General features: G+C 36.2%; 6 protein-coding genes and 2 pseudogenes across 10 annotated transcripts; 5 read left to right on the plus strand and 3 right to left on the minus strand.

The window, feature by feature from the left end:
- The first annotated feature begins 16,743 nt into the window (after positions 1-16,743).
- Positions 16,744-25,078, plus strand: LOC148587633 (uncharacterized; annotated as a pseudogene).
- A 12,622-nt stretch (positions 25,079-37,700) lies between these two features.
- Positions 37,701-44,176, plus strand: PEX13 (peroxin 13). Its single transcript, XM_088514000.1, has 5 exons — positions 37,701-37,823; positions 40,969-41,202; positions 41,303-41,667; positions 42,687-42,779; positions 43,703-44,176. The coding sequence occupies exons 1-5, from the start codon at positions 37,799-37,801 to the stop codon at positions 43,922-43,924; spliced, it is 939 nt and encodes a 312-aa protein (XP_088370126.1). The 5' UTR covers positions 37,701-37,798; the 3' UTR covers positions 43,925-44,176.
- A 1,120-nt stretch (positions 44,177-45,296) lies between these two features.
- Positions 45,297-46,816, plus strand: LOC132164950 (putative GABA transporter 2). Its single transcript, XM_088512734.1, has 4 exons — positions 45,297-45,498; positions 45,625-45,758; positions 46,077-46,262; positions 46,427-46,816. Exons 1-4 carry the CDS (start codon positions 45,297-45,299, stop codon positions 46,814-46,816), a joined length of 912 nt encoding a protein of 303 aa, XP_088368860.1.
- Positions 46,817-49,307: 2,491 nt separating this feature from the next.
- On the minus strand, positions 49,308-59,219 carry LOC132167839 (DNA double-strand break repair protein). Of its 4 annotated transcripts, none has more exons than XR_009438727.2 (8): positions 58,960-59,219; positions 58,466-58,631; positions 57,380-57,451; positions 57,210-57,243; positions 54,042-55,836; positions 52,894-52,981; positions 49,751-49,890; positions 49,308-49,644 (listed from the first exon to the last, which is right to left on the minus strand). XR_009438727.2 is itself a non-coding variant. In XM_088514027.1 (7 exons), exons 2-7 carry the CDS (start codon positions 58,558-58,560, stop codon positions 49,916-49,918), a joined length of 2,121 nt encoding a protein of 706 aa, XP_088370153.1. In that variant the 5' UTR covers positions 58,561-58,631; positions 58,960-59,219; the 3' UTR covers positions 49,864-49,915. The 4 variants fall into 4 exon arrangements, 2 of the variants coding, with proteins under 2 accessions (XP_088370153.1, XP_059434854.2); XR_009438726.2 differs by having other exon boundaries at positions 57,210-57,246; XM_088514027.1 differs by lacking the exon at positions 49,308-49,644 and having other exon boundaries at positions 49,864-49,952.
- Positions 59,220-63,515: 4,296 nt separating this feature from the next.
- On the minus strand, positions 63,516-73,257 carry LOC132181342 (GPI-anchored protein). The gene is made up of 8 exons (XM_059594527.2): positions 72,934-73,257; positions 71,708-71,848; positions 69,064-69,918; positions 67,837-68,082; positions 67,707-67,721; positions 67,150-67,290; positions 66,953-67,000; positions 63,516-63,711 (listed from the first exon to the last, which is right to left on the minus strand). The coding sequence occupies exons 2-8, from the start codon at positions 71,739-71,741 to the stop codon at positions 63,638-63,640; spliced, it is 1,413 nt and encodes a 470-aa protein (XP_059450510.2). The 5' UTR covers positions 71,742-71,848; positions 72,934-73,257; the 3' UTR covers positions 63,516-63,637.
- A 14,582-nt stretch (positions 73,258-87,839) lies between these two features.
- LOC148587634 (uncharacterized) lies at positions 87,840-88,853 on the plus strand. The gene has a single exon (XM_088512735.1). It carries the CDS (start codon positions 87,840-87,842, stop codon positions 88,851-88,853), a length of 1,014 nt encoding a protein of 337 aa, XP_088368861.1.
- A 2,916-nt stretch (positions 88,854-91,769) lies between these two features.
- On the plus strand, positions 91,770-101,652 carry LOC132167213 (protein GAMETE CELL DEFECTIVE 1, mitochondrial-like; annotated as a pseudogene). The gene is made up of 4 exons (XR_015911530.1): positions 91,770-91,875; positions 92,418-93,154; positions 99,942-100,131; positions 101,161-101,652. The product of XR_015911530.1 is annotated as a protein GAMETE CELL DEFECTIVE 1, mitochondrial-like (transcript).
- A 2,835-nt stretch (positions 101,653-104,487) lies between these two features.
- On the minus strand, positions 104,488-115,518 carry LOC132190138 (P-loop containing nucleoside triphosphate hydrolases superfamily protein). Its single transcript, XM_059605040.2, has 18 exons — positions 115,182-115,518; positions 114,899-115,045; positions 114,686-114,776; positions 114,461-114,579; positions 113,733-113,923; positions 113,408-113,618; positions 112,602-112,842; positions 111,853-112,319; positions 111,074-111,176; positions 110,532-110,734; positions 110,027-110,375; positions 109,435-109,529; positions 109,135-109,353; positions 108,666-108,905; positions 106,187-106,396; positions 105,614-105,883; positions 105,296-105,502; positions 104,488-105,130 (listed from the first exon to the last, which is right to left on the minus strand). Exons 1-18 carry the CDS (start codon positions 115,317-115,319, stop codon positions 104,972-104,974), a joined length of 3,660 nt encoding a protein of 1,219 aa, XP_059461023.1. The 5' UTR covers positions 115,320-115,518; the 3' UTR covers positions 104,488-104,971.
- Between the last annotated feature and the right edge of the window lie 4,529 nt (positions 115,519-120,047).

Below are 120,047 nucleotides of genomic sequence, written 5' to 3' on the forward strand. Positions count from 1 at the left end.
ACCAGAAGTGGGAGAAGTACCAGAGGCTGTGCTCAAAGTGGAAGGCCCGGGCATTTGGAAAATAGCATTGTATGTTTGTTAAACTACCTAGGAGCAGTTTATTTTGTAATACATTGCTGTTTCCTTAATAAATTTTGGTTTTCATTTCATCGCCTTTATTTTTGTCTAGAAGAACTAAATAACTTTGTAGAACGAACATTGCTTTCTGATTTTAGCTTTCGGAGAATCGATTTTTTGGGAATTGTCTTTAATCTTGACTTCGGACATCTGAGAATTGTGACTTTGTGCAATAGTTGATGATAACCTCCTACATTTGAACTTCCAAGGCAAGGTAACTTAGCCTCGGTTTTTGAATTGAAATTGCAAGAGCCCGGGGTTTTTTGATGATAACTCCCTCCATTCGAACATCCAAGGCAAGGTAAATTGGCCTTGGTTTTTTAATTGAAATTCAGAGAGCCTGGGGTATTTTTTATGATAACCCCCACCATTCGAACATCTGAGGCAAGGTAACTTGGCCTCGGTTTTTGAATTGAAATTGAGAGAGCCTGGGGTTTTTTGATGATAACTCCCTCCATTCGAACATCTGAGGCAAGGTAACTTGGCCTCGATTTTTGAATTGAAATTGAGAGAGCCCGGGGTTTTCATTGATAACCCCCTTTATTCGAACATATGAGACAAGGTAACTTGGCCTCGATTTTTGAATTGAAGTTGAGAGAGCCCAGGGTTTTTTGATGATATGCCCCTTCATTTGAACATCCGAGGCATGGTAACTTGGCCTCAACTTTTAAATTGAAAATGGGAGAGCTCGGGGTTTTTTGATGATAATCCCTGTTGTCACAAATATCTACCAAAATTAATAGGCAAATAATTGGATGTTTTACCCGTAAGTGCACGAGGTCAACATAGTAGTATAGTGTGCAAATACGGGGTCATTCCCATGAGGATTGCTATATTTTGTCTAAAATTAAATTCCAAGAGTAAAACAAAACAAATATTGGTTTTTGATTTGATGATAATAAAAAGATAGGGCTTTGATATCCACCACTAATTATATTTAGATAATATGTCAATATGCCAATGATTTAATCATGTTATAAATTTTAATGTTTGTCAACCTAAGGGCATGGGTGTATACTCCTTAAGCTATAGATTTTCCTAAGCAATGAGTTAGGCATGAGTGTATACTATAACTCTTTTCTTTCTTAAAGGATTTAGCATGGGTGTATACTAAGTTATTCTTTAAGTAAGCATAATTTCTGTGGAAATCGACAAACACATGAGGCCTAGGGCATAGGTGTATACTCCCGGTTCCCCATGTTAATTAACCCAAGAACCCGGGGTGGATTTCTTATGATACCTATGTTAAACTCAGGACTCGGTCATTCAAATTGATTTAACTAACTAGTCCATATCACATGCATATGTTGATCAGGCACACACATATGAGGAATTCATGAAAGCAGACATTAATCAAGTTAAATATCACAACATGATCATCACAAAGGCGCCAATATTGAATATTAACTAAACATAACTAGGGCTTCAATCTAGCCTTACTAAATAAATTAGTTACACGTGAGTTTGATGTTAAACATCTTCATAAAATAAAAAGAAAGAAAGGAAAAGAGTAAACCCGAAACTTGAACTTGAAGAGCTCCAATTCTTCTCCTTGAAAAGTGTGTCTATTCTAAAGGTTTAAAAGTCTTATTTATAGGCCTTAGAAATACTCTAGAAACCCTAAAAATCGTAGGGTTTGAACCCTAGTTCGCATTAAGTTTCAAAACCCTAAAAGTTGCAATTTCCATATTAAGGCTGGCGGCTGACTTGGCCATCACGCACAGGTGCGCTCAATCGCAGGTCTGCGATCGATCCTCCTTATGCTGGCATTCGATCACAAGTGCCTTGCGTGTTGTAGTCCTCACCTGTAGAGCGCTCGATTGCAGCTCCCCTGTGATTGATCGCACCACCAGAGCCTTCCAATTTCCAAAATAGCTCTTTTTAAGTCCAAAACTTCTGAGATTGCTTCTTTTTCTTCCAATGACCTACAAAAAGGAAAACACATAAAAGAGCTAGAATGACATAATTAACTAAAACTAAGGGATTAAAACATATAAGTTAGGAGCTACAAATATGAATATTTTAGCACTTAACACACCCCCAAACTTACATATTGATAGTCCCTTAGCAATACAAAACTAAAAATAAAAATGAAAAACAGAGAACAAAAAGATAAATCCATCTTTCGTGGGATGTACAGCTGCATTTAGCATATGCAACAAGCCTTTTAAACCCCTAGAAATTTCCTAGAGGACGAGTGAAGTCTCGTGCGGGTTTTTCAGAAATGTTACCCACGAACATCATGCACAGTTCATGTTATTCCAAAAATTAAAGTATCACTTCAAGATCATGATTTTCATTCTTTAGCAAGCTTAAAAATATGAACTCCATCTTCACAATGAATTGGAGACTCAAAGTTCAATTACTTACAAAGGACATGCTCAACCATTACAAGTTTGAAAATAGTGTAAGGTGAACTAGCACAAAATTATGAGACTTCCAAATCTTTTCAATGTGTAATGTCTCTATATCTCAAAATTTACTGAAATCCCTATTAGAATGAATGTTGTGCAAAAATATACCTAAATTAATAGGTAAATAATTGTATGTTTTAACTCGTAGGTGCACAAGATCAAAACCATAGTATAGTGCAGCAAGTACGAGATCGATCCCACGAGGATTGTGATTTTGTTTAGAATTAATTAAAAATATCAAATTGTCACAGATTTGATATTAAGAAAAATAAAAAGATATAAAGATAAAGTAAAGGTAAAGGCAGGGCTTTGATATCCACCAATTATGTTAAACTAGTATATCAATATGCCAATGCTTTAATCAAGTTATGTATATTTAATGTTTGCCAACCTAAGCGTTAAACCTTAACTCCTTAAGCTATTGATTTCCCTAAGCAACAAATTAGCCACTTGGTCCATGCTCTAATTATTTTCTTTCCTAAAGGATTTAGCATGTCTATACTAAGTTATTCTTTAGAAAAGCTTATGTTCTATGGAAATCGACAAACACACAAGGCCTAGGGCATGGATACATACTCCCGGTTTCCTATGTTGATTAACCCAAGAATCGAGGAGTGGATTCTTTTGTTACTTAAGTTAAACCTAGGACTCGGCCATCCAAATTGATCTAACTAACAAGTCCATACCACATGCACATGTTGATGAGGCATACACATATGAGGAATTCATGCAAGCAGGTATTAATCAAGTTAAATAGCACAACATGATTATCACAAGGCGTCAATATTGAAATATTAATTTAACATAACTAGGGCTTCAATCTAGCCCTACTAAATAAATTAGCTATACACATAGAGTTGATGTTAAACATCTTCATAAAATAAAAGAAAAGAAAAGAATAAACCCGAGCTTTGACTTGAGAGCTCCTATTCTTCTCCCTTCTCCAAGCCTTCCCTATTCTAAAGGCTTAGGAGTCTATTTATAGGCTTTAGAAGTCCTTGAAAAAGTAGTAAACCTTAGGGTTTTTGTAGGGTTTCAGTCCTATTACAATTTGGAGTTTAAAAAACCCTAATATGGAAATAGGGACATTGTAACCGCCACTTGGAATGCCTCCTGCGCACAGGTGCGCTCGATCGCACGTCTGCGATCGATGCCTCTTTTGCCTGTGCTCGATCGCTCCTGGCCTGGCTCGTGCAGCATCTCCTCTGGTATTGCGCTCGATCGCAAGTACCCTGCAATTGATCGCAGTACCAGGAAGCTCCAATTTTCCCATATTCTCTTTTTGAGCCTAAATCACCCAGTTTTACTTCACTTTCTTCCAAAAGCCTGTAAAAACATCAAAAACACAATAAGGATGTAAAATGACCTAATTAACCAAAACCAAAGGATTAAAACATGTAAGATAAGGGCTGAAAATATGAATATTTTAGCGCTTATCAATGAACAACCATGGCATATATATATATATATTTTGGTCAGGTTGTGCAATGTTTGGTTCCCTTAAGTTTTCTAATTGACCCATGTAACGAGTGTTAAGTCAATGACTCTCAAACCAGATGGTTTAGGGCATTCGGTGTAGAGACACCCCTAAGGACCTACTAACTCGAGTCAAAAAAAACTACAAAACCAAACTAACCATGACATTAATCAAATCAAAATTTTTCACCTTTTGACATGAATACTCAATGCTTTGATGCAAGAGGTCCAGTTACGTCCAGTTACTCAGTAAAAGGCTTATCAATGATCATATATATATATATATATATATATATGCCAAAGTGTCCATCCAATAAGCCATCCAATTTCATCCAATATACAGAAACACACATATCAGACCTCATGTCATACCTCACAAATTATGTGCTAATGTGCTTGTGTGATCATAACAAACACGTGATTTTTCAACAGTCCTAAACAAGTAATCAAACTAACAAATTCTCTCATCAGATCATGTGTTCAAAATTTTAAGCTCACTGATGAATTCAAGCCACAATTCTTTTAGATTAACTTAAAATTTTAGGGCAAACATGAACATGCGTATACTTTTTATTTTATTTTTTATTTTATTTGTTTTATTTATTTATTTTATTTGTTTTATTTATTTATTTTATTTTTTTATACACAAACAAACAAACAAACAAAATAAATAACATGAAATTGGGACAAAGTGTGTGTAAACAACATGTGTGCCCATACCCCCAAACTTAAATGATACATTGTCCCCAGTGTATCTAAATTAAGGAAAGAGTGTACCCGGGAGATGGAAGACATCGTCTTGGAAAGCATGTCTCATAGCACACCCCCAAACTTGAATTAAAGCACACTTGTCCCTGCAAAATAAAAAAATAAAATAAAAAAAACAAAAAAAAAAAAACAAAACAAAACAAAACAAAACAAAACAAAAAAACAAGTAAAAGGAAACCGAACAAAAGATAAATAAAAAGATTAAATGAAACACACAAACATAAAATAACAAGATAAACTATGGGGTGCCTCCCATGAGCGCTAAGTTTAATGTCTTTAGCCAGACGGTGGTCCCTGCTCAATGTTGTCCAGAAGATGATGCGCCAGATGGTGGTGGCAAACGGCTGAGAATGGACTGTATAAATTTTTCTAAGGCAGCTAGTCTTTTGTCCATCACTTCTTTATCCTCCTGAGCCTCCCATCTTTGATCAGCCAACTCTCTCCTAAGGCCTACCATTTCTTCACTGCGTGAGCGATACTGTGCAGCACGAAAAATGATTGGGGCCTCTGCCTCTGCTGCTTTCGGCTCAGCTGCTGGTTCATCTTCAGCCATCGGCTCGACTTCACTCTCTTCTATGCCAGTTGCTGGTGCTGGAGGTACCTGGGGCATCTGGGAGCAGCTCTTGTTCCATTGGCGAATGTCCAAGATGGGGGTAGTAGTGACTAGCTCATCAGTTGCGGTGCCCTTTATGCCTTTCTTCAGGAGGATGTAGGCAATTAAGTATGGGAAGGACAACCCCCATGAGTGTGTGGACTTAGCTCCTCCAATGTGCACTCCATTCCAAAATTTGTGAATTTGGTTCCAGATGATATTGGGAATGAAATACAAGGCATCTTTATGGCAGGCATAGAGTGTTTGAAGAAATTGGTTCCGCCTTTGGGTTTTGTGCCCCAAGGGAAAAGCATTGCGGTGCAGTATGGAGTCCACAAACTAGAGCCGCTAAGGTAGCTTGGACTGGCTGCCAGAATTATGATGGGCGTCGGCATATTGCCCTTGGCACATGTCTTTAATGATTTCCGCCACATAAAATCTAGGCGGTTGCTCGGCAAGTTGGGCTGCTTCTGGAGGATGCTCATCATTGCATTGGAGTGCAACGGCAATTGTTGTGCCAAAATACTACCTAAATTAATAGATAATATTTAGTACGTTTTAACTCGTAAGTGCACAATATCAAAACAATAGTATAGTGCAGCAAGTACGAGGTCGATCCCACGAGGATTGTGATTTTGTTTAGAATTAATTAAAAATATCAACTTGTCACTGAATTGATATTGTGAAAAAGAAATAAAAATATATACAGATAAATGAAAAAGGTAAAGGTAGGGCTTTGATATCCACCACTAATTATACTTAAATAATATAAGAATATGCCAATAATCCAATCATGTTATGAATATTTAATGTTTGTCAACCTAAGGGTATGAGTGTCTACTCCTTAAGCTATTGATTTTCCTAAGCAACGAATTAGGCATGGGTGTTTACTCTAACTCTTTTCTTTCTTAAAGGATTTAGTATGGGTGTCTACTAAGTTGTTCTTTAAGAAAGCATAAATCTGTGGAAATGAACAAACACGCGAGGCCTAGGGCATGGGTGTCTACTCCCAGTTCCCCATTTTGATTAACCCAAGAATCGCGGTGTGGATTACTTTTGTTACTTATATTAAACCCAAGACTCCGTCATCCAAATTAATTTAACTAACTAGTCTATACCACATGCATATAATGGCCAATCACATACATATGAGGAATTCATGAAAACATGAATTAATCAAGTGAAATATCACAACATGATCATCACAAAGGTGCCAATATTGAAATATTAAATAAGCATTATTAGGGCTTCAATCTAGCTCTCCTTAAGAGTTAGTTACATATAATGAAAATAAAACTAAAAAAAAAAAAGGGAAAGAAAGAACCGAAAACCGCTGCTAGAAGTAGCCTTCAATTCCTCTCCCCAAGTTGTTCGTCCTCCCAGGATTTCCAAGGATGTTTTGAATTGTGAGGCTCGGAAGTCGGTTTATAGGGCTTAGGAGAGTCCTAGAAACCCTTGTAATCCTAGGAATTTTGGAGATTTAAGTCCAAGACCAATTAGGATAAAGAAAACCTAAGTCCAAATCGGAATAGGATTCGCCCACAATTACGGTCCTGTCTTACGGCATGATTTTGACATTGCGGTGCTCCGAATTAGGGAAATTCTATTCCTAAATAATTTTTATTATTTTGAGTTAGCTTTCCAATGCCGCTTAAATCACCTCAATCGGATATTTGAGCTGAAGGTTATGGTCAAAATACCGAGATGTGTTCAGAATCCAATTTTGCATCCAATCCGATTTGACTTCAAATTGAGAAATTCTGAATTAATCATTTCCTTTATTTGATTAAACTTAACCATGATTGGCTAAGCTTAACCATATCTTCTAGGTATTCCCAATTTGCCCTTTAAGCTTGGAATTTTTCCAGAAATGCTTTCTATTCTTCCAAAAACCTATAAAACAAAAAAAAAATACAAAAATGAAGTAAAGTAGCATGAATTAACTAAAACTAAAGGATTAAACATGTAAGTTAAGAGTTAAAAATATGAATATTTTGGCACTTAACACACCCCCAAACTTACATATTGCTATTCCCTTAGCAATACAAAACTAAAAATGAAAAGATAAATCCATCTTTCATAGGATGTACGATTGCATTCAGAATATGCAACAAGCCTTTTAAACCCCTAGGAATTCCCTAGTGGACGAGTGAAGTCTAGTGAGGGTTTTGTTAAGTGCCAAAATATTCATCTTTTTAGCCTTTAACTTACATGTTTTAATCCTTTAGTTTTAGTTAATTTTTGTCATTTTACTTCCTTTGTGCATTTTCTTTGTTTTATTGGTTTTTGGAAGAAAAGAAAGTGTTTCCGGAAAAGTTTCAAGCTTAAAGGGCAAATTGGGAAGACCTAGAAGATGTGGTTAAGCTTAGCCAATCATGGTTAAGTTTAATCAAATAAAGGAGGGAATTAATTCGGAATTTCTCAAATTGAAGTCAAATCGGATTGGATGCAAAATTGGATTCTAAACACGTCTCGGTATTTTGATCATAACTTTCAGCTCAAATATCAGATTAAGGTGATTCAAGCGGAATTGGAAAGCTGACTCAAAATGATACAAATCATTGTGAAAATCATTTTCTCAATTCGGAGCGCCGCAAGTCCAAAATCACCCCGCAAGACAGGACCGCAATTCTGGGCGAATCCTATTCCGATTTGGACTTAGATTTTCTTTATCCTAATTGGGCTTGGACTTAAATCTCCAAAATTCCTAGGATTACTAGGGCTTCTAGGACTCTCCTAAGCCCTATAAATAGACCTCTAAGCCTCACAATTCAAGGGACAATTGGAAGGAAACAACTTTGGGGAGAGGAATTGGAGGCTACTTCTAGGAGCGGTTTTCGGTTATTTCTTTACCTTTTCTTTTGTCTTTTATTTTAGGGGAAACTTCACTAGGGACCCCCAAACTTTCACCCGTTTTGAAATACCCTCCTGAACTTCAAAATCTCTCAATTTAGTCCCCTGAACTTTCAATTGCTTTCAATTTGGACCCCTCCGTCAGATTTTAAACATCACATGATGTTTATACCCCTGACTTTTGTATAAAATTCCAACTTCTAAAACATTTTTTTATTTTTTAAAAAACAAAAAACAGGGATATTTTGGTCTTTTTTTTTGAATTTGTAACAGCTAAAATTAACGGAAGGGTCCAAATTGAGAGCAATTGAAAGTTTAGGGGACTAAATTGAGAGATTTTGAAGTTCAGGGGGGGTATTTCAAAACGGGTGGAAGTTTGGGGGTCCTTAGTGAAGTTTCCCCTAAAAATTATTATACATCTCTTTGTGGTTAATTTGGTAATGTTTCAAAGAAGAGAATGCCACATAAAAAAACTAAAATAAATAAATAGAGAAAGTCAAGTTAGCATATATATATATATATATATGCTAACTTGACTTTCTCTATTTATTTATTTTAGTTTTTTTATGTATATATATATATATATATATATATATATTTTTTTTTTTTTTTTTTTTAAGGCCCAACTCACAGACCAAACTATTGCTTTAAAGCAAGCAATGTTTAAATTATTTCATAAAATTAAAATTTCGAAATTTAAATAAATAACCGTTTTCCCATTATCATGTTTTAATAGTTTCAAAATTTCAAATAGATAATTGTTTCTCCTATTATTGTGTTTTATTAGTTACAACTGCAATTTCAATTTCTCCTATTATCATGTTTTATCAGTTTACAAATACTATTTCAACGGTCACATTTTAAAATATTCTCAAACTGACATTTCAACTATTATAAACTAGTTCTCGGATTATATAAAATTAATATATAATTTTTTCCAGCAGTTTATATAGATTTTTTTTTTTCTTTCTTTTCCTTTGTTCTTCTCTTCTTTTCATACCGATATATGTTACAAAATTTCTTGTTTTGAGTAGTGTTCAAAATTTTGCAATTTGCACGCTACATTTCGGCAGAATTGAATCCTCGGACCCTTTTGCAAAACTTCTTATGCAAGTTGGAGGTAGTATTATAATCTAAGAGATACGAGTAACTATCACCTTTCCAAACTTCAACAATTTTTCATTTCATTTCCGTTTTCCTCCAACCTAGCTTGGAGGAATTTCCTTTAATCTAGCTTGGAGGAATTTTCTTCAACCTATTTTATAAAAGTGACATGTGTACTTTTATTAACTCCTTCCTGTTCTACTTTGTCCTTTCTGTTATTTATTTAAATTTCTAAATTTTATTTTCATGAAATAATTTCTCCAATAATAAAATTGTTGGAAAAAAATCAAAGTTGTGGGAATGAAGATATTAATAAAAGTAGAACATGAATAGAATAGTAATTTGTTGAAGTATGGACAATAAGGTGATTATTACTCTATCTCTTAGATAAATATTGCTTCTCAGAGTCCCACCTGTATAAGAAGTTTTGGAAAAAGAATCAACCAATTTTATCCTCATTAGAGGCGGGGAAGGGCAGATTTCGGCCTTTTCCCCTACCCAACCCGTACCTTGCGGGTTTGAAATATCCTACTTGCTACGCCGACATAGTGAACCCTATCCGCCCGAGTTCGAGTTTTGCTAGGAGGGTTGAACGGGGTGAATGCTGAGGGTTGGGCGGGTTGGGTTGGGTATTATGGGCAAGGCTTATTTTTCTTGGTTTTTTTTTTTCATTTGAGAGAGTGAGTGAGAGAGAGAACTGGTGAGAGAGAGAACCCGTGACAAAGAGAGAGCCGGCGACAGAGAGAGGCCGAGATGGAGAGAGAGAGAGAGAGAGAGAGAGAGAGAGAGAGAAAGATGGCGAAAGAGGGTGAGAGCAAGACAGAGACAAAGAGAGTGTGAGATGGAGACAAAGAGAGAGCAAGTCTGAGAGATAGAGCAGAGAGATAGAGAGCGAGACAACAGAGAGAGTGAGAGGCGAGAGTAAGATAGAGAGAAGAGAGGAAAAAAAAAAAGGATTGAGGGGGGAGGCGGCTAAAGAAAGAGAAGAAGATGGAAAACTAGGGTTTTTTTTTTGTTTGCTGATGCAGGGCAAGGTAGGTACCCACGCCCCAAAAAATTTTATACCTGAAACCCGCCCCGCCCCACATGTGTTGGAAGAAATCCAACCCCTATCGCAAAAAAAACCCAAATCCAAGCAGGGCGGGGTAGGGCGGATCATGGCAGGTTGGGCAGGTTTTTGCCCACCCCTAATCCTCATGATACAAATATTGCCCAAATGTAATGTGTAGATTGCAAAATTCTGAACACTACTTAGAACAAGAAATTTTGTAACAGACGTACAAAAAGAAGAGAGGAAGAAATTAAGGAAAAGAACAAAAAAAATATCTATATATAAACTGCTGGAACAAATTATATATTAATTTTATATAATTGCAAAACCAGTTTATAATAGTTGAAATAACAGTTAGAAACTTGTTTTAAAATGTGACAGTTTTTTTTTTTTTTTTTACATGTTCACCCAATTTCAATTTGCATCATTATACCCTTTAATTACAAAGGGATATCCTCCTTAGTTGTAGAGCATATGATTTAGTTTCTTATAAATAACCTAGCATTATGAAAATTGCTTTTCAATGCTCAATGCTTGAACAACTTGTATCTCTACTCAATTTGCCCACGGCAAATGCAATGTTTGAATGTGTGCAATGCATTACATACATTAGACTTCCAATAGCACTCGAATATTTTAGTTGTGATACACATCGATTTTTATTTATTCCAAGTTTTAAACTTGAGTTATAAAGAACATGAGAAATTTTGTCATAAAAATGACTGAATTTATTCAAAACTTTATCAATATAATGAGTTTGAGATATGACATGCATTTCCTATTCTATGGGATTTAATACCTAGTGTTTGATACATGACCTATATCTTTCATATCAAAATGTGATGACAAAAATTCTTTTGTATCTTTAATGCAGGAACTACTCTTACTAAAAATTAGCATGTCATCTAAGTATAAACTTATAACGACAACATCGCTATCAAATATTTAAAAATAAATGTATTTATCAGTTTCATTCAAACGAAAACCATTAGACATAATTGAAGATATTAATAATGAAATAGAAAAATGAATAAATAGCAGAATCAATATATTGATCATATTGGCAAGGTCTCATTCAAGTTCTTTGATGTATTAAAACCCATATATTGATTAAATACAGGTGGAAATGTCATTTCACATAAAATGTCTTGATGCATTGAACTGATATTGTCTAGATGCATTGAACCTCTATTTGAAAACAAGCCATTATCGGCTGATAGAATGTTCCGCAAAGACTTTAGTATAGTTTGAGGATCTGGATCCCCTCCATTTCATTTAATTAAAATAAGAGGACATTTCTGTCGAAAATAATGTGTTATAGTTTTTAAAATTATCAATAGATCATTTCAAATTTTTAAATTCAATAGTAATTTTAAAAGTTATGTCACATTTAGGAAGACTCTAATTCTCCTTATATCATTACTCTTAATTATAAGATGCCAAGAAAACTAAAAGTTTTTAAACTCGAGTTTTGATGAGGCAAGGAGAATGATGTCCGAAAAGCTAGAAAGGGATAATTGGGTCTTATAATTTTATATAAGTTTTATTAGTTAACTTATTTATATTTAGATTTATGTTTTATTTAATTTTTAAAGAGTAAAGTTATTATTTTGTAATTCAGTAATTAATGGGCTGGGCCCAAACTTTGTCAATTTACGTTTACGGTTTTTTGGTTGACTATATTCGATTTAAATATACTTTTGTACTCTAATAGACTACAAAAATTATGTGGGTTAGTAACGTGTTAACTATTTATTATTTTTTGGCACGTTACAAATTAGTAACGTGTCAAAGAGTGACACGTTACTAATTATTTTAGTAACGTGTGAAATTCCACCCGTTACAAATTAGTAACGTGTCAAAATGACACGTTACAAATTTGTAACGTGTTATTTTGGCACGTTACTAATTTGTAACGTGTCATTTTAGCACGTTACTAATTTTTTGTCAAATTAATTAATTCCATTAATATTATTTGGTTACATATTTGTTATTTTAAAAATATATATATGTATTTAGAAAAATACTAGTAACTCTGTATATAGTCTAGAATATTATTTCTAAAAATCACAATTGAATAGTTTAATTATCATTACAATATGATAAATATATCAAATGGAAAGCTTTATCTATATACTAGTGCAGTAATATGAATAATTTAATTTGTACTTGAGCAACAATTGGATCTCTTTGTAGCTACTTTAGTATATATTATTATAAAATATAACAAAATTATTATGAAAACTAAATAAATCATTTTAGTATATGCATGTTGTCAATTTATTTAAAAATTTGAAAGAAAAAAAACAAATCTTGAAACTAGCTAACACTCACTTTTTAATATCTCTCAAATTAAATATTGCATTAATATCTACTCAAACTACAAAAAAAGTTTGTAAGGTAACCCTCTTTGAACTAAAATGATAAAAATACCCATATAAAAAATGTAGGGAAAAATACATAAAATCAAAAAAGACATTATTTAAAAATTGGTAACCCATTTCAGCGAGTAATGGGTTAGCATAATTATATGACCATGGGCAGACTCACATATACCATTGGGGGGCCCCAAAAGTTTTAAAATTCTTCTTATAATATGTAAAAGACAAATTATATATTTCTATGTGATTATGTATTTATTTAAGTTCGTTCCCTCAAGTCGAAACAATATAGTTTTAATCTCTGTATATGACAATTTTATACATCCAGATGGAAGAAGTTTTTTCGACACAATTTTTTACAGAATAAAATCCTAGTCCAACAAGCGTTTTTCCGACACTATATATATATATATATATATATATATATATATATATATATATATATATATATATTTCGACACAATATACATTTTTTGACACTATATATATTTTTTTAAAAAAAAAAAATTCAAAATAAGAAATTTTAAGCAACTTAGTAACGTGGCACGTTACTAATTAGTAAGTTGCTTAAATTTTTTTTAGTTTGAGCCACTACACGACGACTTTAATTTCCCCCTAATTTCTCCTCTTTTTTCCCTCTTCTTTTTCTTCTTCCTTTTCTTTCCCTCCAGTCCAGCGCGCTAGCACCGTGTATCTCCTCCCAAACAGTGATTTTTTTTCTCTCTTCCTCCTCCGGCCGTTTGGTTCTCCTCCGGCGTTGCTGCACTTCTGCTTCTAGCTCCTCCCATGCGTGCTCCCTGCCTCCTCTCTCCCCCGCTCGTTTCCTCTCTTCTACGTTGGCCGGCGTTGTCTCCCTCCCGGCAGCCTCTGTCACTCTGGCGGCGTCGAACCCAGGTGACTCTCCGACACTCTCTCCCTCTCCAATACTATACTGCAGGTATATACTCAAATTTCTCAAATTTGATATAGGAGTGAAAAAAAAAAAAAAAAAAAAAAAAAAAACCATTTTAATTTCTCAAATTTGTTTAGCTTTTGTTTGATTTCCTGCAACCATTATTGTGTGAATGGCATATTATTTGTTAATTTTTAGGCTTTTGTTTGATTTATTGATATTATTGTTTGAATGGCATATTAGGAGTCTTGGGGGTTTTGGTTGATTTCTTGATATTATTGTTTGAATGGCATATTATTTATTAATTTTTAGGCTTGTGTTTGATTTCTTGATATTATTGTTTGAATGGCATATTAGGAGTCTTGGAGGTTTTGGTTGATTTCCTAATATTATTGTTTGAATGGCATATTAGGAGTCTTGGGGGTTTTGGTTGATTTCTTGATATTATTGTTTGAATGGCATATTAGGAGTCTTGGGGGTTTTGCTTGATTTCCTAATATTATTGTCTGAATGACATATTAGGAGTCTTGGGGGTTTTGCTTGATTTCTTGATATTATTGTTTGAATGGCATATTAGGAGTCTTGGGGGTTTTGCTTGATTTCCTAATATTATTGTTTGAATGAAATATTAGGAGTCTTGGGGGTTTTGCTTGATTTCCTAATATTATTGTCTGAATGGCATATTAGGAGTCTTGGGGGTTTTGCTTGATTTCTTGATATTATTGTTTGAATGGCATATTATTTGTTAATTTTTAGGCTTTTGTTTGATTTCTTGATATTATTGTTTGAATGGCATATTAGGAGTCTTGAAGGTTTTGGTTGATTTCCTGATATTATTGTTTGAATGGCATATTAGGAGTCTTGGGGGTTTTGGTTGATTTCTTGATATTATTGTTTGAATGGCATATTAGGAGTCTTGGGGGTTTTGCTTGATTTCCTAATATTATTGTCTGAATGGCATATTAGGAGTCTTGGAGGTTTTGCTTGATTTCTTGATATTATTGTTTGAATGGCATATTAGGAGTCTTGGGGGTTTTGCTTGATTTCCTAATATTATTGTTTGAATGGCATATTAGGAGTCTTGGGGGTTTTGGTTGATTTCTTGATATTATTGTTTGAATGGCATATTATTTGTTAATTTTTAGGCTTTTGTTTGATTTCTTGATATTATTGTTTGAATGGCATATTAGGAGTCTTGGGGGTTTTGCTTGATTTCTTGATATTATTGTTTGAATGGCATATTAGGAGTGGTGGGGGTTTTGGTTGATTTCTTGATATTATTGTTTGAATGGCATATTAGGAGTCTTGGGGGTTTTGCTTGATTTCCTAATATTATTGTTTGAATGGCATATTAGGAGTTAATTTTTAGGCTTTTGTTTGATTTCTTGATATTATTGTTTGAATGGCATATTAGAAGTCTTGGGGTTTTGCTTGATTACTTGATATTATTGTTTGAATGGCATATTAGGAGTCTTGAGGGTTTTGGTTGATTTCCTAATATTATTGTTTGAATGGCATAATAGGAGTCTTGGGGGTTTTGGTTGATTTCTTGATATTATTGTTTAAATGGCATATTAGGAGTCTTGGGGGTTTTGCTTGATTTCTTCATATTATTGTTTAAATGGCATATTAGGAGTTAATTTTTAGGCTTTTGTTTGATTTCTTGATATTATTGTTTGAATGGCATATTATTTGTTAATTTTTAGGCTTTTGAATGGTATATATATATATATATATATATTGTTTGATTTCCTGATATACGTATTTAATAGTGTATATATTGTATGTCATTTAAACATATATACCATTAAATACAATAAAATTTGATCTGGACCATAAATAGATCCTCCCCTCTTAACTAGATTTTATTTCGTGGTGGGTAGGCACAATGTATTTATGCTTTCTTTTTTTAGCATCATAATTGCTATTCGGCTGCATTCAGAACTTTATACCGATGGTGGTCCGGCCCATTCCATTTATAACCAGGAGTTGGAATTCTTGGAGTGGTTGAAAACCCATCTACTTCATCTAATTTTCATTATAAATTTCGGCTTTTATTACTTTTGGATGAAAAACTCACTGTTTTTGTTATTATTTTCCTTTGTCATTGGCATGCATATTTCGAGGTTTACTTCTGTTTGTCGCCATATATATATATATATATATATATATATATATTAGAATGACCAAAGCCGGTTTGTTGAAAACATATTATAGAAAATGCAGTTAAATGCCAATACAACCTCTATTTTTTAAATTAAACAAAGTTAAGACAAATATTATTAAATGGGAATCCTAGCATGTGATCCATTAAATTTTTTTATTCTCTTCCACCGACCGATGTTGGAAGAGAGTAGTGTATTTTCCTTGAATACTGTAAAAGTTACTTGAATGGTTGAGGCTAGTGTATCTTCATTCCACATTTTATTCATTTTTTTATTTTCAATTTAGTACTTTTGTTTAGGGTCCTCATAACAAATGTAGTTAAATTAATTAGTGGGCAATATTTTCGATATGGTTATTACAAAACTAACCTCGACTTACTTAATGTACGTAGTAACGCTATGGACAAGAGTTGGATGACGAAGTCTAGGGGTACGAAGGAATACAGAGACGGGTGTAACTCATTTGTAGACTTTGTAGTTAGGAATTGTAGAACTCCAGATGGACTTATTGCATGCCCTTGTAAGATGTGTCGAAACAACAGGAAACACTCGCCAGGGTTGGTTTACGAGCACTTGACAAGGAGGAAAGGAATGTGGCCACAATACCAACAATGACTTTTTCACGGCGAGAGGCCTATAAGAGCTCCAGTTGAAGACGCTCATTTGAACTGTCCAACCGTACATACGGGTGAAAGCGAAGAACAAGGTGAAAATATGCACAGCCTGTTGCGTGATTTATTTGGCATGCACGAAGTCAGGGAAGACAATTGTGAGGGTCAGGTCGAGGTGGAAGGTGAGGAAGAACACATTGTGCATGATGAAGCCGATGAATGTGACGTACGAAAGTACGAGTACTTACTTAAACACGCGGACCAGCCACTTCATAAGAAGACCAAACACAGTAAACTGAGTACTACTGTACATTTGTATAACTTGAAGTGTGTGGGTGGAGTTAATAATACGATATTCTCAGCTTTCCTAGATTTCATCAATCAGTTGCTTCCTGTAGATGATGAGGGTTTGCCCGGTAATACATATGAGGCGAAAAGGTTTCTAAGGGATATGGGACTCGGGTATGAGAAGATACCGGCTTGTCGTAATAACTGTATGTTGTTCTGGAAGGGCAATAAGGATTTAGAATTATGTGTTAAATGTGGAGAATCTAAATGGAAGGATGAAATCTATTTAGATGAGGATGGGCAGCCCATAACGTCGAGTAAGCAACATCCAATGAAAGTGTTGCGGTGGTTTCCAATCATACCACAGCTACAAAGGTTGTTTATGTCGCAGCATACCGCGCTCCATATGAGATGGCATGCAGACGGCCGCACAAAAGATGGTGTGTTGAGACATCCGGCCGACGGTGAAGTGTGGAAGTCGTTTGATAATTTATATCCAGATTTTTCAGCGGACAGCAGGAATGTAAGACTTGGCCTCACCTCAGATGGGTTTAATCCTTTTGGAAACTTGAGCACATCCCACAGTACTTGGCCTGTAATGCTAGTACCATACAACTTGCCTCCTTGGATGTGCATGAAACAAACTTCTTTTATATTATCTTTGATTATTCCAGGTCCAAGTTCACCTGGAATGGATATAGATGTTTACCTACAACCTTTAATTGAAGAATTACATGAACTATGGAATGTAGGGGTACAAACATTTGATGTCTCCCTGAAAAAAGAATTTTATGCTCAGAGCACAGTTGATGTGGACAATTAATGACTTTCCCGCATACGGAAACTTGTCCGAGTGGCCCACCGGGGGTGGAAAGGCATGCCCTTCCTGTATGCATGCAACAAAGTCTAGACGGTTAAAACACGGGGAAAAATTTTGCTTTATGGGGCATAGGCGATACTTGCCCATGGATCATCCGTGGAGGCGAAACAAAAGAACTTTTGACGGTAGCCAAGAACTAAAATGTGCCCCCGATGTGCCAGGTGGAGATGAAATCCTAAAACAGTTAGAAGGGATGGTATTTGGGGATGAGAGCGCCAGTAAGTCAAAGCCCATTGATAAATCAAATAGGAAGAGGACTCATGATGATAATGTTGTGTGGAAGAAGAAAAGTATTTTTTTTAGGTTGCCGTACTAGAAAGATAATTTATTACGACACAATCTTGATGTTATGCACATAGAAAAAAATGTGATGGACAACATAATAGGCACACTATTGGGTATCAAAGGGAAAACAAAGGACAACCTTAAAGCACGTAAAGACTTGCAAGAAATGGGTTTGAGACCTACACTTCATCCGTTCACGACAGATGGGATAATCTATATGCCCCCAGCTTGCCACACGATGTCCAATGAAGATAAAACTAGTTTCTTGAAAGTTCTTTGAAATGTTAAGGTGCCCGACGGATATGCCTCGAACATTTCCAGGTGTGTACATCTTAAAGACCAATCGATTTCGGGAATGAAGAGCCATGACAATCACGTACTGATGCAACAACTTCTCCCTATTGCATTGCGTGCCACATCACTGCCAGATAAAGTGGTTAGACCTCTCGTTGAAATGTTTGCAATCTTCAGAGGCATTTGTTCGACGGCATTGACTGCAGAGGATATGAACCGTATTGAGAGTGATGTCTATATCACTTTGTGCAAGATGGAGCAGGTATTTCCACCTGGGTTTTTCACGAGCATGGTTCATCTTGTCGTGCATCTTGTCCGTGAATGCCGCCTCGGTGGACCTGTACAATATAGGTGGATGTATCCGGGAGAGAGGTAAAGTTAATTCGACGCAAGACTTACATTTTTCCGCTCTTCATTTATTTAAAAACAACTAAATCCAATGATTGACTGCTTTGATATATAGGAGTCTTGGGGGTTTCAAATCTAATGTGCGAAATAAAGCGGCTCCTGAGGGCTGCATTGCGGAGGGGTATATTGCAACTGAGTTGATGACGTTTTGCTCTCATTATTTAGATAACGTACCGACATTTCACAATAGGCCGCAAAGAAACCCGGATGGGTCTAAAGGGGTGGGCACACGAGTCGACCTTGACAAACGCACATTGACTCAAATCCACCGTTATATTATGTTTAACTCGGACGAGTTTCTCCAATTACAGATGTAAGTCGGTTTATAGCATAGAATGTTCATTTATCTTACACCCTTAGTTGTATCTTATGATTTTCATATTACATTTGAAATTGTATGATGCACATGAATACACTTAGAGAACCCAGAATTAGGGGGCGACTGACAGATGATCAGTTGGAAACCCAACATGTTGAGCAATTTTGCCATTGATACCGTGACTATGTAAGAGTAATGTCATGTGTGCCTATTAAATTTCTTGTATTTTGCTATTCCCTCATCACACTAACTGTGCGACTTTCATTATATTATACTCGCAGGTCGATCGTTTGGGAGATCAACGTAGGAATGAAATGGGTCAGAAACTAGTAATTCATTGTAGAGGGCTGATGATCTCAGCAGTCCAGTATAATAGATATGTTGTGAACGGCAAGTTGTTTCGTACGGTTGCACATGATGTGGGAAAGAGGTCAGAACAGTGGGGTGTGCGTGCCGACTATTGATGGCAAAATATACTTTAGGAAGCTAACCCAAATACTTGAGGTGGAGTATTACGATAGGACGAAGTATGTTCTGTTTAAGTGTGATTGGGCGAACAACACATTGGATAGGGGATACAAGGTGGACAAGTATGGCTTAACGTTTGTGAACTTTAAAAACCTTGTCCATACGAGAGAGTTGATTACTGATGAACCGTATGTGCTGACATCTCAAGTGGAACAAGTTTTTTACGTCGAAGATGAAAGGAACCCAGATTGGGCTTGTGCTGTAAGGACAAAACCTAGAAACGTATACGACATTGGTCAGGGCCAAGGGCCTCATGATGATCATGTCAACTACCACAAGAATGAGCCATTATTATTGAACAGAGATCTTGTTGATCCGCAAAATGATGTCGAATACGTTCGACAAGATTTAGCACCGATCGAAGCGTATGTTATCATATTATATTTCAATATTGTGTACATGTTTGGTTTTGTTATCTATTTATACATTGATTGTCATTCATTGGTTTGATAACATATATTTAAACATTGATTGTATATCTGATACATTGTATAGATTACTAATCCCGTGCTCATTTATTTCGCAGGGTACTATGAGTAATCGAGGGAGGACAAAAAGAAGACGAGGGACACCGTCTTCTGCGCGACAGACTACAGGTGGACATGGGTCGAGACTATTTGACTCTAATGACAGTGAGGCGCGGGACATTGCTATGCTACTGAGTCAGCAGCCAGGGTATTGACCGATGCTTTCAGAGCATGTAGACGAGCAACCCCTTGCGACACATAATTGTATCTTCAATGTTGAAGATATTCCAGGCTCCTCGAGTCAAATAGACCCAGATTTGCTTGACCCATCCCGTCGGACAGGCCTTACCCAGTTCGGGCAATCTCCAAATTTGCAATCCCCGCCGCGAATTTGACTCAGATTGGTCGCTTGCTGCACGACTTTTTTGATCGCCCGCCAAATAGCAGAGCACGCATGGATGATAGTGATACGCAGGCTGATGAGGACATTGAGGATGAGACAGATGACTTATTGGAGGGCCAGCCTGCTGGACCTGCTGGGCAAGTGTTGGGTGTCAGCGAGGTTCGCACGATAGGTATGTATGGTAGTCAATGTTGAAATAAGTATGTATTTGTTTATATGTTTTATTCTATATATAAGCATTCACTTCCGATTAATGTCAGTATTTTTTTTATTTTTGTATGTTAAACATCAATGCAGATTCACGAAATAATATTGAAGTGTTGCATATAAATACGTCGCACAAGGTATGGGACATCCCCCTCGGGAAAAGGATTGTGATGGAGTATAATGGATCGTGGCAGCCAGTAGGACTAAGCGGGTCAAAATTTAGACGGGTGATGGGCAAGACTGTCAAGGGCGGGGCTTTCCTTAGGATATCTGACGACTGGGTGAAGGTACCTAACAACACAAAGGAGGACTTGTGGAGCTCATTGATGGTATGTGAAACGTCACGAAATTCTCAATTTACAATCAACTGTACATAGCAGCTATTTTACTTATTGTGTGAACCGATTAGTTGATGGGGAAAGTATAATGTACGTGTCATAATTTCTCAATTTCAAATTTATGCAGACGCAGTTTTATATCCCGCCTGGCTTGGACATTGCGGCGATCAAGAAGGACGCATTCCGTGACATGGGCGACAAGTTGAGGCGTTGGAGACATGACTTTAGAGCGAAACTCCGTATTCAACAAGGTGAGACGCCTGCGATAGTGAAGCAAAGGATGTCCCAGCTCCTTAAAGAGTACAACACAGATGACGTGGTTATATTATTGGAGCAATGGTGTGATCCAGCATATCAAGTAGGTCACTAAGTTAATTTTAATTGTGTAGTTTCAGTAATAGTTTAATATTATGAAGATGTGTCACAAATTAATAACGTATATGTGTTGTGTACGCGTAGGACTTTGTTCAGCACATGAAAGAGATACGAGCCAAGAATAACACACCACATTGCACCGGCTCGAACAGTTTGGCAAGGTTATGCAATGAAGAGGTATGTCTATCATTTACCATTTATATACATATATATGTCATCATTAATTTAATATACATACTAATATGGATCGTGTTATGGGTTTTTAATTGCAGCTAATTAATACGGGCAAGACTCTTACACGAGCTAGGGCTTACATCAAGACCCACCGAAAGACAAACGGTACCTACCCAAATCGGGTGGTCGAGGAGAGAGTTGTATGTTGTTTACACCCTTCATCTTTTTATTTGTATTTGCGTATAGAAATTTTATTTAGGATTAACACATAAATAACAATGATTGGATGTAATGTAACATACAGTTGTTGATGGAGGAGCTAGTGGAAAACGATCCTACAGAATTGGTAGACGACACTCCTCATGGGACTATTCGGTGGGCACCGAACGACGTATACGCCCAAGTGCACAACTCTAAGCCAGAATATGCAGGTCGTGTTCGGGGGGTTAGTAAGAATATTCTTCCTGCGCACGGCAACATCTACTCTTACTATAAACCATCCTCAGAGAACCCAAGAAGCCCCAATGTCCCGCAAATGATTGAAAGAGCACTCGGAGCTGAACGGGAGCAGCACAGGATAGATATGGCTGCACAGTTGGCCCAACAGAGGGCTGAGATTACTGTGGAGTTTACCGCACAGATGGCGGCGTATGAGGCCCGACTTCGTGTGCTTGAGGGCTCGAGACATGTCTCTGAGCCGGAGGTGACCAATGTTAGATCTCCGCAGGACTTAGAGTCCCCAGTCCGTCCGATTGTGAGGTCCTCAGTAGCTAGCGGACCAGGTAAAACTATATTAGTTTTTGTTTCTCTTAAAGTAATACGAGTAACTTCTTAAATGACTATCAGTTTAATAGTTAATAAATTTGTTTGGTAATTACACTTTGTTTGTATGTTTTTGGAACACATGCATGTGTATAACACATTTATACTTTAATATGTGTAGATGACGTAAGGCTAGAAGCTAAGGATGACAATCAAAACGAATACCCACAACGGACCCCGAGTGGACAAAAGTCTCACTTATCAAGACATTGTACCATTGGTTCAGCAAGCCCGTATGTATACATATGACTTATTTCAGACAAGTTATTATCGAATATTTATAAATAGTGTATATACTTAACTCAAAATACTTGAAAATTAGGAATACAAATTAATATGTGTTGTGGTTGTGGAAATGCTGGATACGCGTAGATCCTATATATGCTTTGTAATTTTAGATCATTTTCACTGTTTGAATGGATTATCATTGAAACTATAGTGTTGTACCCTGAGGTGTGTGTTGGCAGTGTAGCGATAGCGTTGAAGTTATTTATCGTCTGTTCATTCACTTCACTAAACCTAAATAGTGTTAAATATGACGTTTGTATAGTTTGACGAAGTTAATCGCTTAGGACTTGATGATTCCTGATTGATTGTTCGAGTGTTTGTTTGCTGACTAATTGTTGTGTAATCATTTGCAGTGAGTGCGGAGAAGTTGACCCGTTATGATGGTGTTCACCAGATTTTTTGTTGGGGTGTTTGTACGTAATGTACTCGAGAATCACTTAAGTTGTATGTTTAAAGTTTTGTTAATGTATATGTATATAGTTATAATTATTTGTGGACAATGACGTATATATATCAATTTTTGTGGACATGAAATGGATATATGTTGTGGACAATGTTGGGATATATGTTGTGGACAATGATGTTATGATGGTGTTTACCAAATTTTTTGTTGGGGTGTTTGTACGTAATGTACTCGAGAATTACTTAAGTTGTATGTGTAAGGTTTTGTTAATATATACGTATATAGTTATAATTATTTGTGGACAATGACGTATATATATCAATTTTTGTGGACATGAAATGGGTATATGTTATGGACAATGTGATATGACTTGAGAAATGGATGTATGTTGATAGAAACTGATAATGTATATTAACAATCAGGTGTACAAATAAACAAATTTTAGAGAAAATAATTTTAAAAAAAAAATTAAAAAAAAAAATTTATGCAATACTTAGTAACGTGTCAAAAACTGACACGTTACTAAGTAGTAAGGTGTCAGTTTTGACACGTTACTAAGTATTAGTAACGTGTCAGTTTATGGCACATTACTAAACTGGATTTAGCAATAATCAAATTCGTAACACGCCAGACACGTTACTATATATACGTTACTAAATTTTAGTAACATGTTAACCCTAGTGACACGTTACTAAACTACTGTTACTAACCCACATAATTAAATAAATTTTGTTCTTTTGAAATATTAATGAATAAATAAATTTTGTTCTTTTGAAATATTAATGAATAAATAAATTTTGTTCTTTTGAAATATTACTCCCCTTCCTTCTTCTTTTTTCTTTGTTTTTTTGGGTGAGACTCCACCTGAGCTTTTGCCTTCTTTTGCAGGTGGCCCGTCCCCTAGTCCGTTCAAAATTCTGCCTCGACAAACTTAGAATATTCTAGAAACAAATTTCTTGTGTTTTAATCTTCTCATATTTAGTGAATAAATAATGAGTGATTGCTTTTAGTTGTAAAGATTAGCTTTTGCTCGGAGATCAACCCAATATTTGAAAAAAAAAAAAAAAAAAAAAAAAAAAATTGATATCCTTTTAATTCCTAACTCTGGGTCAACTTATGCAAGTTGGCAGATCAAAAGGCACATTTATGTTATTTAGTTTGGTAGTATTTCTGGGGTTTTTTCTTCTCCGTTTTGGCATGCATCAATCACAACCAACTAGAGACCAAAGAGTTTAAAATATTAAAATTTAAAAAATAAAACACCGTCACTTTATCCTGCTAATTAAAATAATATTGGGGCGATTTGGGTTGCTATAACATGTTATTTTCTAGTGGAAATATCAATATGATCAAATTGTAATTATTCGTTCATCTCTTAACTAAATAAGCATAAATTGTACATATTAACAAAAAATTGAAACTCGTAGGTATATATCTAAGGTTCACTTACTTTTGTTTGTCTTTTGCTCATGATTCTCAATATTGTCATCAATTATGTTATCTTAACACATGTAAATATGAGACTAGACGTCTTTAAGGGGTAGCTCAATCGACTATGGACCACGCTTAATGAAGCGGAGATTACTAATTCAAATTCACCCTCCTGTTTTCTTTGTGTGGACATGTCAAAATATATATATATATATGAGACTAGATAATTATGATTAGATCACCGATTATTTATTTATGTCCATGTTCGAATGTGCATTATTCTTCAACTAATTAAGTACCCTATTATTTATTTATGACATATAAAAACTTATCCATCACGTCGGATTGTCGGAGAGACCCAGTAATACAATCACAAATGGCATCTCAATGACAATCTCAGGAAAAAAAAAAAACAGAAAACCTGGAGGACACATGACTATAAATAGCACCCTGGTAGGCAAGTATGTTCTCACATCTCCACAACACAAAACCTCCTTCCTCTTCTTCTTCTTCCTTTTGATCATCTTCCTAGTACGCCTAGATATCATCATGGGTGTTTTCACATATGAGAATGAGGTCACCTCCCCCCTCCCTCCATCGAAGTTGTTCAAGGCCTTCGTCCTTTATGCCGACAACCTTGTCCCCAAGATTTACAAGCACGGCATAAATTACCTGAACGTGGAAATCCTTGAAGGCCATGGAGGGCCTGGAACCATCAAAAAGTTTACGTTTCATGAAGGCTAGTATATATATACTATAAACTAATTATTCTAATTCCTAAAACCAAAGTTTCTTTAATTAGCATTATATATATAGAAGTGCTTATATATATATTAACGAGCTAGTGTTGTGTATTTTTTTGCAGGCGGCCACTTGAAATTCTTGAAGCACAAGGTTGATGTGCTAGACAAGGAACACTTCACATACAATTACAGCGTGGTTGAATTAAGGTGGTCCTTTGTCGGAGACACTCGAGAAAGTCTCATACGAGACCAAGTTGGTGGCTTCCCCAGACGGAGGAACCATCTTCAAGAGCACCGGCAAGTATTATTTTATCAGGTTTATATATATAATATAAATATATATTATATATTTCTGACGTTCTGGTTTTACCACGTCAGAAATTTCTGACGTGCTAAAACCATCACATTAGAATTTCTTTCCTCTTTTTTTTATTATTATTTTTTTTTATGTGAGGTTTATTATATATATAAACCTGATTAAAAAAAAATTAAGAAATACTGACGTGCTAAAACCAACACATCAAAAATGGACCATATATATATATATATATATATATATATATATATATATATTTCTGATGTGCTAATTTGGCACGTTAGATAAAAAAATAGCAGGACATTCAACTTTAATTTTTCCTCTTCTTTCCCTCTTTTATTATTTATTCTTTTCCCCAGATCTATTTTTTCTTATTTAATTCTAGATTTTCTTTCCCTCTCTCAATCTCCCTCTTCTCTCTGCACGCATGCTCCCTCTTCTCTCTCAATCACTCTGAATCTCCCTCTTCTCTCTGAACCACCCTCTTCTCTCTCAATCTCTCTGCACGGCAGCAAAGTTAGAAGAAAAGCATATCAAAAACAAAAGGAGAAGAGAAGATCGAAAAAAAAAAAAAAAAAAAAAAAAAAAAAAAAAAAAGAAGATCGAAGATGAGAAGAAGATCGAAGAAGAGAGATTTTTTATTTGAAAAAGCTCTGATTTGGTTTATTTTCATTTGATTTGAGAGATTTTTTATTTTTTATTTGAAGATCGAAGAAGCTTAAGGTTTTTTTTTTTTATTTGAGTTTTTTATTTTTTGGGTTTGGGTTTTTGAAGAGAGAGAGAGAGAGAGAGTGAGTGAAAATGGAGGAAAGAAGAGATCAGGGAGAGAGCTGGGGGAGAAACGGTTGTATTCCAAAATTTAAAATATATATATATATATAATTGAAAAATAATTTAAATTAATAAATTTTTTAATTGAAAAAAAAAAATTCAGAAAATTTTTTTTAAAAAAAAAAAAGAAAAATTATTATTTTTTAATAATTTTAAATTACTGACATGTCAATTTTGACTTGTCAGAAAGTGACATGTCAGAAAATTCTGACGTGTTATATCTAACAAGTCAGAAAATTCTAACATGTTAAATTTAACACGTCAGAAATTTTTCGTTTCTGACACCCATAATTTTAACACCTGAAACACATCAAAAATGCCCCGTCATGAGGATTTTCTGACGTGTCAGACCACCTAACACGTCATAAAACTTATGTCAGCAAAAAATTGATTTTTTGTAGTGTATCTTTAAACAAAATAACTCCGATTAAATAAACTATGATTTATGGAGACCTTCTAAGGTGTAGCTTTTACGTTTAGTGTGCAACACGTGGCAACCACAGATTGCTCATGAGCAAAAAAAAAAGAGAGAGAGAAGAAATCCTTCAAACAGCACATATTGGCTAAGATTAGTGTCACAACACATGAGACTAATGTCTTTAAACTAAACAAATCCGACATGGGACTAAAACCTTTAAACTAAACAAATCCCACATGGAACTAATGGAGTTGGCAAATTCATGATCTAACATAGGGACTAATGTCTTTAACAAAATAACTCCACATAGGACTACATAGTTCTATCATACTACACATTGGTTACTATATTAACATATCATAAAACCACAACAAAAAACTAAAGCACGATCCACCAGCTTCACCATGACGGCCAACCTCAGGATAGCATCACATGACCTAATTTGCAGACATGGTGACCATTGGGAATGTATCCAAAGAATAACATGAATAGTGCACGCATCATTACGATCTATGAACACACAATGATTGTATGGTAATTATTCTTCATTACATTCATCTTTATGTCCGCAATCTCGATTTGTTTACGATACTGGGATATCTCATTCAGCAATTGTTCCTTCATATGCCGAGCATCACTCTCCATTTCTGCCTTCAGCTGCACAATTGTTTTCTCATTTTCTGCTCTTACCTTCCCAACTTCAACTTCAACTTCAACCAATGTTTTATATCGTTTCGCTTGAGCCTCAAAATATTCATGCCTTTGATGCAAACGGTGTATCACCTTCTTACCAAAGAAACACATTTTAGGATCAAGTCATTCAAAGAAACCACAGTCTTGGTTAATCTACAAAACACATTACAACTAACAATTACCAACCGAAATTAATTAAATAAACTAAACAAAAGCAATAAACAATGACGGTTCATATACTGATTACATAAAATATCAAGTACTTGTCTTCCAGTTTTCGCAACTCACAAACCTCCTTCCAAAGTTTTTCTCAGTGTTGGTAGTTTTGACAATATTCGGCCCCTTGCAGAAGCAAATGCGCTGCACCGCAGATGAAGAACTGCTATGAGTTAAACCAAAAAAGCTTGTATCTTCATTTGAGGTATTCATTCTACATGATATAGTAATACATAATTAGTCCGCTTGCACATTTGTTTTATTGTTGATCACATTTCAAAGCAACCAAACTCCCATCATATAATTGAACTCAAGGGGTAAGAATGCATGCATGTGACCAAGGTATTCTGAAACCTACGCTATTCTTTTTTGGCAAAATAATTAGAGAAGGAGATGAGTGGAGGAAGCATATTTCAGGCTGAGCTTCGAGCTTATGCTGATGAGCTTTGTCTGCTCCTCTCCTTCTTTAATTAGTTACATAGCATTTTATTAACTACTACCTCAGACCATAGAAAATAACAACAGCCAACCAAACTACAAGTACTTACAACTGTTCACTACACAGTTAACTCATCAATTAATCGTTACAGCATGAAAAATGTAATGTTTATTGGAGGCTAAACCCTAATAAAGAAAAAGAAACAAGAGGCAAATAATATTCCCTTAAACAACAGGAACCCTAAACAATATTTTCACAAAACCCCAAATTTTACACAAAACCCTAAAACAGTAGATGATCTCATATTATGAAATTGGGGCATACCTCCTAAGAAAGCCAACTATTGTCGTCTGTGTGTCGAAGACGGGAAATGGCGAAGAAATCTCCATGAGTTCGCTGCTGTCACTGGGTTAGGAGCACGAGAGTTCTGGAACTCTCTTCACGTTGTCGTGCTTCAGGTGTGTGGTGTGTGGGTTTGTTGGAGTTAAAAAGATGAGGAGCAACACGTGTGTGGGTGGGGTTCAAAAGGGGGAGGATAATCACGTAAAGCCATTAGGTTAGATTGATGGCAAAATTGGAAGATAATGGGTTAATATGTCACATGAGAAGCACGTGGGGCAAGTTCCATCCATTTCGACGGAAAAATTTAACAGAGGGTTTAAATTGAAAATTTTTGAAACTTTAGGAGGGTACATTGCCAATTTTTAAACTTTGGGTTTCATATTAAAAAACCCCTGAAACTTTAGGGGGTAAACTGCATTTTCCCCTAAGATTTTAGTGAAGTCACTGTTCACGTTAATATTCATGATCTGTTCATGCCTACAATAAATCATGGCCGTTTAAGATTTGTTCTGACTTGCTTTAGTTTTTAAGCGACTGTTAAGTTTTGTTCCATCTTATAGGTGGCAATCAAGTATTGTTTTTACTGGCAGCCTTTAGGTATTTTACAATAGCACCGTTGTAATGCCCAAGTAATGCTAGAGATTTTTATTAAATATTACACTAATGCCGTAGTAATGCTCGTACGAAAATATATATAAAAAAGGGGGCTGCTTACATGTAGTAGTGTCACGTGAGAATTTAGATAATTTTAATTACGGGTTGCTTATAAGAGCCGGGGCACTACACCTTCTCCAAGCCTTTCAGTGCGAGGTCTCACGGTCAACGAAGGGAAGGCAATTCGAGATCCCTTACTCATGCGTCTGCAAGCTAGATTGAATCTCAATTTGGGGACAAAAGAAAGAACATATGATTTAATCTCGATTTGGGGACAAAAGAAAGAACATATGATTTAAGCTCGATTCTAGAGTTCAGGTCATTTGGGGATAACTGGGTGTGTAGCTCGGTGTTGAAGAAAAAGAAGGAAGGGAACGAAAGGGAAGGCAGCTCGACATTCCCATATGCGTGAGTCTGATTTAAGCTCGATTTAGGAAGAAGCAAAAGAAAGGACTGTGGAGTTCGATTCTGGTGCTCATGCAATGCAATTTGGGGATAAATGGGTTGTGCAGCTCAAGGTTGAAGATGAAGAAGGAAGGGTTGTAGGTGACATGGCCAGTTGAGTGTGCCAACATGGAACCAGGGACAGATGTCGGCCATTAAGCTAATTTACGTGGCGATGCCGTGGAATTCCATTAATTGGGGCTGATGAAAGCTAACGGAAATATCAAGTTGGTCTTTTTCCATAAGTCAGGTACCATTTGTGATTGTTTTGGAACCCTAGGTGAGAAAAAATAAAAAACTACAAACCTAGGTATTAAAAAAGTTGTTAACCCTAATTATTATTGTACAGGCACAACAAAAAATATGATGAACATACTTTGAAATAAAAATTGGGTAATTTATCAAACAATATATTTATCACAAAAAAGATAACTATAAAAGTTCATAGATATATGCTAAAATTTATATATTAAAAATGTAACATGTCAGCACTTAGGGGTGATAAATATATCCGCATCCGCATCCGCATCCGCATCATACAATTACTATCTGCATCTGCACAGTTAATGCGGATATTATCCGCTATACGCATTTTAGGTAATAAGCGTTTTAAAATATTTAAGGCAATTAAATCATAAAAATCAGAAGAGTTTCATACTTCATATTCATAATAGTAAAATCCAACAACATTATAAATCCATCAAATATATGAAAAGTAAATTACAAATCCAACAAACATTAAAAAAATAAAATAAAATATGAAATTCAAAACATAAATTAAATCTAAATGTAACACATTCATAAGTAGATGTTGATGGCAATTGGTTGTGGTGGGAGGGAAGGTGTGGGGCTTTGAGTATTTATAGAAGAATTTGTTTTGGGATTGCTCTCCTCTATAAGAACAAGGCAATGCTATTGCCCTACATGGATGTCTCACTTGTACCAATTGTACCTCTAAGAATGTCATTGTCCTCCATCTGTTATTAAATAAATTGATCCAATGGTTAAAAAATAAGTTCATCAACAGTCAACAATTTCAATCCAATTTGTATAGCTACACAATCTCTGTTGGAAGACTAATTTTATAAGAGATTAACAATCAAATATTCAAAGGTATCAAAAATAAAATATAACACAAACATAAAAATTAAAAAAATATATATAAAGCCTAAGCGTTAATAGGTTATACTTAGTTACTTATAATTAATCCAATTTGTACAGTTATGCGATCTCTGTTGGAAGACCAATTTTATAGGAGATTAGCAATCAAAATTATCAAATATTCAAACTTTCAAAGGGATCAAAAATAGAATCTAAAAAAAAAAAAAAAAAAAACCGACCAAATAGTGGAGCAATAACAAAAAATGCATTGAAATTACCTACATAAAAATCATATAGAAATAGTGGGGATGAGCTTGGACTTGAAGAAACCCTAGATTAGGTGCAGAGATATTACCAACACAACTTTTGGTTTTATTTTTATAAAACCTAAAGCCTAAAGGTTATACTTATAGAGTTATAGTCTTAGACTCGTATAGCCTTCTAAAATTCAAAGCAATGCCAATAGGCCCAATATGCCATATTGCCATTCTCGTGATTTTATATATATATATATATATATATATATATATATATAAAGGAATGCGGATTTGTGGATTTGCAGATATTGATTTTTGTTATCCACATCCGCATCGACATATGCGGATAGTGGATGCAGGGGGTTATTATCTGTCTGCATTTTCATCCCTATCGATACTAGTACAAAAAGAGTATTATTAAAAGTGTCTAAAACTACACTTTACGATTTCTCAGAAATTTTTAAGTATCGAATCTAAATTGAAACTCTCAGCAATTTTCCTTTCAATATAGTGGACTAAACTATTTGCAAGAAAATCATCATCTATTTTATTGCGAAGTTTTGTTCTAACAATTAGTAATTTATCTTATAATTATAGAAGAAGTGAAGAACTTAATCATAGTATTAAAAAAAAAAAAAAAAAATCAAGTTGCAAATTCATTTTTCTGTTTTTCCTTTTCTTTTCTATTATGGAAGCCAAAATTCAATGAAAAAGAAAATTTTATATTAAAAAAATAGAGAAGTTGGACAGTGGACCGTGCCTCTAAAAACAAACAAAAAAAATCAATAGAAAAAAACACATGAAACTATAAAAAAATAGAACTTGAAAAGGCAAAGGTATTCTAGTTCTTACAAGTGCTTTCACTTTGCTTGCTAACTTGTCAGCCTCAGAGTTAATTAATGTGCTGTGTACTATCTTTCTATTGTATTTGCAATAGCAATTTTTATTATATAAAAAAAATTAAAAATTAAAAAAAACTATAAAAAAAAAAAAAAAGAAAACCCTAACAGTCTCCACTTGCACCGTAAAGAACATAGATTAAATGATACATGCTCTTGCAGTTTTTTATTTTTATTTTTTAATACACCGTATTGGATTTTTTGACCTTTTAGTTTTTACGTTTTAGTAGTTCTTACCTTTTAGGGTTTTTATTTATTTATTTTTTAATTCATTGCAAAGATTAAAAAAAAAAAAAAAAAGTAATGGCATAGAAAAGTACACCTTATTTGGACTTTTGTGAGTCTTTTTTGGACCAGTGTGGGGGCCCTAGTTTTTTTTTTTTTTTCTCTCGGGAAAATTTCATTAAGCCCCCTGAACTTCCGCCCGATTTTGAAAATCCTTCTGAACTTCTAAATCTCTCATTTTGGACCTCTGAACTTCCATTTGCTCTCACTTTAGACCTCTCTGTTAGTTTTTAACGTTAAATTCAAATCGACTAACTTTTTATGCTCATTATACCCCTACTCAGCCCACTTGAAATTTCAAAAATGCCCAAAACTATAACACCCAACCCACCCCAAAACGACACTATTTTGGGCATTAAAATTATATATATATATATATATATATTTCTTTTAAAAAATATTAAAAAAACTTAAAAACTTGAAAAAAAAAAAAAAAAAAAAAAAAACCTAGCCCAAAACAGTGTTGTTTTGGGCATTAAAATTGTTTTTTTTTTTTTCTTTTTTAAAAATAGGGCAAAAAAAAAAGGGGGAGAAAGATCAGGGTGGCTCCATGGCCGGTATGGGGGTGGTTCAACCACCCCATGGCCAAGGGGGCCACCCCCAAAAGGCCAAAAAAAAGGGTTTTGGGATGGGTTTGGGATTTTGGGGGTGGTCCGGCCAGGGGGTGGTTTCGGCCATCTCCTATGGCCAGTATGGGGGTGGCCGAAACCACCCCAGGCCCTTGGGGGTGGTTCGGCCACCCCCAAAAGCCCCAGAGCCATTCCGTTGTTTTTTTTTTTTTTTTTTTTTTTTTTTTGGCCTTTTGGGGGTGGTCGAACCACCATTTTGGTCAAGACCACCCCATTTTTGGCCAAGGGGGTGGCTGGAGCCACTCCGATCTTTCTCCCTTTTTTTTTTTTTTTTTTTAATATTTTGCCTTTTCTTTTCTTTTCTTTTCATTTTTTTTTTTTTAAAAAAAAAAAATTTAATGCCCAAAACGACGTCATTTTGAGCTGAGTTAGTGTTGTAGTTTTGAAGCTCAAAACAGTATAGTTTTAATGTGGGGGTATAATGAGTATAAAAAGTCAAACCGTTTAATCTAACGTTGAAAACTAATAGATGGGTATAAAGTGAGAGCACATGAAAGTTCAGAGATTCAAAATGAGAGATTTAAAAGTTCAAGGGAGTTTGTAAATTCAGGCAAAAGTTCAAGAGGACTTAATGAAGTTTCCCCTTTTTTCTTCTGCACCGTGGTTGCCATACTTCTAACATATGCAAGTCTTCTTACAATTTTTTTTTTTTTTTTTTTTTTTTAATTTGTTGTGGGGTCAACGGCTATTTCTGTCCATAATGCGGCTCTCCTGCATATCAATTTAATAAACTAGATCTCAAATACATTTTTAAAATATCTTTATAAAAAATGCATTTGAGAGTTAAAAATATATCTAAGACTTATATGCATTTTGAACGTACATCAATTAATAAATTAAATTTAAAAAAATTATTTCAATACAATTTATTAAAAACTTTATCTTAATTAGCATGAATTTCGTATTCAATTATTTAAGAGAACTCCTACCATGCGGTCAGTGCACAAAATGGGTGTTTTGCAGCATCCATTCATGTGGTGACACATCACCCATTTTATTTTAACAAAATAAGGTCAAAACACTAGATAATAACAAACAAACAATCAAACCACCTGACCCGGCGACAACAAACCCACCGGTGACAACAAATCCACCGACGACGGCAGACCCAGCCGTGGGTCTGGCATGACCCATGGCTAGGTTTGGCCAGATTGGCCGTGACCCAGCTGTGGGTCACCTCTCCGACGACTTTGGGTCACCCTCTCCGGCGGCTTTTTTGCCAAACCCAGCCTCAAAAATCGATTCTAATACCACAAAACTCGTTTCTTATGCCTTAAAACTCAATTTTTGATTCAAAATTAAAACCTAAAGAGGAAGGTTAACTCTTCTTGGGATTTTATCATTCTAAAACCGGAGATCACAACGCAGGAGCCATGCTGTCACTCACGTCGTCGGAGCCATGTCGTGGGTCTCACCGGAGCAAGACCCACGCCGTGAGAGCCATCAGAAAAAACCAAAACCAGACCCATTAGAAAAAACCAAAGAAAAAAGAGAGAAAAGTTACCTTTGCACTGTGGCAACCAACATTTCAGCAGACCCACGATCGGTGAGACCCAGCCGTGGGTCTCGGTGGCTAGCCAGACCTAGGCCGGCCACAAATCCATGGTCTTCTTCTTTCTCTCTTTGATTTCAACTCTTCTTCTTTGAGTTGAAAATCAAGTGCATTAAGCTTTAGGTTTTTTTTTATGTATTTTTTATTTTTTTTACTTTATGTGATGTGTCCTTTTATTAGTTGCTGCAAAACAGCACTTTCATGCAAAGACTGCACTGAAGTTAAACTCTTTAATTTTAATGCATTAAAATACTCAATTGAATGCACGTGTTAAACATGCATTGAATCTGTTCTGGATAGGGGTGGCAAAATGGGTACCCATACACGACCCGATTATGACCCGCGGGTACCCGTTACACGATTAGCCTATACCCAGACACGACCCGTTTAGCTAAACGGGTAATCGGGTTTGACACGATTACGACACGAAAATAACCGGGTAACCCGACACGACCCGTTTTACCCGTTTAAAATAACCGGGTATAAACGGGTAGACACGACCCGACACGACCCGATTACCCTAAACTATAATTTTTTAAAAAAAATTAAAATTAAAATTCAAAATTGTAATAATAATACTAATACATTATACATCAATATAGTCAATGCAAAAAATTGAGTTCTAAGAGATTAAAGGCTTTAATAAAGAATAAGAAAAAAAAAAAAAATTGGAAAGTGACCGTAATTGACAAATTGTACTCCAAAATAAATTACTAAACTCATAATTTCACCTAAACTTAAAAGTTAAAAGTTAAAACAAGTAAGTTCATTTATTAAAATAGTCCACTTATAATTTAGTCCCACATGTAACAAAAGTGTTAAAAAATTAATTTGAACAAAGATACAAATTCTCAGACATTTTTTTTAGCATCCAACCCTGGCCCAAGACTCAATATTTTTGAATTCCATGAGAGCCATAGAAGACCAAGACCCTTATTTAATTGTGCAAATACATTTATCAAAATGTGTAATATAATAGAATAGTTATAATTTAAGTGATTTTCATTTTAGCAACGATAAGGTAAAGTTACTAAAGTACAGTAAAGTTTTTCTAAAGATCACAAATTTGCTATCCGAAACAAACAATGGCATCAAATTGAAGATCCTATTATAATATTTTTTTCAATATTTGATTACAATAATATTTCTTTTATTTTAAAACATGATAATCAATATAATGATAAATTGTAGATAAATAAAAGTGGTAATAGCTAATATAATAAAATCATAAATTTTTATCTAAAAATAATAATTAAGACTTAAAAAAATATTAACTATACAACATCGTTCTTCTTGATGATAGATTACACTCATATTTATAAGATTTATTTAGCTAAAAGAAATTCCAGTTATTAATTTCCATCTCTTATTACAAAGAATTATATATACCACAGGATGCGATGGCTACTTACCACTCAAAACATCTTTGTAAGAAGATAACATGTGAATTACAAAAGGAGTAAAGTAAGTAAACTGACCACTGATGTGAGGAGTCTGACTATATTGTCACAATTGAAAGTTTAAAAAAATATATTATCATGGGTTATATACTTTATTCCTCATGTGGTTTAACTTCTTTATTTTTTGTTCCCTAGGATTTATTTTTTATCACAAGAGCCCGGAGGTACCTATGGTTTGCCTAGAGACAGGAGATGGTATTTCCGTCTAAATTTCGCCCAAAATTTGATGGAATGTCACGTCAACACCAATAAGGAATTAACATATGTCACTATAATTAATTTTAAAAAATATATATATTTTTTTAAACTAAAAACATTAAAAAATATATATTTTATTAATTTCTTTTTTAAAAAAAATTCGGCCTTGACCATTTGGGGGGTGGTTGGGCCACCTCTCTTGGCCATGTGGGTTGGTAGGCTAGAATGAGGGTGGCTTGGAGCCAAAGGGGTGGCCGAAACCACCCCTAAACCCTCATACGAGCCACCCCCAAATGGCCGGTTTGGGGGTGGTAGCCACCCCCTTTGGCTCATTGGCCACCCCCAAATTTTTTTTCTTTTTTTCTTTTTTAATAAAAAAATTAATTAAACATAATATTTTTATTTTAAAAAATTATTATTATTTAAATTAATTATAGGGACACGTGTCAATTTTTTTATTGGTGTTGAAGTGACATTCGGAATTTAGATGAAGGTACCATCTCTATTTTTATGAAAACCAGAGGTACCTCCTGTGATAAAAAGTAAACCATAAATGCAAAAAATAAAGAAATTAAACCACAAGGAAAATGTATTTAACCTTATTATCAATTAGGTGGTAATTTGAGAGATTAGGTAAACTTTTCCCTGAAAAAATATAAACCCACCAACTTTATTTCTTGTTCTAACATTAATCATTAACAAATAGAGGAGGACCACATAAAACTATAAAGTAATGTTTCTTGAAAAATAAACAAACAAAAAAAAAAAGTAACGAAAAATTTATCTTAATATTTTCCTTTTTAAAAAAATATGAATGATTTCTTTGGTTTCTTCTCCTTCGCTTCTTTATGCGGAATCGTCCCTCCCATGGCTTTACCCGCACTCCAAACTTTCTCTCCCTAAAATTTTCCTTCTCGTTTTCTCCGAGAAAATTCGTGTGTGCATTGGTGATCCCTGTATGTCTTTTTCCTCCGAGATTTGTTCTTTGATTTTCTTATCTGCGTAGCATCGAAGGTGAGAGCTCAACCTTCTTCAATCTCTGAACTTTCTGTGTGCTGTTCTGAATTCACAATTTTCAGTCTGGTTTGTTTGGTGTCTTGAGCTCTGATTTATCGGCTAATCAAAATGCAGTTGGGAATTCTGTTTGGTTTCAGAGCAAAACTGAGAAAATATAAAAGAAACAAAAAGAACCATAAATAATTTATATAGGAGACTGATTTGAGTGAGTAGTTGCTTGAGATGGCTTGGTTCAGCGGAGCTGATTGTTCGGTAATAATAAAAAAAGTTTCTTCTCGACGACCAAAAATTCTGAGGCAGTGAGGCGAGACCGCGAGATTCGTGCGTGTGAGGCGAGAAACCGGGTCGCCGGGTCCAGAAAAAAGGAAAAAAAAAACCGGGTCTGACGGGTCGACCCGCCAGACCCGCACAGTAATCGTGTCTGGCGGGTCGACCCGTCAGACCCGACGGGTCAACCCGCCAGACACGAAATTTTCGGGTCTTAATCGGGTAGACCCGATTACGACCCGAACCCGATTAGCCCAAACCCAATACCTGTTTTTTCGTGTCGTGTTCGTGTCGGATTCGCGGGTCGTGTCAAAATTGCCGGCCCTAGTTCTGGATGCTCTTTCTTTCTCCATTCTCATGTCCTTCCCCTCACCTTCTATTTCCGGTCAAACTTGAGAGAAAGAAAGAGAAACACAAGAAAAGAAAATAAAATAAAAAAAGCCAAAAACTATGCAATTATTAAATTTGATAGTTGGAGAGCACAATATAAGCATTATGGACCATCCACGTCACTACGATGTGGGGCCTACATGCTATGGACGATCCAGATGCCGCTTGGCCCTTCCTATTGAAAACAGCGCCAGATGCTGACAAAGGCCACCAATAGCCGCTTTGGGCGAGAGAGATAGAGAGAGAGAGGGAGATAAAGAGAGCAAAAACCCTCCGTCCGTTATCTCTATATGCCGTTTCTCTGCAATTCCCAATGGAGTCCAATCGCCAACCGTCCGGTTCGTAAATTCCTCTACTTATTATCTCTCTTTTTTATTTAATATATTTTTGTTTTTGTTTTTGGGTACTTTTTGTTTGGATGGTTTGGCATAGAGATTGATTGCTTTAGAGATTCGGTGGGTTACTCTGAGATTAGATTTAAGGTTTTAATCATCGGAGTTTCGAATTATTTGTCGCCGGAGTTTGTGGTTTTAAGTTAGGCGGTGTTTGGTTGTCGGGAAAAATATTAGAAAACGAAAGAAATCGGGGGTTTTGAATCATCGAGTTATTTTCTAGGAAATCAAATTTATGGTTTCGGCTGTTTTGGGGTTCCTCATAAAATATTTATTGGGTAAATAAAGGGTTGAGTCTCTAGGAGATGCTTGGAAAACATGGTACTACTCGTTGAACAGGATTTTTCATTGCTCAGATGGATGTTAGGATTCTTTTAGAAATTTGTCAACTGCGATGTTTGTTCTGGCTAGATTATGGTCTTTTGTTGGTTGGATACTTGGATATTGATTCTCTGAGTTGAAATCTAGTGATCAGGTTGGTTTCTGATGGTCCCACAATTTGTAACAGTAGATGTTTAATATCATCGATTCTTGATTTAACTACAAATAGTGCTATTAATGTGCTTATGTGCTGCGTCTGCCTATGGGTTAAATTCAATTTGGTTATCGAATCCCAAAAAGAATCATAAAAAAATTGATAAAAAATAATTTTATTTTTAAACAGAAATGTGATCAATAGTATCATTATTACAGTTGATAGCATGTCAATGAACTGAACTACACATCATTGAACTACACCTAGCATCACTCTTGTATAACCTTCGGACATCAGATATATAATGGACATAAATTAGCTACAAACAAGTTTGTAGCTAATTCATACAAACCGATCTAATAAAGTGACATGTGTGCTTTTCACATGCTAAGGTACACATGTCACTTTATTAGATTGGTTTGTATGAATTAGCTACAAATTAGATTGTAGCTAATTTTTGTCCGTATATAACAGTTGCATGGATTTTGGATGTGCACTCAAAAGTACACATGTTCAATAGGTTTAGTTTGTTGTCTGGACTCTATACCATTGATGGAATACATTATTCTTTACTCATTATTTTTTCTATATTAAGTCCTATAGTGCCAATGAGCTTTCATTGACATAGATGTCCATTGTATGCCCCACTATTGGGCCATCTATGCTCATAATCTCATGTCATTATCCATCATTTGAGATATGAGGGTTTTGTTGTAGACTTGACAACGAACAAAGATTTCTCTCTTCAGGTCAGTCTCTCTCTCTCTTTTTTTTTAAATAAGTCATCGAAATTTATTAAGAGCGAAAGGGTGCTACCCAAGTACATATAAAGTATATAAGACAAATGCCTAACCAGAAGAAGACAAAAGATCAATAAAATATAGAAAATTAGAAATATGTAAATAATCATAGGCAACTGTCTATTTGTAAAGAGTCAAAGAAGAAGGCCCTTATTGAAAAATTTGTTTGCTTCTTTCTCTCTTGATACACCACATTAAACATGGCGGAATCATCTTCCACATTATTGTGTTCTGAAAACTACCAATTGCCCTCTCCAACTTGCATAGAGATCCACCACCCATCCAGGCATAATCTACCCTAACCCACAAAGGCTGAAGACAAAATTCCATAAGGCCTTAGCAACCTCACAGTGAATTAAAAGTTGGTCTATAGTTTCCCTACTCTTCTTACACATGTAACACCAATCTACCACTATGAGATTCCGCTTTCTTAAATTATCCAAATTGAGGATCTTCCCGAAAGCGATTGAGCAGACGAATAAAGCCACTTTCAAAGGAATCTCACTCCGCCAAATACTCCTCCAAGGGAAGAGGGCACGGTCATGGGTGATAAGGGCATAATTGAAAGATCTGACCTCAAACAACCCTCTCTTGGAAGGGGTCCAAAAAAGTTTGTCTTTCACACCTATCTCAACCTAATGGAATACAACAAATTGAAGAACGAGAAGAAGGAATCCACCTCCAATCATGCATCACTCTGGGCATGAGGATAAACTACTTAGCCCGTTAGAGGTGAAAGCTCCTGGGTTATCTGGTAACTAGTTCTGGCAGGTGGAGTCAATTACTCGTAGGAGTTTGATTAACGGTGAGGATTGTTGTACAGTATACGTTTGCGATGTGTAATTAATCTGAGTAAAGTTCTCTTATGTTATAATAATAATAATAATAATAATAATAATAAAAGAAAAAAAAAAAAAAAAAAAAAAAAAAAAGAGTCACTAGAAATCTGTAAGTGATCTAGTACAGCGACATCCTTAAGGTGAGCTGTACGAATAACTTCGAATAAGCTACCTTAAGGGCCTGGTCCACACACCATGCATACATTATGCCAAAATCAAATCTTGGAACCATCCTACGCTGCTAAACTAGTGAATCTAGAAAACACCCCTTAACCCCTCCTGATAATTTTCTAGAGACCAACCCCATGCAATCCATTTACCTCATTAGAACTCCACCCTCCCCACACGTTGCCATATTTAAAATCCACTACCATTTTCCACTGAGCCTCTCTCTCAAAAGCATAGCACCATAACCACTTCCCAAAGAGAGCTCAATTAAATAGGAGTAAATTTTGGACCTTCAACCCCTACCTGTTCCAATCTACTAGATGCAATTTGGACTCTTCGCCAATACCACCCCACAAGAAATCCTGTTGAAGTTTCTCTATGTGATTGGTATGGCAATGCCGAAGGGAGTGGAAAAAGAGACAAAAAATAAGTAGCAAATTAGAGAGGGTGCTCTTAATCAATGTAATCTTGTTACGCTTAGACAAGTACAACTGCTTCTAGTCAACTGTTTTAAAGATTGTGAGTTTGACATTGTGAACATCAGTTTTTTTAAGAATAAGTGGAGTTGTGATATTGCCAAGTACCTCATTCCATTCAATTGTGATTTGAATATGTTACTCACAACACAATGTCGTGTGTAATAGAAAGGACATTTTTTTAATGCTCTGATGTTGAGGGCATTTTTGAATGCTAGGGAAGTTTTTCTAGTAGAAAGTAATTGAAAATTATTTTTGGGTCACATTTTTAATTCATCACTTGGGTTGGTTTTAATACTATTGGAAATTGGATCATGTTCTTATGTTTTGCAGCTAATAGTCCTCCACCAAAACCTTGGGAGCGAGCAGGTGCCTCATCTGGGCCTGCACCTTTTAAACCCCCATCAGCTGGCAGCACGAGTGATGTAGTTGAGGCATCAGGAACTGCAAAACCTGGAGAAATAGTTTCTACTTCTAATAATAATGCGGCTATTAACCGGAATGCCCTTAGTAGACCTGTTCCCACAAGGCCTTGGGAACAGAATAATGGGAATAGCAACTATGGAGGTAATAACTGATCATTAATGGCAACTTTTTCCCGTTTTTCTCCCTTCCCCATTCTTTTGGTTGTTCCTGGATGTTTGAAAAACTACCCCCCAATTTGCAGGTTATGGCTCTAATCTGGGCTACAACTCTGGCTATGCTTCTGGAGCGTACGGTTCATATGGTGGTGTTGGGGGTTCATATGGGGGTGTTGGGGGCTCATATGGTGGTGTTGGGGGTTCGTATGGGGGTGTTGGAGGATTGTATGGTGGAGGGATGTACGGTAACAGCATGTATAGGGGAGGAGGTTATGGTGGGGCTTATGGATCTTCTGGCATGTATGGTGGTGGAATGTATAATGGTGGTTTGGGAGGCTCTATGGGTGGTTATGGAATGGGTATGGGTGGTCCTTATGGAGCTCAAGATCCAAATGATCCATATGGTGCTCCTCCATCTCCTCCAGGGTTTTGGATTTCAGCTCTTCGTGTGGTAAGGCTTACCATGCTTTTTCTAGTTTATTTCTTCTATACATAGGATGATAAAGACATCATGCACATAGTACATTGAGGCACTTTTTTTTTTTTCTTATTCATGAAGTCTGAAATGACTTGCCCTTGTGTTTGGGCCTGTTGCTAATTCTTTGGCTGGGGTTTGGATTAATGGTAATATGTAAATCTTACCATTGCCAATCTAACCAAAGTAAGAAAACACTGAGGATGATAAAGACATCATGCACATAGTACATTGAGGCACTTTTTTTATTTTCTTATTCATGAAGTCTGAAATGACTTGCCCTTGTGTTTGGGCCTGTTGCTAATTCTTTGGCTGGGGTTTGGATTAATGGTAATATGTAAATCTTACCATTGCCAATCTAACCAAAGTAAGAAAACACTGAGGCCTTGTTTGGTAAAAGGGTTGTATATGGCCTAGACACTATTCATCACCATTTCCCAGAAAAATCAACATCAAAACATTCTAACTTTTTCGCTTTTTATTATTATTCAAATAAAAAAATCACTACAAAACAAAATTTTTTCACTTTTCCATACCACTTTTTCATTTTTTTTTATACCAAACATTCTTATTTTTTTTCACATCAATCTACATCAACTACAGTGTTTAGGCCAACCCATTTACTAAACACCACCTAAAGCTTGCCAGATGATTATGCATGACAAAAGGTTTGTCAAAATCTCCTCCAGATGAGTATAATTTCGGTTACCCAACGTGCCAAATGTAACTAGAAACTTGATCACTTTAAGGGCTTTTGGGTTCTACCATGGTGCAAATGGATTGCTTCAGAAAATGTATAGCTTTGTTGTTAATTGATTTCTTATTTCTTTACTGTGTGTTGATGATTAATCAATCTTGTATGAAGAATATTTTGGTGATGAAAACTGTGACTAATGAGTTATATTAGCGCGTAATAGTTTCAATCTAGGTTTTTTTTTTGGTCTGAGTATTTCCATTGTGCTGTCTCTTATTCTTGGCATTTTCTTTTATTGCAGATGCAGGGCGTGGTAAACTTTTTTGGTAGGATATCGATTCTTATAGACCAGAACACACAGGCCTTCCATTTGTTCATGACTGCAATGCTTCAGGTGTTCTCTCCATCCTTTTTCCTTTAATCTGGCCTATACTGTATGAATTCTTGTAGAGTTGGCATCCATTTATGTTTTTCTTTATAGCATTTTGTTGTCAGGAATCCGTAAAATGTAAAACCGTCTCAGTTTCTCTGTGTTATTAATTCGTTACGACTGGGGCGAAGACATGTGGTAGCTTCTGGTGTACTGACCCAGCATTTGGGTCAATTTATGATGCTTATGATTGATGTCTTCCTTGAAAAGCTGCTGTTGGCTGGAGCTTTTGGGATGCTCCGACTTTTGGCCCTGATTGATGATAGCCTAACAAAGCATATATATTAAGGTGACTTTGAGGAGAAGGCATTTTCTTCCATTGCATTTCTGGTCCGAAAGATAGTCCATTTCAGCCAATGCAGCCTCTTCATTGAGATTTTCTGGAGTTCCAAACTCTTGACATGTGGTTGCAAAATTTCAATCCATGTTTTAGAATGTCTTTATGGCCAATGAGCACTAGCTGAAATGGTCGTCCTTCCTTTGTAGCAAGGTGGAGGGTGAGGTTGTGGGTCTAAGTCCCACTGAGTGCATGTGAAACTCACCAAATAAAAAAAAAAAAATAAATAAATAAATCTTTTTGGCTATCCTACTTAAGTTAGTGTTAGTGTTCCTAATTATCAGATCACTCCTGAATTTTTGTCAGTCTAGATACTTTTTTTTTTTTTTTTTTAAATCACAAAGAAAGGAAATAGAAAGTCACAAATGTGAAATATTTTTCTGAATTTGAAGTGATTGATGAGAGGGATGCCATCTGTGTTTCATTATGTATCATTTCCTTAGAATGTAAGTTGCTATATCTTGGGAATCCCTAGATATAGTTTGGCTTGGAGCATCATCAGTACTATTGAAGCATAATTTAATTGGACGTGACATGGCTTTTGTTGCAGCTTTTTGATCGCTCTGGTGTATTATATGGAGAATTAGCTAGATTTGTGTTGAGGATTCTGGGCATTAGAACAAAGCCGAAGAAGCTTCACCCACCAGGCCCTAATGGACTTCCACTTCCTGGACCTCACAATCCCCATGTAAATCAAAACTACATTGTGGAAGCCAAGGCTGCTCCAAGTGGTTCTTGGGACAATGTTTGGGAAACTGATGCTGGCAAGTGATCCAATATTAATTATGCTTTTGCTTGCATCGAGTGGACTTTGCTAAAAGAGTAAAGTTTGAAGGAAAAAAAATCTCTCTCTCTACACCAATATGAACTGGATATTATGATTTAAAGTGTGAAATTAGTCAATCTATGTAACTCCGTGCTGAGATTGGTTTGTGCTTATTGGATAAACAGGCTGTTCAAACTAGTGAGACAGGAGCTCAGCTATGTATCATTTAATTATATGAATGAAATGTTGGCAATAAGTAATGTGAGATGCTACATAAATGTGTTTTTAACTCTTTTCTTTTTAGACATTGCTTTATTATTATTATTATTGAGCAAGATTAAATTCTACTAAACTAAAAAAGAAGTATACAAAGAAAGAGTGGGGGACAGGAATGAACTCTAGAGAAGTTGAGCCAAATTAAACAATAAAAAGCTCAAAATGAGCCAACAATATGATTGGGTCCAACAGATTCTTAGCCCCACCAATCAAGATTCAACAAAGGGCCATCGAAAAAGGTGATTTTTAAAAGCTGTCCAAAGCTTTGGCTGCATGGAAGGGGCACATATGGTGGCAGTAAGGGCAAATCCTATACTTCTGTTCGGGAAGGCATGCAGCTTTTTATAATCATTTTGACAAGTGCCCTTTGGATAATCGCTTCTTAAAACTCAGAAGTCGTTTAATAAAAGAGAAATGCTATTTGTTCTTCTCTCGACGGTCTTACTCTGTCCAAAGTTAAGCTTATTTAACTATTCTGCTGTGTCTCCATCTCAATTACAATGTATATATAATATTGTTAACTTAATGGCTCATCCCAACACATTTGAGCTTACTAAATTTCAACCCATCAAATGTGTAATTTGTATGGAGGTGATAATTGAATCATATTTTAAAATTTGGTAATCTAAGTGCCAAACAAGTGATAGTTTGGGGATGAAAAATGTATTTTCTCCAAATATTTTTGTTGGCTTTCTCGCTACATGCCTTTATAAGCTCATCTTGTTGCAACGATTCTTTCATGCCCCACTACTCCCATTGCCTCGGAGCTCGACTATTGCGGCAGTATTTGTCGCTGCAATAGACATTTTTCCTTGTACTAATGGCAGAACCTCCATGGACGGACCCAATCTCCGAGAATCACCTAAATCTCTATACTTGAATACTAATATTTGCCTCGGTAACACACAAATATTTGCATTTATTTAGACTGTTAGATGTAATGGAGAGCTTAAATTTTAAAATCTGAGAATCTTAGATAACCATATCGATTAGTACTATGAATTATATGGTGTTAATGATAGTTAATTAGTATGAATTAAATATCCATTATTGATGAATTAATTCATCTATATATAATTTGTCTTCCTCTGCATGAAAAAAGATGATGTATTCAAAGCTTTCTCCAAAGGGGAAGAAGGGGTGCCTGAAATTGTACGATTTTGTGGGAATGGCGACACTTGTGATGATACTCCTCTCTCAGCTTCCCAGCTTCCACTCCCTCAGACATATAGACATGGCTTCGCTGCTTCTCAGCTTGGGCTACGCTTTCCTTGTGGTGGCTGCATGCTTTTATGCAGGTATATATATAAAATATTAATCCTTGTTTTTTAATCTCCATTTATTTATACAATTTACTTGTTTCCCTTCTATAAAAACAAAAATTAAACTAAGTTTTGAGACAATTTATTTGGCATTTGTCCTACAGGAACCTCAAAAAAGTGCCCCTCCACCTCCAAGGGACTATTCCTTAGAATCTTCAACTTCAGAAAGGCTTTTCAGTGCCTTTATTTCCATATCCTTATTGGCTGGTGCTTTTGGGAATGGGATGCTACCTGAAATACAGGTAAATTAAAGCTTCTTTGGGTGCATTTAAGATTACGATTTTGCAAGAATAATCTACATTTTTAAAAGATATCGTAATTTTTAAAATCGCACTTATTAAAATCGCAATCCCAAATATGGCTTATTAAATTCCTTGAAGGTAGCTTCCTCATTAAATGCTGATACATGATTTATTTTAGACGGTTAGATGAGATGAACGGCTGAAATTTATGAATTTGAGAATATCAAATTTAAAGGAAATTCTAAGAGATCTCAATCCAATTAGTAGTATATATCGTATGATTATATGGGTTTTAATTCTGCCATGCCATCAATACAGGCAACTCTTGCTGCACCTGCAACTGGGAAAATGGTCAAAGCGCTTCTCATGTGTTACACCATACTTTTCATCACATTCTACTCTGTTGCAGTGTCTGGTTACTGGGTTTTTGGAAACAAATCCAGTTCAAACATCCTCATTAGCCTCATGTTTCGCCCCAACAAGATTCTTGGGGCACCGTGCAAAGTTTATCCTCCACATTGGTCGGATAAAGCTCAGGCTGTCATCCGCAGGCGTAATCCTAAAGAATTATTTTCACTCAAGGGGGTTTGAACCTTAAACTTGATGCTTCATAAGTCTCGAGCCAACCCTTTGGGGTTAGCTTAACAATTTCTCCAACATATTTACAGGTTTACTCTCAAGTTGTTTATGAGATAATGGAAAAGAAAGCAGGTGATGTGAAGCGAGGGATGTTTTCCAGAAGGAACCTTATTCCTTGGTTGATTCTTCGAACCCTGTACACGGTATTCTGTGGGATTTTGGCAGCTATGCTTCCGTTCATTGGAGACATTAGTGGTGTAGTAGGAGCAATTGGCTTCATCCCTCTGGATTTCATCCTCCCAATGCTTATGTACAACATGATTTGCAAGCCTCAAAGATCTTCCCTTACCTATTGGATCAACATCTCTATCATCATTGTCTTCACATGTACAGGAATAATGGGCTCATTCTCCTCCATAAGGAAATTGATTCATGATGCTAACAAGTTTAACCTCTTCAGCGATGATGTTGTTGGTTGAGCTCCCCATAAATGACACCACATTCTTGTTGATTATCAAAATGGAAGACAATGATTTATGTATTAATCAGCCCACTAAGATGATAGGTGTTCGCTTGTATTTATAGAATGCTTTACAAGGTAATACTTATCAATTTACACTAAAATCAGCATGTTTGAGATTGTGTTTGAGAACTACAGCATCTCTGGCTCTCTTTTGTAGAGCTTTTTTGGTTCACCAAAAATTCAATATCTGGATCTGAACCTCAAAAATATTCGATCTTAGTGGTTCTCTGTCCCACCGCCTCAGATGGTGTCTCCTCCACTACTGTACAACTACCTCTTAGTCTCCTCAAGCCCCTCATAAGCTGGTTAGGAGGTAAGTTAAAATGAATTTTCTTTGTTGATATTCATAATGTCTACCATGAGCCGCTACAACCAATTTTGCTGGCAGTATTTCCGGTTGCCTTCTCTGCTTATGAGGAACATCTCTAGAGATGTGGCTAAATCATTGTCAATATTGGATTTTTTTTTTTTTTGGTCTTTGTATTTTGGATTCTGTAATTTTATGTTTTTGTAACAGCGTTGTTTGTTTGTACTTATTGCCAAAAAAACTTCACTCACTTCAAAAGCTTCTTTGAAATCTTTCTCCTGATGACTCCTATTTCTAGCCTTGTTCTTTGAGATTCTTCTATATATATGATAAAGCACTCTACAGTTTGGTTCGATATTCATCAAATCAATTTCCACTTTATGGAAGAATTCATCAAATTAAGTTGTATCGAATTAAAGGAACTTACCAATAGTAAGAAAATATGGAATTATTTAATTTATCAACAAAGAAATTGGATCAGATTATCATTGCACATTAGAGAATTGTCAATAAGAAAATCGTTTGTTAACATTTTGGCTGTTAACAAAGATATTTTAATAAATAAATTAAACACTAAACACTTTTAAAAATGTAAAAATAATTTTCACCATTTATATCATATCAAAATACTCTTTTTTTTAAAAAAAAAATCAAAAAAAAAAAAAACACCCCTAAAATGCAAAACAAACAGAACTGTAACCTCTCAGCCAAGTGCTTTTTTTTTTTTTTTTTTTTAATTAAGGGTATTTTGTAGTAATTTTCTTAATTAAAAATCACCTAAAACAGACTATTGTTGTTGCACTTTTAGTTTCCTTACATTATTTTAATATAAAAAACTCTCTTTCTTCTAACATTTTGTTGAAACAATATTCAAATGATTTCTTTTTATCTCTTTCTCTTCTCTAAAAAAATTAAAAATTTAAATTAAAAAAAAAAAAAAAAAAATCTTTTGGTGTTACCTTGGTTAAAGAAATACCAAGAGAAGCAAAAGTGCTACCCTAGATTTAGGGTAGCACTTTTGTTCCCTTACATTATTTTAATATATAAAAAAAAAAATTCTATTTTCTCTAACATTTAATGGAAACAATATTTAAATGGTTCCTTCTCTCTTTCCTCTAACATTAATTTAAGGAATATTTAACTAGTGTGGGAAAATAATAAGGGAAGCTATAATAGAGTTTATTTGAAGAGTATCTTCTATTCAGTTGTTGCATAAAGGAGGGATTTTCTACCCACCAATGAGAGAAAGACACGTTGGCTTAAGCATAAAAATTGCACAAAACTTTCCTACAAGCAAAACATTGAATTATGAGCTGAGAGAGAAAGGAGAGACCCATGCTAGAGGGGATGCGGCTGAGGGGAGCCAGACCAACGCCACAAGGGAGCCAGACCCACGCCAGAGGGGAGCCAGAACCAGGCGTGGGTAGCCGCGACCCATGCCCAGGCCGAACCCAGCTGTGACCCATGCCTGGGTCTTGCCCCCCTCCGACGTTAGTCTGGCTCCCCTCAGTCGCATTCCCGTCTGCGTGGGTCTCTCTCCACCTACCCATGGTGGGTTGATTTTTTTACCAGTGATTTAATAACAATTTGGTTTTTATCCGGTGTTTCATCTTATTTTCTTAACATGTACTATGTGAGGTGTCACTATTTGAATGGGAGGACTGCTAGGTGTCTCAAAATCCTTTCCAAACGATGTGGAAAGCACTATTTTGGGAAGGAGTGGGAGACAAAGGAGAAAGAATGAGAATTTTTTAAGAAAAAAAATACTTGCCACATCATTTGGGAAGCATTTTGGAAATAATCTCTTGTAATGTCTAGCATTATCCTTTGAATGAATGGCAGAAAACCAATGTTTTCTGCCATGACCATATAAAAGCATCTCTCTTCTCTGAATAATGAAACAAAAAATAGTTTAGTTCTCTACATTTAAGGAAAGATCTAAAGCTAGTGCTCTAAGTTAAGAGAAAATTTTGACGAACAAGAAACATTGCAAATTAAGCGGTAAATTGGTAGAATACATAACAAAAATTGAAACATTAGGAACAACATTACAAATTTAATAAATTAAAGGGGTAAGTATACTTTTGCCTAACAAAATTTAATTGACAGCCAAAAATAAAAAATAAAAAATAAATAAATCTACAGAATAAGTAACTACTGTATATTTAATCAAACTCATCCTGTTAACCAATTGAAACAGTGTCAGTAATTTTCAGAATATGTACGGTTGAATAAACATATGAAAGAAATACCTATACGATTGAATTTCCCGTTTTACACAGACAGCATCCTCTCTCTTTCTTTTTTCCCTTTTTTTTTTTTTTCTCTTATATTCGAAGCTAATTACCAGACTAAACACATAAAATCTGGGCAGCTTTAGAAATACAGTGCCATCTTGAAAGTCCACAGAATTACCTCTGGATAACTTCATTTGATTTCCGATGCAGCTCATGGCCCACAAGATTTAGGAGGATGATCTGTATCAATGTGCAACACTCATCTGTTAGACTGCCATAACTGAGCTCCTTTGATACCAATGCTAATGAACAACAAATAAAATTCCTTGCTCAACAGCAAACTGACCTCAGTGTCAGAAAAGGGTGTGGGGGAAACTGGTAAGAATGCAGAAACATTCAAAAGCCTTCTGGGGTATTCTGATAGAGCACCAAAGCCTCAAAGAATGCTATCACAAGCCCATCAATTTCTTCAATCTTTCTATTCCACTGCAGTTGTAAAACAAATCAGTTATCACAAGCCCATCAATTTCTTCAATCTTTCTATTCCACTGCAGTTGTAAAACAAATCAGTTACTCATACTTTTTAAGAAGATAGATTCTAATTGTTTTTCACATGATTTCAATTTAAGACTCCACTATGTAATCTAACAAATCCTGTCTTAGAATTATGAACAAGTGCAACTAGAAACTTAGAATAACCAGTTTCAATCCTCTAATTAACTGAATGCTTGACTTGAGTAAAGCTTAATTGTCAAAATTCCAACAAGACAGTCGGATATTAAACATTGATCATATAAACACCACCATAAACAGTGATGCGATATACATCCTACGGTGTTGTTAAAAGCACACCAAGATGTGCTTAAGGCGAGAAGCACGGAGATCCAGGAGTGAAGCAATTTTTATACTTTTTGGTAAGGGCATTCACTGAGGCACGCCTCTTTTGCGCACGTCTCGGAAAATCCCAAAATGCAATATAGGGAACTTTTTTTATTTTTTTTAAGTAATAAGGAGTTTTATTAAGGAGAAAAAGCCCTAAAAATACAAGAGGGAAAGCCAAAGTTTACCCAAAGCAAACCCACCCGAGAACCCTCAAAAACAGCCACCCAACAAGACCCAAACTACCCGACCCTAACTACCCGACATTAGTCTTGCCCATCCAACTAACCACCCACCGGTGCTCTCTCTTGCTCTTAGACCTAGTCTGAGGGCCCTTTCTTCCACCTATAAACCATTCTATTTCTTCTTTCAGAGACACCAAATTCCGGTCCTCCTCCTCAGTGGACAACACCTCACGAGCTTCCTTCCTTGCTTGACGCCAAGACTCCTCCATGTCCTTCAATAGCGTCAAATGCTTAACATCATCCTTAATCGCTTCCCACAAAGACTCAAGCAACCATTTTTGTGATTTGGTCAAACCAAAATCAATTATGGTGTTTGAGGAGAACGTATACGGGGAAAGAGGGTCAGAAACCTCCTCAGCCTCGGCCACTAACACACCTGCGGAAAGAGGGTCAGAGAGAGGGTCACCGGCATGGACTGATACCGGTATGATCAGGAGACTCTGACTTAAAATCCGAAGCTATGTCCCCCTGCATAGCTGTCATGACCCCCAACTCCAAGTGCAACAGAAACTCATTGCTGCCCAAAGGATTGCCATGCACCGACAGCCCAGGAGAACTCGCAGCCGGCAAAGGATCCGACAGATCCGAGCCAGAAGCACTAGAAAAACCCAGATCCGAAATAGAATCCGGAACCGACCCATGAACCAACCCAAGAACCGAACCCGCGTGACCCATCAGCGCAGCCCTGTTCTGCAACCCATTGGGCTTCAATTCCAACCCAGCAATCAGCCCAACTAAAGCCTAATCCACCTCTTTGCGAAAAAAACCCTAATTGAAGCTTCACCCACTCATTCGTCTTTAATGAGTCTGCCGCCACCAAAGACAAAGACGCCGGCGAAGGAACAACCAAGAGCTCCTTCGACGAAATCTGCTCGGCCTCCATAGCGTAGCAGTCCACAGCAGATTGTGGCTCCACTCCGCCTCGAAGCATTCCGACACCGGGAACACATCGAGAAAGCACAAAGACAAACGCTTCACCCCACCCACCGTCAATCGCAGCACGTTCACGAAGGACCGTCCATAACGAGACCTAGAAGAAGTAGACTCTACTACCTGCTTCCCCGGCAGAGAAGGATACTCGTCAGCAGTAGGACTGATCTGTCCACCTTGAAACTCCAGCATCCTTCTCATCTCACTCACGAAACGGCGCCAACTCCACCCCTTTCTGCCCTTTGGGAGCCAGATCGTACCTTTCCGACCACCATCGGCTTCAACAGCCACCTCTAAAAATCTGCCTGCCTTGTTGCAACCCTCGCGAACCAAAAGTCTATTCTCATCCTCATGGAAGCCCGAGACAAAACATTCCTTCACCTAAGACTGAAAAGCCTCTTCCACGTTAGCCACCAACCAAACTGAACTCTGCAGACCCACTCTAATGAGCCCTACGAAATCCTTCCTCCTTTCCTCTAACCGAAGATCAGTGGACCCTTCCCTCGCCATGAAACAGAAGGCTTTGGCTTCGACTGAGAACCGCCTTTCCATAGCTAACCCAACCTATGTTTGCCTCAGCAAGCAGCGCAAAACGTGCCACCGCTAGGGTGGAAGAAGGGAGAAAAAGGAAAACCTAGGAGAGAGAAGAGAGTGTTTTTAGGAGAGAGAAGAAAGCAACGCGCACTTTCAACTTCAATTTCTTTTCAATCTTTTTTTGAAAGATATATGAATCAATTGAAAGTAACTATGGATCATAAAGCAATTGAAATAAATTAATGATTTGTTATACAAACATTATTCTTATGTGTGCTACACTGCATATAAATATATTCTCATTATATATCAAAACCTAAAAGATAAGATCTAGAAAAAGAAACGAAAGGTGAATGGACCATAGACAATCTGGAGAATTTAGTACACCATTCGCTCTCCGTTCTCTGCTCTTTTACACTTATTCATTCTTCTTCTATGCCACTCTCTCTCCTCTACTTCTCCTTTCTTCTTCTTCTGTTACAATTATTTATTATTCTCTCTCTCTCTCTCTCCTGTGCTTATACTGCTCCAATCTCTCTTCTTCTTTTTTTCTTTTTTTTCTTTTTGTCATTCCTCTGCTTGTACCACTTATATTCAGCTTCTTTGACTCTTTGACATCATCTGCTCCTCCCCAAGTCCATTTTTTTTCTAGGAAATTATTCTTTTAATCCTTTTTGAGAGAATATATTACTATTTTGAGTTTTGAACATTTTCATTATATCTTACGAATCTTTTCTTAGAATTTCTTATGCAAACATGTAGGCTTTACTTTAATCAGGTACGTGATTGGGCTTTGTGCTTTGCACCTAGGCTCCAAGAGGCCTTTGCACTTACATGTGCCTAATACTTTTAACAACACTGATCCTACATTAAGCAGATCTAAATGGAGAAACAACAATACCTCTTAGGAAGGAAAGGTAGCTCTTCAACTACTTGAACAACTGAACCTCCATCACACTTCTCAAATGAAGTTGGCTCTTCTTCTGCCACTGTAAATGCAAATGGGAAGCATCATCAAATATTTAGCTTTCGATTATATGCAAAAAGGGAAAAGAGAACAACAACATCAGGTCATTTGAAACGATGCAAGATCTAGTGAGTCAGCGACCATTTCAGCCTTTCTTCTGAAATATCAGGAGAGGATTGGTTTTAAATCTGTAACGGAGTGTAAATGGAATAGAGAATTACAAAAGAGACTCAGCATCTATGACTGGCCCTCATTATTAATTGATATACATATATGTGTGTGTGTGTGTGTGTGTGTGTGTGTATATATATATAACTAGTACAGGAACACTTCATAGGCCTCTCTCCTTCTAGAATAGGGACACTTGTCCCTCTTTTTTCTTACAAAATCCATACATAAAAATACCATTCAACGCCATAAACTTTTGAACATTTATGCCAATCCACTTCTTTTATTTTTACAATTAATTTCATTATCATTAATTAAGCTCAAAGGGGCACAACCCTCGTATACAGGATACAAGAGAATCCCTAATCTGAAGAAAAAAGAACAAAAATTCAAATCCACTTCCGATATATACATAACTACAGTGAAATCCTTATATTGTCTGACATCTATTATAGTACTTCTTAACTTTTGACATTTTTCAGATCTCCTTGTCCATGTAAAAGTACACCACTGAGATTACTTAACTTGAGAAATCATTCTTAAAGTTTCAGCAATTGGAAACATGAAATCCTATTTGCCTTAACAGATAAGTTTACAGTTGCTGGTAAGTACCAATCGTGTTTAAAATCTGAATTATATCATATACACAGCAACCTTTTTTTCGTGTACTTTTTATTTGGCAATTCTTGGAATAACAATCACAGCAGGATTGTCACAATTTTGTATTCAAATGCAAGCAGATTTTATAAAGGAAAAATAATGTTTTACATGTAACTGCAAGATGAACATATATAAATAACAATAGTAAAAAAAAAAAAAAAAATCCAAGAAGAAAATTCATGCCCCCATATAAGATTGTTTTAGTATAGAGTTTAGTTGGAAAAAACAGGAAAAAAAAATGGTACTTCCAATACCTTGAGAATCTTCTTCAACTGAATTGTCACCTCTTAGATACAAACTCTCTCTCCAGTCCAAATCTAAGCCTTCTCTTTTTGCAAACTCCTCCAGCAAATGACCAATGAGATTGTAGGCAACCACACTTGTTTCATCACAAACTTCTTGGATGGCAAGGTATTGGTTCTTACTCGTGCTTTGCTCGTCATTGACAGCTTTTCGCTCCCCACATGAAAAGTTTGAAGAAATGAAAGGTGGAGAGTTTGCTGGATCTACTCCAGAATTGCATTCAGGTTCACATCTCTCGATCCTTCTGTTTGCTGAAACAGGTGAGGGAAAATTATTTCCATTTGTTTTAGGCATGTTGGATTCACTAATACCTTCAACTTTGATTTGGCTCATATCCATGTGTACCATGCTGCTAAAAGATCTCGACTCGCAGAATGGAGAGGAAGTGATACCATGACAAGTGACGGAATCCATTTTCGCAAAATGCTTAGGTTCAAGGCCCCCAACAAAATCACTGTCTAAACTTTTTTGGGGAGTAAGGAGAGAGGAAAAGCCATTCTCCTTAGTTGTAGTGGTAGGTGGCTTAAAATCGAATGGTATTGACTCCCCAGTACTTTCTACTTGGTAATCTGAATCAATAGAGTGAGACCTACAACTCTGAGAGCTTCTACCTTCCTGAAGCCAACCATCATCATCACCATCATCACCACCATTGTCACTTTCTTCTAATTCCTCCATATATGCATCAGCAAAATCTTGATCAAAGTCATGGTCAGGCAGAAAATCCAAAACAATCTGCTTTGTGTGAGCACTCACAGTCAATATGCATTCTACTACTTCTTCAACTTCCTCCTTTTTGAAGCATCCAAGCGGTGTACTTCGAGAGTTACTATTGATAAAAGCAAGAGCTTCCAATAGAGACTTGGGAATGGCATCCATTTCACTGCACTCAAAGAGATATTCATATAACATTTTCCTAATTCCAGCTCGTAAAGACCGATTTGATACTTTAGCATTTGAATCTAATAGAAGCTGCAAGTTTTTCAGCTCTGGTAACCTAATCTTCTTTTCTAGTGACCAAATAGCCTTTGCTATCTCATTCTGCAGGTTTTTTATTTCTGAAGAGAATGGATAAAACTCTGTTACAGAGGAATTTTGAAAACCTGGAGTTAGCTTTAGCAATAAGCCTGGTATTGCCATTGCTTTGGCTAGTGGCTCTTGTAATTCATCCCCTTCAGCAAGTTCCGAAAGCATCTCTTCGCTAGATTTCCTTAGTTTTTTGATTAAATAATCTCGACCCCATCCATGTCTATGGGGAACTAATTGAGGCTTGCCTGCTTGGGCACCTTTAAGTTTCCTGTACATTGCAAACAGGGCCGCACAAGGCAAGTTCTGTAGTTCGCACAGGACCTTAGTTACAGCAGCATGATGAGATTGGGATCGGGGAGTCAAAAAGGGCACACATTTTGCTCGAAAATTTTGTGGGTCAAAGAGAAGCTGAGATAGCTCTCTACAAATTTCCATTTGAGGATGATTGTGATTCCGGCTTCCAAGAACTTTTGGAAGATGATCTCTAATTACTTTCTTCATCCTCCAACGAGTTTTCTCAAACTTTGAAGAGCCTCCAGTAAGAACCATAGCAAGAAGGTATAGCCCCTTATTGGTCAAATCGTCAAGGCATGACATAATTGTTCTTGTTATATTGTGTGTGCCAAACAATTTCATTTCATCTTGCATAACATTTCCTTCAGCATTACATGCTCCAAAGGCTTCTTCAACACACGCTTTTATGGTCTCATAGAACATCTGACAATAGAAGATTAAGAAAATTGTGAGTGTATGTTGAGGGAAAAATTGCATATCCAACTGCAAACAAAATAACACTGCAGAGCTAGCAGGGAGTACAAAGAGATACCATCATACCCCACAAGGTCCTAAAGATTCATAGAATACATCCGGACTTTAATAATTATTTAGGGGAACCAAAGCTATGTTGTCTCAGAGGAGAGCGGGTGGGTGTGTGGGTGTGAGAGAGAGAGAGAGAGAGCATCTTCATGTCTTCTTTTAGGACACTTTTATCCTCTACCTATTTTCATAGCACCTTGATGCAACCAAGACATACATTGGTACAGGAGGTGTGCCAAATCACATATTTATATCAAATGCAATAGTGGAAGATATTGAACCCAAAAACAAGAGCAGTATGATTCTCTTGTACATTTTATGTAGTTATATTATGATGTCCATGTTGCAACAATGCTAGCCTTTTCTTGACACTGCACACTTCTGCATCAAAAATCATCAATTCATGCTAGAAGGGGACACTGAGGTTAGTGTGACTTTCAAGAAGCTGCCAGAATTAAGATGAGCCATTAGATATGCTCAGTATTTTTTTTTTTTTTTTGATAGGTAATAAGGAGTTTTATTGAAAAAGAAGATACGCTCAGTATTAATTATTTGAGTTTGAAAAAGGTAACTTCACTCACCTTCTTAGTTTTTTTCATAAGTATTTACACTACATCGAAACAGACTGATGTCAGTAACTTTTCTACTTCTAATTTGATTGTACTATAATATCTGTTACACCAAATAATTGGGAAGTTACATCCATGGGTGGAGAGAAGGAGTATGGGGTGAGAATGAGGACACTTTTATTCAAAGAATTTAGAAGGGAAGGCCTCTTTAACTTGAAATTACAAGCCAAGTCAAACAAAAGTAAGAAATCCATGTTAATCTTGAAACCCTATCATACTCAATAGTCTTTACATAGACTACTGCATTAACACAATGATCAAAGCAACTCCCAACTGAACAAAACTGAAATCAAGCATATAGAAACCTTCCATAAGCATATTGTTTCTGCCAGTGTACTTGGGTTATGCCCCCTTGAAGTTTTTTAATACATACTTATCACTACCAAAAAAAAAAATATCCATAAGCTTACAAACAAAAAGTATAATGAAGAACCATATTGTTAAACTAGCTCAACAATTGAAGTAAAACAAATGGTATTAACAGACATTTGCCTTCAAATCAAGATGCAACAATATACAAAGATTAGATACCATCATCCTTCTAATCCAACAATATTGTGTTGCTCAACATACATAGTTTATTCATCTATGAATAAACCAATAAATGATTATATTATAGCAACAATTTTGACATAGAAAACTTACATCATCATCCCTAAGCAAAGACTCGGGTAAAGACCTGCTGAGACAATACCAAAGCCATTTATTACAATGACGTAAAATTGGGCTTCAACCCAAAAAGAAACAAAACATATGCAAAAAAAATAAATAAACAAACAAAGAACTATTAACATAAAAGAAATTCTCCCACTTACCTATAATTCAAAAACTTGGGTCCTTCAAACTGCTTCCGTTTAGATTTGGATACAGGAAGCCCCAATAACCATCTGCATCAATTTCACATGATAAATTTGCCCTGATTAGCTCGTTTGTGAACTATCTTATTCGAAAGAAGGATAACATTATGCACAAACTACAGTGAGAGCAGTAGGATAATCAATTCTAGAAACAATGATAGATAATGTACTATGACCTCTCATCCCTGCCTTTTGCAAGGTTCGCTCAAATAATTAGAATATATACTCCACAATCCGAACAACGTCCACTTCTGAATAAATAAAACACCGAATCTAAACACCATAAGCCAAAGATAACCAAGTGCTCATCAACTGACACCCAACATTTCTTTCTTTTGTTAGCACACTTAAGCCAAGTGAAGCAGGTTAAAAGTGCTTTAGAGCAGTCCAGGAAAAGTTTCTTCAACTAGACGCAGCTTAAATCCCAACAGGAACACATTTTTTCCTACATTTGTTGTCTAGTATTAAATAAAACTAATCAGTAACTTCTAATGCGAGGAAACATAAAATAAGACTTATCTGTAACGGAAATATCCTACAAAGGTCCCTATGATGCTCCACATGACAGGACAAAATTACCAGTCATAACAAGTCTCTAATAGCCTGCCTATCAGCAAGAATCTCTTCAAATCTATACATAACGATTCTATCTACAAACGAAGGCATATTCCTTATGTAAAAGTTGTAAAGGTTTGAACTACCATCATATACCATCACTTTATCCAAGACGCAACAACACCCAGTTTGCAGTATCCCATTATGTGTAGCAGGGCAGTCCCAACATTTACACATAAATCCACATTCAAGCAATTCCAATGCTTACATTTTTTTTATGGAAAAAAAAAAAAAAAAAAAAAAAAAAACCTTCTCAATAGTTTTTTTTTTTTATGTCTGGGAACCTCTTCAAGGCAAAAAAAAACCTTCTCAACATTGACAAACACAAAATAGAAAAAGCAAAGCAAAACTTTGATAACACATTCGCATATAAGGAAAAAAGAAATTTGAAGGCGAAAAAGATTAAGAAAACAAAAAGAAGAAGCTTACCTTCTTTTGAGTATAATCTGCTTCTCTTGGTGCTTAATTTGTGACAAAATCGACTCGCAATCCGTTTGGTAAAACTCCGTATTCGCCATATGCATTATCGATTCCCAAAACCACCTACTCCCAAAACCACCGCTTTTGTCGGTGTGATTTCACTTTCAATTTTTTTCTGTAACATGATTAAAGAAAAAGAAATTAATATTACAAAGCAACGTAGAAGAAAAATAACCGCTCGAGAAATCAATTCCTATTCTCTCCTACGTATACAAGCCTCAGGATCAAATAAGAAATTAAAATAATCAACATCCAACCACCTCTTAATACTAATTTAGATATTAATTATATCAACAAAAACAGAGTCGCTTTGATAGCCTAATTCATCTGCGTGCTCAGTCAACCAAACTTCATTGACAAACACCATTAATAACCCCGAGAGTTGTTCCACAATATCACGTAACTTTGACGCAATAAATATAACAAAGAGAGACAAATAAAACCTGTGCGTTTCGTCGTCAGTGGGAGAGAGGGAAGATGGATTTTGACACTGGGTTGGGGTTTTGAAATTTAGGGATTTTAACGGTGGGTAGCTCGTCGCCGGAGACGTGGGTCGCTCGTCTTCAGCGGTGCTTGCGTTTGTGGTCTCCGGTGGCCGGCCGTCGGTGAGGGGAGAGGGAAGAGGAAAGAGAGAGATTTCCTCTCCTGAAAACGTTGGAAGAGAGCGTTTTTAACTTGGGAAGAGTCACGACTCACGCGTGCGTTTTCTAATCTAAACAAAATTCACGTAAATGGGGGGTTTGGTGTTAAATGAATGGGGTTTTGGTGACAGAAATGCTTTTATATATATATATATATTAGGGTCAAATAGAAAAGATATGAAAAAAAATATGAAAAAATATAAAAAAGCTCTCCAAACTATCAGTTGTTTTCGATTTAGCCCCGTAATGTTCCAAAAGTGATAAAGTAACCCCCAAACTACCAAACTATTACATTTTGGCCACTTTGTTAGTCAAAACCATCAGTTTGGACAAAAACTGCAAAACGACCTCATTTTGTTACAGGCAAGTTACTACAATGTCCTTTTATGAAAAAAAAATTGTGAAAACTATAAAAAAGCCCCACAAACTACCAATTGTTTTCATTTTAGCCCCCCTAATGTTCAGAAAGTGATAAAGTAGCCTCTAAACTACCAAACGGTTGCAATTTGACTACTCCATTAGTCATTACCGTCAAATATGATGAAAAATTTAAAATTATATCGTTGGTACAAAAAAAAATTCTTAAGAAACAAACTAAAGATTATCAATTCACAATTGCTAAAAATTTATATATAAAAGCACAAAGATCCATTCATCTTGAATATCTCATACCTTAAATCATAGTTCAGAATCACATATATTTCCAATAAACTGACCAAATAAACTTGTGCAACCGTCAACTTCTATAGAAAAATGTTTTGAAATGTTGTTACCGTAGAAAGAGAAGGTGAATTTAGAGTGAGAGAGCCTTGCCTGGTTTAGGGTGAGAGAGATAAATGTGAGTTAATAAAACAAAAGGTCAAAAGGAATTAATTAAGGAAAAATTGTGTTTTAATAAAGGGAGAGATATTAATGCATTAAGACACTTAATTTATTAAAAAAAAATCGTGATTTAGGGTAAGAGAGATAAACGTGAGTTAATAAAAAGAAAGGTCAAAATGAATTAATTAAGGAAAAATCGTACACTTAATTCATTAAGAAAAATAGAAAAAGGAAAAACCCTTTCAATATTTGTAAAGTTCAACTATTAAAAATTATGAGTAAAACAAATTTAAAATTAAAAAATAAAATAAAAAGGAGGACACATGAGTTAATAAAAAGAAAGGTCAAAATGAATTAATTAAGAAAAAATCGTACACTTAATTCATTAAAGAAATAGAAAAATGAAAAACCCTTTCAATATTTGCACGGTTCAATTATTAAAAATTATAAGTAAAAAAATTTAAAATTTAAAGAAAATATTGTTGGTGCAAAAAATAAAATAAAAGGTTATAATTTCATTTATATTATTTGTTTCCTTATTTAATTCGAACATTAATAATACTTAATTTATTGAATAATTTATGTATGAAAAACTCTTGAAATATAATCAACACAATTAATTATGCTAATTAATGACCGGAGGTAAAAATTAAAAAAAAAAAAGGGTTCAGATATTAAAAACATGAACACGTGTTACAATTCTAAGCACTCTCAGATATTAAAAAAATGGACGCGTATCGCAATTCTAAGTACTCTTTACGTCAAAACTCTGCTTTATATATATATATATATGTGTGTGTGTGTGTGTGTGTGTGTGTGTGTGATTAGAGAGGATCCAGTTCCCATAATAAAAAGGTGAGGGTGGAAATATCAACCCACTCTCGGATGGAGTGGTGAAATTAGGGCGACCCCCCATCCCTCCAAATCCGAACTCTACCCTTTCATTTGGAGCTTTGTTAAGATGGAAAATTTCCAAACAAGGTTTTCTTTCAAAATTCCACTCAATTTTTTAATTGACACATGTCGTGAGAATTACATACATTTTAACAGACTTGATTTAAGGAACTTATTTCGACCAAAATTGAAAGAAAAATTGATCGACTCTTCCATTTGGATGGAAAGGACAACCCCCTCCATTTGGAATTAGGATCCTTTCCAGTTCAAATGAACTGAAAAATATTCAGTTAGTTATAATATATGGGTATTTTTGTTCTTTCAAAAGTGAAAAGATAAAAATACCCATCTACTATAACTAATGAAATATTTTCTGGTTCAAATAAACTGGAGATGATCCTCTTCCCTTTATTTGGTGGGGTGGGTGGGCCACTTCATCCCCAACTCACCATTATGGAGAGAGGGGATCCGGATCCCCTGAAATTCTTAGGGAATTCTACTTTCTGAAATTTCAAATTCAGGCCATCAATTTTCATCCAAGAGTCATTATTCTGCCACGTGTCCCACTACTAATAAAATAATAATAAATTTGTAATGATATTAATGATATTAATAATCATCATTATTTTATTATTTTATTAATAATGGGATACGTAGCAGGATAATAACTCTTAGATAAAATAAATGGTTTATATTTGAAATTTTAGAAACTGAAATTCTCCTAGAAATTTCAGGGGATCTGAATCCGGAGAGAAGAGAGGTGAAGGAGACCCCAACCATCTGCCATTTCTCCAACATGTTTTTATAATTTTTTTTTTTTTTAGAGATTTAATTGGATTTTTTGCATGAATTATGTCAGAAAATTGACGGAGAAATGGATAGAATGGAAATTTGGATAAAACATGTAGATTTGAATGCAAAAATAAATAAGAGAAATGATATAATTCATTTTATTTTTAACTATATCTATAATAAATTGATGAAGATACTATTGAATTTGTATGGGGTTCACATAAATTCACAAATTTAACGGTTAATATATTGAATTTGTAGGATGAGATAGGAATTTGACATCAACATAAAACCCAGGGCAATAATTTAATGTTTTTCATTAATTAAAGTAGAAATTGCTAGATTGGATCTTTTGGTTTGATTTTATAACAAATAAATCCCAACAGTTTCAAAATGAGCTTATAAATCTACGTGGCATGCCTATTTAACAATATGAGCTGTCCATATCAATTCCGGATAATTTTCTGACAAAATCCTCGTAAAATTACAAATTCGGACTCAAATAAAAATTAAAAAAAAAAAAAAAACACCTTGGTTTGAAGATGGCCGACCACCCTGTTAAGCTAAACAATTTATTTTTAATAAGATTTTTCTTTTGTTTATATTTTTATTTGAGGGTAAATTTGTAATTTTATAAAGACTGTCAGAAAATTATCCAAAATTTATACAAATGGATCATTTTGTTTCATAGGCATACCATATGTATTTAGTTGTTACAAGCTCAAACCACGTGGATCAATTTAAGAATTTTTCAAACCACGTGGACAAAGTTTTCCTCTAAATTAGGTTGAAAGAATTTCCTTCAACCTAATCTATAAAAATGACATTTGTCCCATGAATATATGAGATGCACACGATTTTTTAATAGCAGGAACAAAGTTGAAATAAATTTTATTAAAAACTCATGTGCATCTCACATGTTATTAAAAAAATAGACACATGTCACTTTCATAGATTAGCTTGAAGGAAATTCCTCCAACCCAGTTTGAAAAAAAACTTTGTCCATAATTTAAGATGCAATTATCTATGCAACAATATTTATGGAGTAATCAATATCATACCAGCAAACTTGCTTCTTCTTCTTTTTTTTCTTTCATACCACAATATTTAGAATAGTCATTTCACATGCTTTTTCCAACTAGGAAAAAAATCATATGCATTTTTATTTTTATTTAGGAAAAATCTAACTATATCACAAATATCATATTTTTACTCAACCTAACTTGAAAGAGTAATTTTCATTAATTTCTAACTTAAATCTTACTGCATAATGAAGTCTTCAAAAAAAAAAAAAAAAATCTTTCTTCTAGGGTTCTTATAATTCCATATCCAAGATATAGAGTGTTTAAATCTGACTGCCACTTAAAACACAACTATATACAGAAAGGAAACAGTAATTTAAATGCATGCCTCTGTTGCAAAAAGTGCCACTCACCCTATTTCATCATCAAGCAGCTTGAAATAAAGTCCGTCCAATAGAGTCATTTGAACGGTAAAACGGCTCTATTTTTAAATCCAGACCCTTTGTAGGCTATGTTTATAGTCTTTTACCAAGAGTTATTATTCAAATGTTACTAAATTAATAGTGACGTTTTTTCGGATTAAAACATCACTTTTTCATGGGTCACTATTTGTGAATTTTTTTGTAGTGAAGGTCCAAGATAACAATATTCGTTTGCTTACTATATATATATATATATATATATATATATATATATATATATATATAGGTTTGTGGGAGTGTAATGTCTCATTTAGAATTAGGCCATATTTTATGAGTCCCTTAAATTGGCATGTTCAGCTAGAGAAGAGAAAGGGGGAAAGAGTAGAGAGAAATAGATCAAAAAGAGTGGAGAAAACGAGAACGCTGCTGCTATACATAGAGGCTATTCAAAATATACATGCAAAATCCACACATCCAATTTCCAAAAACCCCCAACTCAAACCAGCTCAACCCCACAGCTAAATCTCTTCAGTACAACAATGTACTGAGAACAAAAAATGAAAAAATGGGTACCAGCAGTTCTAACTCTCCACCACCACAACCTGCATTATGACATCATAAATAGTCAGAAATTTTGTCTTGGGGAAAAAAATTATAAAAGAAAATTTCGAGATACTGAAAATCTAAATTGCCTCAATAGCACTCAGGCTAGGTATTTTTAACAGCAGATCACTTCTAATTATGTCATCTCACCAGCCAGAGAAAATGCAGATCACAAACCAATTGCCGAGGAAGAATCTTTGTTTATTATATACACACACAATTCAAGTTACACTTGATATACCTACCTCCTCATGATGCTACCAAGTCCATTGTTGGATTACACGTCTTCCATGCACTTAAGGCATTCATGTCAATCCTATATCATTTACTATCCAATCCAAAACTCATTTTCTTTAATAAGATTTTTTTAAATATATATTAAAAAAAAAAAAACCCATAATTTTGGATATGATAAACACACACACACTCTCTCAATTGATCATTTCTTTTTTTGATAAGTAAATGGCAATTCATTCAAAGTGCAAGGCGCCCGTAAGTATAGAAACACCTAAAAAAAAGAGCAAAAAGAAAGGAAATCCCAACCAAAGAAGCCCACAAAAGCCCAAGAGGAAAAACTACAACGTTACTGACCCTTATGTCCCCCATTAACAAAAAACCCCAAGAAGCCCCCAATCAACACCAGACCACAAGATGACACCCCCAATCCTACCCTCATCCATTTCATCCCCTCAATCAACCGTCTCAAGAACCAGCAGAGTAACCTAAGTGTAATTGAAACACTGAAAGTACACCGTCTTTGCTCAAAATTTTTTAGCTCCCTACTACCTTTCATACAAAGATTAGATGGAGAAGCCAAAACCTCATGTCGGTGTTCGAGGAGTAATTCTAGAAGTCAGTCTCGTGTCCCCCTTGTCACTCAAAAAATAAGGATGCTTTTAAAATCACAATTTGATCAAAATTCAATAATGATCAACCCTAGTGGTTTTAGAAGCCACATCATTCTTGAAATAACACAAGAGGGATACAAGAGTGACTTCTAACATTACTCCTGTCAGAAGAGTGAAAAATTGTTTCGCCTGACCCACACATGAGATCCCCACAATAGGATAGATCTCCTTCGCACATTGCACAACCTCTGAGTAGCCGAAATCGCCCACCCCTCCAACCTCACCATCACCAGACTCATCCACATTAGCCATATCCACACCCCTCAAAGATGAAGGATGCTAAGAGGATTCTTACGCCATCACCAGCAAGTTCTGGGAGAGACACTGAGCTGCCCGATCTGAGTAACCGGAGTCTCCTGACCCATCAACCCCATTGAATAGTTCCACAACTCCCTTACCCCCATCACACCTCATATTTGATCCAACCACGCCAAACAAAGCATAACTATCACTCCCAGAAACATCCCCTAATCCCAGGAAAAGAACGCCCCAGATGGGCAAACTTGTGGATAAGTGAAGCCACCGCGAGGGGGGGGGGAGGGAATCCAAACTGCCCACACCCAACCAGCCCCCAAGGCAAAGGCACTAGCTTCTACGATTGGTAAAGGGAATGGTGGACGGTCTTTGAAACAGGTTGGAGCACGTATGAGCCAACTTGTCTCACCAGGATCTTTTTGCCCAAAAGAGACCCACTACTACCCATGCCGACAACTTCTAAAATTGGAGTAACAAGCGTTTTGGCAGACTTTGAGCCAAAATGAAGTTCCTATTCCTCACCATTGTTGCCCCAAAGAGCCACCGACAATCGACCTACCCTCTCCACCTTCGGCCTAGGATGAAGCTCGAGGATCGGACCATCAAAAGTACTGGAGGAGTAAGAGCCACCAGGGATGGAGGCCGGCGTGACTACCTGGGATTGCACAGCAGTGGACAAGCCACCAACAAAGATTGGTGCTGCCGGGTCACTGGGCTGACCCGTCTCCATGACCTCTGGGCCGAAACCCGTAACCTTCTTCGAGTATGAACACCACCCCTTATCCTTCTTCAAGTGTGATCCTATCCCCTTACACGAGCCCCCGGGTTGACCCAATACCCCGTAGCTTGGGTTTGAAACTTTGAAAGAAAATACTGGCACCTTCCTTATAGGGCCACAGTTCTTAAGCATCTTACCAAGTGGACCTTCAACAGTTGACCTAAGGCGCATGACCTAGCAAGCCACACGCACAAGGGCTCAGGCCCAAGTCCATCCATTTTACACACCACACCACACCACATCCCTTTTAATACGGAGTAATGTATTTCTAACAGAATTGACTTTGAAACTTTCGCCAAAATGAGCTCTGACATTTCTCAAGCTTTCTTCTACACCAACATCTTCTCCCCTTATGAACGCAATGTCAGAATCTATTGGTCCCATCAACATCAGTTGTTCCTTAGATGTCGGCGTTTCAGGGAACTCGGAATCACACTTCGACGCTAACGGAGGCTCCACCTGCTTTGCCAAAGATGTCGGGGGAGGAACCTTATCCAAAGACAACAACACCTCTGCGAAACTTCTCTCCCCTCTGTTCTCCGCCGTGGCTTTAATTTCCAGCATCAGTATTCTGCTTCTACCACCGTGAATTGACAAAGAAAAATTCACGACCACTCTCAGCTCTGAAGCAAAAGACCCCTAGCCTTTGCCATATCTCCCTTCCAGTACGATGATAAAACCCCTCCGTTTTCCTCCACAATCCTCCAGAACCAAGAACTGCCCATGCTTGTTGGAGCACCATTGAGCAAGGAAACCAGGAGATCCATCTTGGGACCATTTCCAAAAAACTGAAGAGCTCTTCTTTGTTATCAGCTCCTCCACAGATTCTGCCAGCCAACAACTATCATTTCACCGCATGAAAATAGACCAATGAAACCCATGCATTTCTCTCGGGTTCTCAAGCCAATAGAACTACCCTCCACCACCAACTCAAACACTTTGGATTCCACGGAATACCACCTTAACAACCCCATGCTCCCCAGTTAAACAAGACAAAGCCGAAGACCAGAATCTGCTGAGGGGCATTGAAACGCGGCCTCACACGCCGCCCATAGAGAGAGAGAGGGGAGAGCTTAAAATTTCTATTGTCATGATACATGGGAACTGCACAAAACTAATAATACATATGCAAATGATTTTACACACATACATATATGCAAATTATATAAATCATTGGTTTTATGCATTTATGTTCTTTTTTTCATTTATATGAATTTGTTAAGGCTTATTAAGCACATCAAAACCAATAAAATAGGAGATTCATTAGAGCTAGAAATCACACAAAGCAATAGAACATACCATGATTTTTTAGAGTCTCTGATTTTGGTAATGCAGGCAATGACATCTCTGTGAAATTCAATAACAACAATAAGGATATGGAAACAAAAAAAGAAATGCAAATATGTTGATCACAAAATCTTAACATTAATTATATTGATCTCTTAGAACAATGAAAAAAGCAAACAGATAAAAATGATGGTTTTCCACTCAGTTACCAGGTGCACAAAGAGACACTGATGAAATTGAGGATGACGAAGGCCAAGGTGCTGCAATGTTATCACTCAAGTCACATGTAAAGCTGAAGCCTGTTGCATTGTCAAATATCATATCCGCGGGCAAGCTTCGAAGTAGACACCCTGCATTTGAGTTAAAACCAAAATTATCAACTATAACTCCAGTACATTCATCCATTAAGACTTATGTGCATGCTAAATGTTCATACATACTAAATGTCCTAGAGTAGACATACTCTAGAGTGCACTAGGAAATGTCCCTGAATCACCTCAGATTCCAATCTACTTCTTACCATTTGACATTGCAACAAGAATTTTAAGAAAGCAGCCAGTTAGAATCCCTTTAATTAAAACCCAAGAAATGTAAGGTAACATTTAATACATAAGTCAATTCCCGACTCTATGCTTTGAGTACGAGGTGTTCAAGTTTATTTAGAACATTAACAATATATTCATCACCCTAAACCAAATCTTTACATTAAAAACTACAAGAGAATAATGATGATGATGATTGAAAGGAAGGAAAAACAGTAGCAAACCTTGTTGTCCATATGCTGCTCCAGTGCACAAGTAGATCCACAAAACAAAAAGAAAGTTATATGTCAGATAAAATAAAAATGACCCAAGGACAGAAAAACTAGATGAACAACAATATAACATGAAGTGTACCTTGGATGCTAAAATCTTTCAAGTCGACATCACAAAGCTCGTAAATATTTGTCATAACCCCACCTTTCCTTAGCATTGACCCGAACACTGTTGCACAGATTATGGCTTGTCTGTTTGTAATTAACATTTGCTTTTGTACCCCAGCAACGTAAGTATTTAATGAGCTACAGCAGGAAGGACTGGGAGCGGCTACATTACGACATGCTTTAATTACTTCTGAAGGCTGCTTAAAACTTAAAGGACAAACTGCACAAGAAAGGTTTATTTTATTTAGGAGTTAAATGGCAGAAACAATTCATATACATATGTTAAAGTGGACCACCAAATGAAATAGACCACAACAAGAAATAATACATTTGATGTGTAACAAAATGTACGCCTCAAAAAGAAACATATAGCCAAACAAAGATTTAGGTGCATAAATAAATACACAATATGAACATTTAATCATGTTTCTTTCTGAAAGCTGGGAAACCTTAATCCTGATACTTTTTGCTTTTGCTCTCGAGTGAACAATCTGAAGTGCCCAATCTCATGCTGCTATTGCTGGATTTGGTTATGTGTGTGTGTGTTTATAGAGCTCTATTAGTGACCGTCAACATTCACTAACAACAACATGGTGATTAAAAAATCAAATAAAAACTAAAACTGCAATCCGTATAGACTTATTAAAAAAAGCTTCTTCAAGAGGAAAACAAAGAAGATGCTTACAATAATAGAGGTGGGCGTCCTTCAAGGTCCACAGAAGCCAGGAAAATCTTTTTCAATTTCTTAGAACTCCTTTAGACTTATTTTTTGAGAATAAATTTATAGCCGACAGGCCAAAGAGATAAGTAGCCAACTATCTTACCCTTAAAATCATTTCTTTTCTCTAGCCATTATTCGTTTCCCTACAGGACATACTTGAAACAAAATGTTCACAATCAAGGAAATAAACAAATAAATTGAAACAAGAATCTTTGAAAATGATGACACCATGTGAAGAGTAAGGAAAGAGGTGAACTGATAGAGTAAACTATCTAAGCTTATAACAGAATCCATACACTTTCATACCATTACATCCATGAATAATGTAATTCATGCACCTGAAGGATGCTTTACAGTGTTAGTAAGAGAAAATAATGCTAATGCACGTTCAAATCAAATGTTCATAATTTTTGTTTTTGATAAGTCATAAACAAGCACTGCAGCCATTTATAACACACATATGGAATACTATAACTGTACCTTTGTTAACTTTGCATGCAGATAATATTCGAAATGCAGTATTTGCAGCATCTGACGTAAGTTTCCTTGATAGATAGGAATAAACCACTCGTTTACAATCATTGAGAGAATCAATATGATTAAGCTCCCCCTCCATATTTTTATACTCATTGACTGTTAATTGCCTTCCTGAAATCTGAAGAGCAGCATCCATAATTGCAGGCTGGCAAACTGGTCTACAACACTCTTTAAGAGGATCAACAGTGCTGCAGGCCTCGAGTAATTTGCTTGTATTCACCGTTTTCTCAAACGTAGCAACATCATTCACTGGACAAGACCCACCTGTAAGATTCAATGATTTAACGGAGCAAAGTGTAGGTATCGTACTGTTTGCCCCTCTACTAGCTAGGATACTAATTATATCTGTAAAACAATAATTAGCAACAGCATCTTGCAAAACCAACTTATCAGAGTTTATGCTGTAGAAACCCTGGAAGATGTGGAGCAAACTACTTAATTGTGGACAGCATATTACATTTCCTACAAGTGCTGCAAAAGGTTGAGAACAATCAGATGCGGTTTTGTCCATGAGACTTGATATAAGAGAGAAATTTACAGGACATTTTCCAGTTAGAACTGGCTCATATCTGGTCGGAAAGGTCGGGAACATTGGTGGCAAAGGTTCACCAGGATTTGGGTAGTGGGGAATGACAGCAGGTGATATCTCTATGGGATCAAACAGTTGAGTATGGGGTGCACTTGCTAGCTCTGACATGGAAGGAATTTGAGTAGGCTCAAGTGGCGTCTGCAATGCCACCAATTCTTGAATACTGGATAACCAAATGATGATAAATAATAACTGATGGCATAGAGAACCTGCAAACATATATAAACCTGCCTTCAGCAGTGATATAAGAAATTTATTTTATGAAAGAAAATACTATATGGACTATATAGATAATGAGCAAAAACATTCACAAACCCATGCTGATGCAAGAGAGAGAGAGAGAGAGAGAGAGAGAGAGAGAGAGAAAGAAAAAGAAAAAGAGAAAGGCTGTCCAGCATCTATTTGATTATAAGTATAAATCAGCGAAACAGCAACCTCTTCACCCTATGGCATAATATTGCCCTGGGAGACAGTGATTGCAAAGCTGTATAAACAATCCAGCCTTGTCCACAGATGCCCTTTTTCTACTCATAGGTTGAAACATGTCTAGAAACTTCTTCATTGCTGCTTTTTTTTTTCATCATCATTATTATTTATGTAAGGAATACTAGTCTCAAGGGTAAACAGTCCCACCTCCCTCAGATTCAGGAAAAAATACATAGGCCTCCCTCACATTTTTTTAAGACACTTTTGTCCATCTCAAAAGATTCTGTCAACAGCAAATATAAATTGACGATATGAACCTTACCATTTGTGGACAACAAATTAGACTCGATTTACATTTTCAGAAGAAAAAGGAGAAGAATTATATAAGTAATGGAATTCATCCCCACTTTTCTTCGCCACTCCTCCAACTTGTGGTCAACCCGCCCATCCCTCCCCCAACTCCCTCCCACTCTCTCTCTCTCTACACACACATCTCGCTACCTAAAATGGAAGCACTCTGGACGAATTCCAAATCAAATTCAATTTCGAAAATTGATCCAAAATTAAAATTTGAAACAAAAATAGACAAACACATCCTCCTCCATCACCAATCATTAAAATGAGGATATTTCAGTATTTTAGATAAAATTAACATTCCTTAAGCTCTTTCCTTCTGTTACTCTTTGTTATGTTAGGAATTGGAAAAAAATAAATAAATAAATAACTTTCAGATTGTCAGAAGCAACATGTCCCCTAAGGGGCAGATCAATTAACTAGAAACCACGCTCATAAAACCGAGGTCACTGATTCAAATCTTCTCTTCCACTCAGGACCAATTACTTAATAATTAAAAATAAATAAATGTTTGTCAAAGGCAACATGTCATCACAATATATGCGGGTCTTGCAAGAAATTCCAGATTTGCAAGAAGGTAAGCATTAACCTTAGAAAGTTCACTCATTACATAAGGAAATTGCAAACTCCAATCTAAAATAGGTCAGCAGAAATTTTCTGGCAGCAAATAACATGAATATAAAAAGAAAAGAGGCATAAACTGAAAATCCATAATTCTTTCTAATTTTTTTTTTAAAAAAAAAATGTAATCGAGAAATATCATTAAAAACGTAAGGCGCTCCTAAGTACACATGAAGTATATAAAAGGAACACCTAATTAAGAAGAGCAAAAAGAACAAGGAAATCACTACGACTCAGCGTCAAAGGAGAAACATAAGCAGTTGTCCACATAATTCTTTCTAAATTGTTAACATGCTAGTAACAAACACTGTGCCAAATACTGCAGGCTTAAGAATAGTTCGCAGAAAAAAGTGAAAGTAAAGAATTGATCTGAGTGATACCCATATCTCAGGGTCATAACAGCATTATACTAATGAACTAGAACCATAGTAGCATAACAGAGTAATTCTAGACAACCAACAAAAGAAATTTTATCTCGAAGAGGTAGTCTTTGATAGGGCCAAGACAACACCTTCAGTGACATCTTTTTTCCTTCTCCCACCAAAGAATGGTTATGAGAAATAGGCAGAATCAATTAAGAAATATTTGAAAACTTACCCTTAAGACGACTAACAGTCTCGAAACAGTCCATAATTCCACTAGCCCTTTGCTACCATCGATATTTATGACAGAAAATCCTGAGTTGGCTGGTCATATGACAAAAAATAGCTTACAGGAATGTACCAACATCTGTACCACCTGCATTGGCCAATTTCAAAAACTGAAATTTCAGACAATCGGGAATGAAATCAATACAAGGCAAATATTAACTCTTGCAGATAAGCAGTAGGCTTAAGCATTTTAAGAGAAGGCAGTCATAAAAGAAGCACTTATTGACGGTAACAAAATCAAGCAACAGAGACTACCCTAATTTTGACCGTACGACTGTCTCAAGTAATAATCACAAATCATCACATAAGCATGCGACAGTCTGTAGCTCGCTTATGCGATGATTCATGTAATTAGGTTACCGTTTGAAAGAATTTAGCTTAATGTGTCCCAAAACCATCTTTGCTTACCCGGACCACAACACAAGTTAAAGCCATGTTGAATGTTTCCATTGTCCTTTCGATACTAAGCTTATCATATACAGAATTGAAATGCACATCTACTGGTCCTATGCCATGTTATTTGAAAACCCATATAGAAAGACATCAAAACAAACACCCAATAATGAGGTCTAACAAAACCACTCTAGATAAGCTTATTAATTAAAACAACGCAACAAAGTTAATATAAGATCTATGTTTTACTTTCCAGGCAATGAATCAGAAAGTATGGAGCATATACTACAAAAAAAAAAAAAAAAAAAAAAAAAAAAAAAAAAAGAAGAAGAAGAAGAAGAAAGGAAGAGTCGCAGCTTAAATGTCAAAATCCCCACAGCAAGAGTATCCAATAAAACTTAAATGGTCGTGTTCTGAAAGCTTAATGCAAAGAGCACAGAACAAGATGTAGCTAACCGATGTATGCGCGCGCGTGATTACACTTAGCCTCTATTTGGTAGTAAAAAAAAGGAAAAAAAAAAAAAAAAAAAATCTCGGAATCTCAACAATTTCACACGCAAAAACTAACAAAACACAGCTCAACAAACCCAAATAGTCGCCCTATGCTCCACTACACAGAAAAGGAACTACAAAAATCATGAAAATAAAAAAGAAAATCCGACACTCAAATTATATACCATTTTCCTTTCCACACTTTCTCACCTACCAAACAGAAAATCAGACACACCCAAGCAAAATAAGAAAGCTAACCAGAAAAAAAAAAAAAAAAAAAAAGCATACCTGAAGATTTTGGAGGCATGAAGAAATATGAGGCTGAAAAATTAAAAGGGTTCTGAGGTTTGAGATCAAGAATCGGAGAAAGCACACATATTTTCTCGGGTCGATCGGATTGAGACAAATGGGTATATTATTCGGAAACCCCCAAAATGGGAGCTAGCGCTCACTCAGTCAGTCTTAGGAACTGTCTCCCACTCTCTCTCTCTCTCTCTCTTTTTCCTTTTTCTATCGTTGTAATCTGGAGACAGTAGTAGTAGGAGTAGGTATCCTGGGACTCTGTGTTTTTTGACTGGGGCTGCGGGTGCTGGATAAAGTGAGAGGACCCTAAAACTTTACCTTTTCATCATCCGGGTTAACCCGGATCTGGAATTCTCTCTCTCCCTCTCTGTGTGCGCGCTGATATAAGGGTATTATGGTTATTTTGATTGTCAAACTTTATATATATATATATATATATATAGGTAAAGTCCACTTAACCCCTCAAACTATTACTCCAATGATAATCTACCTCTCAAACTATCAATTATGATAATTTACCCTCTAAACTACCAAAAAATGACAACGTACCCCTCAATACTAGCAAAATGACGAAATTACACCTATAAAATTTTTAATAAGACAAAAATACCCTTAAAATTTTAAAAAAAAATTAAATTTTTGTATTTTTGTTTTTATTTTAGTAAGGGTAATTTTGTTATTTTGTTAAAATTGGGGGTACATTGTCATTGTTTTGATAGTTTGGGTGAAAATTATCGCAATTGATAGTTTGAGCATAGATTGTCATTGAGTGGTAGTTTGAGGGGGTTAAGTGGACTTTACCCTATATATATATATATATATATATATATATATATGCAAAAATCTAAAAATTTGTTTAGTCGCTATATTTTGAACATCTTTTTCAAAATCTAAAAATCTGTTTATTTGCTATATTTTGAACATCTTTTTCTAAAACATATTTTGCACTTTTGCAATAAACTCCAATTCAGAATTTTTGGTTTTGAAATTGAATATATCAAAGGAGATCAAAATTCTATCCATGATTTTCTCACTCATGAATTTTTGAAGGGAAAAGATGGCTAAAAAGCCACACTCAAGTAAAAACAAACATAAAACACCTTCAATCAAGTCACAGCCAAGTCATCATGTCATCCTGAGCCCAGAAAATATAAACCCTTATGAAACATGTTCACCTATTAACATGTTGACTAAGTTTCTAGTTCTTGGTTCTCCAAGACCTACTTTCTCATCAACTTTAGCATCACCTAGTCACCCGGACCCTTGCCAGTTGGTAGAATGTCTTACAACAACCATTACCCCTACCCAACATAACTCTTCAAAATTCCTACAGAAGCAAAAATTTTATACCTGCCAACCAATTACCCAAATCAATAGATTGAGGTTTGTTCAAAAAACCTATACAGAAAACCTGTTCTTTATAAAACATGACTAGCGTCACCTCAAGAATCCTCTTGATCTTGTTAAAAGTTATTTTCCTCATAAATGGAATTTCATTCCATCTCACCCATCCAAATCCATCAATTTCTACAGCTTATTGTTGTATCTTGGAAAGTTGTTTCTTTTATCATGAAGGGTGGTTTGTTGAGTTTTGGTGTGTCAAAACTTAACCTAACACTACCATCTAAGTGAGTTAGTTAGTGTTAGGTTCTTTTGGAGACATAGTGTGAGTTAGCAAATCTTTAAGTTCTATGGGATGTACGATATTGTGCCGTCAATGTGCCGTCGGCGCAGTTAGGCTAGGTAGGTTTGTAAGTCGGGAGGACACATAGTAGGACACACAATATACCTATTCCAAAACCCTTAAAGACCCGTTAGGGAGAAGCATTTAGAAGTATAAAGTTTTCAATCTTGTTGTCTTGTTCTTAACAAATATTTTGAATTATCTCTAGGTTGTTTAGATCCACTTCTTCTATGAGCTCTCGATCTAGTTTACCTTCTTTACCTGATATAGTTAATGAAGAATAATACAACATTCCTGAAGCAAATATAGATTCACATGATTGGAACATACCCAAGGTCCCAACTAGAAAAATTTATAAATCAAGTTTTTCACCCTTGTCTTTTACCAATGATTACAATGTAAAAACAATTGAACAAGTCTATGCTTTAAATAAACATCATGATACATGTCAATTACTTTCTAAAGAAGTAATTAAAAAACTCAGAGAAAAGAAAATGAATTTCCTTCACATAGGACTAATTCAAGTTGCAGTAAAGCCCCTAGTCCGTCTAAGAATCAATGCCTCTGTACTTTTGTGTTTAAGAGATACAAGACATAAAGATTATAATACTAGCATGTTAGGAGTCGTTGAATCTAGTATTCATAAAGGACCAATTCATTTTGATTGTTTCCCTAACTTCACTTTAAGTTTAAGCGATCCACAGATCTTAAAAGCTTTAATTTTGAACATTAAAACAAGAAGTTCTGATATGTTAGAAGGAAGCTAACCTTTAGTATTAAATTACAGATTTTATTACAAGTCAATGAAAATAAATCTTAATGTTCATGCTCTTGTTAAAAGCCCCAAAGATAGAACTTTACTGATACAGACACATTCTTGTGAAGCAAACATTAGAATACCAAAATCAATAGTTTGGTTTGAAATAGAACTCCCATATGAATGGCTATTAGAAAATGAAAACATTCCAAAAAAAAAAAAATGGAAAATACGGCATTTGATTTAAATTGTTTACAATAATACTTAGATGATACTGTTAGATTAAGTTTTGACCGACCAAAACTCAATAAAACACCATTCATGATAAAAGAAACAGTTTTTCAAGATACATCAACAAGCCATAGAAATTTTACATCTTCCTCTGTTTATACTGAATCTTTGAGAAGAGATAAAAATTTAAAGTTAAAAGGTATAAAGATAGAATCATAAATAAGCTCCCCATGTTATACAACTAATCAAGAAAATTTTGAAGAAGGACAAAATTCCCCAACACAAACAGATATAGAAAAAACCCTTTACACCCACAATTAATGACTATAAGTAAACCATTTACTTTAGAGCTCGAACCCTTAATAAAAAACTATAACTCTACCAAGAATGCAGAAAAAAGAGAAAAATCTAAGTTAAAATATACAAAAGAACAAAAAATAAAATTTTTTGCAGAATGGGAAAAATTTATGAACGAACATAAGTTACATATAAAATTCTTTGAATTTATCAAAATTTATGAAAATAAAAAATTAAACATGTTAACTCAATGGGAAAAAGAAGATAAAACCATAACAGATGCAAGTCACCCTCCAAAAGAACCGATCTTTGTGAATTTTAAAGGATCAAAAATTTTAGCATCTCCTTTTAAATCTTCTAAAGATGAAGAAATAAAAAAACTCATGGAACAAAACAATTATACAAACCAAAACCTTATAACCATAGGAAAACAATTAGACTGAATAGAAGACAAAATTAAGGTAACTACACCTCCAACTAAATCTCAAACTGAACAAAAAAAAAAAAAAAAAAAAACCCATTACGAACAACCCCTCTTAAAAATCTCACAACCCAAACTGTTAAATCTCAAAAATAAAGAAGAAACATGTCTTGAAAAGGTCAATAACATGTTAAAAAACCCTTGAAAATGTAAAAAATGAAGCCTCGGCCTCTAAAACTATCCAAGTCATTAAAAAAGATAAACAAATAATTCCATATGAAACAACAAGTGAAACACAAAGTTCCGAATCTCTACAAATCAAGAAATACAAAAAATTGAGCAACAATTCAGTAAATTTCAAGTAAATAGAATCATTAGACCCACAAGTCACACACAAAATTGGTACCCTAGATCTACACCTCCAAATATCCAATATGAAGAAATAAATGTTTTTAACCAATTCTTAGTGTCTTCTGATAAGCTATATGAATGGAATCTTGATGGCTTATCTGAATAAGAAATTTTAAATAAATTACAACACATATCAATGGTTTCTAATAATTACCTTAGTAATCCAGAAAAAAACTAATGCAGAAATTGTAGATATTTTAACCTCAGGAATTACAGGAACATTAAAAGCCTAGTGGGAAAAATACCGAACTAAAGAAAATCGTAATGAAATAAAATACGCAGTCCAGAAAGATGAAAAAGGAATCTCAATTTACGATGAAGCACACAACAGAGGAACCCCTGATGGAATTAATGTTTTAATTTACACCATAATGAAACATTTTATAGGAATTCCTAGTAATGTTACAGCTAGAATTCATGACCAACTAAGTAACCTTAGGTGTCCAACCTTAAGTGACTTTAGATGGTACAAAGATGTTTTTATGTCAAGGGTAATGTTAAGAGAAGATTGTAAAAATACTTTCTGGAAAGAAAAATTTATCAATGGTCGACCCAACCTATTTGCCCATAAAATTTGTGAAGATTTAAGTAATAAAACTGGAATTATAGAATATGATAATCTCATTTATGGAGACATAATAAGTACAATAAGTAAAATAGGATTAAAAATGTGTATAGATATGAAAATAAATAAAAACTTAAACAAAGAAAAAAGAGAAGCAAAATATGAAATTGGAAATTTTTGTGAACAATATGGTTTACCTCCTATACCACCATCCAGAAGAAAATATAAGGATAAAAATGTAATAACTAGAAAACGTTACAAAAAGAGTTATAGGAAAAACCAAAACATTGAACCAACAAAATATTACAAAAAAAATAAAACAGCAAGAGTATTACAAAAAACCCAAAAATGAAAAATATGACAAAAAGAAAGTAAAATGCTTTAAATGTGGTAAGATGGGCCATTACAAAAGTGAGTGCAAAGTAAAAAATAAAATCAACCAATTAAAAATTTCTAATAAAGAGAAAGAACATTTGTATAACATCTTAGAACTTAGAAATTCAGATTCAAGCGAAAATGAAGATGAAATTTTTAACATATCAACAGATTATGAATCAACTCAAAATTTAAGTAATTCAGAAATAGAACTAGGGTGTAAAGATTCATGCTGCAAAACAAAACTAAAAATAAATGTATTAAGTAAACGGGAAGAAATGTTAATTGATTTAATAGAAGGAATAGAAGACCCAGAAACTAAAGCCAAATACCTTAAAAAAATTCAAGGGTAATTTAATAAAAAATGAAAACAAAAATGGACCAACAAAAATTACAGAACCACAAATTAGTATTAATAAAATCCTCAACAGATTTAAATCAAAACAAAGAGAAGTAACCATCCAAGACTTACAGCATGAAGTCAATCAAATCAAAATAGAAATAAAAAATTTAAAAACCAAAAACAAAGAGTTGGAACAAGAAGTAATGATTTTAAAGATTAATAAAAAAATTTCTGAACAAAGCCAATCTGAAAGTGAATAAGACTCAGAAGACGATAAATCTTTAAAATCTTCAACTAAGAGTCTCAAAGAAACTACAGATGAAAAATACTTAAATATAATTGATAAATTTTTTTTTAAAAAATGGAACTCTAGAGTAACAATCATTATTAACTACAAATTTGAAGTCAGAGCTTTGATAGACTCAGGTGTAGATTTAAATTGTGTTCAAGAAGGAGTGATACCTACAAAGTATTATTCAAAAACTACAGAACATTTATCATCAGTCAATGGTAGTAAAATGCAGATAGATTACAAATGTCTAAAGCGCATGTTGACTATCAAGATAATGTTTGTTTCAAAACTTCATTTGTCTTAATAAAAAACATGCCCGATTCAAAGGTCATACTAGGTAATCCTTTTTTATGTCTTTTGTATCATTTTACTACAGATCACAAAGGAATTACTACAGAACTCTTAGGACAGAAAGTAAAATTTAATTTTTTAAAAAAACCCCATGCTAAAGACATTAATATGTTGCAAGATGTTTCAATTTTTAAAACAATTAACATTTTACGGAATATAAAATGTCAAATTACAATTTTAAAGAGATTTTAAAAAATCGTTTTTTTAAATCACTATTTTTTAAATCATACATTTTAAAATTGCAAAACCATACCTACCCTTATTTAGTTAGACTAAACAATAATGCTTTTTTTTTTTTTTTCCCTACGGAATAAGTGATAGTGCAGTAAAGAATAAAAACAATTAAAAAGTCAAATAAATACTTAAAAAAAAAAAAAATTCAAGATACAAACTTTTTAGGGTAAAGTCCACTTAACCCCTTCAAACTACCATTACAATGACAATCTACCTCCAAAACTATCAATTACGATAAAAATACCCCTATAGAATTTTCAGTAAGACAAAAATACCCTCAAAATTTGAAAAAAAAAATTAAATTTTAGTATTTTAGTATTTATTTTAGTAAGGGTAATTTCGCCATTTTGTTAAAATTTGGAATGCATTGTCATTGTTTTGGTAGTTTGGAGGTTAAATTCTCGCAATTGATAGTTTGGGGGATAAATTGTCATTAGAGTGGTAGTTTGAGAGGGTTAAGTGGAGTTTACCCTACTTTTTAAGTTTTTAACACAATTTCAAAAGTTGTTAGAACAAATAAACAATGCTATATTATACACATTTTCTTCTAGCAATGCACTGCCCCCTCTGTATGTTGGGTAAAAACGTCATTTTCAGCATTACTCGAATAAAAATTCAGTCCATCGTTCTCTTCCTCCACTTCTCTTGACTCTCTGCTCGGCACCTACACACACAACTAGCTAGAGCTAGGGGCTACCTCTCTCTCTCTCTCTCTTGTTAGCAATATGAAATATATGACCTGCACATCAACAGCAACAGATCAAGCCAAAACAGAAACAGAAGGTCAAACTTTTGTTTCTAATCTATCTAATCCTCTATTTGTTGAAATTCAAAATATATCAAAGGGTATTGGAGATAAGAGTCAATAGTTTAAATTGTGTAATTAACTTAAAACTGTAATCTTATCTTTAGTTTTTAAACTTTCCACTGTACATCTATATATATATATACACGTGAAATACAACTTCACTGGTATCAATTCAAACCAGTTTCAAATTATATTTCAAACTTGGTATTAGAGCCTTTCGGCTAACACCTTTTTCGATATTCTTCTATGTCTTCCGCAAGCTCTGCACTATCTCTTCTTTCCTTACCCAATATCACCCCAATGGGGCTTATCAAACTTAATGGTCCCAACTACCTAAGTTGGACCACTCAGTTTCTTTTTGTGCTCCGTACCTATCATTTCTTTGGCATTGTGGATGGCACAGACATTTGTCCTGATGAATACATTGGCAGAAGAAGAACAAGTTTATACTGGCTTAGATTAATTATACTCTCATTGAGAGGATTTTATCTACTGTCTATGGAATGAATACAGCTAGGCAGGTTTGGATGTATTTATCTACTAGATATTCCCCAAAGTCATGTCCTAAAGTCACTCATCTCAAGCGCCAGCTCCAAACTCTTCATCAAGGTTCTAAGAGCTGCTCCGAATTTCTTCTCACTACCAAGAGCATGGCAGACCAGCATTCTGCAGTTGGTAAAGGTGTTGATGATGAGGATCTCATCTCTTATGTGATTGGCGGATTTTCCTCCTCTTATCACCCTTTCATCACCACGTTCAACTTTGTTACATGAGAATCACCGATCTCATTTGATGACTTTCACACCGAGTTGCTAAATTATGAGCAACTTCTTGAAGCTTCTCAGACGTCATTTCAACCTGAGGTAGGCCAGGTTGCTTTCTTTACAAACAAACAAAAAACCCCTCATCCCCAGCAGTACACCAAGAGATCCAAATTTCAGTTCTACAACAAACAATCCAACCGTGCATATTAGCAACCTTTTTCACAACCACGACAGATGCAACAGTCCTTTGGTTTCTCAAAGCAGATGCAGTAGCGTCGGTTCCATCCTTAGGTCCCTTTCTGCCCAAGCCTCACAACCATGCTACCCCACAATCTAGTAATAACTTGTCATATTCTCCAAAATTTATGCCTCCTAAAAGAGTTCCCTGCCAGATTTGTGAAAAAATCAGCCATAATGCATTGGATTGCTACCAAAGGATGGATTTCTCCTAGCAAGGGTGTCATCCTCCTGCTCAGTTGGTAGCCATGACATCACATACCTATGAGGTTCCTAAGACTGAACAACCATGGTATCTTGACAGTAGTGCGAACCACCACATCACCTCATCACTTGAAAATTTGTCTCTGCAACAACCCTATCAAAGGGATGAGAATGTGATAGTGGGAAATGGGGGAGGTCTACATTTAGCTAATACTGGTTCTTCCCAAGTCTCTACCTTCAATTCTAAATTCAACTCTAAATTTCGGTTACAAAATATTCTTCATTGTCCACATGCCTTATCTAATTTATTGTCGATACATAAATTTTGTAGCGACAACCATTGCTTTTTTATACTCACTGCTACTTGTTTTATTATTAAGGATATGCTGACCAAGTAAATCCTCCTGCAAGGACCAAGTGAAGCAGGTCTCTATCCTATCTACCTCAAGTAGTTGCAATCCAATAAAGTCAAGTCCAAGGCTGCCGTTCTTTCCTCAACCCTGTTTTTGACGCATTTTTCTACATTCCTAAGAGTCACAGCCCCTCTTGATATTTGGCACTCTTTTCTTGGGCACCCAGCTAATTCTGTTGTGCGCAACCTCTTACAGCAATCACTATTACCTTATTGTGATTCTCTCAAGATTGATAAACTTTGTGACTCATGTCAAGTGTTCAAGAGTAGAAAATTACCTTTTCCTAATTCTACTAGAGGCTCCACACATCCACTTGAATTTATTCATTCAAATGTGTAGACCTCTCCCATTGTATCATTTGATGGCTGTAAATTTTATGTTTTTTTTTTATTGACGATTATTCTCGTTTCTCTTGGATATTTCCTTTACGTAAAAAATCTGAGGTCCTTTCATGCTTTATTAAATTTAAAAACCTAGTTGAGAACTTCTTCTCCTACAAAATTAAACAAATACAAACTGATAATGGAGGAGAATATGTCTTAGCTGCATTTAAAAACTTCACAAACATGAATGGCATCTTACATCGCCTGACGTGTCCTTATATTTCTGCCCAAAATGGTGTCTCTATAAGGAAACATCAGCATGTTACTGAGAGTGGTTTATCACTTTTAGCGCAGTCCCATCTCTCCTCTTCCTATTGGGCTGATGCATTTTTAACTGCAACTTATTTAATTAATCGCATGCCAACTCTTACCTTGGATAATGTTTCACCGTACTTCAAACTCTTTCAAAAACATCCTGACTACTCTCTTTTTAAAGCTTTTGGATGTGTTTGCTACCCTTTACTTCGCCCTTATACAACCCACAAATTAGATTTTCGCAGTACATGTTGCATTTTTCTAGGGTATAGCTATAGTCAAAAGGGTTATCGCTGCCTTGATCCTACAAATGATCGTGTCTATGTCTCACGACACGTTACTTTTGATGAAAAACAGTTTCCAGCAACCAAGAGACCTGCTACCACATCTCCTATGGTGGACACTTCTACGGTCATATCACTTCCACACCCATCAGGTATTTTCTCTCCCTCTCATTTAAATTCCTCCTTATTTTTAGATTTTACCTCTCCTATTTTGGATTCTTCTCCTGGAACATTATCCCATGATTTAGTGGTCAATTCAAACTTGGACTTTCCTATTTTATCCCCTACCACATTTGAATCCAACGTGTCACCCTTACCACCTCATTCATGTTCTCCAAGTTTCTCCACTAGTCCATCTGCGTCTTCTACGGAAATGCCTATAGTCCCATTTCAGCCTCAACACACTAGGATGGTCACCCATTCTCAAACAAATTCTCTCACCCCCAAACTTTATCCCAACTTTCAGTCATATTCTTCTACTAAGAGCCTGTTTGGGATTGCGGTGAAAAATAGAGCTTTTCGATATAGAGCTTTTGTCTATGAGCTTTTGTTTAAAGTGCTTCTACTGAAAAGTTATTACATATTTGGTAACTGTATGTCTTAAGTGCTTTTTTATTTTTTAGTGATGTTTGGTAACAAAACAAAAAAAGTGCTTTTAGTTGTAAAAATGACAATAAAGGACATGTAATTTTTTTCTTTCTATTTTATAGCAACCTTTTTATATAAAAATGATTAATGTTAACTTTTTTAAAAAAAATTATTTTGTAAAAAAAAATGATACCAATACCAAGAAAAGAAAGCTAAGCTAAAAAATTTGCTTAGCTTTGCAAAATTTTCCCATTCATCATTGTCTTGGTGGCCGTTTGATTGTAAATTTTGTACAAAAAGGAAGAAATCTTTGAGATGCTGCAACAAGTTACAAGAAGAGCATTAAAAGAATCAAATTTTAAATATTTTATTCCAATAACCATAAATTTTAATCTATTATATATATATATAACAATTTAATATATATAACAATTTAAATCTTTCCCCTACACTTCAAAAGCTGAGGCACATCACCCTATTGAAGCCTGGAGGAAATCGTTCCTAACTTCTAATTATACGGTGAGAAAAAAATCCAATTCCAATGAGATTGAAGAAGGATAATTTAATTTACCAAAAACAAATAATAAATAAAAGAAGAAGAATTTAGATAAGGTGAAAAAAAACACTAGTCATTTAAGATATGCAGAGAAGTTTGTTGTGCTCGAGAAAAACCAGTTATTTACAGCACACTCATTCTCTCTGCCCAAGACGCCCAAGCTATCACTCTTTCTTTCTCTTTGCCCAAGACACACAAGACTAGCAGCAGACCAGCTATCACTCGTTCTCTCTGCCCAAAGACCATCTCTTTGCCCAAGACCAGCTATCACACGCACAAGTTCTCTCTATTTTGTTATTTATCTTCTTCCATTCTATTCTCTCTATTTCTTCTACTTCTCTTCTTTGTAGGTTTCTCTCTTATATTTTTTCTTTACTTTTGTGTTCAGTAAGATATGTCAATATTTTTGTTTTATTGTAAAAAAAGAGATGGAAAGAAGCAAAATCAAACGAAGCTCTAAACTCACCGGCGATGGGATCAACAACTTCTGCTTGGGTCTCTCTCCCTATAGCGGCTCTGTAGTGGGTTCAAAAGTGATCCTTTCCCCAGTACGCGTACTGGGGGAAGGTTTCCCCTTCAACGTGGGGGAAACTCGGCCAAGGTTTCACCCACGCTGTATTCTTTCTAATATTTTCGTATCTTCTCTGTGATCTTCGTCCATGTTTTTCTCTCTATTTTTTCTAAGTCTCTTTTCTGCACGTCTCTCTGTGTGGACTGCTTATTTTCATTTTGATTTGTTTTTCTCACCTGCAACGGCATCAACAATTTCTGCCGGATCTTCCTCGCTCTGGAGTAGCCTCCAGCTGCAGCAACGAGAAGGACAAATTGAAGAGGTTGGAAAGAGATGGGTATGGTTGCCATTTGTTGAAATTAGTATGGGTATTTTTGTTAGTTCATATATTTTATTAATGAAAACTGCGGCGCGCCTTTCTCTCCAGAAGTCCGTTTGAGCATAAGCCTCATTTTCTAGCTTCAGCCCAAACGTGGTGTTCAGCGTTTGGGACCTCAGAAGTGCTTTCACAATATTTTACCAAACAACCATTTTTTTCCTGAAACGAACTTTTGAGGTCTCAGAAGCGCGTTTTGGGTCTGCAACCGCAGACCCAAACATGCTCTAAATATCCCCTTCAAGCAGGGGCGGATCTAGGGGGGGTTGAGGGGGGGCATCCGCCCACCCTCAACTCCCAAAAATCCCCCCTGAGTATGGTAAAAAAAATTTTATGTCCTGATTATGCCCCTCTTAGCCATGATTATGCCCCCTTCCTCAAGCTCCGGCTATATTATGCTCCGTTGAAATTTGAAAATTTTTAAGAAGTTGAATGTTGCAGTTTTGCAGAAAAATGAAATGTTGAAAGCTTGAAGATGATGAACAGTTCAATTTTTCGTTGAAATTCGTATAGGTGCAGCCTGCTTTGGACTTTGGAGTGGAAAAAATAATATTATAAATTAATAAAATTATAATCTATTGTCATGACAGTTGACAAGACAAAAGAAAAATTATAATATGCCTCCAGGGATGGGATGTGTGTAAGACAAGTCCAAGGCCATTGGCCAAGGGGGCAGGCCAGGCGTCAGGCCTGCTAGGCTGCGGATCCGAATCCCGATTTTCTTTAATTGGGAAAAAATTTGAAAATTTTTAATTGGGTAAAAATTGAAAATTATCTAATTATTAATCGTGGCCCTTCATTTTAAATCTAATGGTTTATAAAATCATTTAAACCTTGGTAAAACAAAAGCCACCATTTAATTTCTAGGTTATACAAAAGCAACCGACATTTTATAAACCATTAAATTTAAAAGGAAGAATCACGATTAACAATTAGAGAATCTTCAATTTCTGCTCAATTGGAAGGATCTCAATTCCCAGTCTGCCAGACAAGAAAAAAAAAATTGAAATCTATACTACAACGTTGCTTGTGCTTTGAAACTTTCTAATCTGTGTGAGTGGTGCACAGTACAATTTTCTAATCAAATTTCAAATTACCCAAATTTCTCTTCGTCCTTCTTCCTGCGAACCCAGCCCCAGGTACCCTTTAAATGTTCATTATGTTCTTATATAAATTCATGGCTTCTTATAGAGATATTTAGATTTAAATTATTCTTTTAAATTAATTGTTTTAATATTTATATTGCTATTCAAGATTTACCGAATCATCGATTCAGCCTATTCTTGATAATAACTTCAACGAAAAATTGAGGTAGGTAAATATGTAATTAAATTTTTAGATTTAAATTTAAATTATTCTTTTCAATTGATTGTTTTAATATTTATATTGCTATTAATTCAGCCTATTCTTGATAATAACTTCAACAAAAATTGATGGATGTAATTATGTAAATATGTAATTAAATTTGTAGATTTAGATTTAAATTGTTCTCAATTGATTGCTTTAATATTTATATTGCTATTAATTTAGCTTATTCTTGATAACAACTTCAACGAAAAATTGATGGATGTAATTAAATTTTTAGATTTAGATTTAAATTGTTCTTTTCAATTGATTGTTTTAATATTTATATTGCTATTAATTCAGCCTATTCTTGACAATTGTTTTTATATTTAATTATTTATGAATATATATTTGTAGTTATCTGAGATTATGGAGAAAAACAACGATTCTATTGAGCTCCAATCAAATTCTAAACGACCTCGTGTTGAAGTAGATTTAGCAAATCTGCCCTCAGATCCTTGTTTTAGAAAAAAAATGTGTGATTATCATTCTAGTGATAGAGACCAGATTCGAAGAGCATATCTACAAAAAGGAGCTTGTCAACCATTTGACCATGATTTTCCAAGAAAAAAGTTTGGACAAACAATGCGTCGTTTTAATCCAACATGGTTTAAAGAATATAAATGGTTGGAGTACAGTAAGGAGAAAGATGCTGCATATTGCTTATATTGTTATCTCTTCAAACCGGACATTGGAAATCAAGCAGGGGGAGAAACTTTTGTTACTGAAGGGTTTAGTAATTGGAAAAAGAAAGAGAAGTTTGAAGGTCATGTGGGGGCTTACAATAGTGCACATAATCAAGCTCGGCAAAAATGTGAAGCTTTGTTAAACCATAAACAAAGTATCATAACATTTTTTGACAAGCAATCGGATCAGCAGAAAATGATATATAGGACTCGTTTGAATGCATCAGTTGATTGTATTCGCTTTTTACAACAACAAGGATTAGCATTTCGTGGCCATGATGAATCTAAAGGTTCAAGTAATCAAGGAAATTTTCGTGAATTGTTGCGGTTTCTTGCGACACATAATGAAGAAATTGTAACACCCCGGTCCCATATTGGGAAGATGAGAAGAAGCCCACATAGAGTGGGTAGTTTATAAAGATAGTCATGGGTGCTAAGTCCCACATTGCCTAGTTACTAGGTGAAACTGGGCTTTATAATGAATTCTAGGAAAACTCCAAATTGACTAGTCCTTTTGGGGTAATAGCGCAGATGTGGCTAGCGCTTTTCCCTGGGTCGTTACAAGTGGTATCAGAGCCACCTATTAACGCTAGGCCATGTGGTATTAGAGCACTGCATGACGTAGCCCTGACGAGGGCGTCAGGAATTTAAGAGGGGGAGTTTGTAACACCCCGGTCCCATATTGGGAAGATGAGAAGAAGCCCACATAGAGTGGGTAGTTTATAAAGATAGTCATGGGTGCTAAGTCCCACATTGCCTAGTTACTAGGTGAAACTGGGCTTTATAATGAATTCTAGGGAAACTCCAAATTGACTAGTCCTTTTGGGGTAATAGCGCAGATGTGGCTAGCGCTTTTCCTTGGGTCGTTACAGAAATTGACAAGGTAGTCTTAGAAAATGCTCCTGAAAATCATCAAATCATCAAATGATTGCACCATACATTCAAAAAGATATAGCAAATGCTGCAGCAAGTGAAACTATAGATGCTATTCTTAAAAATCTTGGAGACTCGTCATTTGCTATCCTAGTTGATGAATCCCGTGATATATCTATTAAAGAACAATTGGCAATTGTCTTGCATTATGTAGATAAGCGGGGCCATGTGATGGAACGTTTTTTAGGCATTACACATGTTAGCACTATCACAGCTACAAAATTGAAGAAGACAATTGATTCAGTGCTTAGCAAACATAATTTAAGTATTAGCAGATTGTGAGGACAAGGATACGATGGGGCTAGCAATATACGAGGTGAGTTGAATAGACTTAAAACACTTATTTTGAATGACAATTCGTCTGCCTATTATGTTCATTGCTTTGCACATCAGCTTCAACTCACTTTAGTTGCTGTTGCCAAAAATCACATTCAAATTGCTACTTTTTTTAGTTTGGTCAATAGTATCTTTAATGTTGTTGGAGCATCTTGCAAACGTCGTGACGTACTTCGTGAAAAACGAACTGCTGAAGTAGTAGAAGCACTACAAAATAATGAAATGCCAACTGGTCGTGGCTTGAATCAAGAAATGAACATAAAGAGACCTGGTGATACACGTTGGAGTTCTCATTATGGTGCAATTATTAGTCTTTTTACCATGTTTTCTTCTGTTATCGATACGGTTGAAGACGTAATTGAAGATGGTTTAAATTCTGAACAGAGAGCAGAAGCAAATATACTAATTCAATCACTCCAAACTTTTGATTTTGCTTTCAATTTACATTTGATGAAAAATGTTTTGGGGATTACAAATGAGTTATCCCAAGCACTCCAACGAAAAGACCAAGATATTCTGAATGCAATGAAGCTAGTTGAAATTTCAAAGCTGCGCTTACAGGCTATAAGAGAAGATGGGTGGGATTCCTTATTTGAAGAAGTTTCTAAGTTTTGTATCAAAAACAATATTCTTGTCCCCAATATGGATGAACTTTATCAACCTCAATCACGACGAAAAGCTCAAGACAAGAAAAATTCACACCATTACCGTGTAGAGCTTTATTATACTGTTATAGATATGCAACTCCAAGAACTTAACAGTCGCTTTAATGAAGCAAATTCTGAATTATTACTCTGTGTTGCGTGCTTGAGTCCAGATGACATGTTTGCTTCTTTTAACAAGGATAAATTACTTCGTCTTGCTCAATTCTATCCGAATGATTTTTCAGCAGTTCAACTTATCACTTTAGACAACCAACTTGAAACATATATCGTGGACATGCGTTCTAGTGATGAATTTGCAACACTCAAAGAGATTGGACAACTCGCTGAGAAATTGGTAGAGATGAAAAAGGATGTCGCATATCACTTGGTTTATTCATTGGTAACATTGTCATTGATTCTGCCAGTTGCGACAGCATCTGTTGAGAGAGCATTTTCAGCAATGAATATTGTTAAAAATCGTCTACGCAACCGAATGGGAGATCAATGGATGAATGATTGTTTGGTTATGTACATTGAGAAAGATATATTCAAGACTATCAGTAATGAAGAAATCATGAAGCGATTCCAAGGTATGAAGACTCGTCAAGGACAATTGCCTTAGTGCTAGTCATGATAAAACAAATTGTAAGTTATATTTACATGTTTTAGAACATAATTAAAATTTTTGTTGAATTATTCACTTATTCAGCTTGTTATATTTTTGTTAAACTTTATTTTTTGTATTCATTTTTTTTTTTTTAAAAAAAAAAACCATGCCCCTCATGGACGAATTTCCTGGGTCCGCCACTGCGGCTTCAAGCCTTAACATCTATCACCCTTCCAGTTGAACCCACGTTATATACACAATCTGTGAAGAACCAGTGTTGGCTTGAGGCTATGTGTGCTGAATTTGAGGCTCTTTTGTCCAATAAAACATGGACGTTATGCCTTAGGCCTTTCCACAAGAAGGTGGTTCGAAATAAATGGGTTTTCAAACTAAAGCAAAAATTGGATGGTTCCATTGATAGATATAAGACGCTCCTTGTGGCTAAGGGATTTGATCAAGTGGAGAGTACTAATTTTTATGAAACATTTAGCCCTGTCATTAAGCCTGCTACTATTCGTTTAGTCTCGGCATTGGCTGTTCATTTTGGGTGGTTTGTTCATCAACTGGATATTTCTAATGCATTTTTGCATGGGTTTCTTGAGGAGAAGGTATTTATGGAACAACCCCAAGGCTTTGAGGATGCTAATTTTCCTGACCACGTATGTCGATTGCAAAAATCTCTTTACGGACTGAAACGGCCCCTCGCGCTTGGTTTATGTGCCTCTCCCAAGCTCTCATGGAACTTGGTTTTTCGGGCTCCCTAGTTGACACATTGCTCTTTCATTTTCATCAGCAATCAGTTTGTGTGTTTGTACTAATATATGTAGATGGCATACTAGTTACAAGTAATTCCTCCTCTGTTGTTTCTAATCTTATTTCCATATTAAAGTGTGAATTTGCTGTGAAGGATTTGGGGCCTTTATCTTATTTTCTCGGCATTCAAGTCACAAGGGGTGCTCATAGGTTATTTTTATCTCAATCAAAGTATGTTACTGATTTGCTATGCAGATCTAAAATGGATGGTGCCAAACCAGCTTCTACTCCTTGCGGGTTTGGGGCAAAATTATCGCGTTTTGCTGGGGATCCATGGGCAGATCCATCTGACTATCGACATATTGTAGGAGCTTTACAATATTGCACATTGACACGTCCGGACATTGCTTACAGTGTTAATCAATTATGTCAGTTTCTTCATGCTCCAACTACCCTTCATCTTGTTGCTGCCAAGCGTGTCCTACGCTATCTTAAAGGTACGGTTGCATATGGTTTGCATTATACCAAAGGTTCTTTACAACCTAATGGATTTTGTGACTCGGATTGGGCGGGTAGTCCCGATGGTAGAAAATCAACTACAGGATATGGCATTTATCTTGGTCCATGTCTTATCTCTTGGACTGCCAAGAAACAAGTTGTGGTTGCAAAATCAAGTACTGAAGCTGAGTATAGATCTATGGCATTGGATGTTGCTGAAATGTATTGGATTCACATGCTATTTAAAGAGTTATCAATTCCACTTGTTCATAAAACCCTGCCTTTGGGTTGATAATCTTGGTGCCCTTGCTTTATCCTCTAATCCCGTATACCATGCCCGCACCAAACACATTGAAGTAGATTATCACTTCATTAAAGAGAAAATTTTTAATAAGGATCTACTTGCATTTTACATTTCCACTCACGATCAACCTTCAAACATCTTTACCAAGGGTATGACTAAGGCTTGATTTCTTCTCTTACGGAACAAGTTGATGGTCGTGTCTCTCCCCATCACCTGGTGGGAGGATGTTAGCAGTATGATCTAGATTTCTTGAGTTACTTCATTTTCTTTGATTTTTATTTTTTGAACTAATTGAGGGTTTATATTTTTATTCTTTGATTTTGCATTTATTTTTGAGTTTGTTTATATTATTTGGATTTAGGAATACTTAGGAATGAAAATGATAGATTTTTAGTTTTTTTATGCAACCTTAATTTGATTTACGCTACCTCGATTTTTCCTGCAAATAAATTTTCTTCTTTTGGTTAAGCATTTGCTAATTGCTGTAATTATTCTTAAAATTTGTATTGCTGTTGGCCCCTTGTATTTCTTCTCTGTTTGTGTCAGGTTTTGGTTGTTTGGGACCTTTAGGTATGATGCATAGGCTGGGTGCATGGGGTGCATTCATGGGCTTTTTTTTCTTCAGAAGATTGATTGTTGTTTGATTAAGTTTTTTGCATCTTATATTCTTATTGCTTTCTTACTTGATATTACGTATTTGTGGTATTTTACTCTTTTATATTGATCCTTATGTTTATGTTTTGATTTGTTTGATTATTGAAGGAAGAAAATTTAACGAATTTAAGGTAATTCATGTTGGAGGTGGCTTAGTTGAGACTTTATTTATTATTCTTTGATGGATTCTAAATTTGCCAAGGTTTGAGATTGTCAGAATCTACCCATTTTTGTAACCTATTTGTGAACTGCATACCAATTTAAAACCACGAGAACATAAAGAACTTTAGGATTGAAAAGAAAAAACCAATTTTAAACCTTCATTAAAGCTTTAGGCATGTATAGTAAATTTGTTATTTAGCCAAAAAAAAAAAACATGTTCAATAAATTATTTTAGCTCAAAAAAACATGTTCACTAAGTTATTTTTGTCTTTTTAGCCCCCAAAAAATATTTTGGGCTTCTAAAACAACCAATTTTTGGTCCATTTAAAAATAGCAACGACTTAAGGCCCATAGTTTACCGATTAACTGACCAAAATTAACCGAAAATTTTCAAAAGACTTTGTTATCGAAATGCAGTCGATGAATTAACCAATTTTATCAACAATTTTGGTTAATTAACCGAAAATGACTTTTCCGAACCAAACCGTACCGATACCCACCCCCTACAGACAACAATACACACCCATAGCCTCACCATACACTTTATTCACACACCACAACTCCCTCAACAGTCACCGGCCATTCCAACTCGCGTCCGGTGACCAAATACCGGCGAGCTCACTGAAGCCATCCTTGCACGGCCCGGCACCCTGGGAAAAATTTAAGGTAATGTTTTGGGTTTCTTCTATCTAAATACTTGATTCATTTGTATAAATGATGGGATGAGTAATAGAATGGAAGTTGATAATGCCCATTTGAAAGGCCCGACTTAGGGACGGGAAAGTCTTGGCCGAGACCCACAATTTTGGATATTGATGGGGGTTTCATTCGGTTCAAACCCCATGTAAACGGATTCAAGTTTGGGTATATTTTGGTTTTGCTTATCATTGGGTTGTGTTTGATGATTTCTTTTAACAATTTCATTTTCGTTGAGTTAGGTTTCTTAGCTACCATATAGATAGATATCAAAGCACCCTTATATATATATATATATATATATATATATATATATATATATATATATATATAAGTTGAAAAAAATAAAATAAGAAAAAATAAATATATATATATATATTTTCTTATTTTATTTTTTTCAACTTAGTTTTGTGCATGTGTGCATAGCTGTTGATGTTCGTGCGAGTATATCTGTTGTTGTGGTTGTATTGCAGCCTCTATATTTTGCTAAGTATATGTTTTTATGGTTTCAGTGTTTTTTGTGGTTGCGGTAGATAACGATTCCACTTCTGGGGGAATTGCTGCAACCATGCAAAATCTGCACCGTATTATATCTCGTTTCTCCTCCACTTCACTAGGCTCAAGCACCACTACGGCCAGAGTTTTGGCAGACAGAACCAAAACCAAGTTGAGTGACGCTATCAACCCGAGAGGATTTTTAGCAAAATCTGGTGAAAATGATGGTAAAGATGAGTGGGACAAGACTCTAGCAGGATCATTTGGTGATGCAACATCGGGTGATTTGGGGTGGGATTCTGTGTCTTCTTGGTCGACTGGATTGACCAAGGAGCATTTTGATGGTGAAGGCCCCCCTGGCTGCTGGAGGAGATGCATCGCATTCTTCAGTTATCTCTGTATTGCAAGAGATTGATGATAAGGTGAGAGAATTGGAGGCAGAGAATCGCAAAAGCAAGGCATATGTAGATGGAGGGGGTGAGATGATGTGGGAGATGAGTGTGCTCCTGAAGCAAGTAAGAGAGCCTGGTGCGAGAGGGTCTTATCTCAAGGACTCGAAGAAGGCCAAGATGTATTGCTTGCACAAGCAGGACGTTGAGGTTTACATGGTCGAGAGGCTAGCCAAGGATTATAGGATTATGAGGCAGAGAGTGCATGCCATTCTTTGGTTGAAGGAACTTGAGGAGGAAGAGGAGAAAAAGCTTGGGCATCCTTTGGATGATTCTGTTGAACTTTTGCTTGATACCTGTCCTGAGTAAGTTATTACTTCTGAGCATTGCTTAGTTTACATTTAAGTGGTACTTTGTTATTATGATTATTTGAATGCTATGAGAATTGGTACCTACTGGTACTACTTGTGGTTATTCTGTGATATACACTGATTATGAGTTTGTTTGTAAGGAACTTGGCTACAAGATTAGTTGTCAATATCAGTGAGATATGTATCAAAAAAATGTGTTCTTGTATAGCCAACTACTGCTTGCTTATTTCAAGTTGTGATTTTTACTTAGAAAATGCCAGACTATTAATGGCCCGAATATCATGCTTCTACAACCATGCATGACACATCATTTTTATGTATGCATTTATTATTTTAGGATGTTTGTTGGTGTTGAGTGGAATTATGGTTGTCTTCAGGCAGCCCATGTTTAGTCAGCCGACTGCTAATCCAGCCTGCATATCCACCAATAGCGACACTCTGGTTGAGCCCTCTAAAGTAGCTGGCCTTGATTCAGCTTAACCTCTCCTAGTTGGCCATTAAACTATAGTTGATTCTGTTCTAGATATATACTTCTCCACTATGAAAGTAGTAAGCTTCGCTTGAATAAGCAAGGCCCTATAAGAGAAAGCCACTACACAGTTGAGAAATTTCGATTTCTTCCATTTGGTAGATATAAAGTGTTTTCTTGGTATGGGTAACTTTCTTCTCCACCCTCCCACTCAATTTATCTACTTATTCTTGTGATGCATTTTAATCTTATTTATCTACTTATTCTTGTGATGCAAATGTAGCTAATGGAAGGAGAAATGGGGTTGTCTAGGGCCAGGACAGTGGAGTCTAAGGAGTTTGTGATGATAGTGAAAGATGGAGATACGGTGTTGAAACTACAAGAGCGCTGCAAAGGTAAGACGCGTTGGTTACGGCTGGAATGGAAAGAAGCGGCTTGGCTAGTGAATATCTTTGATGAGCTGATGGCGGTGGAGGATTCAAGGGTCTTTAGGGATGAATCTAGTCGTAGTTTTCCACGTGCTTTAGCTCAGAAATGCTTCAATAGGCATGAGAGCTTTCTGGTTTTAGAGGAGTACAATGGTAGAGAGAGGCGAGGTAGAGTTATGGTGCCAGAAGGTAGGCATAGGAAGGGCTGGGACCAGCTTTAGTCGGAGCTGCGAATTGCCATTAATTTTGTTTAACCATTTGTTGGGGATGCAAGGAAGGCAGTGACAGAGAAACAGAGAAGGAGCTTTTCAGAGGTATTGCTTTCCTCGTCGAAACAGGTAGAGGAATTGTTTGGGTCTTATGCAAAACCGATTGCGAGAGTTCCTAAATGGTTGTTAGGAGGTGATGCTGGGATCAGCAGATCGTCTGGGACAAGCTTGCTTGTTGACTGCCATGTTAAAGCTAGTCATGAGGTTCAGGAGGCTGCTCCGGCGATTAGGTATGTTTTGAACAGTTGTGCCAACTGTGGGGTATTGCAGAAGAAGACTTCAAGGTACGAGGAGAAAGTCTGTGAAGAGCATGCTTCTGGAACGTCCAGTTAGGGTTGCGTGTGTGCAGGGGAGAAGGAAAAGCTGAAGAGATCCCTATTGAAGATACAGGAGGACATTGGGAATTGTCTCGAAGGAATAGAAGCACGTTGCACTTGTAGTTGTGGGTCTGGTTCCTTTGGGCCTAAATCCCAGGTGGCCCAAGCTCAGTCAAGTGGACCGCCTAAATACCAGCTCATGGCCCAACCCAAACCTATGGCTGGACAGATTAAGGAGAAGGCCTTTGATGCGGGATTTGGACCCAATAAGGCACTGAGATTTTACAGCAGGAAGGTTGCGGGTAAGGCGGGGGATTTGGGTGCTTCAACTTCCAACACAGGACTTCGTCTTTCTTCGAATTTCGTGAACCCAGTTATGCCGGTCCTTTCTGTGTCGCGGCAGAGGCACCGATGATGGTAGCGCCATTAGTGAAGGGGTTGACGAAGGAGGTTGCGGCAAGGGAAAGCGCTCTGGGCTTTATATCGGAGCAGGGTCTTATGGATTTCCCGTTAGCTGGGGGGGTCTCTACTTGGTCTAACAACCATTCCTGGTCAAGGCTAGATCGATTCCTAGTCCTTTGGAATGGGAATGGGAAGCTCGTTTCCCAAGTATGCGACAAAAGAGGTTGCTTCGGGTGTGTTCGGATCATGCGCCTATTATTCTTGATTGTAGTTGCTTCTTGGGAGGTAATAGACCCTTCAAGTTCGAGAATATGTGGCTTAAAGTGAAGGGTTTTGTGGACAAAGTAAGGAGCTAGTGGGAGTCTTACCAGTTCCATGGTACTCCGAGTTTTATTCTGTCAAAAAAGATGCAAGCTCTTAAGGGGGACATTAAGAGATGGAATGACCAGGAATTTGGCAATGTGGGAGGGTGTATCAAGGCCCGCATGGATGATATTAAGACTCTTGATAGGGTGGAGGAAGAGAGAGGGTTATCCGCTGAAGAAATGGAGAGGAAGAGGTTGCTAGCAAGAGAGTTGGGGGCTCTTCTCTTACAAGAGGAGATTAGCTGAAGGCAAACATCTAGGATTCGTTGGTTGAAAGAGGGAGATAAATGTACGAAATTTTTCCATCAGATTGCTAATGCAAACAGAAGACATAATTCTATTGAGTCTCCAACTGTGGGTGGCTCTACTACTTCAGATCAAGGGGTCATTAGCAATCATATTACCAGTTTTTACGAGTCTCTTTTTTTAAAGAGCCTCAATTGGAGACCGAGGCTGGATGATCTTGATTTTGATATGTTGAATGTGGGTGAGGCCTCTAGGTTGGAAGTTCCTTTCGAGGAAAGGGAGGTGTGGGAGGTGGTGAAAGGTATGGATAGGGACAAGGCGCCAGGCCCGGATGGCTTCTCTATGGCTTTTTTTTTCCAGGATTGCTGGGATGTGATTAAGGTGGACATTATGGCGGTCTTTGCGGAGTTCCATGAGCGAGGTAAATTTGAAAAAATCCTTAACGCTACGTTTATCTCTCTTATACCGAAGATCCATGGAGCTTCCGATATTAAGGATTTTCGTCCGATTAGCCTTGTGGGAGGGACATAAGATTGTCGCAAAGGTCTTAGCCAACAGAATGAAGGTAGTGATGGATAAGGTCATCTCTAAACCCCAAAATGCTTTTGTTAAAGGTAGACAAATCTTGGACTTAGTTCTTATTGCCAATGAATGCTTGGATAGCTGAATCAGATCAGGGGAACCTGGCTTGTTGTGCAAATTGGATATGGAAAAGGCTTATGATCATATGAATTGGAAGTTTCTACTTTACTTACTAAGAAGGTGCGGTTTTGGAGAGAAATGGTGTTCCTAGATTGAACATTGCATTTCGTTTGTGCGATTCTCGGTTTTGATCAATGGATCTTCTTCCAGTTTCTTTGATAGCTCGCGGGGAGTGAGGCATGCAGACCCTCTTTCTCCTTTCTTGTTTCTACTAGTCATGGAGGCATTTAGTAGGATGATCAATGCCTCGATAAATAGGGGTCTCATCTCTAGTTTCTCTGTGGGAAGCAGAGAGTCGGATCGGGTTATTGTCTCTCACCTTCTCTTTGCTGATGACACTTTGGTTTTTTGTGGGGCCGATCCTAATCAAGTTAGAAACATTGGTGCCTTACTTGTTTGCTTTGAAGCCGTTTCTGGGTTAAAGGTGAATCTGGCTAAATCTGTCTTGGTCCTTGTTGGTAGTATGAACAATACCGGCATTTTGGCAGGCATCCTTGGTTGCGGTTTAGCTTCTATGCCTTTGAAATATTTGGGTCTCCCGTTGGGGGCCCCGTTTAAGGTCAAGGCCAGTTGGGAGGACATGTTGGAGAAGTATGCCAGAAGGTTGGCCCCATGGAAACGGTTGTATCTGTCTAAGGGGGGGAGGATTACTCTTATCAAGAGCACCTTATCCAATCTTCCCACTTATTTTTTGTTTCTGTTTCATTTCCCTGCATCCGTGGCGAAGCGTATGGATAAGATTCAACGTGATTTCTTATGGGGTGGGATTAATGATGAGTTTAAGTTCCATCTAGTTAGTTGGAACAAGGTATGTTCTCCGATCTCTGAGGGAGGTTTAGGGATTTGGAATTTGCGTTTGATGAACAAAGCTTTGTTGGGGAAATGGTTGTGGAGATTTGCTCATGAGAAAGAGGCTTGGTGGAGAAAGATCCTGGTGGCAAAGTATGGTGCGGTTTGGGGTGGTTGGCGTTCCAGGGATCCCAGTGGTTTGCATGGGGTGGGGTTATGGAAGTACATTAGCAGGGGGTGGAGGTCGTTTCATTGTCACATTAGATTGGATCTTGGGGTTGGGTCCAATATCAAGTTTTGGGAGGATATCTGGTGCGGGGACATGTCTCTCAAGAATGCTTTTCCTGGACTTTTCAATATTGCCACCAATAAGGATGCGTCTATTGGGGATAATAGGGAGTGTACAAATGGCTTTGTCCAGTAGAATGTTTCCTTCATTCGCAAGGTTCATGACTGGGAAGTGGAGGTCTTGGCCTCTTTTTACACACTCTTGTATTCACACTTGATGCGTGGGGTAGGGGAGGATAGGATGTGGTGGATCGCTTCACGAAAAGGAAAATTTGAGGTTAGATCTTTTTACAGGATCCTTGCTTCTAAAGATCCCTCCCCTTTCCCTTGGAAGAGTATATGGCGCACCAAGGTTTCCTCGAAAGTGGCTTTTTTTGCTTAGAAGGCCACGCTTGGGAAGACTCTAACCCTGCATAATGTTCGGAAGAGAGGTATGGTTATGATAAACCGTTGTTGCATGTGTGAATCGGATGGGGAGTCAGTTGACCATCTCTTTCTTCATTGTGGGGTTCAGCGTATCTTGTGGAATGCTGTTTTATCTCGGTTTGGTTTGTGTTGGGTGATGCCTGGTAGTGTCAGGGGGTTGTATGCTTCTTGGTGGGGGGGTGGCAAATCTCGTAGTGTTGTTGTGTGAAAGATGGTTCCTCTTTGCCTTATGTGGTGCATCTGGATCGAGAGAAATGCTAGATGTTTCGAGGACTCGTCTAGGAATATTGAGGACCTTCTACACTTTTTCTTGTACACCCTTTTCACTTGGATTGCTTGCTGGCTAGTGCCCTTAATGATCAGCTTCCCTGACTTCCTTTTTATGTTCTCTTATTCTTTTTCTCCCTCTTAGTTGCTCTTTTATATACTCCCTGTGTACTAGGGTTGCGCCTCTTTGCGCTTTGATTAATACATCTTTACTTATCAAAAAAAAAAAAAAAAAATCTTATTTATGCAAAAGCAGAAGTGTTCTTGCCATCCATAATTCTGGATTTTTTTTTTGTGACTAAAGCTTAGTAGTTGCTGAATAAATTAAGATGTTTGATAAGAGATTTTCAGTTATTATACCTCACTCAGAGGAGGGTTTTTAGGGATCAAAGGAAGATAGCAGGCAGGGCCTGTCCCTCCACACAATAAACAGACTAGGGACAGCTTCCTTTACACTGGAAAGTTATGTTCTAATGTACCACTTTACGAGTTGCTTCTTTTTAGGATATTGGATATTCAGATATTGAATGCAATCTGATAAGACTCTAGTTTGTTGTGGATAAAGAATCTGTAAAGAAAGAAAAGAAGGGAGGAAAAGTTAAGCAAGGAGCAAGGAACAGGTTATTCTACCAATGGAATCTGACTATTTTCAAATTTCTTCCTCTCTTTACTGTAGATATAAGTCCATGAATCAAAATACTAGGTTTTGGTTCTAATAAATACCCTGCATCATACAAAGAGGTAGATATTTATAGACATCATATGGCATATAGAATGACCTAGAGATACTTAACATAGTAGTAGATGCAAATCACTGTGAATCTAATTTTAAATGGAAAAATATCTTTAAAACGGGATTTCTTGATATTTTGCTTATCAACACTAGTTCAATTGTTGCAGAAACTTACCAAACGTGGTAAATATGAATTGCCTGCTTGTCCACATTGAGTTCGAATGTGTAAAGCATTGGCAGTTAGAGGGACATGCATCACATGTCATTAGTGATGTAATGCCCTTTCTCTCGTTTTCATGTCCATGAAGGTGTAGATGAAAATCTTTCATAAGCTAAAAATTTTCCTTTTTCTTTGGCCCTAGAATTGGATTTACTATTAAAATGGGAAACATCTGGTGCACATCAGATGGTGATAATAATTGGGTGGTTCTTGTGGTGGGGGTCATATTGGATTGGCAGTTGGGTGATGCTAAATGTGGTGGTAGGAGTTATTGGTAAATTGATAGAGTAGTGCTGCTAGCGGTTGTGATGGCATCAGGTTTTGAATGTGAAAATTTTTTGTCTGCTTTGGTGGTGGTAGTGCAGGAAACTAATTCTACTCCTGGTTGGTAATCTAGATCTTGAAATTGTAGTAACCAAGCTTTGAGTGAGAGTGGCACAGAAGGACTGAGGTGACATTTTAAAATTACTTCAAGGTTCATAGTGCAGCTAGGAGTCTATAGCATGTGTACATGTATACATGCCTTTATCGTAAGTACTTGGGCAAGCATAGACGTCAAACACACACACTTTTAAGGTTCTTGTTTTATGGTTGTATACATGAATGACAGTTTTGAGACGGTCAATTGTTCATCATCACCACTAATAAGCCTCAGCTTAGCAGCGAAAAGCTGGTTTATTCTCTTATAGAAGAAACTTAATTTCATATAATATTCATCTCCTTTATTCGCTTTTTCCTTTCTACTTAGGTGTTTCATTTTGTATACCTCTAGTGTACCAATGGGTGCCCTATGCTTTTAATGAGATTGGATTATTACTTACAAAAAAAAAAAATAATATTCATCTCCTTTCATCTTGCAGATTCTTTAATTCCCATGATAGGGAATTCCATGTGGCTTCCCTTCCTTACAAACCTGACTTCAAAGTTATGCCCGAGGGTTGGGATGGTACCACCAGAGATCTGGATGAAGTCCATTATGAGATCTCCCAGAAAGAAGATGAAATGCTTTATCACGAATTCATCCAGAGGATGAACTCCAACAAAAAGAAAGTAAGTTCTGTGTGCTACCTGTCTTTTCCCTGGAAAATAAAATGCGAAAAATAAATGTATACCATCGAGAGCCTGTTTTATATTATTAGGTTTGTTGTTGTTTTATTGTTGAATGTTATTTACTATTTACTACTATTTTGGTTGTTATTAGCTTGCTGCTCTCTATTCTTGGATTCAATTTGTTAATGATTGCCCTTCAAGGACAAAAGAGCTCATTCATTTTTTGAGTCATCCCCCTAATGCTCTCTCTCTCTCTCTCTCTCTCACACACACACACACGCGCACAGAGATAATTGTTGTCTTAATTAGAGGAAGTCCGTTTTGTATTTGATGGTTGAGATGAAGGATATAGATATAGGGGTTATATAATCGTGGCTCCTATGTCAGTATTTGAGACTGGGTGGTGGTGGCACAGAAGCTGAGGGTTAGCTTAGCTGGTGATTTTAGACCGATGTCTCAGCAAATTGGGTGACTAAAGTTGAGTGGCCAGTGGCCTTGTGCATTAGAGTGTGTAGCCATTGATTAATTGGTTGCCTTTAGATGAACTCAGTCAGTTTCTGCCTACTATTAGAAGGCACTATCAAAATTGAATAACTAATTGTCTGACAGTAGGAAATGAAGTTTATTGCGCAGATAAAAGTAATTGAATATGTCAAGTTGAAGGGTAATGAGATGTAAAGGTTGAAGATGAGGGGTCAGAAGATGACGACGGGTAGGGATGAGTTTGGGACCTCTTGGATGGTAGGTCTCATCTACTCACCAAATGATAAGTCTTTCTAGTTTGTCCACCGAGTCCCAAGCACAGGGCGGCAGTTAGGGGAGAGAGAGGCACGTTAAGCAACTAGGGAATCCACCAATATTTTTTCATTGAAGGGCTACAATGCTGCTTTACATGCGGAAACTAATGAATGGAGCACAAATAGTGTGCCTTTGTTTAGTCTCTTTGCAGGTCCCCCATGGTTTTTGCTTCTCAATTTTTGTCTTCTGCAACATACTGCAGATCCCTGATTTTATTTCACTTGCATACAGATGGCAGGAGAGGTGAAATGCCACAAGTATAGCCGGCGCTGTCCATCACAGGGTTGGAATTTCATGGTTGAGAAATTGGGTCCGCGAGGGAAGCAAGGAGGTGGTGGTGGATGGAAGTTTGTCAGCTTGCCTGATGGTTCTAGTCGACCTCTGAATGAAATGGAAAAAATGTACGTGAAGCGAGAGACCCCCCGCCGCCGACGCAAGATACTCCCCTGATGACCATTTCTCTGTTCTCAAATCTTATAATCCAGGATTTTTGTAGCTTGTGTATCTGATAATTGGGATTCTGAGGTGGTGTTGACCACAATTTTCATGTTTTCCCCTGCCATCAGCGCAATCCTTTTTTGGCTTGGGAGTATGATTATGTTACTTTTGTGGTAAAACTTGTTAGGGGTTCAACTCTGTTTTGTACAAAGTCGCTATATGAGCAACTTCTCTTTCTTGCCTCTTATCTGGTCTAGGCTTTTGAGGAAACTTAAATTCATGCGAATGTTGATGCAGCTTTAAGCAATTAAGAGCTTTCATAAGCTTTTATGGCCCTGGTTTCCTTAGCGCAGCTGCCGTCTTCTATAAACTTAGACTAACCGAGCAGAGCCATTGGAAACATAGAATCTCAAAGCCATTAATCAACAATTCTAAATACAACTCACTTTTCAAACGTAGATCCTACTAAAAAAAGCAATTCTCACCTTCATATAGCATCAAAACACTTTTCAAAACCATTATCAAACAATTCTCTATTATGTTTATGAGATTTTAGCGTTACAGTGTATATTGGAGTTTTATGACCCATTATTTGCTTCATCAGATGGTTGTATACTTGTTTATGTGGAAGTGGGCATTGTTTGTTTGGGTAGTGTGTTAACTATTTATTTGGTTCTTGCGGTTTGAATGATTTTGGTTGCGTTTCTTGTGAATGCATTGTGAAAAATAGAAGAATAAAGGATCATCTTCATGCTATACTTTTGTTCTTCTACATTTCTTATTACTTTTTCCGCCTTTTGATCTCATGTTTGTGGAGCTGCAGGTAAAACTCCTCTCTATTGACTAGAATGCAAATTGCATAAACGCAGTTAATGTTCTTGTAATCCACAAAACTAAGCTCATCTCTTTCACTGGTTGTTCTAATTTTTATCATTTGCAGATGGACCCAAAACTAAATGGATATCTTGCGGAATTGAATTTTTTTTTTTTTTTAAAAAAAAAAATTACTTTCGCACATGATGGAAATTTACGCTTAATACATACAAGCATGCTTATCATATCTAAGAATCCACTTAATACATCGTAAAGCATACTCAAATTGTAATAATGTAAAGCATGGGAGTTATTTAAACATGTAGAAAAGCTTGAATTCTTGACGTCTTTTTCTCTCTTTTCCTTCTCTATGCCTTTCCTAACCTAGCCGCTGCCACTAGTCTCTCTGCCTGAGAGGAGGAAAGAGATCTCATATCTTCTCTGCTCCAGCATCAAACGTTTGACCCATATGAACATTTGAGGTCGAGGCCAAACGATTGGGCTTCTCTATTCAAACGTTTGATGGTCAGTCAGGAACTCTATTTTGAACATGTTTAGGTCTAGCATTTGTTTTAGCTCACAGATTATGAGGGTGTGGAACATTTGAAGGAATTTGTGGAGGAATAATACGATTTAAGTGAGTACAAACTCACATGAATACTTGTTATTTTTTCTGCATTGCACGACTATTTTATGTGTACCAAACATTCATCCTTATAACTCTCACAAAATACATTTTGATATATTATGAACTATATTTTATGAAAACATGTGTTGATTAAGCAAAATAATGAACATGGTGAGATTTGTAAGAGCATGAATGTAAAAGATTGGCAAGACTAATTGTATCGTATGACATGGTACACCGGTATGTGCGGGATAACGGCCATGGGCTTACTATACAAGTTAACTATATGGTCAAATGTGTGTATGTAATATGAGCTTTGGATCTAATAGTTATTTTATGACCGGCGCAGTCATGTTTGATTGGTGGGTCACTACAGAACGTACATCATTAGTAGCGTGAGCCGCTCGAGGTCGGACTCAGTCAGGCTATTAGTATTATGGATGGTACTGTGCAATACCCGAAGTACCGGTATTGTATTACAGGCCTCTCAAGACAGCGCTAACCTTGTTGAAAATGAGTAATATTTCGAGTAAACTATATAGTTTGAGCTATAACGTAATTCTCATACTACAACATATATTATATTTATATTGTAATCATAATAAACTTGTCATCTCATAATGTTGCATGTGGATTATAAACAACTGAGTTTATCATCTAATGACATGTATATCATGTGTATTTTTACTCATTAAGTCGTCAAATTTACCCTTATTCTTTCCCTTCATATGTATATCTGCGCTATTTTAGCTAGTCTAGCAGGAGATGGATTCGTGGAACCATCTGGTGGTAGTGAGGGACTTGATCAAAGTCATTTTTGACGACTCAGACCCCATCTAGCTCAAGTCAATGTGGGATGCTGGTGGAACTATTCTTCAGAAAATGATTGAGATTATCTTTATGTTACATTTGGTCAAGCATAGGCTTTAATTCATTAAGAACAATTAGAAATGATCTGTATTATATTTTGATGACTAGTTTTTGACCTTGGTACTTTAAGTCTGTCTATGCTATGATGCTTTTAAGTTTCATCCTAGTTATTATGATTGTGGTTTTAAATTATTTCTTTGTCCCTTAGTCAAAGTCTTTTGCTGCAAATTCCTAAATTTTGTTTCCCATGAAATAAGGCTGGGCGAACCATAGAGTCAATTACCAGTTAATTGATTTCACTGGGGTGTTATATAGATTGATTGTCTATGTAAATGGCATTGTGATTGTTGGGAGTGACTGGCGGAATTACCAGACTGAAACAATTTTTACATCGGTGGTTTTACACTAAAGATCTGGGTAAACTTCGGCACTCCTTAGGATTTGAGGTTGCAAGGTTAAAGACAGACATCAATCTTATCTCAAAGTAAGTATGTATTTGACATCCTCGAGGAAAAAAATGGATTGTTAGGTGTTTGACGTGTTTATACTCATATGGATCCGAATTGTAAACTTGTGAGAGGTGAAGGAGAGTTATTTTTTGCCAAGGGAGAGCTTTTTCTCACTGTAGATTTTAGAATCTCTTTTTCCACAAGTTCAAAGTTTTAAATCATGCTAGCAATAAACACGTGTGATGTTTCCAAAAAGCTTCAATTATTCTTGTCAACCACATATGTAGATATCCTCCCTGCGTTTATCACTATCAATAGAAAATCAACTTCTCGAAGCCCAGGTTAATTGGTGGAAATTACTAGCAGTAATTTTGCAGCTGTTTAATTTATGATGATGCTCAAGAAATTGTTCAGGAGTGCTCCAACTAGAGTTTGCAAAACTCTTACAACTTACCCAAAACGACTCTAAGAAGTACAATCCAATTGGCTGTGTTTGCAATTACTCTCCAATGCACTCAAAAGCTTGAAACATATTATAAACATCACAGGTAATTAATAAACAATTGAAATACAGAGGCAAAACCAAACACAACAGCAACAGAAAGTCCCAAGGCAAGTGAAAATTTTCCTTCGCTTGATATCGGCTGCCAAAATTGCTATAACCAGGATCATCCATCGTGAGATGCCACCAAGTTTTGAGGGAGATTGAAGTCAAGGCTGTCTTGAGATAAGCTATGCAAGTCAGATGCAACATGCTTTATACTTTTGGGACAACATAAACCTGATTTGCCTACTGCCCAACACAAATGCTCTGTGAACCATTTCGGCAAAGAGAGCATCATGCCTATGCATTTCTCCGAATCTTCTTCTTTAGTTTATCTTGCTCCCGATATCTCTCACGCCTTTCTTCTCTCCGGCGCTTTTTCGACACCAGCTCATCTTTGGCTTTCTCCACCTCAACTTCTTTCCTCCTCTTCTCTTCCTTAAGCTTTCGCTTCTTCATCTGCAAAAGGCAAAGTTATTAAGTGAATTTTTTATTTTATTTTATTTGAGCAAAGCTATTAAGCAAACGCTAAAAACTTCCAATCATCCTAGGAAAAAATGTAACATTTTGGTCTGGATTTTCAAATATGTTAAATAAATACAGTATCAGTCTAAATGCGAATACCTTCTCATTTCTAATCAATTGAAGATGTTGAACAAGAGCATGGACTTTTCGCTCGTGGGGCTCCATGACAACAGCTGGTCTTCTATTTTCAAGAAGTGGCCGTTTCCGAGCAGGTATATCCTTGGGCTTTGATGCAAATGGGAGAGCTGCCCGCAATTGCTTGGGAACCACCAATGGGTTGAACTTCTTTGGCTTTCTTTCAATTGGCTATTGATACAAAAATATAATTAATAAAATAGCAAAAAAAAAGCAAATACCAAAACAGTGCTTTTGAGCCAAAATAAAGGAACATAACTATCGCCTAACATCAGATCTTACCTTGTAGAGTGAATCCTTGTTAATAGGAATGGGAAGATTGTGTTCTCTCCTCAATTCAGCTACGGTTTTCATTCCTAGCCAGGTCTGATCACGAGGTTGTAAGGCCGTCGATAATGGATTGTAAAAGTGAGGAACTTCCACTTGAGTCCATGCACGCAAGAAAACAATGTCACTCATCTTGATCTTATCCTCAAAGGTACACCTCGCAATCCCTTCTCTAGGTTGTCCTCCCTTCTGTTTTGGTTGGTTACCTATCTCTTCTTTTGCAGCCTGCACAAATCTCAGATACGTTAAATCAGGCTTCACAGTTAGAAGAAGAGACATGCTTATACCCTTTTAAGTTGGTATGTTTGTATGCCCAGACTATCAATTATGAGGATTCCATCCTAATGATGTGTGATCATTGTTACCATAAAATACTTTCCACTAAAAATTAAATAAAGGTTAAAATTTTAACTGTCCAATGTAAAAGGCAAAACCACATGGCAACAAGCAAGATGTAACCAGAACAATCAAAGTAGACAAATTCAGAATGAAAAATACAAATACAAGTTTCTCGTTAAACAAGAATACCTTCTTAACCTGGCCCCGTATCCCGCTGACAGTTCGAACAGCTGCACCTTCAAACCGAGCAATTTCAAGATCTGAAGTAAACATATCCTTGATAAGTGCAGTTTTCTTGAAGATCTTGCAGGGGTAACCAACCAGCTTGATTTTCTTCACTATCCGAGCTGCATGATTGAACTCAAGCACAACTGCAGTTGCAGTTATCCTAAATTGAGCCTGACAGACCAAATGAAAGCTGCTCAGGGGCAAGAAATAGTTTGGGGTGAAAAACATAACAATAAAAGAAACTTGGGGGGGGGGGAGTGGATATGTACTAACATGACAGATAGTCAAACTGTAGTTTAGTGCATCTAAAAGAAAAGGAGTGGAATGTGATTAAAATATGATGCATTATGGAATAATTAGGAGTCTGTCTGTTGGCACTTTTCACAAAAGTGCAGAATGGCACCCACAACATTTTTTGCATAAGTGGCAAATTGGCGCTTATGCAAAAAGTGCTTATTGCCTAACAATGGGGTCCTTTTTTTTTAATAAGTAATCACAAGTAATATTAAAAAGCAAAGGTGCAACCTAAGTACAAAGGACGTATACAAGAGAGACACCTAACTAAAAGATGAAAAAAGCTCTAGAGAAGCTTGATAGATAGAAATATTATAATCAAAGATAGCAGCCCAATGGTAAAGTGTCTTAAAGAGAAAGGGCCTCTAATTCCACTGTTGTCTGCTCAAGATCCTCAAAAGTTTTGATAATTTCTTTCCCTCCAGAGACACCACGTAAGTCAGGACGGTATCATCTTCCATATTGCATCAAAATGAAGCCTACCAACTTGCCCTTTCCAGCATGCGAAGAGGTCACCACTCAACTAGGAATAACCCAAGCAGCCCTACATTGTTGGAAATAGCATTCCAAAGAGCATTGTCAATCTCACAATGGAGCAGAAGAATTTGATTCCCCACTCTTCTTACACATGCAGCATCAATCAACCACAATGATATGCTTCTTCCTAAGGTTGTCCATAGTGAGGATCTTCCCTAATGCCATTGACTAAGCAAAAAACGCTAATCTCAAGGCTAGTTTATTCAGCCAAATACTCTTCCAAAGAATAAGGAGTACTATCAAGAGAAATAAGGGCAATGTAATCTGATCTAATGTCAAACAATTAGGTCCTAATGTGACTAAATCACTTTCTATTAACTTAAAACCTCTAAAACGTACCAACAAATCAATACTACTGAAAAAAAAAAAAAAAAAAAAAAGACAACAGAGGAATCTAAATGCAACTAAGGAGAGAAAGTGGTACAAAGCATCACTTTTCACCACTTTCTTGCCTTAGTTTACAAACTGTAAAATTTTACGAACAATTCAGACTCTACAGCCAGTAGAATAGGATCATAGCAATGTTGTCCAGATCAATTTCAGCTTTCAAAAAATTCAATAACTATATTTCTAGGCTTAAGCTTTGTGCAGTTTTGGTTGAAAGGGTTTGGTCACCACTCACAGTTCAGTGCCCAATGTCAAGTTGTTACATGTACTGTTATTGCCAGGATTTCAAACCAAATTTGAGGTTCAAAAGCACCCCATTGAGCACCAGGGCAGAGATGGGCATAGTTTCATACAACAAATGGCAAGTTTTGGTTGTTTAGCTACCTTTCACAAGTTTCATGAGAGCGAGCCAATACACATCACCAATATTAAATTACATATACATCACCATTTTACACTTTTAGAGATAAAACCTCTCCCCAGACTTTTAAGACTTGGATGCCAAGCCTCAAATCTTAAGGTTAAAACTTAGCAGGGGAAAACTTTTTACCTCTACCTACGTAAATTTCATTATCTTTTTCATTTGAAGTTGTCAGAATTAATAAGGTATTTATGTAAATATTAGCTTTTAATGCAGCCTAACGTCAATAACGTGATTTTCATAATATCTTCAATACAGGCTTCCAAATTTGCCCATACTATTCTATGCACTTATAATTTGCAGCGAATATATCCTATCCAGATCTTAAGAATACACCTATAACAGCCTTTTGAACCATATTATATATAAGAAATTTGGGTATAAAATTACTGTTTGATATCACACAATTTCTGGATTTTAGATTCTTTGAAGCATTGTTTATAGCACGGTGTTTTGTCCAATAAAAAAAATTTACTGGAGTATGTTCATAAGAAAATCAATGCCAATGTGCAGAACAATGGCTTCCCCTTTTCTCATTACAGAATCACTAGTGTCTTTATAAGGTTCTTGAGAAAGCTGCAATGTTTATATCACATTAGGAATGTTTTAACCCCACTTCCTCTCACTATACAAGAAAATAAAAAAGCACAAAAAATTTGAACTATTTTAACTATAGCATTAAACCATGCTGTAAAGAACCAATAGTCTTAAGATGAAAAGCTATCAGACTTGCCCTCTCTCAATCCAACATTTTGAAAAGACTTCTAAGAAAAATTGAGAGAAGGAAAAAAAAAATCTTACTTGATTGTTTGATAGATTCTGAACAGCAACCACCCCAGTATTAGGAGGGGCAAGAGGGCCCCAGAACATGGCAAGGCAATGCATGTGTTCATGAGTGTACTTAAGCATGCGATGCCTTCCATTCTGATCCTCAGTGGCATAAACAGGCATAGTTTGGTAACGCCTCCATCCAATTGAAACAATTATGGGATCTCTATTCTTCAGGACTTTCTTGTGCCATCTGTGCCGCTTTAACCTGGCCTGGAAATAAAAAGAAACAAAACATCTTATGACATCAAGATTTGCCAATTAACAGGTTAAATGAGAAAAGTTATCATCACTGTTACAGAATTCCAGGTGTGGCTAAAATATCTAATAAATTCAGAAAGCACATATATAAACCTTATTGAAATAAATGAGCTAACCAGATAGATAACAAAGAGAAAAACTAAATAAATGAGTTGACTAATAACTATTTAGTGCATTCTACCTGCATGTATCCAGCATTTTCCTCCCCAAGACCAATGCCTCCAACCAAAATAGGATGGCACGGATCAAAATAGTCAACCATTTCACAAGGAACATCATGAACCTCCAATCTCAGGTAAGTTCCTGTCCGAAAGCCTTCTATCTCTATTCGTGTGGAGTCATCAAGATCGTTGAGTTCAGATATATTCATTTGTTTACGGAGTTCAATCTCCTCCTTCAACTGCAGGAATCATGCATGATTTACCACTCAATACCTTTCACTTACAAGCAACTATATTCAAGTATCAGACAGAAGATCTACCTTGTCAAAATAACTACTTTCATTAGCTTGACTTCGATGAAACTTGGCTCCATCCTTTTTATCAACTTCCTCATCTAGTGAGTCAGATCCGTCTAATGTAGATCATGGTTAAGGTCACAAAGTGCAATTTCATATTGCTTTTGTACATATAGAAATAAAATTTTGTTCACCTACATGCAGAATGACAATGAGAATAAAAAAGGGAAAAAAAAAAAATTACTTTCTTTGGATTGGGTTGATGAGGAGGAGGAGGGGGTGGGGAGATCACAAATTAAGACTAATTTTTTTTTGATAAGTAATGATGATATAAAAGAGCGCAAAGGGGCGCAACCTATATACACAGGAAGTATAAACAGAGAGCGCCTAGGAGGGAGAGAAATGAAAAAGAAAATCAGAGAAACTAATCACTAAAGGAGCTAGCTAAGCGGCCGTCCAAGAGTAAAGAGTAAAGAAGAAGAAATGAGTCAATTCCTCTATGGTCCTAGTGGAATTTTCAAAACATCTAGCATTTCTTTCATTCCAAATACACCACATAAATAGCTATTCAAGATTATATTTTAAGACTAATGAAAATGTATTATGTTAAAAGGATATTGTGCATCAAACTTTGCACGGAGAGCAAGCTTTTTAAGCCTTCGCTCTTCAGCTGCCGAGTCATCTTCCTTTTGGATTGCACCATTGCCAATATCATCTGTTGGATGCCTCTCATTTTCCTCCCCTTCTAAATCTTCAAAGTCGCCATAGACAGCATCATCATCTTCAGTGTTGGCTTCCGGGATTTCACTTCTGCTTTTAGCTTTTTCCCAGTCACCAGTTACAAAACGGTCACGAATACTCTGAATAAGCTCTTCCTCTTTCCAGTTTTTCAGATTTTCATAATTGGTGAATTTGGAAGAGTCTTCAGCATTCACATTTCCGTCATCAAATCCTTCTCTTAGATTCTGCAACAGACAGACCATCAAGAAGCATCTCAGATAATAGAAAGAACCTCGTTCCCAAACAAATGGAAAATTAAGAAGACGACGAAAAAACACACACACAACTATTGCTCTAAGAAAACAAATAGGTGCCACTGATAAAGTAGTTCATGGACGGACCTTTTTCCCTTCTCCTTTAGGCTTAAAGAAGTCTTCTCCATCACTTTCTTCATTGTCACTACTATCCTGTGCTTCATTCAGAGTTGTAGTAGATGTTGATGTCGCTTTCCCATATACAAGTTGCATAAGATTAGTATTTTGCCTCAAGACAGTTCTTTCCATCAAAGACTCTTTCCACTTTGAAATGTTTCCCATGTCGTCTTCTTTGAGAAAAATTGAGAATAAAAGTTAGAAACAGAATAATTGGTTCATAAGGAAATTATTTTGATTTAACAACTTGCTGAAGTCAATAAATAAAATTGATGGAGAAAATTATTCTACAAGAACCATTAACTTGAACTATATTTAACAGCAATTTTAAATTGGCTTCAAATGGAACATAATTTGTGCATCACATCCATTTCTAAAGCAGGAGTACAACTTATGACCAAATAAGAACACTCAAAAAAAAAATAAATAAATAAATAAAGGAGGAGAAGAAGAAAGCTACAACATAACAACATTATGTACAATTGAGTCAAAAAGGGAGAGAAAAAAATTACCATCTGTTTCATGATCCTCTCCATCTTCCTCTGAAAAATCTGAACCAGAGGATGCATGATTATCTGCGTCATCGTCACTGGCTTCATTCTCTTTATCTGAATCCTATAATTAAGTACATGTAAAAAGCATGATAGTTACAAACAAAGCAGTAAAAGTTTGATATTACAAACAAAGTGCTGTCATTTTCAACAAATTTTCTTTTATATGCAATTGAAATATCATTAAAAGAACAAAATGCGCAACCCAAGTACTTATGAAATATACAAAATATGCATTTAGCTAGAAAGAGTAAAAAAATCACGAAAACTAAGCAAATTAAAATCTAAAGCAGCTATCCTCTTGTGATCTCAAAACTTCCATCATTTCTTTCCCTTAAAAGACACGACAAAAGGCAGAACTGAACCATCTTTGACACTGCTGCACTCTAAGGACTACCACACAACCCTCTCCAACAACATCATGTTTAGATGTGGAAAAGGTACCAAAAGATGAAATCATTTCCATCATGACTTAGGTAGGCTCTACACAAATTCAAGCACACTGCAGAAAAAGTAACTTCACTGAGCAATCAAGATTACTTGGCCAGTATGAGCTAATATCACAAAATTATGCACACTAATTCTTTCCACTCTTTTTTTAAAGCCAATGATGCATGAAAGCATAAACGAGTATTATATGCAGAACAAGGATTAAAAACAAAAATAAAAGGTTTTTTTTACACATTCACCATTCAGAAGAAGATTCTACTCAACATATAATGATTACCAGCATCATTTACCTTCAAATCGTCATGATCAATATCGTTTCCAAAGAAAGCCTTTCGCCTTAATCTTCCACCATGGTACTCAACATGTTCCTGCAAGTGATCTTTACGAGGAGATTGCTGCTTTAATGCATAGGCATTCTCTTCTTCAGAGCCACTACCTTTGCTTTTTATCATTGCATCTTTCTGGATGCCTTCATCTTGATCTGAAGATTCCAAACCATCCACTGCATCACCATCACTTTCTTCATCAGATTCATCAGCTTCAATTTCTTCCCCAGAATGATCTCTTTCTGAAGGCTCTATTTCACGAACCTGCTCTACAGTTTCATGATCATCTTTTGCATCATTTTGAGCCTCTGACAACATATTACGCTTTCGGCCAAAAAGGCTAATGAAGCTCTTTTCTAACTTCTCATCAATTGAGTATTTTGTGTTCTGAAGAGATTTCACCAAAACTTCACCCACATCTGGGTCCTTTCCTGTTATAACAAGAACGCACACTGAGCAAAGAAAATGATGGCTGCAGCAAAAAGGGAGAGAATTTTGTCTAATATACATTTTTCCACCCAGGCAATATCATTTAATTCATCATAACTAAAACATATAAATGAAAAAGGGAATATCATTGAAAACGTAGAAATGCCATAATAACAAACAGGAAACGGAGTCTTGAAAAGTGTATTGAAAAGCTAATGCCAAATGAACACAAATTAAAGATTCACCAAAGAAAAAATTGCAAGCATATGGAAACAAATGAAAACCTGTGTGTTTCAATCCCCCATTTTCATCATCAACTTTAGAAAACTGAACAAAGTGGTCATTTATGTTTATATAGACAGCATCCTTGTCATAGAGAAGATCCCCAAGTCCAGACATGGGTGCATAAAACAATTTTTCTTTATCACGCAGCCCTTTCTTTTTTGCAGCTGATGGTAAAGGACAAGGATCAGCTAACCCTGTAACACCAGCTACACTGAAATCACCCACACCAGCAATATGCACCTGATTCACGAACCCTATATTAGATCAAAATAGATAATTCAAGAAGATATGGCAAGATGACAGCATATATCAATTATATTTTTGAAACATTCAAGACGTATTGTTTTTCTAAGAGGCAAGAAACAATCCTCAATGCATAAGCATTACTCTACAGCTTTCTAAATTTTATTCAAATATAAAAAATATTAGGGTGTGAACATATAAAAGGGAGAAAGAGAGAGAGGCAATATAATAGTGCAATAGGCATAACTTTGGCATATCACAGATTCAAATCATTCAATTGTCTAGAAAGATCCAGGGTTGCCTCTCTTTCTATATAATTGATTGTGTGGAGGAAACAAGAAAAAACCCTTCATTTCCACAATGAACTGGTCTGCACTGCTGTAAGCTACATTAATATCAGGTCTTGGTAAAAGGTACAGCAACCACCAGTGATTAACCCTTCAAGATGTTAGCTAACATCTATAACTCCAGAAGACCATTACAGTGACTTTGCTTATATTAAAGAGTCAAATAAATGTAAATTTCAAATTTCAATTAAGATAAATTCTCTTAGAACACATACCTTAGTCCCCTTCTTCATATTACAACCTCGCAAATAACCATAAAGAGTGACATTTCTATCACATTTTTTATCCATACGCACTCGCTCAGGAGGAGTAACATCTTCAAAACGATCTACCAAAATATAAGGATGAGAAGCTCGCCAAGACAAAGGATGAAATTTCATTACAGAGATAAACCGTGCAAGATTGTGAATTTCACGCTTAGCGTACCTGTTCATTCAGGGTGGTAATTAAGAAAAAATAAACCTTTGAAATACATAGTGTATCTGTTAACACAGCAGTGCATGTATGCTTCAAAACAGAGGTAGCTAAATAGTCACTTACTTCCCATGAATTAGTCCAGATAAATAAAACAATTTTGCACCATCATATATTTCAGTCCAGAAACGATGCTTGAGACGCTGTTTTGTTTTCTTCAGTTTCTTCACATCCTTGAACTTATCAAGATGAGTAAGCACTCCCATAACCTTTGGGAACCCATGAACTTGTAATATATTCAGGAATTCAAAAGTTTCCTGTAAAGGAATTGAAAAAAAGGCATATGAATCAAAATCCTAAATCTTTTTCATATTAGATAGATTGAAAATATGAGCAGCCTAATATATATATACACTTTTATGACAGGACCCCCCAAGGTAGGAACACTTCGTGTACCCAGTTTTTAAGGATAAACCCCGGACCCGAGTACGCATTCCCACCACACAGATATCATCCCTTAATACAGGGAAACAACAAATTATGTAACAAACATCAACAGAACTGAGCAGAACCTACAACAAATTATTAGCATGCATAGTCAGTCCCACAGATTAAATCGACCACTCAATTTAGATATAGCTGGTGCAAACCATTAAATAAAATGGACTAAAAAGCCAAAACCATGATGTTTTCTTATAAAAATATCAACAAAAAGAAATAAATCTTGTGGTTTATTCATAGGCAGCTCAAACCTTGCATCTATTTAAATCACCGATTTATAATCCTCCATGGATTCAAGTTGGTAAAAGTACACCATGAAGCAAATATTCACAAACTTAAAAATAATATCTCACCATTTCGAAACCATAACTTCCATCTATAAGAAGCAAAGCCAGATCGGCAAACTTTGCTGCATCGATCATGCCATTGATATCGTTCGGGCACTCCACAAACTGTACACGCCTTTGCTTACCTAAACACATTACATCAACCACTCTATAACTAAATTCTTAATTTTCTTTTTTCTATTTTATATTTAATTAACTATATGATTTGGGATAGAAGAAAAAAGTATAAACCTGATACAATGGTAATTGGGCCTCGAACCTCAGGCATGTTATGTTTTGTATAATGCTTTATAAGAGACTTTATTAGAAGCGACTTCCCAACCTGCAAACCCACGACACAACCACAACAAAAGCATCATCTCCCAAACCTTCCAACAACTATGACTTAGAAACTAGCAAAAACACCTATAAATTTAACAATTATGCAACAGATTGATCAAATACCTTGGGAGGTCCATGCACCACGACAACAAATGGCGCTGGTTCACCGTAAGAGCGATCGATCACCGGCACATGAAGCCTTCGCTGCTCTTTCTCGACCGACCGCGACTGTAATCGCTTCGCCTTCACCGACGAACTAAAAGCAAATGCCTATACATACACCACATATACATATATACATATTTATTCAAATTTGATAAAGTTTACAAATTGTCAATGCTCGTTGAAAAGGATTACAAATAAGGAATTAAGCTAATAAAAAATAATAATAATAAGCTAATGGAACCTTAGGGTTTTGTTTCTTATCGTTCTCGGAAATATTCTTCTTCTTCTGCTTATCGGATTTTGCCTTCTTCTTGGGACCGGCCTGGCGAGATCGATGCGCCTTGTGCGACTGCTCAGTGCCGGTGCTATCTAAAGCCATGGTTGCTTAAGAAGGACAACCCTAGCAGAGGAAAGCACTTGTTGGAATGATCAGAATGGGAGAGCAATTGAGGTTTCCACTTTATCTAAAGCAAAAGCGCTGGAGAGAAATAAGGGTTAGGGTTTAGGGTTTTGTTTCGTATCTGCGAGCTACGGCTATGGCGGCAATGCGTTAAGACTTCAGAGAGTTGATGCTGAGGTTTCTCTTATGGGTTTTTTATGTAAATACCCTATTCTTTTGATATTTCATATATGGACTCTTTTTTTCTTTTTCTTTTTTTGCTTTTTGGTACTTTTCAGTTTTCACCAATATTTTTCTATTGGTGAATGCTAAAAGATAAAATAATATATATATAAATTTGTATGTGTATGTAAAGCACGTAAAAAGTACATTTTTTTTAATATTATTAATAAAATTGTAGGAAAAATTATTTTTAAAAAAGAGATGTGCATTTTTTTTGTATGTTATTAAAAAAGTACGTGTTCTTAAAAAAAAAAAAAATTTATAAGCTAAATTGAAAAAAGTTTAGAAAAAAACTATTGTCCATAAAAATGTACTATTAAAGATGTTACGTTTTTGGCTTTACTGTTAATTTTTTAAAAGATTTTTTTTGTGTGGTTTTTTATTTATTTATTTATTTTTAATTTTTTTTATTCAATGTAGGGAGAAGGGGAAGGGGAAATTACAAGAACACAAACAAAAACGACAGAAAAATTCTAATAATAGTCGGGAATGGGTTAAATAAATGACCTGGTTCATCAAGTGAACCAAAACGGCCAAAATAGTCTGTTTTATATGGCAACGTTCTATAAACGTAACAAAACCCCAAAGGGTTGCTGACACGGCCATCAATAGCCGGAAAAGAAGAACAAGGCCAACCATCAAAAGTAAAAAACACAAAGAATAGAAAATTACATGAAAAAATAAAAAGACAACAAATACAATAAAGGGACAACAACACAGGCGGAGGCGGAGGCGGGTGTAATACCCAAACTTTTTAAATCATTCTAAAAGTAGTTTTTTAACTCCTTACTCAAAAAGTTATTAGCCTTCTAAACCAGCCCAAACAGTAAACCTTATACCTTCCTTAATGAGCCCAAGCCCCTGGGGTCTTTTAGCAAGCAAAAGTCCAAGACCACCTTCACTAGACGAGCGCTCGTCCAGGGGACCACTTGGGTGTGCCTATTTCTTTTTTTTTAAAAAAAAAGAGAGAAATGTTTTCAAAGGCTTTTAAACACCTCTTTGATTTCTTGTGTTGCGTTTTCTTGTATTATGCATGTTTATTTTAAAACCTAGAAATAGAAGTACCAACCCATAGCTTTAGATAGAAGCCTAGGACCTATTTTACGGGCTTCTGGCCAAACCTTAGCTACCTGGCCGAACGCTTGCCTTAGGGAACAAGCGCTCGTCCAAAGAGCGAGTCACACGCCCTTAGCCCAAAATGTGGACCAAAGGTTTTAGTAGTCATTTTTAGTTATATGGAACCTCGTAGAATTCTCTAGTATTGCTTATAACGATAGGTCGTGTTTCATTATAGCAAGAATTCGTGATGTCGAAAGACTCAAGCGAGCGTATGAGGTAAGTAATCACTCACGAACACTTTCCTTAAAAACGTAAGATATGTCAGCTGCCTAATCATGCGTATGATATGAACATGTCTACATTTATGTAATAACTTGGTAACTGCTTTAATAACTAGTTGACATGATGTATTGTATGATGTGATACACTAGTAGATGTGGAATAATGGTTATGAGCTTACTATATAGACTTCATTTTATGGTCAAATGTGTGTATATGTGTGGGCTTTGGATCCAATGGTTTTCTTGACCGGCACAGCCATTCCCTAATGGTTGGTCACTACAAAACGAACATCTTTAGTGGTGTGGGCCACCTGAGGTCAAACTCGGTCATGCCACTAGTGGTGGACGGTAGCATACAATGGTCGGGGCACCGTCATTGTATTACAGGTCCCTCTGGCCAGCGCCAACCCTGCTGAGAATGGGTAATATTTCAAGTAGATTATACAAGAGAGTTATGACCTATAAAGCACTAGTTTTTCTACATTAAAATACTTGAACCATTGTTGTCGGGAGTACACCACCATTTATCAAACTAGATGATATTTTCAAATGTGTATTAACGGAGACAACACCTCTTTTAAATGTCTTCCAAAACTGCACATTTATTTCTGCTTAATAATGAGCTCATGTTATACCTAATTGTGAGATTTACTTATTAAGTCATTAGACTCACATTGTTATTATCCTTTTTAGGGAGCTTGTCACTAGGATCCAGGAGTGGCGCGATTGCCACCACACCTTTTCTATTAAGATTCTTCATACAATTATCAAGTTTGCATTTTATTATTGATTAGTTGCTCCATGTCTTTATTTGAGGAATATAATTGTACTGTAATGTTTATAGTTTTTTTCGGATTTATTTCACCTTCCTATGCATTAACTCTGATAATGCTTAGATGAGCGATTCCTCATTTAGCCACCAGTTGGTTTACGTGGGGTAATTGCCAGTAACCCAGCCAGGTTGGCCAATGTCAATTTTGGGGGCGTTAGAGCACTAGCAGCAACTTTCCAACCATTTCCCCTCAATTTAGGGAATAAAACTACCTTTTGATTCCTTATAAAAAAACACTTCACAATAAATTCCCTTATTTTTCCTTATATGAATTAAATACTATTTCTTTTTATCATTGCAACCAATGAGAGAGGAAAGAGAATTGTTGGGACATGTGAAGGAGAGAGGAGAGATAATGATTTGCTTATAATTTAATAAAGCATTGGATATCTACAGTGTTTCCCAATGCATTGGGAAATACTTTAGATACCCTTTGGTGTAGGTTAAATATAGGGCTTTTGATATGGGTATGTTTTTGTGATTTTTTTTTTTTTTTTTTTTTTTAATTTTTCCTAAATATAGGGAAGTGAATGGCATATAGGGCATCTGTTGCTAGTGCTCTTACAGGGGGTCAAGGCGGCGAAACCCTACACAAGTGCTGAGAGCCAAACACAACGAAGGAAGCCACACGCTGGTGCGTGAGGGCCACGCACCGGCAGTGGTTGCTGAGGGGATGTTGGAGAGGCACAGAAGAAGTTGGCGACTGTGAGGAGGAGCGAAGGAAGGCTGCACTCGTTGGCCACTGCGCAAGGTGCTCCACGCGTTGGTGCATGAGAGAGACACACCCGCGAGTAAGATCTAGTCTCGGGCGCGTGTGGACCACACGCCGACGCGTGGTGGTCGGATGGAGACAAGGCCGGTGGCATCTAGAAGCTGAGGGACCCAAGGTCAAGGTGGAGTGGCGCGTTTATGGTTATGGCTTCCTGAAAATGACAGATCTGATTTTTTTTTAAAATAAAATCCAAAAACTTCAGAAAGGTTGCGGATTCGGGGCTGAGGAAGACGGAAGGAGGCTGAAACCGAGCGACTAGCTGTGGAAGATGGGCTAATAGTGTTGCTGGACAAAGATAAGGCCTTCGAAGTGGTGGATAAGACCTTCGAAGAGGCAGTTAGGACCTCCGAAGAGGCGAAAAAGACCTCTTTAGAGTTAAGAAAGGGAGGAGGAAAAAGGAAAGGAGAAGTAAGGGGAAGGGGGGCCGTGTGGGGGGGGGGGGGGGGGGGGGAGGGAGCCGTAACTCCCTCTCCCCTAGGCTACCGGAAACTCAAGGGAAGGAGAAGGTTTTTTTAGGAGGAGAGAGAAGAGAGCATAAATCTCAGCTTATTAATTATTTTAAGATACTATTAAAAAAAAGGAAGGGATTTTTTTTGTAAGAAAAAAAATGGAGGGATTGAAAGCTTTCAAGTTTTCTAGAAAAAAAAAAATTGTTGATAATTTATTCAAAAAAATTTAAAAATGAATTGACATTCCCTCATTTCATTACTCAACATGAGCTTGCTCAAAACTTATAATATTACGAACACAATCTGGAACCATATCTCTCCATTGATGATCATCTCAGATAGATAATGCCAACCTAGACAAGCTATATTATTAGTTGTTCGCTTAACATGACGGACAAATGAGATGAAGTTGTTTGCTCACGTTAACCGAAAACCATGCTCCAATTGCTTCAGTTGTAGCATGTTTAGAGATAAAGGACCTCGTCAAGCATCTGGCCGCAACCACTCTTCCATCTTGGTCTTGTGCCACAACTCCCACTCCTACCCTCTTCCCGCCTATATCAACTGAAGTGTCCCAGTTGAGTTTAATCCAGCCCAGCAATGGCATCTCCCATCTCTCATCCGATAATGGGCCTGGGTGTGAGGTCCTCTACGTTGGACGTTGTTCTGCTTTTAGAAATAGCTCCATCTGCTATATTGCTACTCAACACACAGGTGAGGATAATTATCCCCCCCCAAAAAAAAAAAAACCTATTTCACCTAAACCAGACCTGCCATGCAACAACAGAAGCAATCTGTTGGATATCATCATCCTCCAACCGTCCCATGAGTCTCTCAAAGATGTTTTATAAAGGTGTCATCATCGCTGGAGCATTTTTGAATCATCTTCGAACAGTCAAGCAACACATTCCTAGCCGACAGACAACTTCATAGAATGCAACCCACTGTCCCTGTGTTAATGCCGCATATTGGACACATTGGATCTGCAACAATGCCTTGTTTGAATAAGTTCTCCTAAGTTGGTAGAATGTTGCTACAGGCTTTCCAAATGAACACCTTGATTGCTCAGGTTACCTTGAGTTTCTAGATCGC

Source organism: Corylus avellana, chromosome 2, assembly GCF_965113065.1.
Source record: "Corylus avellana chromosome 2, dhCorAvel1.hap1.2, whole genome shotgun sequence".
NCBI lineage: Eukaryota > Viridiplantae > Streptophyta > Magnoliopsida > Fagales > Betulaceae > Corylus > Corylus avellana.

Bases quoted from the DNA above. Each gene is read 5' to 3' on its own strand.
- PEX13 (XM_088514000.1), top strand. From the start codon at position 37,799: ATGGAGTCCAATCGCCAACCGTCCG. The intron at 37,824-40,968 runs GTTCGTAAATTC...TATGTTTTGCAG, and splicing joins GTCCAATCGCCAACCGTCCG to CTAATAGTCCTCCACCAAAA. The intron at 42,780-43,702 runs GTGTTCTCTCCA...CTTTTGTTGCAG, and splicing joins TCATGACTGCAATGCTTCAG to CTTTTTGATCGCTCTGGTGT.
- LOC132164950 (XM_088512734.1), top strand. From the start codon at position 45,297: ATGATGTATTCAAAGCTTTCTCCAAAGGGGAAGAAGGGGTGCCTGAAA. The intron at 45,499-45,624 runs ATATAAAATATT...TCCTACAGGAAC, and splicing joins ATGCTTTTATGCAGGTATAT to CTCAAAAAAGTGCCCCTCCA. The intron at 45,759-46,076 runs GTAAATTAAAGC...CCATCAATACAG, and splicing joins GGATGCTACCTGAAATACAG to GCAACTCTTGCTGCACCTGC.
- LOC132167839 (XM_059578871.2), bottom strand. From the start codon at position 58,560: ATGCATATGGCGAATACGGAGTTTTACCAAACGGATTGCGAGTCGATT. The intron at 57,452-58,465 runs GTAAGCTTCTTC...AAATTGATGCAG, and splicing joins CAGATTATACTCAAAAGAAG to ATGGTTATTGGGGCTTCCTG. The intron at 52,982-54,041 runs GTATTGGAAGTA...TTGCATTTACAG, and splicing joins AGTTGAAGAAGATTCTCAAG to TGGCAGAAGAAGAGCCAACT.
- LOC132181342 (XM_059594527.2), bottom strand. From the start codon at position 71,741: ATGGACTGTTTCGAGACTGTTAGTCGTCTTAAGG. The intron at 67,001-67,149 runs GTAACTGAGTGG...TGAATTTCACAG, and splicing joins AGTGTCTCTTTGTGCACCTG to AGATGTCATTGCCTGCATTA. The intron at 63,712-66,952 runs GTATGTTCTATT...GTCATAATGCAG, and splicing joins AGAGACTCTAAAAAATCATG to GTTGTGGTGGTGGAGAGTTA.
- LOC148587634 (XM_088512735.1), top strand. From the start codon at position 87,840: ATGAACATAAAGAGACCTGGTGATACACGTTGGAGTTCTCATTATGGT.
- LOC132190138 (XM_059605040.2), bottom strand. From the start codon at position 115,319: ATGGCTTTAGATAGCACCGGCACTGAGCAGTCGCACAAGGCGCATCGA. The intron at 105,884-106,186 runs GTATTCTTGTTT...AGATTTGTGCAG, and splicing joins TACGGGGCCAGGTTAAGAAG to GCTGCAAAAGAAGAGATAGG. The intron at 105,131-105,295 runs GTATTCGCATTT...TGCCTTTTGCAG, and splicing joins AATTGATTAGAAATGAGAAG to ATGAAGAAGCGAAAGCTTAA.